The sequence below is a fragment of the Dendrobates tinctorius genome, unplaced genomic scaffold (assembly GCF_039654945.1).
Source record: "Dendrobates tinctorius isolate UK_male_01 unplaced genomic scaffold, ASM3965494v1 ptg000079l, whole genome shotgun sequence".
Lineage (NCBI taxonomy): Eukaryota > Metazoa > Chordata > Amphibia > Anura > Dendrobatidae > Dendrobates > Dendrobates tinctorius.
In genome coordinates, this window is record NW_027361747.1 from 3,451,749 (window position 1) to 3,595,927 (window position 144,179).

Below are 144,179 nucleotides of genomic sequence, written 5' to 3' on the forward strand. Positions count from 1 at the left end.
GATATGACGCGGTCAGGATCCTGCTGGTGCATCGCTAAGTGGTCGCTAGTGAGCTGCCGCACAGGCAGATCTCACCAGCGACTTCGCAGAGGACGGGGGTCGCTACTTACCTGTCAGACGAGGCGATCCTGACGTCCTCCCGCCCGCGTCCATGCTCGTCTCTCCACAGGAAGCTGACGATGAGAAACGGTCCAGGACGTTCTCGCGCGATCAGTGATAAACAGCGGGGGAGCAGTCGGAGGTAAGTATCAGACATAGCGATATCGCTAGCAATATCGCTATAACGTCACAAAAACCTGTGACGTTATAGCGATATTTCTAGCGATATCGCTTAGTGTGACAGGCCCTTTTGATTATACTCACCCGGGGATCCGGTCCAGTCCGATGGGTGTCGTGGTCCGATTCCTCCCATCTTCTAGCGATGACGTCCTCCTCCTTACTTCTGCCGTGGCTCCTGCGCAGGCGTACTATATCTACCCTGTTGAGGGCAGAGTAAAGTACTGCAGTGCGCAAGACCTCTCTGACTTTTCCCGGTGCCTGCGCACTGCAGTACTTTACTCTGCCCTCAACAGGGCAGAGAAGGTATGCCTGCGCGGGAGCTGCAGCAGATGTAAGGAGGAGGACGATGTCATCTCTAGAAGATGGGAGGCGCCGGACCGCGACACCCACCGCACCGGACCCTGCCCCCGGTGAGTATAATCTAACTCGTTTTTCTTCTCTTTCAGGTTACATCGGGGACTTATCTACAGCATTAGATAATGCTGTAGATAAGTCCCTGATGGCGGGGGCCGCAGCTTATAGGTCGAAAATGGGATGACAGATTCCCTTTTAATCTGTATTTTCAGTTAATGATATGCTCGTGTTCTGGGGTGGCCTGTGGGGGTCTTCATGTGGTGCTCTGCTTACATATTCATCTGTATGGCTTCTGACAGGTCACTGATCATTCACTGATCTGCCCCCTAGTTTACATACTGAATATAATATGGTTTGAAGAAACAAAAACTGTAACATGATGCGTTGGATAATATGCACATTCAATTTATTTTGACATAGTTTTGTTTGGAAAAAAAAAATCTTAATCAAAATGGTTCCGGCTGCTGCTATCATCTATCACCTTCTGATTTTGGCAGAGGGAAAAAAAAAATTAGGCTTCATCAACATGGCGCCGGCAGCACCTGCACAGTTGCATTGTTCCAATAGATGCTACAGAGTAGGTGCCGCTGGCGCCATCTTGATGAAGCCTTTTTTTTTTTTTTTTTTTTTTTTTCTCTAGCGAAATGGAGGCAGCGACTGTGCAGTAGTATCTATCAGAATGCGATAGATGCTACTGTTCAGAATGTGGCCGCTAGTGCCATTTTTAATTTTTTTTTTTTTTTCCAAACAAAATTATATGTCTAAATAAAATAAAAGTATGCATATTATCCACTACATCATGTTACAGCGCAGGCGACCCTGCCTGATGAATGTGAATTTTTTTCAAACTACCGTATTATACTTGAGCATAAGCTGAGTTTTTCAGCACTTCTTTTTTTGTTGAGAGACCTGAGTTTACACATAAGTGACAGTCTTTTTCCTTAGGGTTCATGCAGATGTTCATTGATCTGAGGCTGATCATGGATTGCAATGAATGGTCTGGCTGTGGGTCTCCTGACCCAAGGTGAAATGCCCCAGTCGGGAGACCTGCAGCCAGACCGTGCATTGTGATCCAGTGTGTGTGTGTGTGTGTGTGTGTGTGTGTGTGTGTATAAGTGGTGGACACATCACCAATTTTCCTTTTTAAGAAAATATATTTCTAAAGGTGCTGTCGACATAAAATTCTCACCAAATCTCGGTAACAACCCATCCAATCTACACAGGCAATGAAATCAAACCACAGATGTCCATAACTTGTGTAATAATGAAAAATGACACAGGGAAAAAGTATTGAACACGCTTACTGAAATGTACTTAATACTTTGTACAAAAGCCGATTATGACAGCTTCAAAATGCCTACTATATGGAGAAACTATTCGCAGGCATTGCTTAGGTGTGATTTTGGTTCATTCTTTCACATACTGTTCAAGTCCTGAAGGTTCTGTGGGCTCCTTCTATGACCTCTGAGCTTTAGTTCCTGCCATAAATTTGCTATTGGCTTCAGGTTAGCTGATTGGCTCCGCCATTCTAGCAACTTTTTCAACTTTTCTCTGAAACCAACCGAGCGATTCCTTGGGTATGTGTTTAGGATCGTCTCCCTGAAATGTCCACTCTTGTTTTATCTTCAGGATCCTGGTAGATGGCAGCAGATTTTTATCAAGGATGTCTCCATACATTTGTCCATTCATCCTTCCTTTAGTTTTATGACCGTTTGCCAGTGCAGTATGCTGAAAAACGGCTCCACACCATGATGTTCCCACCTCCAGACTTCACTGTTGGTATGGTGTTTGTAGGATGAGCTGCAGTGCCTCCCTTCAAGCACGCATGGAGCATGCAGCTACGATGGCATCTGTGTCCTGGCTGAGGTTTTCACTTGCCAGCATTGTTGCATTGGTGAATTTGATCCACAGTTCGCATCAAAAACCCACATGTCTCCGTAATTTTATTTTTTTTTTTGTTTGCCACTAGATTAGTAAACAGCCCTACAAACTATAATGGATGAGAAAAAAACACCGATACAACTTGTACATGAAAAACAGATATTAGAATCGGGCCTAATGCTAACATCATGAAAAATAAATTGGAAGCTTTGTCCAATAAATTGCAGCCATGAAATGTTTGACAGCCGTGTCAGACAGGTAGATAGGAAGGACATCCTTATAGATCTGTTAAGATGTGTACAGCATCTGTGTAGAATTACACGTAAGCAGCACCTCAAATCTAGTATTAGGCTACGTTCACACTGGGCGGTTTTGCTGCGTTTTTTATGCTAATTTTCAGCTCTGTTTTACAGTACCAGCTATGTCAGACTTCAGAAATCTCATGCGCTCACACTGGTATTTTTTGTCATTAGTATTTTATGATTTACATTTTTTGGGGACATTCAGCATTTCTCCTTGAATGAATGGAAAAAACGTAGCAAAACCTGCATCATTGTCCCAGCTTCTTTCCTGCTAAGCAAAAACCCCCAGTGTGAATTTAGCCTTACAGTTCATCTTCTTAATCTGAATACGTGTCACTATTTGGGTGTGTGGGGGGAGAGTCTATATTCACTAATCCGGGACAATCCTTTTAATATGTATTCTATTCCCCTGCCAGGTGCTGATCCTCATTACCGGGGCCCATAAAGCTTTTGCTTTATATAAAGCGATCGAGGAAGGCGTCAATCACATGTGGACCGTGTCGGCTTTCCAGCAGCATCCTCGTACTATATTTGTCTGCGATGAAGACGCTACATTAGAGCTTCGAGTCAAAACTGTGAAATACTTTAAAGGTGAGGAGAGGAAATGAATTTTGAAAGATTTTGATCCTGCAACCTGCTTGGCCAGTTCCATGTGTCTGGTTCTTGAACTGGGCTGAAACTTGGGGCGGCGATGGGTGTCTCAACGGTTAAAGACGCAAACCTTCTTTCATAGACTACGGTTGCTGTATCTTAGCAAATGGTCATTTATAGACTAAAGGTCCAATTCGTCAGTGTGTTATACCAGAGCACTGGCACAAATCACTGACTGGTTACAACATTTTTGCACAAAGCAGAATTGCTTAAAAATGTAGCGATCATTTGCGTTTTCATGCCAGTTTCAATCAGCTCAGTCAGTCGGGCAGGGCTGCGGAGGAGCCAGGTCGGCAGGTAGCGACACCTACCCATCACATTCAAGGAAACAAATGGCATTTTTTTATGCCAGAAATATTAGTCCAGTGCCTGACTGGAGTAACCTTCCTTGGAAGGCGCCTGTACCTTGTATTCCTGTGCGATTCTTTAAGTCTGGTTTACAAAATGCCAGTCATAATGAATTGTGATCTTAGTCCTTTATTATTATTATTTATTATAGCGCCATCTATTCCATGGTGCTTTGCAGGCTGAACAGAGAGATAAGAGAAACACAACAATTCCAGCAGATTTGTCTCTTATGGGTTAAGCCATGCTCGTTCGTGCAGAAAGGATGTGCGTGACAAGCCTTGTTAACAGAACTATTTTTTTTTTTTGTTTCATTCCTAGGCTTAATGCATGTACATAATAAACTGGTGGAGCCACTGCACAGCATGAAGAAGAACTGACGTGGAGTGACAGTGGCAGATGACTTGGTGGCTATGCAATATTCCTGGTGTGTTCATCTGCACAAGTACTGTAATGTCATGGGCCAATCGCCGCTTCAGCCAACATTCCATACGACATAGATTCAGTTCTGTAGCCCCCGATGTGCGAGGGTTGGAAATGTTTGCCTTCTTATATGACGCAAAATATATTGCTGCTTACATATGTGCTAATTTGCAGTTGCTGCTGGAGATCTTCTTTCTGAACATGGAAATGTTTGAGCACTTTAGTGTCAGTGAAGAAGGCGGCTCGCTGCCTGTGCCCTTACATTTCCAACTCCTGCTGCTATTATAAGGCTTCTTTTACACTTAGAGAAAACAAAAAGCAAAAAAACACAAAAAGTAAAAAAATAAATTACACTTAGGCTACTTTCAGACTAGCCTTCTGAGGCACAGGGCCGCCGCTAAGCTCCGCCCCTGGCAGTGCCTCCGGTCAGCTCCTCCTATGATCGCATGACGCTACATGCGATCAGCGTACCCTATATTTAGCGTTGGGTACGCTGGCCATGCGCTGGTATGATTTTGCTGGCGCTTGCGCCGAGCATACAAAAACGCACCATGTTGCTCGACGCAGCACCAAAAGGGCGCAAGCGCCGGCAAAATCATACCAGCACACGGCCAGCGAACCCAGCACTAAATATAGGGTACGCTGATCGCATGCAGCGACTTGCGATCATAGGAGGAGCTGACTGGAGGATGTGCGGCCGGGGACGGAGCTTAGCGGCGGCCAAGCACTGCGCCTCAGAACGCTAGTCTGAAAGTAGCTTTACCGGGGTTTTTGGGTCCCGTTATTGCGGGCCTTTTTTGTGGGCCGTATCACCGCAATTTTCACGGTCTGCCGCAATAACGTTTTTTGCGGATCACCATTTTTCGGGTTTCCAATACTATGGAAAAAGTATTGGAAAAAAAATACGGCGTGCCGCAAAACCGGAAGTCACTGTGCACAACAAAAACAAACTTCCGTTGTTTTTGCGGCACCATTGATTTTCAATGGGGGCCGTGTCCGTAAGCCGTGAAAAAGATCGAGCAGGCTCAATCTTTTTCCATGGCCGTAAATACGGCCATACAGCATTCCGTGGAATTATTGTGACCCCCATAGAAATCTATTGGGGCCTCAAAAACACGGTAAGTATAAAAGAATCCTAAACTTGCTGGTTTTATTTTTTTTTTTTACTTTGTTTTAAAAATCCTTCGCTTGCATACACCATGCAGATTTCTAACATTGTCGGTTAGTCTTACTCCACAATAAACCTTTCTATTGTTTACAAAAAAATGAGTTACTGTAGTTTTCTTTTTTTGGGGTAGCTGCTTAACCCTGCGTCAGGCGCAATAAGCCTGACAGACACAGCTCACACATTTGCTTCCCCCTCCTATCCAATGCAGCATGGGATCCTGCCCCTTCCAGTACTTTCCTGTGTTTACCCGCCCCCACACTCAGTTTTAACGCCATTCATGCGGAGAGCAGGTGTGACCGCCGTAGCTTCTCTGGCTCATTGCGCCTGAAGGTTCTTATTTTTGAAGGGTCGTACTTTCTGGTGTTTTTTCATCACAATTTGTTTTTTTGCTCATTTTATGAATGAATAATGCAAAGTTTGTGGATGTTTTGTAGAAATAAATAGGGTTTTCTTAGAAATTGCCTCTCTAACACATTGTATCCGAACACGTGATAATCTGATATCATCTGCCAACCTTGATTTCCTCTCTGCCAGTGTTTCTTCTGCTAAACTTTTAACTTCTGAATCTGAGTGACTATGACTCCAGTAGCATAAAAGTGCCTTACAATTAAGTTTTCTTTCCTAATTTTAATGTTTAGTAATAGTTGTCCTTTAACCCCTGAACGGCTGCCGATACGCCTTTTAACGGTGGCAGTTAAAGGTACTTATGCCACAGTGCCACTTTTTAATGGCGCTGAGGAATAAGGGTAGCGTGCCCCCAAGAGTTGGAATTTATCCAGGGTCTCAGCTGCCAGGGGTAGCTGAGGCCCCAGAGAGCATGATTTGGGTTGGCTTTTACCAACCCCGGAGTTGTGATTGCCATTAGCGGTAAAACTGTGACTGCAAAAAAAAAGTCTGATTTTCCATTTAATTTCTCTCTTCTGATATGATGGTTTCCCCCCGGTGTTCCTCGGCCCTCCTGCTTCCCCCCGATGGGCGCCGCCATCTTCTTCCGGGAAGAAAATGGTGGGCGCATGCGCAGTGCGCCCGTCGAGATTGGCCGACACCCGGCAACAATAGGAAGATTTTTCCTATTGGTTAATTTTGATCACTGTCATAGGGTCTATCACAGTGATCAAAATAAAAAAAAAAAGGGGGTTTGAGTTACTTTTTTTTTTTTTTATCACCCCCCTTAATTAGGTAAAAATAAATAATAAAATAAATACATTTTTTTTATTTCCATTTTCTCGTTAGGGTTGGGGCTAAAGTTAAGGTTACGGGTGTGTTGGAGTTAGAATTGGGGGGGTTTCTACTCTTTAGGTACATCAGGGGTTTTCCAAACCCAACATGGCGCCACCATTGATTCCAGCCAATTTTGCGTTCAAAAAGTCAAACCGTGCTCCCTCCCTTCTGAGCCCTGCCATGCACCCAAATAGTGGCTTTTCCCCACATATGGGGTATCGTTGTACTCAGGAGAAATTGCACAAATTTTGTGGTCCGTTTTCGCCTGAAACCCTTGTGAAAATAAAAAAAAATTGGTTCCAAAATTTTTTTTGAAAAAGGTAAAATGTTCATTTTTTTCCTTCCACATTGCTGTAGTTCTCGTGAAGCACCTGAACGTGCTAACAAAAAAATTGGTTCCAAAATTGTGCTGATGTAAAGCAGACATGTGGGAAATGTTTTGACTATTTTGTGTGACACCACTCTCTGATTTAAAGGTACAAAAATTAAAAGTTTGAAAATTGCCAAATTTTCAAAATTTTTGCCAAGTTTTCATGTTTTTTTTTTTTTCCAAAAACAAACAAGTTATGTCGAAGAAATTTTACCACTAACATGAAGTACAATGTCACAAGAAAACACTCAGAATCAGTGGGATACGTTGAAGTTAGAGTTGAGCGAAACGGGTCGAAAAAATTCAAAAGTCGCCGACTTTTGGCAAAGTCGGGTTTCATGAAACGAAACCCGACCCTAGGATGAGGTCGGCCACGAGGTCGGCGACTTACGCGCCAAAGTCGCGTTTCAAAAGTTTGTTTTGCGCTCTTTTTCAGCCAATCAGGATCCACGGACACTGTGGGCAACGTGATGACATAGGCACAGGTCACCACCATCTTTCAGAAGGGCATGCAAGTGATTGGCTTGCTTTGGTGGGCGTCACAGGGGGTATAAAAGGGCGTGCACGCCGACCGCCATCTTACTTCTGCCGATCTTAGTATAGGGAGAGGTTGCTGCTGATTCTGTAGGGAGAGCGTTAGGCAGGGAAGAAGACAAAAAAAATGCTTCTGCTGCTAGCGATTTGGCCTGCACAACACACAAGTCACTGTGTGTGCAGTGCAAGGGGAGGCTATATTGTGGTGTATCAGTGGTGTTGGTTGTTGGGCTGCCTTTTAAGGCTTCCTGACACGCTGGCATTGCTGTTTACCCACTGCTCCGCAAACTGCTTTTTTAAAAGCAATCCAATCTCCCTTATCCTCTCGTCACTTTGGTCACACTTTGGCAGCTGTGCCATCGAGCGTGTCACATAGCGCTCAGATATCAGTGGGCCGCACACAATCCACAAGTGTCCACTGTCCACAAGTGTACGCAGAGATTCAAAATCTCCATTATCCTCTCGTCACTTTGGTCACAGGCAGCTGTGCCATCGAGCGTGTCACATAGCGCTCAGATATCAGTGGGCCGCACACAATCCACAAGTGTCCAGTGTCCAAAAGTGTACGCAGAGATTCAAAATCTCCATTATCCTCTCGTCACTTTGGTCACAGGCAGCTGTGCCATCGAGCGTGTCACATAGTGCTCAGATATCAGTGGGCCGCACACAATCCACAAGTGTCCACTGTCCACAAGTGTACGCAGAGATTCAAAATCTCCATTATCCTCTCGTCACTTTGGTCACAGGCAGCTGTGCCATCGAGCGTGTCACATAGCGCTCAGATATCAGTGGGCCGCACACAATCCACAAGTGTCCACTGTCCACAAGTGTACGCAGAGATTCAAAATCTCCATTATCCTCTCGTCACTTTGGTCACAGGCAGCTGTGCCATCGAGCGTGTCACATAGCGCTCAGATATCAGTGGGCCGCACACAATCCACAAGTGTCCACTGTCCACAAGTGTACGCAGAGATTCAAAATCTCCATTATCCTCTCGTCACTTTGGTCACAGGCAGCTGTGCCATCGAGCGTGTCACATAGCGCTCAGATATCAGTGGGCCGCACACAATCCACAAGTGTCCAGTGTCCAAAAGTGTACGCAGAGATTCAAAATCTCCATTATCCTCTCGTCACTTTGGTCACAGGCAGCTGTGCCATCGAGCGTGTCACATAGCGCTCAGATATCAGAGGGCCGCACACAATCCACAAGTGTCCACTGTCCACAAGTGTACGCAGAGATTCAAAATCTCCATTATCCTCTCGTCACTTTGGTCACAGGCAGCTGTGCCATCGAGCGTGTCACATAGCGCTCAGATATCAGTGGGCCGCACACAATCCACAAGTGTCCAGTGTCCAAAAGTGTACGCAGAGATTCAAAATCTCCATTATCCTCTCGTCACTTTGGTCACAGGCAGCTGTGCCATCGAGCGTGTCACATAGCGCTCAGATATCAGTGGGCCGCACACAATCCACAAGTGTCCACTGTCCACAAGTGTACGCAGAGATTCAAAATCTCCATTATCCTCTCGTCACTTTGGTCACAGGCAGCTGTGCCATCGAGCGTGTCACATAGCGCTCAGATATCAGTGGGCCGCACACAATCCACAAGTGTCCACTGTCCACAAGTGTGTGCAGAAATTCTAAAACTCCCCTGTCCTATAGACACCTTGTACCTTGTTTTAAATTACTATATAGTTTGTTGGATTTTGTCTACATTTCTACCAAAAATGAGGAAGGCTGGTGGAAGAGGCCGTGGAATTGGGCGGGGGTTGGCAGCTGGTAATGATGGTGTTGGTGGTGGATCGGATGGTAGTGGCAAGAGCAAAATAGGACCGAATGCAGGAGGTGCTGACCCTGCGTCATCGTCTGGCTACATAAGGACTCGAACGCTTAGTTTTCTAGGAGTTGGCAAACCGCTTTTAAAGGCAGAGCATCAGGAAAAAGTTTTGTCTTACATTGCTGACTCAGCCTCCAGCTCTATCGCCTCCTCTTCTTCAGTTGTAAAAAGTAAAAGCACTGAGTCGTCATTGGAGGCTCATGTTCATGAACCACACCTTTCCTTGTGTCCTTCACCCCAACCAAGATTGAAGGATGACGCAGGCCATACTACTGATTACTCCATGGAGCTGTTTTCACATACCATGCCTGGATTATCAAGTCAAATGGTGAATTACCCAGGCCAAGATGAATCTGACATGGAGTGCACTAATGCACAGCCGATGATGGATGATTCTGCTGGTACATTCACTCAGAGCACTACATTGTCCTCGCAGTGTACAGAGCCAGATTTTGACCCTGATGAGACTCAGGTGCCCCTTCCCGCACACTATACCACCATACACGGTGACACAGAGAAAGGTGCACATGACATAGAAGAGGAGGTGATGGATGACCCAGTTGTTGACCCAGATTGGCATCCATTGGGGGAAGAGGGTGGTGCTTCCAATAGCTCAGATGAGGAGCATCCACAGCAGACATCGACATCGCAACAGCTGTTATCTGGCAGGCCCGGAGCACTCCAAAGACAGGTTCCAAACATCAAAAGAGTTGCTGGACAGCTTGTCCAGAGGGTCAAAAGATCACAGCGTGCTAGGCCGCAAAATGTCTGCCAAAGTAGGAAGAGTGCAGTGTGGCACTTTTTTGAACAAAATCCTCATGATCAGGCCAAGGTTATCTGTAAGAAGTGCGCAAAGACCTTTAGCCGAGGGAAAAATCTGAAAAATTTGAATACCAGTTGCATGCTTAGACATTTAACCAGCATGCACTTGCAAGCGTGGACACAACACCAAACCTCAAGTGCCACATGTGCAACTGATCACAACGAAGGTAGTCAGCAACGCTACATTGTTTCCCCCACTGTAAGCCCACCGGTTAGCACAGCAGCAAATGTTGAGGTGTCGTTGCAAGGCCACAGCAGTCAGGGAATCCCACTGTTATATCAACGAAAGACTGATTCTAGGCCATCAGAAAGAACACCAACTCCATCACCATCATCAACCCTCTCTCAGTCCGCCCTGTCCACCGCTACTTCCACCATATGCAGCTCTCAAGTCCAGCTCACCCTCCCAGACACTATGAGTAGGTCAAGAAAGTACTCAGTCTCTCATCCGCGTACACTGGGTTTGAACACCCACATTGCCAAACTAATCTCGTTTGAGATGATGCCCTTTCGGTTGGTGGAAAGCACAGCTTTCCGCGAACTCATGGCCTATGCAGTACCACGCTATGACCTACCCAGTCGCCACTTCTTCTCTCGCAAAGCCATCCCAGCCCTCCACCATCATGTGAAAGACCGCATTGTCCATGCACTCAAGCAGTCAGTGAGGGGAAAGGTGCACCTCACAACTGATGCATGGTCCAGTCGGCATGGCCAGGGCCGTTACGTGTCCATCACTGCGCACTGGGTTAATGTGGTGGATGCAGGGTCCACAGGGGACAGCGGTGGTGGGACAGTGCTGCCTAGCCCATGGTATAGGAAACAGTTGGCTGTAGGCGTTCCACCCTCCTCCTCCTCCTCCTCCAGAAGCGACAGCTCGTCCACAGAGCGCAGTCGTACGAGCACTCCATCTGCAGCTGCCACTGTTGCACACGATGTGTCCCCCTATCGAGCAGCTAGTGGAAAGCGTCAGCAGGCTGTGTTGCAGATGATGTGTTTGGGCGACAGACACACCGCCGAGGTGCTGGCCGAGTACTTGAAGCGACAAACTGAGTCATGGCTGGGCAGTGTACATCTTGAGGCAGGCAAGGTAGTTAGTGATAACGGCCGTAATTTTGTGGCAGCCATAGCCCTTTCAAAACTCAGCCACATACCTTGCTTGGCTCACACCTTGAACCTGGTGGTGCAGTGCTTCCTCAAAAATTATCCGGAGTTAACAGCCCTGCTCCAGAAGGTGCGAAGACTGTGCGCGCACATCCGCCGGTCGCCTGTACACTCCGTTCGTATGCAGAAGCTGCAGCGATTGCTCCACCTTCCCAACCACCGCCTCATTATCGACATTGCAACAAGGTGGAACTCCACCCTGCACATGGTGGAGCGGCTGTGCGAGCAGAGGCAGGCCATAATGCATTTGTGGGAGGATACACGGCCAGGCACTTTGAGAGCAGACATGGAGTTGACAGGCGTGCAGTGGTCGAAGCTGAAAGACCTTTGTAAAGTCCTTCAGTGTTTTGAGGAATGCACACGGCTGGTAAGCGCAGACGACGCCATCCTAAGCATGAGCATCCCACTTATGCGTCTGCTCATGCAAACTTTGACGCACCTTAAGGAGCAGGCGTCTGCAGCCAATGTTGATGAGGAGGAAGAGGAGGAGGGAATCCTTGATGACATTCAGCCATTGTCTGCTCAGGGACCTCTCCTGGACGAGGTGGAGGAAGAAGAGGAGGAGGAGGAGGAGGATGATGGGGATGATTACTTAGGGGAGGAGGATGCATCTCGTGGGGCAAGTGAAAATGTTGGCGTGGCAAGGTCTGGTACAGGGTTTGTGCGTGACTGGAGGGATGTGGATTTGCCAGAAAGTGCTCCTCCACCCAGCACTCGCAGTGCATCATTGACACCGGGAACATTGGCCCACATGTCAGATTATGCCTTGCGGATCCTAAAAAGGGACCCCCGCATTGCCAAAATGATGAACGATGACGACTACTGGTTGGCCAGCATCCTGGATCCACGCTATAAAGGCAAATTACAAAACATCATGCCACAGGAGAACCTTGACCTAATATTGGCTAATAAACAAGCAACTCTGGTAAATCGGTTGCTTGAGGCATTCCCAGCACACAGCAGCGGTGATGGTTCTCACACGAGCCGTACGGGCCAGGGGCAGCTTGGCAGAGGTGTTCGTGGTGCACACAGCAGAAGTGGCGTTGGAGACAGGGGTTTCATGACAATGTTGTGGACTGATTTTTCAAATACCGCTCACACAACTGGTAATACTGCATCGATGGAAAGTGACAGGAGACAGCAGTTGTCAACTATGGTTACAAACTACTTTTCCTCCCATATCGATGTTCTCCCACACAGGTCATTCCCCTTTGACTATTGGGCCGCTAAACTGGACACCTGGCCTGAATTGGCCCAATATGCCTTACAGGAGCTCGCTTGCCCAGCTGCAAGTGTGCTATCGGAAAGAGTCTTCAGTGCAGCTGGATCAATCCTGACAGAAAAAAGGACCCGTCTGTCAACCCAAAATGTGGATGATCTAACCTTCATTAAAATGAACCACGCATGGGTTTCCAAGGATTTTGTCCCACCTTCCCCTGATGACACATAGGGTGACAGAAAAATGGCTTGCTTTGGTCCACCTCTTCCTGGTACTTCACCTATTTCGCCTTTTGCAGCAGTTGAATGTCCAACATCAACATATGCCACTTTCTAAAACTCCCTAACTGTGCTGCCTCCCCCCCCATGGCCGGGGTCACCACCTAGCGCACGACACCGTGCGAGTGCCGTTGCCCTGGACAGGTGGGTAGGCCGACTCTTGGGCGCGGGCACTGGCACAGGGTCCCTCATAGTGCAATCAAGTGTCTCTGACGGTGGTGGTGCACACCCGCCGTCAGACACACCGCTGTACTATGAGGGGCCCAGTGCCAGTACTGACGCCCACGAGTGGGCCCCCCTTGCTTGGCCAGGGCCCCAGCATTTGCAATCTTTACCTCTCCCTGCTCCTCCGCTGTGTAATCTGGGCCGTCAAATCCATACTGTGCCTGACACCGTCTGAGCCTGCCTCCAGAGACATATATTTTGAATGTGTACGCTATCCATACATGTTATCCGGGGATACGGTACCCTTTCTAACCTTTGTGCAATGACGTGCAATCCATACTGGGCCTAACACCGTCTGAGCCTGCCTCATGCTGTATAGACATATATTTTGAATGTGTACGCTATCCATACATGTTATCCGGGGATACGGTACCCCTTCTAACCTTTGTGCAATGACGTGCAATCCATACTGGGCCTAACACCGTCTGAGCCTGCCTCATGCTGTACAGACATATATTTTGAATGTGTACGCTATCCATACATGTTATCCGGGGATACGGTACCCCTTCTAACCTTTGTGCAATGATGTGCAATCCATACTGGGCCTAACACCGTCTGAGCCTGCCTCATGCTGTAAAGACATATATTTTGAATGTGTACGCTATCCATACATGTTTTCCGGGGATACGGTACCCCTTCTAACCTTTGTGCAATGACGTGCAATCCATACTGGGCCTAACACCGTCTGAGCCTGCCTCATGCTGTATAGACATATATTTTGAATGTGTACGCTATCCATACATGTTATCCGGGGATACGGTACCCCTTCTAACCTTTGTGCAATGACGTGCAATCCATACTGGGCCTAACACCGTCTGAGCCTGCCTCATGCTGTATAGACATATATTTTGAATGTGTACGCTATCCATACATGTTATCCGGGGATACGGTACCCCTTCTAACCTTTGTGCAATGACGTGCAATCCATACTGGGCCTAACACCGTCTGAGCCTGCCTCATGCTGTATAGACATATATTTTGAATGTGTACGCTATCCATACATGTTATCCAGGGATACGGTACCCTTTCTAACCTTTGTGCAATCACGTGCAATCCATACTGGGCGTGAGAACGGCTGGCGAGCTGTTAAGCAAGCTACAGCACCTGTCCAGACAAGTACAGGGATTCCCTAGCAAGGAGACTTATTTGATTGTTTTCTATGTTGGGACAGCAATTTTTGGGGAGCACTATACTCTGGAGAATGATAGATGGGGCCCACCATACACTGGAACATTCCAAAGGTGGACATCAGACACTGGAGCAGCATTTACAGGGCCTATTATACACTAGAGCAGTAGAAATGGGGCCCATTATGTTTGGAGCATTATTTGGGCCCATAAGACAGTGGAGCTTCATCCATAGGGACCAACATACACTGTAGCATTATGTGGAGCTCATCATATACTGTTTCAAACATTATATGGGACCAATGATTCTGTATGGAGAAATAGATGGGCCTCGTCATGAGATGTAAAAAGTGAGGTATTTTTCATTGTACTATACCGCTATTTCTCTGCCGTATCGGAGCATGATGAGTTGTGGTATGTGTTAAAGGGGCGCTCTTTCGCCCAGGGCACATGAAAACCTGCAGCCAGCCCTCCCCCCCCCACAAATTTAGCCAAATAACCCCCATTTTTCAGTGCGTAACTTGTATTATGAAGTTAATTAAGGTTGACAAGCTTAAGTAAGAAGAATTGATGCTTTTGGCATTCAAATGGGCACTGTAGGTGTGTTTCCTGTCCTCCTCTCACTGCCGACTTTTATTCCCCATTGACTTACATTGGGTTTCGTGTTTCGGGACGACCCCGACTTTTCCCTATAATCGGACGATCTTGCTCGACCCGACTTTTGGAAAAGTCGGGTTTCACGAAACGAAACGTGACCCTAAAAAAGCAAAAGTCGCTCAACTCTAGTTGAAGTGATCCAGAGCTATAACCTCATAAAGTGACAATGGTCAGAATTGTAAAAATTGGCCCTGTCACCCCCTCCAGGCTTTAACTAAAAGAGCCACCTTGTGCAGCACTAATGCTGCATTCTGTCAAGGTGGCTCTTTTATTTGGCATCCCTTCCACCGCAGAAAGAAGCATTTTAAAATGTCACTCATACCTGAAGTTTGTACGGGGGGCATGTCTTTCCCACCGGACACAGACGCCTCACATCCATCAGTCATTTCCTCTTGGCGCCGCCCCCCGCAGCGTTCATTTATTTTCCTGGCGCCTGCGCTTATTTTTTTTCTTGGGCATGCGCAGTTAGCGCTGCCTGTCCACTGACATCACATGATGTCTTCCTTATCGCGCCTGCGTGGACGCGCGGCCCGAGATCCCGCCCCGCAGTCTCTTCTGATTTATTCACACTGCGGGGCGGGATCATCTTTAAGTATCAAATTGACTCTCACTAAGAGGTTAAAACTGGAGGCCATTTGGCGGTAGTTGTGAAATTTGGGTACTTCTTGTTTTATTACGTTTATGGTTATTAAATGTCTTTTGCATCTGATTGTGTACTCTTAATGGAAGGTCACTGATTACTTTTAGAGCCAAGAAACTGAGATTATAGGTGGTTTCCCAACCTGTGCCTGACCCAGGGTTAAATATATTACACAGTACTGGAAAAAGTTAAGACACACGTTCATGCAACATTTTTCTTTCTTCTAATTAGAATGTGCACATTGCAGCAAAACACCAACCGAACAAACCAGAATTTGTAAAGTTTTCTTAATGAACTCCACTTTTACCCTGACAGATTTACGCACCCTTGCCATTCTCGCCGTTGATCTCGCTCCTCTGGATGGCGTTCCCCATCCACTACTGAGTGGTCCACGCATCGCAGAATCCCGATAGGCAGACTCGGGCACACAACAGACGCCAGTGGTCACGTGCTCTATCAGGGGCAGTCAGGCGGGGAGACCCATCCACATCTCCCAGGGCCTCCAGCCAAGTCAACCACCAGGCCATCGCCCAAGAGGGAGCCGGAGTAACGCCATCACTTGGTTTCACTCAGGCTCGAGCGCACGGCCTTTGCCAGCAGTCATGCGCTCCAACTTTGGCTACCAGCCGGGGAGATGCTTTTCAATCTCCCTGGCCCTCCGGCTAATGCAATAACCAGTCCATTGCCCTAGCGGGAGCCGTAGTGCCTCCATCCTCGGATGTCACTCCTCCTGCGTCAGCTGGAGTTCCTCCATTATTGGATGTCACTCCTCCTGCGTCACATAGCGGGGAGTGTTGCAAAACCAATAATGAATCACTGCAGAACTGAGTGCTTAAAGGGAATCTATCACCAATTTTTTTTGCCTATAAGCTGCCGGCACTGCCATCAGGGGCTTATCTACAGTATAACAGAATGCTGTAGATAAGCCCCCAATGTACCCTGAAAGAGAAGAAAAAGGAGTTATATTATACTCACCCAGGGGCGCTTCGGTTCAGGTCCGGAGGGAGTCGCGGTCCGGTCAGGCGCCTCCTATCTTGTAGCGATGACGTCCTCTTCTTTCCTCCCGTTGAGGGCAGAGCAGAGTACTGCAGTGCGCAGGCGCTGGACCTCTTCGAGCAGAGCAGGGGCCGCGATGGGCAGGAAAGAAGAGGACGTCATCGCTACAAGATGGGAGGCGCCGGAGCGGACCGCGACTCCCTCCAAAACCGAACCGCCCCTGGGTGAGTATAATATAACTCCTTTTTCAGGGTACATCGGGGGCTTATCTACAGCATTTTGTAATGCTGTAGATAAGCCCCTGATGGCAGTGCCGGCAGCTTATAGCAGGGCTGTGGAGTCGGTAAGCCAAACCTGCGACTCCGACTCCGACTCCTCAATTTCCCTTACACCGACTCCGACTCCGACTCCCACACATATTGCTTATATTTAAGTGAAAAATTTATTGTAGTACAATGTGAACCTCAGACATTTAATCATTTTTATGATCCAATAATCAAGATATTTAGATAGAACAGAATATATATTGGTGTACTACCCGGTTTTCATTCTTTTTGGTACAGATACGATATGGATAGACAGATATGGATAAATGGATAGATAGAGCAGATTTCTAATCTGCTTTTGCTATTGAAAACATTATCTATGAGCTCAAAAACCTTTCAGGTGATGCAGTTTACTCTGTCGCCTAATTGGGGGACACAGAACCTTGGTGTTATGCTGCTGTCCACTAGGAGGCGACACTATGCATAATCTAAAAAAGATTAACTTTGGCTCCTCCTCTGCAGTATACACCCCTGGACGGCATCAGCCTTTTCCAGTTTTTGCTTAGTGTCGCAAGGAGGCACACCTTTTTTCTTCCGTTTTTTTCCTTTTTTTCACGGAAATACAGATGAAGAAAAGTGGGTCTCCAGCGAGACTCCCGGCATGGCTCCCTCCTCGGTCCCCTATTAGGGGTACCCGGTCGAGGTGTTTTTTTCCCCATGTCGCTCCCTCCCCAGTCCCTCGGGTCCTGGTTCGAGGTCGAGACCCCCCTCCTTCCCCAACCCCTTTAAGGGGTCTGGGTTGAGGTTGAGGCGAGGATGAAGACCCCCTGACGGTGACAGACGCACCCTCCCTAATCCCCCGCAGGGGGTATTAGGTTGAGACGCCTCAGGTAGGGTCGGAGATCAGGCAGCATTTCGCAGCTTCCAGGGACCCCAGGCTGGCTGAGGGATCCTGTTGGGGCCGGGGGAGGGTGCGGACTGGATGGCACAGCAGAGACAGGGTTTTTTCTGCGTCCCTGTCTCTGCAACAGCAGCGGCTCCATAGCGCTTCAGGGGCACCCCATACAAAAACCGCTACCCCTGCTACCCCCACCGCTATCCAGTCGACCATTCTGGGGGGGTCTGGTACAAATCCGCCCCCCCCCCCCGGACTACCGCGCCGCTCTGGAGCCCTCCTGGGCATCAGGCTTCTAATTTAGGCCGCGGCTTCGGCCTAGCTGAAGCTGCCTTTTCCCCGCCCCCCGGCCCGCCCCCCGGATGACCAAAATGACACGCTGGAGTGTCATAGAAGGGGCGGATTGAGGCAGAAAGGGCGCGTTTTTACACAGCCCAGCGCGCCCTTTTCAGCTCTCCGCCCCCTCCTCCCTCTCCTCAGAGCCCCGGTGGCCATTTTTTCTGGATGAGATCCAGGAGAGGAGCATCACAGCGGTCTCCGGGGGGCACAGAACTTGGATCTGTCGGCGCTGGACCTAGGGGCACACCGGTGGGGTAAGCTCACAGCTGGGTTCTCATTACTCAGCTGTGAATCTATACTTCCTATAAGGCTCTCGATGGGTTCCCTCTGCGTAGCCACCCCTGTACGATCCCTTATAGCCAGCCTTTGTGCACTATGCCGGGCTCAAGGAAGAGAACCAGGCAGGAATGTTTCTATGCATTCTGCACAGCCTGCAAAGCCACGCTCCCTAGTGGCAGCACGTATCCGCACTGCCGGGACTGCATCCAGAACTCTGGGTCAGAACCCCAGGGAGTCCCTACTGACGCTTCAGTGTCACAGGCCACGCCGGAATGGGCAACTCAGATGTCTCAGTCTATGTCACAGTCCATAGACAACCTAACTGCTACATTACTGCAAGCTCTGCAGAGTCGGGCCCCGGCTATGGACGGTACACAGCAAACGGACAGCTTGTCTCAGGAACATGCTGCTTCCGACTCTCACAGACGTAAGCGGACCCACAGGTCTCGATCACCTAAGTCGCACTATAGCACAAGGTCGTCCCCCTCTAGGGAGAGACAGCGTCATTCCAGGTCTCCTGGGCAGTCCCCTGCCACAGACAGACAGTGCAATTTACCACAGGGATTCCCCACCACAGAAGACCCCCGCCCCAGGTCGCCCTCCAGGGATCACCTTAGCGAGGCACAGGATTCGGAGGGCATCTGTGACTCCGACTCAGATAATGAAACGGTCAGGTCCGTGGTACCTTCTCCCCCTAGCAATACAGCACTAGTTGAGGACATAATTTCTGCCATTCATCGGGTGCTAAAAATTCCAGAGTCGCCCCCGGAAGTCCCAGAACATAGGATTTGCTTCGAAAGTGTTCAAAAACCACCTAAGGTCTTCCCTAATCACGATGAGTTTGAGAAAATACTTACCAAACAGTTTGCGCAGCCTGACAAAAAATTCGCTAATCGCAAATATTTGGAAGCGAAGTACCCCTTCCCACAGAAAGACACCAAACAATGGACAGATCCACCTGAAGTGGACCCTCCGGTTTCTAGGCTAGCAGCGCAGACTTTACTCTCTCTGCCGGATAGCTCAACCCTCAGGGACGCAGCAGACCGGCAAGTAGAACGCATGGCTCGTTCTATTTTCGAAGCGGCAGGCGCCTCTCTGGGCCCTGCATTTGCTTCAGTTTGGGCATCCAAGGCCATCCTGGCTTGGGCCAAAAAACTACAGGAGGGTCTTCAGGCTTCAAATCCTGAACTCTCGGACCAAGCGGTCCAGATGGCAGTGGTAGCAGACTACATGATTCATGCAGCCCTGGATTCCGCCAGAGGTGTAGCGGGAATAGCATCAAACGCCATCACGATCCGACGCATCCTCTGGCTGTGAGAATGGAAAGCGGATGCGGCCTCAAAGAAGTCCCTCACGCGACTTCCGTATTTTACTGGAAGACTTTTCGGTGAAAAGTTGGACACCATGATAGCCAATGCCACGGGGGGTAAGAGTACCTCTCTCCCTCAACTAAAACCGAAACGCACGTTTAAATGAAGAAACCAGACGCGATTCCGATCCTTTCGGAATTCCTCAGGCTGGTCCGTTTCGCGCCCAGTGCAAAACCGCAACCGTTCTCCACGCAGAGACAACCCACGGACTCAGCAGCGACCGGACAGGGCTTGGCAGTCGAAAGCAGGCCAAGCGAAACCCAAGGGAGGAAAACCTCAGAACTTCACTTCATCATGACTCGAGACCTCCGGAAGACACCCCACCAGTAGGCGGCCGACTTTTACTCTTTCAGCAAGTCTGGCTGCCTATTACAGAAGACAGGTGGGTCAGGGAAATAGTGTCTTCCGGATACAAGATAGAGTTCACTTCCGTTCCACCGAACCGGTTCTTCCTTTTCTGTTCCTCCAACACCACCAGAAAAGGCTCGTGTTTTCCACCAAGCGGTTTCCTCTCTCCTTCAATCAGGAGTTGTGGTGCCGGTTCCCGCGAACGAGAGATTCCGAGAATTCCACTCAAATTTGTTCGTAGTCCCCAAGAAAGGAGGCGGCGTCCGACACATACTGGACCTAAAACAGCTCAACAATTACGTACGGGTCCGTCATTTCCGCATGGAGTCCCTCCGGTCCATCATTGCATCCATGGAGCAGGGAGAGTACCTCGCCTCCATAGACATACAGGATGCGTATCTCCACATACCAATTGCTACAGCCCACCAAAGGTTTCTCAGGTTCGCGGTCAACCAAAACCACTACCAGTTTGTCGCCCTTCCGTTCGGACTCGCCACGGCTCCAAGAACGTTCACCAAAGTCATGGCAGCCACCATGGACGTCCTGCACTCAAGAGGCATCCTAGTCGTCCCGTACCTGGACGACCTCCTCGTCAAGTCTCCCACTTTCAAAGACTGCGAGGTCAGTGTCTCAATCACTCTAGACACTCTGAGTCGCCTGGGATGGCTAGTCAACCTACAGAAATCGTCGACCATCCCAACTCGGACTCTAACATTCCTGGGAATGGTATTCGACACCGCCAGGGGCCTGGTGCTCCTTCCCAAGGACAAGACACTGGCCATCCGTCTGGGAGTTCGCACACTCCTTCGCAGTCCTCCTCGATCTCTCCGTTTTGCCATGAGAGTCCTCGGCCGGATGGCAGCAGCAATAGAGGCAGTGCCATTTGCCCAGTTTCACCTCAGGGTCCTTCAACTAGCCATGCTCAGATCTTGGGACAGGAACCCCTACTCCCTCGACAGGGAGTTCAGGTTGACGTCATCAACCAGGAGGTCCCTGCATTGGTGGCTCAAACCAACCTCGCTTACACGAGGGAAACCATTCCTCTCAGGACAATGGAAGATCCTGACTACCGATGCAAGCCTGACAGGCTGGGGGGCGGTGCACCTACATCACAGGGCAAGTGGTCACCGAGGGAAGTGACATTGCCCATCAATGTTCTGGAAATCAGGGCCATTCTCTTGGCACTGAGAGCCTTTCATCACTTGCTTGCAGCCTCGCACATACGGATACAGTCGGACAATGCCATGGCTGTGGCATACGTGAACCACCAAGGCGGGACCCGCAGCGCCCAGGCGATGAGAGAAGTGGCTCATATCCTCCGCTGGGCGGAAGACACAAGGTCGGTACTTTCTGCGGTACACATTCCGGGTGTAGAAAACTGGGAAGCAGACTTCCTCAGCAGGCAAGGAATGGACTCGGGGGAGTGGTCTCTCCATCCCGAGATTTTTTACCAGATCTGTCAACGCTGGGGAACCCCGGATGTGGACCTAATGGCATCCCATCTCAATACCAAGGTTCCCAATTTCATGGCCAGGACACACGACCCGCGGTCGCTCGGAGCGGATGCCCTGGTCCAGGACTGGTCCCAGTTCCGACTCCTGTACATATTTCCACCCCTCCCCCTAATCGCCAGGGTCGTGAGGAAGATCAAGCAAGAGGGAGTTCCGACCATCCTCATCGCGCCAGACTGGCCCAGACGTACTTGGTACGCCGACATCGTCCAACTTACGGCAGACGCCCCCTGGCGTCTACCCGACCGTCACGACCTTCTGTCTCAAGGTCCGTTCTTCCACCAGAATTCAGGGGCTTTCAATTTGACGGCATGGCCCTTGAAACCTGGATTCTAACCCAGGCAGGTTTTTCACCGGCAGTCATTACAACTATGATCAGGGCAAGGAAGCCTGCCTCCGCCAAGCTCTATTATCGTACCTGGAGAGCTTTCTTTTCTTGGTGCGAATCTCATGGACAAGTCCCACTCCCTTATTCCCTCCCGAAGGTACTAGGTTTTCTTCAATCGGGCCTAGATGCCAAGCTATCCTTAAGTTCGCTTAAGAGTCAGGTGTCGGCGCTTTCAGTCCTTTTTCAAAAGCGCATTGCTATTAAACCGCAAGTAAGGACTTTCATCCAGGGAGTTTCCCGATTGGTTCCTCCCTACAAACGTCCGCTGGATACGTGGGACCTCAATCTGGTCCTGACAGCATTGCAAGCTCCACCCTTCGAACCTCTTAGAGGAGTTCCACTCTCCATTCTGTCTCAGAAAGTGGTTTTTCTAGTGGCGATCACCTCGTTACGCAGAGTGTCGGAATTGTCAGCACTTTCCTGCAGACGGCCTTTCCTAGCCTTTCACCAGGACAAGGTGGTTCTCCGCACGGTACCATCCTTCCTTCCGAAGGTTGTGTCCAACTTTCACCTTAATGAAGAGATTTCACTGCCTTCCCTTTGCCCGGTTCCGGTTCATAGAGTGGAGAAGGCTCTGCATACGCTTGACCTAGTCAGAGCATTGCGAATTTACGTGTCCAGGACTGCACCTTTCCGGAAATCTGATTCCCTCTTCATTCTTCCGGAAGGTAGTCTCAAGGGGTTGCCGGCTTCCAAGGCTACCCTTGCCAGGTGGATCAGGTCCACCATACATGAGGCCTACCGACTTAACAGTTCCCCTCTTCCGGCCGGTATCACGGCACACTCTACACGGGCCGTAGGGGCCTCCTGGGCCATTCGGCATCAGGCTTCGGCACAACAAGTGTGCAAGGCGGCCACTTGGACTAGCCTACACACGTTTACGAAACACTACAGTGTTCATACCCAGTCCTCAGCGGATGCGAGCCTGGGTAGACTGGTTCTGCAGGCGGCAGTACCCCAAGTCTAGGGGACTGTCAGCACAATATTCGTCCACTGCTTCCCACCCAGGGACTGCTTTGGGACGTCCCAAGGTTCTGTGTCCCCCAATTAGGCGACAGAGTAAAGGAGATTTTTGTGTACTCACCGTAAAATCTCTTTCTCTTAGCCTTTAATTGGGGGACACAGCTCCCACCCTGTTGCCCTTACGGGCTGTTGTTTCCTGTTGAGTTCTCATATTGTTCTTTGAGCTCGTACATAGTAGCCTTCCTACAGGCATGGTTATGTTATTTGGTTACGTTCCTCCTTATGCTTTGGCACAAAACTGGAAAAGGCTGACGCCGTCCAGGGGTGTATACTGCAGAGGAGGAGCCAAAGTTAATCTTTTTCAGATTATGCATAGTGTCGCCTCCTAGTGGACAGCAGCATAACACCAAGGTTCTGTGTCCCCCAATTAAAGGCTAAGAGAAAGAGATTTTACGGTGAGTACACAAAAATCTCCTTTTTTAAAAAGATGATCAACTTTTGCAGCTGAAAAACGTATCCTCAAAAAACACAGGAAAAACGCTGTGTGTGAATGTAGCCTTAGATCAGGAATAGAACAGCCATTTATAGGACATTTCATAACTTTCCCAAACTCCTATGAAAAAATATTCAGCACATCCTGCATTGAATTACTGTACCCAATTTATTATATATTTTAGGAGTCGGAGTCGGTCCATTTTATACCGACTCCAACTCCGACTCCACCAAAATGAGCACCGACTCCGACTCCACGACTCCGACTCCACAGCCCTGGCTTATAGGCAAAAAAATTGGTGACGGATTACCTTTAACACAAGGGAGAATGAGCTACCCTCCGCCATTAAGGAGCTAGTTCAACACTTAACGCAACCAAGCAGTACAATCAAGAGCATAGACAAAAAATACGGAATAACAATTATGTTGACATATAACACCAGTGGACAGAGAAATGTTGGTCCCTGAGGTGGACTCGGTGAACAGTGGGATATGAGTCCCTGAGGTGGTCTCAGCGGATGGTGGAATTTGGGTCCCTGAGGAAGAGCTCAGAGTACAAGAAAATGAGATTATTAATGGGCTTGACATATTTCTATCCAGAATATAGCAATAAAAGCAACACGTGGGGTTACAATACAACTGATGCTATCTGTGCAAGGATAACATAAATCCTTAAAGCATTACATATCATGGAACAGCTGCAGGTCAACACTCAGTCGTCGCACGAAAACCCAGGGCCTGCTGGCAGTTTACTGAGGGAGACCGCCGGTTTTACGCGTGCAGGAATTCCCCGTTTGTTAGACAATCACTGCATGTGTTGCGACAGTCAAGTCAAACAGCTACAAGACATGCAGCCGCGGGGACTCGGACATATTTTTCGAGCACGCTGAAGTCACTTGGTTAGCACTAGAGCATGCCTGAGTATTGCCTTATCCCAGCATGTATGTTCATCACTACTTTTTACTCAAAACCACCTAAGAGCAGGCAGTACAGTTGGAGAAACATACAAAAAAAACCCGCAAAACTCATATAAAATACAACTATACTATTGTCAGGGTGAGGTTGCATTTGAACTTTGGCTGTAACACAGATTGGCAGACAATCATTGCTGCTGCTACATGATTGTGTGGTGTAAACGAGGCCGTACTGTGACACCCAAGGTGCTACAACCCATTCACTATAAAAGTAATTCACTGAAAAGGATATCAAATCCACAGAACATCACAGAAAAAAGCAGCCATACTTACCAATACCTGGCCACTACACTAATGTACTGCAGGTGGCCCTTTACAGGGAATTGCTTTTAATTTTAGTGTAGAAATTTGCAAGAAAACGAGGACCATTGATGTGTGTTGCGAACTTGCAGAATTTGGCTCAAATTATCAACCAATACCTCCATGTAATTTTTTTCATCTTTACAAATTGGAACCAGGAGCTGTAGTTTTGGTGGAGTAATTAAGGTTTCTGTGGGGTGCTCTTTTATATAGTGCTGGGTAGCCCAACTGATCTAATAGTATAGGTGTCACCACTAGACACCAAGCCGGTCACTGTGAGCTACCCATGCGTGTGACTGGCACCTTGGCTGTAAGCCGGACACTGTGCGCTACCCGTATACGTGTGACTGGCACCTTGGCTGTAAGCCGGACACTGTGCGCTACCCGTATACGTGTGACTGGCACCTTGGCTGTAAGCCGGACACTGTGCGCTACCCGTATACGTGTGACTGGCACCTTGGCTGTAAGCCGGACACTGTGCGCTACCCGTATACGTGTGACTGGCACCCTGGCTGTACGCCGGACACTGTGCGCTACCCGTATACGTGTGACTGGCACCCTGGCTGTACGCCGGACACTGTGCGCTACCCATATACGTGTGACTGGCACCTTGGCTGTAAGCCGGACACTGTGCGCTACCTGTATACGTGTGACTGGCACCCTGGCTGTACGCCGGACACTGTGCGTTACCCGGCACCTTGGCTGTACGCCGGACACGGTGCGCTACCCGTATACGTGTGACTGGTACCTTGGCTGTACGCCGGACACTGTGCACTACCCGTATAAGTGTCACTGGCAACTTGGCTGTACGCCGGTCACTGTGCACTACCCGTAGGTGTGTGACTGGCACCTTGGCTGTACGCCGGACACTGCACTACCTGTATGTGTGTGACTGGCACCTACTGTGAATAAAACCAAAGGGATGATGGCTGTTACAAAGGGAAAAAAAAAAAAGTTAATTTATTACAATAACAGTGGTGAGAGCACAGCATACTTGAACCCAGCTAAAAAGCCAACTGTCCTCCTCCTAAGGGGCATCATAAAGAATGTCCATGAGGTCATCAGATAAAGACCATTCTCATCCTTCAGCCTGGCTCAGTTCTTCTTTACCAAATGTTCATACAAAAGTCATAAAAGCATTTTTCTACTAAGCAGATATTCAATTTCTGCTCTATACCAAGCGGATATTAAAATTAAGGACAGGCAATAGTTACTACTTCCACACACCTTATAAAAGTCTTATCCCATGGATGGCCGGCGTGAGTGACCTCAGTATTTTGCACCTGCACTGCCTCTTACCATGGATTATGCTTCATACTGTAATACATTAGTACTATGACCAGTGATTGGTAGGCATGGCTCGTTGTTTCTCCCTTCAGGCACTTGTATGGTTAAACTGCAGCGATTGGAAAAAGCAGGGGTTGCTGCCGTTATCGGCTACTGTATGTAACACCACTTTCCATCTGCCGCATACAAAGCAGGCTCAGCTCCTGCGCCAGTGTCATACTTTACTTAGTGAGATATGACAACTGTACGGCTCAGGTCATCAAGCAATTAATTCATAGGAAATAGTAAGGGTGTACTTAATTTTTCAAGGTCTGCTTTTGCCTTTTATCCTAGTTTGTGCTAAATATGAGACAGTGTAAGTTGTGTGGTGCATCTGAGGTTGTTTTTACTGAATTTAAGATTATCTAAAAGGACTGAAGAAGAATAGAATGCACAGCGGTGTACTTAAATTCTCATGACTGTATACAGTTGGGCTTTTATTTTGTATGAAAAATGTATATTTTAATAGCTTTGTGCAATCATTACCCAACCACCACACATTCCAAAAAAGTTACACTTTTCAATAACCTATAAAAAAAAAAAAAAATACTGATTATAAAAAAAAAAGCAGTGTGAATAAAGTTAAACACAGTCATCTTGCATCAAACAGCATCATTTCATTACATATATTACACGACGGAAGACGAAGGCACAAATCCTCCCGCCACAAATAAGGCTCAGGTTACATGTCCGCTTATCGGTTTTCTATACTTGGTATTCATTCTGCTTTGCAACATTCCCAAAACCCCTTAACGATCCGGGTTTTATTAGGTTTCCTAAGCTGAGGTATTGCAGCACGTTGGGAAATCTTTGCTCCAACCAGACTTGCATTTCTGGCTCCATAGAACCCGTGGAGGAGGTAGCGTTAGTTCTCCGGTGTCACTTGTCCAACCGTCTTTTTAGAACACTAATAAATGCATCTTTGGGCACATCTACATTGCCGATTTTCCTCATTTTTTTCTTGCCTTCAGCCTGTCTTTTCAGCAGCTTCATCTTCCTTGTGATATCACCACCATACTGCCAAAATACGAGCAATACAAATATCAATGTAGTAAAGGCACAGTCCATGAGAGTGGAAATAAAAGACTAAATAATACTGTTAAGCCTCATTCAGATGTCCATGTGGCATGTACCCAATATATCCTATACATATGGCGTCTGTGTGATATCCTTATATAACACTAGCTGAAGAGCCCGGCGTTGCCTGGGCATAGTAACTAACTGTGGTTAGTTGTGAGCCCCTGTCCCCTTGCAGTGTACTGCAGCAGCACCTCACTTCTCCGATTTCCCCATCACGCCTCTCATTTTCCCCTCGCCTTATACACAGCCTCCACCTGCAGCACCTCAGTCTTGTCTATACACAGCCTCATACTGCAGCAGCACCTCATTTCTCGCATTTTCCCATCATGCCTGTAGGTGAAGACCATTAAAGTGTTGTCACAGTTTGTGAAGATATAATCAGCTGTACTTGGAAATAAGGATGTGGTTACACAAATAGTCCACTTGATGTCAGCAGAGAACTAAAGATGGCTCCATACACACTCAGTATATATATATATATATATATATATATATATATATATATATATATATATATATTAGCTGAAGAACCCGGCGTTGCCTGGGCATAGTAACTAACTACAGTTAATTATAACAAATAATGATTATATATATATATATATATATATATATATATATATATATATATATATATATATATAAAATCATTATTTGCACCTGTTAATAAATCCTGCTCTTGTGTGAAGTTTGAAGGCTCTAACTTATTTGCATCTTATCAAACCTGCTAAATCTGCAGGGGGTTGAATACTACTTGTAGGCACTGTATATATACACTCACTGGCCACTTTATTAGGTACACCATGCTAGTAAGGGGTTGGACCCCCTTTTGCCTTCAGAACTGCCTCAATTCTTCGTGGCAGAGATTCAACAAGGTGCTGGAAGCATTCCTCAGAGATTTTGGACCATATTGACATGATGGCATCACACAGTTGGCGCAGATTTGTCGGCTGCACATCCCTGATGCGAATCTCCCGTTCCACCACATCCCAAAGATGCTCTATTGGATTGAGATCTGGTGACTGAGGAGGCCATTTGAGTACAGTAAACTCATTGTCATGTTCAAGAAACCAATCTGAGATGATTCGAGCTTTATGACATGGCGCATTATCCTGCTGAAAGTAGCCATCAGATGTTGGGTACATTGTGGTCATAAAGGGATGGACATGGTCAGCAACAATACTCAGGTAGGCTGTGGCGTTGCAACGATGCTCAATTGGTACCAAGGGGCCCAAAGAGTGCCCAGAAAAAATTCCCCACACCATGACACCACCACCACCACCACCAGCCTGAACCGTTGATACAAGGCAGGATGGATCCATGCTTTCATGTTGTTTACGCCAAATTCTGACCCTACCATCCGAATGTCGCAGCAGAAATCGAGACTCATCAGACCAGGCAACGTTTTTCCAATCTTCTACTGTCCAATTTCGATGAGCTTGTGCAAATTGTAGCCTCAGTTTCCTGTTCTTAGCTGAGAGGAGTGGTACCCAGTGTGGTCTTCTGCTGCTGTAGCCCATCTGCCTCAAAGTTCGACGCACTGTGCGTTCAGAGATGCTCTTCTGCCTTCCTTGGTTGTAACGGGTGGCAATTTGAGTCACTGTTGCCTTTCTATCAGCTCGAACCAGTCTGCCCATTCTCCTCTGACCTCTGGCATCAACATGGCATTTCCGGCCACAGAACTGCCGCTCACTGGATTTTTTTTCTTTTTCGGACCATTCTCTGTAAACCCTAGAGATGGTTGTGCGTGAAAATCCCAGTAGATCAGCAGTTTCTGAAATTCTCAGACCAGCCCTTCTGGCACCAACAATCATGCCACGTTCAAAGGCACTCAAATCACCTTTCTTCCCCATACTGATGCTCGGTTTGAACTGCAGGAGATTGTCTTGACCATGTCTACATGCCTAAATGCACTGAGTTGCCGCCATGTGATTGGCTGATTAGAAATTAAGTCTTAACACACAGTTGGACAGGTGTACCTAATAAAGTGGCCAGTGAGTGTATATATATATATATATATATATATATATATATATATATATATATATATATATATATATATATATATAGTGTAAAGCCCCGCCCACTCCACATAGCCACATTCACTATAATATCCCACATCATCCTGTCAGCCAGAGCCACCGAACAATTACCACTAATATCCCACATCATCCTGTCACAGCTTCCGGACTACTACCCCTAATATCCCGCATCATCCCGTCAGCCAGATCCACCGAACAACTGCCACTAATATCCCACTTCATCCTGTCAGTCTGGGGTCAGAACCAGAGCGCTGAGTGGAACGGTCCTAACTTCCATACCAGGGATCCTTTAACAGAGGCCTGGCGTCAGAACCAGAGCGCTGAGTGGATTTGCTCCAACTTCCATACCGGGGATCCCTTTAAGAGAGCCTGAGATCAGAAGCAGAGTGCTGAGTGGATTTGCCCTGACTTGCATACCAATGATCCCTTTAATAGAACTCTGGGGTCAGAAACAGAGCGGTGAGGGATTTGCCCTATCTTCCATACAGGAGTTCCCTTTTAGAAAGCCTGGGGTCAGTACCAGAGCATTTGAAGGCAATTGCCCTGACTTCCATAACAGGTATCTCTTTAAGAGCCTTGCGGTCAGTACCAAAGCGCAGAGTGGATTCGCCCTAACTTCCATACCAATGATCCCTTTAAGAGGCCCTGGGGTCTCTCTCTCCCCTTTTCCAGAGTTCTGTTCCTTTAAATTTCATACACTGGCTGCTGCAACAGATCAGTCCAAAAACTTGATCCGGTGTATCAGTTTTTTGCAAATCTGCAACTGATCCGTTTTTTCACACTTTGACGGTTTGGTATGGAGCATGTGTGATGGGTATATTGGCACGGGAGGGGGGATTCATTTCTATCATGTGCTCTGTGCTCCTTTCTGGGGGGCAGACAATGGCTGGGAGCTTATGTTCCCAGGGATGCTAGATTTCTCCCACCATGTCAGTTTCTACTGAGGTGTTGTCAAGTGGGAAAACTTGCTCATAGCAACCAATCACAGCTCAGCGTCTTTTAACCAGCTCTGGTGAAATGAGAGATGCTTCATGATTGGTTGCAAGGAAAACTGTTGCTCATAGCAACCAATCAAAGCTCAGCTTCTTTTAACCAGCTCTAGTGAAATGAGAGATGCTTCATGATTGGTTGGTGATATACATACATTCAATTTTATATATATAGATTGCAATGTATTCATCCGTGAAAATTACGGATGGTAAAAATGGACACATGGCTAACACACTGATCCAATACACTGATGACACCAGTACATTTCTTTCACATACGTGTTTGGACATGTGGTGAGGCCTAAAGGGAACCGGGCCACAAGTATCAGGCGCCGACTATAAATTTAGCCATAAAATTTTGACTTGCAAAAGCTGTGGCATTTTAGAAAACAACAATTGGGAAGCTTCTCCCTGCAATCATGTATAGAGAGACCCATGCGTCACTAGTATCAGGCGGGACCAGCCTTTTTGACTAGTCTCCAGCGCAGCTCGGTCCCCTGCGGCTTTTAACGTATGTTTTTCTCTGAATCACTGCAGCATTTCATAGTCAAACATACCTGGCTGAGATTATACAGCCAGCACCTGATACCAGCGGTCTACAGTCAGGTTCCCTTTAATGCACCAGCTATAGAATTTAATTATAAAACAGATTTTTTTGTCTTTACAAAATTATGGCGATAACCATCTTGCCTGAACTTTGCCAACAGCAGCAACGTAAAGAATTACTAAAGCATTCACTAAAATCCTGAAATCTTTATCTTGCTGCCTTTGTGAGAATCACAAATAACCTATAATTAGGGTACCGTTACACTTAGCTATGCACCAGCAATCCCGACTAGCGATATGACGCAGTCAGGATCGCTGGTGAATCGCTAGGTGGTCGCTAGTGAGCTGCCACACAGGCAGATGTCACCAGCGACATCGGAGGGGACGGGCATCGCTACTTACCTGTCAGACGAGGCGATCCACACGTCCTCCCGCCCGGCTCCGCTCGTCGACACCAGCAGGAAGCGCCGCAGGAAGTGACCGACGAGGAATGGTCCAGCAGCTTCTCGCGCGATCAGCGATAACCAGCGGGGGAGCCGGCTGGAGGTAAGTATCACATGCAGCGATATCGCTAGCAATATCGCTGCAACGTCACAAAATCGGTGACTTTGCAGCGATATTGCTAGCGATATCGCAGTGTGTAACGGGGGCTTTAGTCACTACAACGTACACTTAATATTACCTATGTCCCTTCTTGAAATTGCTTTTAAGTGAAAAGCTGAAAAGGAGCGGGGGGCATTGTCGGGGACTAACATATCTCTAACTGGTCTGTGGTAATTCATCCATACGTGATTGGCGGGGGTTCACACCTCGGAGTACATGATAACCTGCTCTGGCAAGGAATGTATCCCCGCAATGTATGGAGTGGAACGACACAGGGTTGTACATGGGTTATTGGCCATTTCTTAAATAAAAGCGGACCTGCTACACAATATACATAGCATGCTGTTTTGCTTGGGACATTGCGCAGATTCGGCAGCAGCTGGAGCGAATATCAGCGGATTCATAGGGCGCTCCTGATTTCACACTGATGACCTAGAGACAGGTCATCAATGTGTTACTCACGGATGAAAATACAGGTGCTTCTCACAAAATTAAAATATCATCAAAAAGTTAATTTATTCACATTCTTGAATACAAAAAGTGAAACGCATTTATTATATAGAGTCATTACAAACAGAGTGATCTATTTCAAGTGTTTATTTCTGTTAATGTTGATGATTATGGCTTACAGCCAATGAAAACCCAAAAGTCATTTCAGTAAATTAGAATAATTAAAAACACCTGCAAAGGCTTCCTAAGAGTTAAAAAGGTCCCTTAGTCTGTTTCCGTAAGCTCCACAATCATGGGGAAGACTGCTGACCTGACATATGTCCAGAAGGCAGTCATTGACACACTCCACAAGGAGGGTAAGCCACAAAAGGTCATTGCTAAAGAAGCTGGCTGTTCACAGAGTGCTGTATCCAAGGATATTAATGGAAAGTTGAGGGGAAGGGAAAAAGTGTGGTAGAAAAAGGTGCACAAGCAACCGGGATAACCACAGCCTTGAAAGGATTGTTAAGAAAAGGCCATTCAAAAATTTGGGTGCTGGAGTCATTGCTTCAAGAGTCACCACACACAGATGTATACAGGACATGGGCTACAAGTGTCACATTCCTTGTGTCAAGCCACTCAGGACCAATAGGCAACGCCAGAAGTGTCTTACCTGGACCAAGGAGAAAAAGAACTGGACTGTGACTCCGTGGTCCAATGCGTTGTTTACAGATGAAAGTAAATTTTGCATGTCATTTGGAAATCAAGGTTCCAGAGTCTGGAGGAAGAGTGGAGAGGCCACAATCCAAGCTGCCCGAGGTCTAGAGTGAAGTTTCCACAATCAATGATGGTTTGGGGAGCCATGTCATCTGCTGGTGTAGGTCCACTGTGTTTTATCAAGACCAAAGTCAGCGCAGCTGTCTACCAGGAAATTTTAGAGCACTTCATGCTTCTGTCTGCGAACAAGCTTTTTGGAGATGGAAATTTCATTCTCCAGCAGGACTTGGCTCCTGTCCACACTGCCAAAAGTACCAATACCTGGTTTAAAAACAGTATCACTGTGCTTAATTGGCCAGCAAACTCACCTGACCTTAACCCCATAGAGAATCTGTGGGGTATTGTCAAGAGGAAGATGAGACACCAGATCCAACAAGCAACCTGGGCTTCCATAACACCTCAGCAGTGCCACAGGCTGATCGCCTCCATGCCACGCCGCACTGATGCAGTAATTGATGCAAAAGGAGCCCCGACCAAGTATTGAGTGCATTTGTCGCACCGCCTTGTGGGATGCAGGGCCTAGTACCTTGGAGGGTGGTTCAGTCACAGTGACTCCGATGGCTCTAACAATCCCTAGGTTAGGTGGCAATTAATAAAGGGGGAAGGTGACTGATATATGAGTCTGAGAGTTATGTTGATGCCGGCAAGGTAAAGGCCGCGGACGAAAGAAGCATACACCAGGGGTCCCTTGCAAACTTGAAAGATGAACTTTACTGAATACTTGTAACAATTCTTATGTTTTTCAATATAACAGTCTTGGATAGCAGATACAATTTTCCTTAACCTTTTCTTGGTCCCGGCCTTGGGAGGATGGCAGTAACTTTTCATTTGACTAACTGTATTGCGTGAAGGGGGAGGATTAGCTGACCTTTATTGGATCGGAGTATCCGGAAAAATCTGCTGCGCAGTTGTGCAGCTCCTTCTCTTGTCCCAGCACTCTGTTGCTGTAAGTGTGGGGCACCCCGAAAAGGGTGCTATTTGTACTACCCGCTTGTCCTAGACGAGGAGCCTCAATTTCCTACCTCCTCTCACTACCAAAACCGCACGTCACATGACCTTTTCAGTCTCCCTCACACCTCCAACTGCCACTTATTTTCAAATCAGATAAACAAGTTGCAATACCAAACTAAGGCAGAAGAGGGCAGCATAGTACTACAAGTTGTAATACCAAAACAAGGCAGGAGAGGGCACCATAATAAATAATTTACCTCCTCCCAAGGCAAGACGGAAAACCGGTGTTACAAATGCAATTATGTAAAGGATAGAGAACACACTTACCATATGACAATTAATATACGAGTAGTAATGGTTTTTCTGGTCACTACACATTTACTGAACATACATTTCAGCAGGCCAACATTTCAGACTTTAGAATCATTTTTTTACGCTGGCATTATAAAGTATTCTAATTTCCTGAGATAATGACTTTTGGGTTTTCATTGGCTGTAAGTCAATCATCAACATTAACAGAAATAAACACGTGAAATACATACTCTGTGTGTAATTACTCTATATAATATGCGAGTTTCACTTTTTGTATCGAAGAACTGAAACAAATTAACTTTTGGATGATATTCTAATTTTGGGAGAAGCACCTGTATTAATCGGACATTAATTCCGCCAACTTTCTAATTAGCAGTTTTCTTAGGCCATTTTTATTTTTTATTTAAACTTGGCGATGGAATTTACAATCTATAAATCGAAGAGACCTCGAGGAGAGCAACACAGAAAGGCGCCATCCATGAAGAAACTAGGAACGATGGCCGATTCAGGTAATATAAGGTCAAATAGACAGAGCCAGCATTACATTTATATTGGTCTGGCACCCCATCACTGGTGCGGTATCCGTGTGCTGCCTTTTCTAAAGTAGCCAATTAGCACATGCCAGAAAAAAAATAGCTAATTTCAGAGTTTTCCTTTCGATCCATTCAAAAATGTAAAGATGGATTTATAAACAATACATGCGCTTTACTTTTTATTTCTATTGACTAATACTTAACAAGAACAAAAAAGGTGTGAAAATTGTAGTTACTTACCGATAACGGTATTTCTCCGATCCCATGACGGCACCACGGAGAGAGGGGGATCTGCCCCACGGCCACGGGGACAGGAAACCTACCGATAAAAAGGCGGTACCTCTCTCCCGCATCAGTTGTTTTACAGAGCATTAATGGAACTTCAGCCTAATACTAACACAACACTTTAAAAAAAAAAAAGGAATTTCTATAATTATTAAACTGCGTAGAGGAGACACCATGTGACTTTTTGACTAGACTGTATTTACAATAAGTGCGCACCCCACGAGTGTAGGGAGGGAATATACGGGTGCCATCATGGGATCGGAGAAATACCATTATCGGTAAGTAACTACGATTTTCTCCTTCCCTCATGACGGCACCACAGAGAGAATTGCAGAGACTATCTATCATGGGGGGGACCACTGCCTCCAGCACCCTTCTACCAACGGTTAGATCTGAGGAGGTGGCTAAGTCCAGCCGATAGTGGTTAAAGAAATTTGAAGGAGAGGACCAAGTAGCAGCTCTACATATCTGCTCAATGGAGACACCCGCTCTCTCTGCCCAGGAAGTTGACACCGCTCTTGTGGAATGGGCCGTTATTCTGCCTGGGATGTCCGCGCCTTCTGACGAGTACGACAACGTGATGGCGTCCCTTATCCACCTCGCCAGCGTGCTCTTTGATGCCTTTCTCCCTTTCTTTGGCCCCTGGAAGCAGACAAAAAGAGCCCTATCCTTCCTACACTCCCTAGTTGCCACTAAGTATTCCACTAGGCATCTCCTGACATCTAATGTGTGCAAGGTCTCTTCTCCCTTGTTTTTGGGATTGGGGCAAAAGGAGGGAATGGAGATTTCCTGAGTTAGGTGGAATCGGGATGCTACCTTCGGCAGATAGGCTGGGTCTGTTCTTATTAAAACACAAAGTTCCCAATGCATAATTTGGACAGCTAGATCTCATCACAAGTCCAAAAAAGAAAGAAAAGCACCAGCTCAAAAGCAATCAATACCAAAGGAGAAAGAAAGAGCCAATGGTGTCTTGAAAAATAAAAGTCAATATTTTTAAATAGTTACTAATAACATATATCTGAATATCAATGCACAAGTACCAGTGAAAATGCAGAGAAGGAGACTATCCCTGAGTGCCCAGTTGCCTCCTGAACAAATTAGAGACATGTCATATAGTTATCTAAATCAAAGTTAGCCAGAACAATAGATGTTAAGTCAGAAGAAATAGCAGCAAAAGTAACGCTGACCACACAGAGCTTAAGTATTACCAAGTGAATAAAGAGCTCAGTATGGAATAAAAAACGATTGTCTGGCTTACCAGGAAGAGGCGACGGGCACCAGGTGGAGGTTGTGAAGCTCCCCGACGCGCGTTTCGCGGCCACAAAGAGCCGCTTTCTCAAGGGGAAGACTATTAGGGCGTCCTGTTCTCTCAAATGTGCCATAAACTCCGATATGATTTTCGTGAATACTCTTGGGGTGATGGCCAGCTCGAATGGGAGGGCTTTGAATTGGTAATGTTTTATTTCTCCCCCTATTGTGACTGCTATTCTGAGAAGCCGGCGGTAGTCCGTGCGTATGGGGACGTGATAGTACGCGTCTTTTAAGTCGAGCACTGCCATGTAACAAGCTGGAAACAATATCTTTACCGCGGATTTTATTGTCTCCATCTTGAATGGAGGAATCACTAGGCATTTGTTTAACCTTTTTAGGTTTACTATCGTCCTGAACATCCCATCTGGTTTCTTCCGCAAGAAGATAGGGGATTAGAAGCCTTCTCCTTTTTCTTGGTGGGGAACTTCCTGTAACACCGCTTTCTCCACCAGGGTCTGAATCTCCTGTTGTACTGCAACTTGCTCTTCTATCGACTGCGTCTGTGGGGTCACTACGAAAGAGGTGTGGAATTTTAATTTGAGACCTGTTTCTACGATGCTTAGGATCCAGGAACTGTCTGATATTTCCCAGGCCGGGAAGAAGAGGCTCAATCTTCCCCCTACCTGGGAGACACCTTCATTGGGGTTGCTTCTTTTCTGCCGGTTTCCCGAACATGAACCCCTTCCCTTTGCCTCTTCTATCTTCCCAATTGTCCTGGTAGTTTTTAGGCGGCTTCCTCTGGATAAATTTCCTGCTCCGAAAGCGTTTGAAGGGGAAATTGGATGGGTTAGGGAAAGACTTCTTTTTATCCCCCGCTTTCTCGAGTATATCGTCCAGTGTAGGCCCGAAAAGGAATTCCCTTTCACAGGGGATACAGCAAAACTTTGTTTTTGTTTGCAGATCTCCAGTCCAGCACTTGAGCCATAGAGCCCTTCGTGCTGCGTTCGAGAATGAGGCTGCTCTGGCTGTCAACCTGATTGAATCCACGGATGCGTCCGCTAGAAATGCCGCTGCTCCTCTCATTAACGGGACAGAGTCCAGGATTGCTCCTCTTGGCGTTCTGTTCCTTAGTTGGTCATCCAGCTAGTCCAGCTACACCATCAGGGCTCTGGCTGTGCAAGTAGCAGCTATTGTGGGTTTTAGCCCACCTCCAGCTGCCTCCAAGGCTCCTTTTAGGAATGTATCCGCTTTCTTATCCATAGGGACTTTCAGCGTCCCCATGTCCTCGAACGGCAGAGAGAATTTTTTCGAGGCCTTCGCTATGGCTACGTCCACTTTCGGTGCCTTGTCCCAAAACGAGCAGTTTGGCTCCTCAAAGGGGTATTTCCTTTTCGGCGCTAGGAGGCCCTTCTTCTCTGGCGTTTTCCATTCCCTCTGTATGAGCACCTGGATTTTTATGGCTGCTGCTGGTGTCCTGTGTCTGAGGACACTTCCAGCAGCTGCTGCTCTTCTGGCTCGGTGCTCATGGCTCCAGGCGACAAGCCACGCGCCCCCGGCCAGCAGTCTCCGCCCCGCGCATGCGCACCACCGACGCTCCCCATGGTGCTTTGCGCGGGCGGCAGCATCTCTTCCTGCCCTCCGGCGTGTCGCCGCTCCATCCCGCGCGTGCGCACCACCGCCGGCTCCCAGTGGTGCATTACACAGGCGGCGGCATCTCTCCCGGCCTCTGTGTGACGACGTCGCCGCTCCCCCCGCGCGTACGCACCACCTCCGGCTCCCAGTGGTGCACTGCGCGGGCTGCAGCGTCTCCCCCGGCTGCCGGCGCGCGAGGGATACCTGTGCCCGCTGGCGCTCTCCCACCCCGGTAACTGCTCCGGCCCAGGGCCACTTCCAGCCGCCATGGAGGACGCCTTTTCATCCTGAGGGAGGGCGGATCTTCCTGCTGCCGCCTCTCCCCCCCGCACACCCTGGAGGCCCGCTGACCCCAGCGGTGGCGCCTCGGGTAACTGCCCCAGCTGGGGCAGGGGGCTCCCGCTGCCATTCTCCAGACTGGTCGGCCCCAGCATCCGATAAGTCTGTAGGTTCCCTTGTGGGGGACAGGAAACCAACTGATGCGGGAGAGAGGTACAGCCTTTTTATCGGTAGGTTTCCTGTCCCCGTGGGGCAGATCCCCTCTCTCCGTGGTGCCGTCATGGGGGAAGGAGAAATCTAAAAGTTTATTTAAATAGAGAAGTGTTTGAAAAGTTAATGTATTCTATGACACTGCCACACAAGGCTTTAATATTTCATAACCTTAGAGACATTACTTGTTCTTCCGACCAAGCTGTACATTGCTAATCTCCAAATGGGTGTTAAAAGAATAAATAAATAAAATATGTATCAAAGCAGTAATGTCACTGTATACATAATAGGAGTAATATGCGATACATACACATTTTGCCAGGACATTCTTTCTGTAGGCTTTAATTCTGAAAAAGAGGAGGCATAATATAATGGCACGCACAGATGGAAAGCACGCTGGTGCAGAGTAACTCAATGAATTGGGTTATGACCTGGAAAATATAAGCCCCCAAGTTGCCGTCTAGTGTAAAGACTTAATATTGTATTCTTTACTGAATGATCTTACAGGTGATAAACACAGAAAGCACAGTCACTCGCTCCAGCGCCTTTTAATGCTCTCACTACTGTCACACTACAATATGTTTACATGTGGCAGGTTTATTGAGGATTCACTGTCAAATTCTGCAATAAAGTTCAGTATGGAATTTGGGTTTATAAATCCTCATGCAAACTGAGGAAAAAAAAAACAATCTGCAAATTTGAGAATTTTTTTTAATGCACTGATGCTCTTAAACTAAAATATAGAAAGGAGGCATGGTCGCCTAATCAGCAGTCCCATAGAGATCAAGCGCAGGTTACGCCGAGGTCTGTGCCGCTGTGGAAGTGATGGTTGCTCCGTTCAGAAGTCCCAGGATTGCTAAAGCCTGTGATTAGCTGCAGCGGTCAGGTGACTAGAATCAAATGTTCATTTATTGTCCCCGTCACAGCGTCCGTGCAGGAGATTCTGGGAAGCGAGAAAAGTCCTACATTGAAATTATGACAGGGACATTGAAGAAGATATCAATGACATGGAGTGAGTGGGATTATAGCACCTGAGGCCGGACTAGTCCTGGTGAACAGATGCCCCTCCGGGCTAGTCCTGGCTAATCTGCATATTATTAGCAGCGATGTAAAAATGTTTTACTGCACATAACAATTGAGTTTTGGAACAGCCGAGACTTCATGACGATGCAGACACTGGGCTAATAGAATATTCTTCTGAGTCCTAAGTCACATTAGTGCATCACAACCGATGCGATATGCTAATTACACTCGGTCAGTGCACTAGGCTCCAAGCCTCCCGCATCAGAGAATCGGAACACAGGTGCGGAGGAGACGGATAAATTAATTTCTCCATCTCCTCTGCTGCTTGTAGTCGGCTGGAATCGCACTGCACTCGGGCGATATCCAAGTGCAGTGCAATGTTTCACACGCACCCAGACTTATATTCACCCACAGCATGCTGCAATTGCTTTCGCCTGCCGCCTCGGCATGAGAAAATAATCGCAGATGTGAGCTCCACAATAAAGTAACAGTGGGCTGAGTGCTATCTGATTATTTTATCGGATTGCACTCGTCCGATTACATCGCAAGATGAGTGAGCCCTTATATCTACTATTATACTAGTAGGCGCTCGGGGGCCTAGGAGGACATGACCAGTTTAATATCCTTTAATATTGATTTCTCATAAGAAGTCTCATTCATGACTATCTATAGACTACATCTTATTGGGATCCCCTTTTCACTTACCAGTAGAATAGGATTTTATACAATTAGTGAAAAAAGAATGCCATGCATTTCTACTTCATTTTTATTTTTGTGGAAGGAGACAAACATCCAGGTTTCCTGGCTTAGAGCCTCTTTTATTCACTACATTGGACACACCAGACGCAGTAATTAATACTTACGTTTCTCGAGCAATTATCTTGCTACCGATGGCCGCCTGAACTGCTATCTCGAACAGCTGTCTTGGTATGGCGTCACGTAGCCGTTCGCATATTGCTTTACCCACTTCATACGCCTTTTCCCTGCATTAAAGCGTGAGCTCATTTATCACATGTAACACAATTTCTTATTAATTGGGGCTTATTCACCTTTGTATAAAGACCATCACTAATGAAGAGCAAATCCCCCACAATCACCAGGATAAAGAAGCTCCTAAGGCCTCCTATACCAAGTACCAAGAATTTCTATAGAGCGGCTACCTATCGATGTAGACTTCTAGCAACCTGCCATAGATTCCCTCAAACATTCACATTCAGGACAGAAGAAAGTGGCATGTCCCCCAATGTGTTATCATAGATCCGCCCTCCAGATCAACGGAGAACCTATCTAAGGATCCCAATCTGTCACCCCCTCCCTTTAATTCCTCCTTTAGAGGCTACAGACAATTACTATTACATATGTAACTTTCCCCTTAGAATAATACGCTACTCACCACGTTTCATGACCACAACACTTACCTATGTGCAATAGTCACTAGTTCTTCCACCGGACGACCATTCAATAAAATATCCATTTTCACCAGATCAGCAGGCAGGTATCCCGCGTCTTCATAGTCAAAGCTATATCACAACAACATTTGGATTCATCCATTAGAAACTAATCAAAAAGTTACAGAAAGAAGTTCTAATAAATCAATTAAAAAAAATAATACCGGAAGTCCACACAAAGTAGGTAGACCCAAAGAGATATATTAATTTAGAAATGGAGATTTAAAAAGGGTCAGTGCTGCCATTACATATTACACTCACTGTGCAGATCATGGAAATTAAAGAATTGCCGTTTGCATATGGTTAGAAAAACAAACTTAACTTCACTAGATTTTTTTTCTTCTACTTTAATTGTACTTTCAAGTGACGTTTCTGAATAACCTATCATGTGGGTGTGCATAAGAATCACACTCTCTGGCCAATATATGAGTGGTTTCCTGCACTGGAGGACATTATTATTTTATTACTTTTTTAAAGCATCAATAATTCCAGGGTGCTGTACATGTGAACAGGGTTGTATACATACAACATATGGGAAACATATAGAAAATAAACAAACTTATAGACTGGTATGGTGGAGAAGAGGACTCTGCCTCAAGGGCTTATAGTCGACTCTACAGGGTAATGGGGAAGTAGACAGATGGCTCAGTGATTGTACTCTAAAGGCCCCTTTACATTTAGCGATGCACCAGCGATCCCGACAACGATACGACCCGGTCAGGATCGCTGGTGCATCGCTAAATGGTCGCTAGTGAGCTGCCACACAGGCAGATCTCACAGCAATGTAGCGACGCAGCAGCGGTCGTTACCTTTCAGACGCGGCGATCCTGACGTCCTCCCGCCTACGTCCACGCGTCGCTCGTCGGCGCCAGCAGGAAGCGCCCGACGAGAAATGGAGCTGCGCGATCACCGATAACCAGTGGGGGAGCCGGTCGGAGGTAAGTATCACACATAGCGATATCGCTGCTGCGTCACAAAATCGGTGACGCTTTAGCGATATCGCTATGTGTAAAGGCCCCTTAAGAGTGGTGATAAATGACTGCACATACAACTGGAAGAGTGTTTCAAGAAGAAAAGGATTCAGAAGGATCTAGATAAACTTGAACAACGGGCAGTGACTAATGATGAGTGAGGGTGCTCGGATAAGGCACTTTCCGAGTAGGCTCTTATTCTAATCGAGTATTTTCGGCATGCTCGAAAAAGTGCTTGAGTCACCGCGGATGCATGTCTCGCAGCTGTTCGACAGGAGCAACACATGTGGGGAATCCATCCACCAACGTCACGTTGCACCACAGACAATCCAGGAGTTGGCGGATGCTTTAGTTCAGGTCTGGGAGGAGATCCTTCAGGAGAACATCCGCCGCCTCATCAGGAGCATGCCCAGGCGTTGTAGGGAGGTCATACAGACATGTGGAGGCCACACAATACTGAGCATCATTTCCTTGTCTTGAGGTATTTCCACTGAAGTTGGATCAGTCTGTAATTTGATTTTTTTCCACTTTGATTTTGAGTATCATTCCAAATTGATATCCCCATGGGATATTAAGTTTGATTTACAATGATCATTTTTATGTTTTATTGTTCTCAACACATCCCATTATGTAATGAATAAAGATTTGCAACTGGAATATTTCATTTTGTAATATCTAGGATGCAGTAGTTTAGTGTTCCCTCTATTTTTGTGAGCAGTGTATATGCTCTGTTCTTGCTGCTGGATCAGGTAAATCTCATAAGCACACCATTCAACGAAAAGTCTGAGACCCCTAGCGATGGCCCTATGAGATTCCCTTAGGGAAGGGGTCCCCAACCACCGGTCCGCGGCCCAGGACCGGGCCGCTGCAGTGCTCTTGCCGGTCCGTGGAGCTGGAGACAAGGGGAGCAGGCGGCTGTAGCACTGTAGTGACAGCTGCAACTGCTGGCTTCCAGAACACATGGATACTCACTCGCAGTTCCTGCTTCCCTGTCGGCGCCGCGGCTTCATCCAGCGCCGAGTGGTCACGTGGTACCGCTCATTTAAGGTCATGAATATGGACGCCACTCCTGTCCCATAGGCGTGGCATCTATATTCATGACCTTAAATGAGCGGTACCACGTGACCGCTCCGCACAGGAAAAAGCTGATGCGCCAGGATAGAAATGCAGGGAAGTTCAGCAGCTACGGTGTGAGGGTAAGTATGATGGGGGAGAGGATGGGGGAGCCCAGCCATGCATACAAGAATGGGAGTGGAGCCATATATACAAGGGAGAGAGGGTGGGAGCGGAGCCATGTATACAGGATGGGAGAGTGGGAGCGGAGCCATGTATACAGGATGGGAGGGTGGGAGCAGAGCCATGTATACAGGGTGGGAGCAGAGCCACGTATACAGGATGAGAGCAGAGCCATGTATACAGGATGGGAGCAGAGCCATGTATACAGGATGGGAGCAGAGCCATGTATACAGGATGGGAGAGTGTGATCAGAGCCATGTATACAGGATGGGAGCAGAGCCATGTATACAGGATGGGAGCAGAGCCATGTATACAGGATGGGAGCAGAGCCATGTATACAGGATGGGAGAGTGTGATCAGAGCCATGTACACAGGATTGGAGGGTGGGAGCAGAGCCATGTACACAGGATGGGAGCAGAGCCATGTATACAAGGATGGGAGGGTGGGAGCAGAGCCATGTATACAAGGATGGGAGGGTGGGAGCAGAGCCATGTATACAAGGATGGGAGGGTGGGAGCGGAGCCATGTATACAGGATGGGAGCAGAGCCATGTATACAAGATGGGAGGGTGGGAGCAGAGCCATGTATACAAGGATTGGAGGGTGGGAGCAGAGCCATGTATACAAGGATTGGAGGGTGGGAGCAGAGCCATGTATACAAGGATTGGAGGGTGGGAGCAGAGCCATATATACAAGGATTGGAGGGTGGGAGCCGAGCCATGTATACAAGGATGGGAGGGTCGGAGAGGAGCGATGTATACAAGGATGGGAGGGTGGAAGCAGAGCCATGTATACAGGATGGGAGCAGAGCCATGTATACAAGATGGGAGGGTGGGAGCAGAGCCATGTATACAAGGATTGGAGGGTGGGAGCAGAGCCATGTATACAAGGATTGGAGGGTGGGAGCAGAGCCATGTATACAAGGATTGGAGGGTGGGAGCAGAGCCATATATACAAGGATTGGAGGGTGGGAGCCGAGCCATGTATACAAGGATGGGAGGGTCGGAGAGGAGCCATGTATACAAGGATGGGAGGGTGGGAGCAGAGCCATGTATACAGGATGGGAGCAGAACCATGTATACAAGAAGGGAGGGTGGGAGCAGAGCCATGTATACAAGGATGGGAGGGTGGGAGCAGAGCCATGTATACAAGGATGGGAGGGTCGGAGAGGAGCCATGTATACAAGGATGGGAGGGTGGGAGCAGAGCCATGTATACAGGATGGGAGCAGAGCCATGTATACAAGGTTGGGAGGGTGGGAGCAGAGCCATGTATACAAGATGGGAGGGTGGGAGCAGAGCCATGTATACAAGGATGGGAGGGTGGGAGCAGAGCCATGTATACAGGATGGGAGCAGAACCATGTATACAAGAAGGGAGGGTGGGAGCAGAGCCATGTATACATGGATGGGAGGGTGGGAGCAGAGCCATGTATACATGGATGGGAGGGTGGGAGCAGAGCCATGTATACAAGGATGGGAGGGTGGGAGCAGAGCCATGTATACAAGGATGGGAGGGTGGGAGCAGAGCCATGTATACAGGATGGGAGCAGAACCATGTATACAAGAAGGGAGGGTGGGAGCAGAACCATGTATACAAGGATGGGAGCAGAGCCATGTATACAGGATGGGAGCAGAACCATGTATACAAGAAGGGAGGGTGGGAGCAGAGCCATGTATACAAGGATTGGAGGGTGGGAGCAGAGCCATGTATACAAGGATTGGAGGGTGGGAGCAGAGCCATGTATACAAGGATTGGAGGGTGGGAGCATAGAATCATAGAATCATAGAATCGTAGAGTTGGAAGGGACCTCCTGGGCCATCTGGTCCAACCCCCTGCTCAAAGCAGGATTCGCTAAATCATCCCAGTCAGATGTCTGTCCAGCCTCTGTTTGAAGACTTCCATTGAAGGAGAACTCACCACTTCTCGTGGCAGCCTGTTCCACTCATTGATCGCTCTAACTGTCAAAAAGTTTTTTCTAATATCTAATCTGTGTCTCTTCCCATTCAGTTTCATCCCATTGCTTCTAGTCTTTCCTTGTGCAAATGAGAATAAAGTTGATCCTTCTACAATGTGACAGCCCTTTAGATATTTGTAGACAGCTATTAAGTCTCCTCTCAGTCTTCTCTTTTGCAAACTAAACATTCCCAAATCCTGCAACCTTTCCTCATAAGACAGGGTTTGCAGACCGGTCACCATTCTGGTCGCTCTTTTCTGAACTTGCTCCAGTTTGTTGATGTCTTTTTTAAAATGTGGTGCCCAAAACTGGACACAATATTCCAGATGAGGTCTGACCAAAGAGGAGTAGAGGGAAATAATGACTTCACGTGATCTAGACTGTATGCTTCTGTTAATACATCCTAGAATTGCATTTGCCTTTTTTGCTGCTGCATCACACTGTTGACTCATATTCAGTCTGTGATCTATTAGTATACCCAAGTCTTTTTCACATGTGCTGTCACTTAGCCCTATTCCTCCCATTCTATATATGCTTTTTTCATTTTTATTGCCCAGATGTAGTACTTTGCATTTCTCCCTGTTAAAAACCATTCTGTTAGTTGCTGCCCACTTCTCCAGTTTATTTAAATCTTTTTGAATCCTCTCTCTCTCTTCTCTAGTATTAGCTATCCCTCCTAGCTTTGTGTCATCAGCAAATTTAATCAGTTTACCCTCAATTCCTTCATCTAAATCGTTGATAAAGATGTTGAACAATACAGGGCCCAGGACAGAGCCCTGTGGTACCCCACTTGAGACATTCTTCCAACTGGATGTGCAGCCATTTACGACCACTCTTTGGGTCCGATCACTAAGCCAGTTATGAATCCACCTAACAGTTGCCTTGTCCATTCCATACTTAGTCATTTTTTCAATAAGGATTGTATGAGAGACTTTGTCAAATGCTTTGCTGAAGTCAAGATATACTATATCTACAGCATTTCCTTGATCCACCCAATCAGTGATACCGTCATAGAAGGAAATTAAGTTAGTCTGACATGACTTATTAGTTACAAACCCATGCTGACTCTGTTTAATCACTTCATTCTTATCCAGGTATTGACATACATGTTGTTTAATAATTTGTTCAAAGATCTTTCCTGGTATAGAAGTCAGACTCACCGGCCTATAGTTGCCTGGGTCCACCTTCTTCCCCTTTTTGAAGATAGGAACAACATTTGCTCTTCTCCAGTCTTCTGGCACTTCTCCTGTTCTCCAAGAATTTTCAAAGATTATGGAGAGGGGTTCAAAAATTTCTTCTGCTATCTCCTTCAGTACTCTGGGGTGTAATTCATCTGGACCTGGAGACTTGAATTCATTTAGGTTAGCTAAGTGTTTCCTCACTATCTTTCTGTTTATAGATATCCTGGATTCTTCTATTCCCTTAATAGGACAGTGAATAACAGTTGATGTTGCATTTCCTTTCTGAGAGAAAACAGATGCAAAATAGGAATTTAAAAGTTCAGCCTTCTCAACATCCTGTCTTACCATTTCATCATTTTCATCCTGTAAAAATCCTATAGCATCTTTGACTTTTCTTTTACTTTTGACATATCCCCAAAATCCTTTATTATTGCTTTTGACATCTCTTGCAAGCCTCAGTTCATTTTCAGCTTTAGCTAATCTGATTTGTGCCCTGCAGGTTCTGCAGACAGCATTATATTCTTCTTTAGATATGCCTCCCTCTTTCCATTTTATAAACATTTTTTTCTTCCTTTTTAGCATGTGCTTAAGTTCTGTGTTCATCCATCCTGGTTTCCTTAAATGCTTCCTATTCTTCCCTCTTTTCGGAATTGTTAACAACTGTGCTTTGAGAATTTCATTTTTCAAGATTTCCCATCCTTCCTGGACATTTTTGTCTTTAAGGATATCCAGCCATTGGATCCCTCCAATTCTCTTTCTGAATCCCTTAAAATCTGCCTTTCTGAAATCTAACCTTGACGTCTGAGTCTTCACAGGTCTTCCACCTCTAGTAATCCAAAATTCTAAAATAGCATGGTCGCTACCTCCTAGGGTCCCAGCCACTTTTACCTCCTCAACCATTTCCTCCCTGTTTATAAGGATTAGATCCAAGGTAGCAGTTCCCCTTGTTTTCTCCCTTACCTTTTGGAAGATAAAGTTGTCAGCAAGAGAGGATAAGAATTTCCTTGACCTGTTAGTTTTGCCTGAGAGAGATTCCCAACAAATGTCTGGATAGTTGAAATCTCCCATGACAACTATATCATATTTTTTGGAGAACTTGGCCATCTGATGCATGAAGAGTTCATCTATATCTTCGGCTTGCACAGGCGGCCTGTAGTAAATGCCTACAATGGTGTCCTTTCCATTGTTCTGTCCTTGTATTCTTACCCAAACAGTTTCCACAGAACTCCCAGTCTCTGAAGCTTCAATCTCTGTGCAGATATACGCGTTTCGAACATACAATGCGACACCCCCTCCTCGTTTATCAAGTCTGTTTCTTGCAAATAAGTTGTATCCTTCTAGTCTTGTATTCCAATCATGTGTATTGTCCCACCAAGTTTCAGTGATTCCAATTACATCATATTTCTGTTCCTGTGTTAGTAGTTCCAATTCTCCTTGTTTGTTGCCCATGCTTTGTGCATTAGTATAGAAACATTTTAGTTTGTGATTGGTTTCTCTTTCTCCAATATTTTTATTAATTAGATTCTTTCGTCTTTGTTCTTCCTTTCCACTTCTAATAGCAGAGTTCTCAATAGCATTTGTCAGGTGTATGGCTTTTTCTGGTCTTTTGCTTCCCTTCCCTTCCATACAGAGCCATGTATACAAGGATTGGAGGGTGGGAGCAGAGCCATGTATACAAGGATTGGAGGGTGGGAGCAGAGCCATGTATACAAGGATTGGAGGGTGGGAGCAGAGCCATGTATACAAGGATTGGAGGGTGGGAGCAGAGCCATGTATACAAGGATTGGAGGGTGGGAGCAGAGCCATGTATACAAGGATTGGAGGGTGGGAGCAGAGCCATGTATACAAGGATTGGAGGGTGGGAGCAGAGCCATGTATACAAGGATTGGAGGGCAGGAGCAGAGCCATGTATACAAGATGGGAGGGCGGGAGCAGAGCCATGTATACAAGGATTGGAGGGTGGGAGCAGAGCCATGTCTACAAGGATTGGAGGGTGGGAGCAGAGCCATGTATACAAGGATTGGAGGGTGGGAGCAGAGCCATGTATACAAGGATTGGAGGGTGGGAGCAGAGCCATGTATACAAGGATTGGAGGGTGGGAGCAGAGCCATGTATACAAGGATTGGAGGGTGGGAGCAAAGCCATGTATACAAGGATTGGAGGGTGGGAGCAGAGCCATGTATACAAGGATTGGAGGGTGGGAGCAGAGCCATGTATACAAGGATTGGAGGGTGGGAGCAGAGCCATGTATACAAGGATTGGAGGGTGGGAGCAGAGCCATGTATATAGGATGGGAGGGTGGGAGCAGAGTCATGTATACAGGGTGGGAGCAGAGCCACGTATACAGGATGGGAGAGTGGGAGCAGAGCCATGTATACAGGATGGGAGCAGAGCCATGTATACAGGATTGGAGAGTGGGAGCAGAGCCATGTATACAGGATGGGAGCAGAGCCATGTATACAAGATGGGAGGGTGGGAGCAGAGCCATGTATACAGGATGGGAGCGGAGCCATGTATACAGGATGGGAGGGTGTGAGCAGAGCCATGTATACAAGGATGGGAGGGTGGGAGAGGAGCCATGTATACAGGATGGGAGCAGAGCCATGTATACAGGATGGGAGCAGAGCCATGTATACAGGATGGGATGGTGGGAGCAGAGCCATGTATACAGGATGGGAGCAGAGCCATGTATACAAGATGGGAGGGTGGGAGCAGAGCCATGTATACAGGATGGGAGCGGAGCCATGTATACAGGATGGGAGGGTGGAAGCAGAGCCATGTATACAAGAAGGGAGGGTGGGAGCAGAGCCATGTATACAAGGATGGGAGGGTGGGAGCAGAGCCATGTATACAAGGATGGGAGGGTGGGAGCAGAGCCATGTATACAAGGATGGGAGGGTGGGAGAGGAGCCATGTATACAAGGATGGGAGCAGAGCCATGTATACAAGGATGGGAGGGTGGGAGCAGAGCCATGTATACAAGGATGGGAGCAGAGCCATGTATACAAAGATGGGAGGGTGGGAGAGGAGCCATGTATACAGGATGGGAAGGTGGGAGCAGAGCCAAGTATACAAGTATGGGAGGGTGGGAGCAGAGCCAAGTATACAAGTATGGGAGGGTAGGAGCAGAGCCATGTATACAAGATGAGAGGGTTGGAGCAGAGCCATGTATACAAGGATGGGAGGGTGGGAGCAGAGCCATGTATACAAGGATGGGAGGGTGGGAGCAGAGCCATGTATACAGGATATGAGCAGAGCCATGTATACAAGGATGGGAGGGTGGGAGAGGAGCCATGTATGCAAGGATGGGAGGGTGGGAGCAGAGCCATGTATACAGGATGGGAGCAGAACCATGTATACAAGAAGGGAGGGTGGGAGCAGAGCCATGTATACAAGGATGGGAGGGTGGGAGCAGAGCCATGTATACAAGGATGGGAGGGTGGGAGCAGAGCCATGTATACAGGATGGGAGGGTGGGAGCAGAGCCATGTATACAAGGATTGGAGGTTGGGAGCAGAGCCATGTATACAAGGATTGGAGGGTGGGAGCAGAGCCATGTATATAAGGATTGGAGGGTGGGAGCAGAGCCATGTATAAGGATGGGAGGGTGGGAGCAGAGCCATGTATACAAGGATGGGAGCAGAGCCATGTATACAGGATGGGAGCGGAGCCATGTATACAGGATGGGAGCGGAGCCATGTATACAGGATGGGAGCGGAGCCATGTATACAGGATGGGAGGGTGGGAGCAGAGCCATGTATACAAGGATGGGAGGGTGGGAGAGGAGCCATGTATACAAGGAAGGGAGGGTGGGAGCAGAGCCATGTATACAGGATGGGAGCAGAGCCATGTATACAAGGATGAGAGCAGAGCCATGTATACAAGATGGGAGGGTGGGAGCAGAGTCATGTATACAAGGATGGGAGGGTGGGAGCAGAGCCATGTATACAAGGATGGGAGCAGAGCCATGTATACAGGATGGGAGCGGAGCCATGTATACAGGATGGGAGGGTGGGAGCAGAGCCATGTATACAGGATGGGAGCAGAGCCATGTATACAAGGATGGGAGCAGAGCCATGTATACAAGGATGGGAGCAGAGCCATGTATACAAGGATGGGAGCAGAGCCATGTATACAAGGATGGGAGCAGAGCCATGTATACAAGGATGGGAGGGTGGGAGAGGAGCCATGTATACAGGATGGGAGGGTGGGAGCAGAGCCAAGTATAGAAGTATGGGAGGGTGGGAGCAGAGCCATGTATACAAGATGGGAGGGTGGGAGCAGAGCCATTATACAAGGATGGGAGGGTGGGAGCAGAGCCATGTATACAAGATGAGAGGGTGGGAGGAGAGCCATGTATACAAGGATGGGAGGGTGGGAGAGGAGCCATGTATACAGGATGGGAGCAGAGCCATGTATACAAGGATGGGAGGGTGGGAGCATAGCCATGTATACAAGGATGGGAGCAGAGCCATGTATACAAGATGGAAGGGTGGGAGCAGAGCCATGTATACAAGGATGGGAGGGTGGAAGCGGAGCCATGTATACAGGATGGGAGGGTGGGAGCAGAGCCATGTATACAAGGATGGGAGGGTGGGGAGAGGAGCCATGTATATGAGGATGGGAGGGTGGGAGCAGAGCCATGTATACAGGATGGGAGCAGAGCCATGTATACAAGATGGGAGTGTGGGAGTGGAGCCATGTATACAGTATGGGAGGGTGGGAGCAGAGCCATGTATACAAGGATGGGAGGGTGGGAGCGGAGCCATGTATACAGTATGGGAGGGTGGGAGCAGAGCCATGTATACAAGAATGGGACGCGGGAGCCATGCATACAACAGGGGGAGCCACACAGACCAGGACAGGACGGGGGGAACCACGCATACCGGGATAGGAATGAGGGGATGATGCATACCTGGCTTATACTAGAGTCAATAAGCTTACCCAGTTTTCTGTGGCAAAATTAGGTGCCTTGGCTTATACTCGGGTCGGCTTATACTCGAGTATATACAGCGTATGTATATATCAATCAGTACTTTGTGGGGCCATCATACTATACATGGGAGTATTATATGTTTGGGACCATCTTTCTTTACATGGGGGATTATATGTGTGGTACACCTTTTGAATATTTGTCAAATTTTCTTACACCATGATTAGAAAATAATCAGCATGTACAGTACTCCAGTACAATTTTTCTTAAGTGCTCAATGCTCCATTTCCTTGTAGGTTCCAATCATCATTAGCAGTGATGGTCATCAGTAGAAGTAGCCCAGTGCTCCCACTGAAACAGAGAAACAAGCCAGGTGCTTCCACTCATTCAAAACCTATGGTGAGTTGAGTCACATTATAAATGTTATAATTAAATGATACGTATGCACTGCTAAACGACAACCGCGTCCATAGCCCCGCCACCTTATGAACAAAGCCCCGCCCCTGTCACACCTCCATCCCCGCCCTGCCGGGCCATGGAAGAATGGTCTTGCTTGAAGCCGGTCCCTGGTGCAAAAAAGGTTGGGGACCACTGCCTTAGTGGATATTCTGATTTATTTGTGATAATGTGCCTCAGATTGGCCTAAATAATATGTTCTATTATGTTCTGTAATATTTTCTTCTTACCAGACTTCAAGAGACTGGCAATCGTACCATCTTTCTACCACCCAGACACATTTGATTTGAGAAGAGCAAGGGCCGGGCAGAGGCCGTGAGGGTGTTGTAAGGTTTTGTGGGTCTCACCTTGCATATCCTGAAGATAAGGATTTTAAATTGTCGTAAAAATCAACCACAATTTCATTCAATGGGAACAAATATTTCATCATTATCCGGTGTTCATCTATGTAAAGAAAGCTCTTCTGCTCTGCTCGTCGGGTCTGCGGAAACAAGCAATATGCTTTATTAGACTGTAGAACACACTCGCATCACGGCTGCCATTCCTCATGGAGCCATTTCTACATAGATTACCACTACATTAAAAGGAGGTGGAAACCAAATTGGTTGCTACGTGCCTCTGCTCCACTTGGCTCCCACATTAGTTTTGCTACATCTGCCCCAAAGTAGCGCAGCATTTCCTATAATCTGACGTCCTTTAATATACGGAGTTATCTAGGACTTTGATAGGTCATCAATGTTAGATCAGGGGGTTTCTTACACTCAGTCCCCCACTGATACACCGTTTGCAGCTCACATGGCACCTGGCAGTGAACAGTGTATGGAGTCAGGACACCACAACTCGGTACACCATATAGTGGCCCTTCTTGGGTACTACAGATCAGCTTCCATTGACGTAAATAAGAGATGAGCTGCAGTACCTGGTAATGGTCTCTACACGTTGTACAGGGCTCAGGTGTTCCACTTCTGTATACTGTGTACACACAGCTGCAGGGGGAGGTCCTGCAGACCTCCACGTATTTAAAGGATAAGTCATCAATATCCAAGTCCTGGAAAACCCCTTTAATATAGATGGAGAGTACAAGATAACACAATGTGTTTCCAAATTTACTGTTTATGATGTAATTTCCCAATAATATCAACTTAAATCTTTGTGATCCAATGGTCACTGACCTGACACAGCGACATGATCTTGCCAAGATAGTCATCTGGCGAAATAATTGTGCCCAAAATCATAGGTTCAAGATATTCCTTTACTACAGTCTTGTCAGGAAATTCAGATGGATTTACAATGGTGATCTCCGATTCTCCATATTCCTATAGAAATAATAGCGAAAATTAAATGGGATCTTGAAATTGGAGCCGATTTGCAGAACCTGGCAGTGACCAGTGTGCTGGAGCTGTGTGGATCCGCTCCCCAATGATTACATCTGGCCACCGCTACAAACAGCAGAACGTTGGTGATGCCAGCGTCTGGGACTTCAACCGATACGATATTGATGACCAATCCTGGGATTAGGCCATTAATGTCAAAGTGGTGGAAACCCCCTTTAACTGCAAATAACCATGTATGAAGCATTACCGCATGATGGAAGGAAAACCGTAGTCAGAAAGTACCTTAATCAGCTTTGGAGATGACAGCACAGCCTTGTATGGGACTGTAGGAGACGTCATTATGACGGATGCATTGTATTCCTGCTCCAGTCTCTGGTTAAACACCTCCATGTGTAAAAGCCCCAGGAATCCCAACCTGTGCAGGACTTTAAATGTTAGAATTTATATAGAACTGAAAATATGCAGAAAAACATGGAAGGGTTAATAAAATGGGCAACTACTTAGTGCTCGATAGGTATCCACCTCTCTAATAGAAAACGGTCTGGAAAATACATGTGACACGGTGAAACACCACTAAGTCCACGCTATTTGTACTGTCCACTATCCAGAGGGCAGGGCGTAGACTGAACTACAAACTACATCAGGACCAGACCATTCCCTTCCAACCCCTAACATCATCACCAGGCAATTTTTTTTTCGTATATGCAGTTTTAAGAGATCGCGAAAAAAAAAATTCTGGTTCAGTCATCCAGACAAATTTTGACTCTATTTTGTGATATGTTCTATTACACAGGTCAACGAAAAAAAATTTTTTTTCTGGTGTCCAAAATATTTTAATGAATTTGGGGTATTTTTGGGGTGCTGATTCTGAATATGTCATCAGTTTTGCCAGATTGGCTCAAGTTTTTGAGATTTTTGGTATCTTATTTATAGCACTTGTTGGTAAATGCGACGCATCATCTCATTAATTTCTTTGGATTAGTACTTGAACTGAGCAGTTCTCAATATAGTTTTGTGTTAATTAGTGTTCTAAAAGTTTGTTCATAGCTTGATTTTTGCACTAACTTTATGTTGTTGTCTGTTTTCCAGTGAAAAGCATGAACTCATCATGAAGAAGTTGTCTTAACGATCCAGACTCATTCTGTTACATTTGTGGTGAATATACACTGCCAAAACATAGAAGAAACATAACAGACTTCGTAAAAAAAGTGTATTTTGCCTATTTTGGGGTTATGCTTGGGGACCAAGACAAGTTTTGGGCACCACACATAGTGTGCAAAGCATGTATCGAATTATTACGAAAATGGAGCAAAGGACAAAGAAAAAGCTTCAAATTTGGTGTTCCAATGGTGTGGAGAGAGCCAAAAAATCATCATGATGACTGTTATTTCTGTGCAGTGCAAGTGCAAGGATTCAATAAGCATAAGAAACGAAAATGGGAGTAACATGGAATCTGCAAGAAGGCCTGTCCCTCATTGTGAAGATGTGCCTGTACCTGTGTTTACCATAAATAACAGTCATCATGATGATTTTTTGGCTCTCTCCACACCATTGGAACACCAAATTTGAAGCTTTTTCTTTGTCCTTTGCTCCATTTTCGTAATAATTCGATACATGCTTTGCACACTATGTGTGGTGCCCAAAACTTGTCTTGGTCCCCAAGCATAACCCCAAAATAGGCAAAATACACTTTTTTTACGAAGTCTGTTATGTTTCTTCTATGTTTTGGCAGTGTGTATTCACCACAAATGTAACAGAATGAGTCTGGATCGTTAAGACAACTTCTTCTTGATGAGTTCATGCTTTTCACTGGAAAACAGACAACAACATAAAGTTAGTGCAAAAATCAAGCTATGAACAAACTTTTAGAACACTAATTAACACAAAACTATATTGAGAACTGCTCAGTTCAAGTACTAATCCAAAGAAATTAATGAGATGATGCGTCGCATTTACCAACAAGTGCTATAAATAAGATACCAAAAATCTCAAAAACTTGAGCCAATCTGGCAAAACTGATGACATATTCAGAATCAGCACCCCAAAAATACCCTAAATTCGATGAAATATCTTTGGCACCAAAAATGCTGTTGACCAGTGTTATTACTGCATTCCCCAGTAACTGGGCCTGGCATAGAAGCCCCAGTTACAGGGCAAATTCAGCCTCCTTCAGACTGCTGAGTCGATCTTGTACGAACCTAGAAGCGTATGCTGCCAGCAACCCGTAATGACATGATCATTGTCATTGATTCCTAAACTGTACGCACAGCACTCGTTTAGGAAACAATCAGGAAGGAAGAGATGGTAATAAACCATTTCTGACTTCTCCATGGGGAGTCCAGCATGTTCAGGTATACATGTACGTGTATGTGTTGATGAGAATACAAACATTCAGCTCTACACAATACTGGTTCTGTGACAATCGGGGATACGGAATTACAGGATTGTATTATGTTACAAACATATCTAGATAAGCTGGAGGTTTGGGCAGAAACCGGAGAAATGCGATTTAACACTGAAAAATGCATTATCCCTAGTCAGAGGGCATTGGGAACATGGTGCACAGATTTGGCCACCGGTGCGCAAGAAAGACAACATCTAGCAGGTTCAAGGTGGGAAATCAAAGTAAAAGCTGGAATAGGTGGACTACAATACAAGGAAAGAGTAATAAAACTGTTAGTTCAAAAAGAAATGTTAATGAGTGACCTACTGTAATATATTCAGTACCTTATCTCTTACAAAAGGGACCAAGAGCGGCATTCTTTACTGTAAGAGCAGTGAGACTATGCAGCTCTCAGCCTGATGCTATGCTACATTCACTAGAGGACTCGATGCCATTAATGAGTGTCATATACAAGTGGTTAATATATTAGGGAGGTGAGTTGTTGAGCCAGTGGTTTGTTCTGCCAAAGAAATTTGCCTCTACCTTGTAATGTTATATATTTTTACATAGGTTGAAAAAAGACCAAGGTCTTCCGTTCTCCACCAATTAGAAGTTCTTGGTCACTAAATTATCTATTTTTTTTGCTTTCCTCAAGATCAATGTTACAGTAACCCTCAGCTGTCAGCTTCAGCAAGGCTGGTTATCAATAATAGAAGGGTCCCACACTGTCTTTTTTTTTTTAGTTATTTAAATACATAATAAAAAAATGGCGTAGAATCATCCTCATTTTTCACAACCAGCCTTGCTAAAGCTGACAGCTGGGGGCTGGTATATTCATGAAATATCAGGACGTGTGAAACCGGCTTTAGACACTACATCACACACAAATTACCTCTTTTCAGAAATTAAAGCTATTGAAATGTCTATCTTACACTCAAGTAATGGTCCTGTAGGTGATAATTTAGGCACAACTGCAGTGCTCGTGTGATCATTGAATGACACCGTGCATGGACACACGTATGCTTGCACTGTACATGTTCATAATAAGAATAGGAAATGGCTGAAATAAAAAATACCGGTATACTAAAGATTTAAATAATTCAGATAATGGCGGCAGCAGACACACCTCCAGCCAGCACCCAGGGCTGCGCTGCTGTCCCGACTAACAGACACACTTGAATCATTCAAGGTCAGCTTTTCCAGCGCACTCTTCAAATTGCTGTATTCTGATTGGTCAACTGGAAACATTCCTGGAACAAAAAGTTAATGAAACTATTAGGGTTTGGTCACGTGATTTTCTGCAGTGGATTTTGTAGTGGAAACCACATTTAGGGTATGAGGGCACTGAGTTTTTTTTTACCGCTTCAGAAAAGCTAAGGGGCCGATTCATCATCAAGCAGTTGATGTCAGTTTTCTGGTGTAAAACTGTTTAAATTGTTATAGAATTTGGCGTTTTTGTTTCCCCTATTGGGGCAAGCTTTGCCAACTTTTTCAAAAACGAGCACAACTTGGGTCAGGAGTGGGAATGGGCAAGTGCGCCCAACAAATTCATCATAATTCAGAAATTACAACAAGTATGACAGGCTCTGACTGCAGTATATTTCTTGCGGTGGCACACGGAAGCTAAAATATTCACTAAATTCACTCTAGCGAGCACTTCATAAGAACAGAGTACAAAATACCAGTCCTGATGAATAGGCCCCTAAGGTTTTTGCCACAGTTTGTGCACAGGAGGCATTTTCAAGCAGAATTGCTTCAAGAATTACCAAGCTGCTTCCATTTCCATGTGGGAAAAACAGAACCATGTACACAATACACAAAAAAAAAAAACTTTTGTGAATATACCCTAATAGGCTCTGCAATTACTCTTGGAAAGGCTTCCTACTGATTCTAATGGGAAAACACATCTACAGTGCTCTTTTTTTTTTCTCACACAGAAATTAACCACTAAAAGGTAAGCAGCAGAAAGAGCAGTTAAAATCCATGCCGAAAACAGTAATTAGACCTACCGGTAATTGTGTTTCCAGGAATCCATCCTGACAGCACACTGGAGGACGTCCTTCTCATCCGCAGTGGGACAGGAGGCCACGAGAGTTTAAAAGGATCCTCCCCCTACCACCCCTCAGTGATTTCACAAAGTAACACCTCTGGAAGGATTCAAACAAAAAAATTTTATGTAAACCAACATTTTTCATACACATTACATCACAGATGTTTGGACGCATTTGTCGGGAGGGAACTAATAGTGCTGTCAGGATAGATTCCTGGAAACACAATTACCGGTAGGTCTAATTACCGTTTTCCAGGTCACCACCTGACAGCACACTGGAGTAGTACCAAAGAATATTGGTCCTGGGTGGGTCTACCACGTGGAGTACCTTTCTCCCAAATGCCAACTGTGCGGAGGCCACGTCTAATTTATAGTGTTTAGAGAACGTACTGAGACTGGCCCAAGATGCTGCTCTGCAGATCTGTTCTGCCGAGGCTCCCCCCCTCTTTGCCCATGATGTGGCCATGGCCCTAGTTGAGTGGGCTCTAAGGCTCCCCGGGGGGGCTCTGACCCTGTGCTCTATACGTTGTGCTAATAATGGATTTAATCCACCTTGCAATTGTGGATTTTGACGCCTTATTCCCCTTATTAGGGCCTCTGAACTGGACAAAGAGATTATTATCCTGCCTCCAAGACCTGGTTGCGTCCAGGTACCTGAGCACTGTTTCCCCGACATCCAGATTATGGTAAACTTTCTCCTTGCTATTTTTAGGATACTGACAAAATGAGGGGAGCACTACCTCCTGATTCATGTTCGAGTCTGAGATAACCTTGGGGAGAAAAGCCGGGTTGTGTTTCAGGACTAACCGGTCGTCAAATATTTGTAAGTAGGGATCTTGAACCGATAGGGCTTGAAGTTCCCCTAATCTTTTGGCTGACGTAACTGCCACTAGGAACGCCGTCTTCAGAGAGAGGTTACCGATAGTTATTTCTACCCCTAGCTGGTACGGCTGTCTACATAGCGCATTAAGGACTAGGTTAAGGTCCCAAGGAGGGACGGTCTTTCTTATCAGGGGTTTAAGCCTCTGCACAGCCCTTGAGAACCAGGCTATCCAAGGGTGAGATGATAGGGTTGTGTCGTAGAACACGCTTAAGGCCGCAATCTGCACTCTCAGAGTGCGGGGTCTAAGACCCTTTTTGAACCCTGCCTGTAAGAAGTCAAGGATCTTCGGGATGTGGGGTTGGTCAGTCTCGACTGTCGCCTCTCCACAAAAGCTGCAAAATTTTTTCCAGATTTTGTTATATATTGCTGCTGTCACGGGCTTCCTACTTGCTTGTAGAGTGGATATGACTTCATCCGATAGACCCCTTGCTCTTAGGACCTGCCGCTCAGGATCCAGGCTGATAGCTTGAGGGCTTCTGGCCTTTTGTGGAAGACTGGACCCTGGTGAAGAAGGTGTTCTCTTTTTGGCAGAAGAATTGGATCTTCCCGTGATATTTTCCTGAGTAGAAGAAACCAACTTCTCCTTGGCCAATAGGGGACCACCAATATGACCCTGGCTCTGTCCTCGTAGACCTTCCTGAGAACCCTTGGGATGAGAGCTAGAGGTTGGAAGGCGTACAATAGGCCCCTGTTCCAGGACTGCGATAGAGCATCTATCCCTGTCGGCTTTCCTGCAGGGTTCAGGGAGTAGAAGGCTTTGACCTTTGTGTTCCCCCTGTTCGCAAACAGGTCTATTTCCGGTTATCCCCAGCGGTCGCACAGACTGCTGAACACCTCTTTGTTGAGTTCCCAGTCTGTTGCGGTTATTCTTCTTCTGCTGAGGAAGTCCGCAACTTGGTTCCTGGTGCCCTCCATATGTACTGCTGAGACTGAGAGGACCTCTCTTTCCGCCCATCTGAAGATCTGTTCGGCTAAGCCCTGTAGTAGTCTTGGTCCGCCCTGGTGGTGGAGAAAGGCTACTGTCGTGGTATTGTCCGACAATATTTTGACGTGCTTGTTTTTCACCCGAGACCAGGTGACGAGTAGTACCTTCCAGACCGCATGTAGCTCTCTGAAGTTGGAGGACCTGTTGCTGTCCTCCTGACTCCATCGCCCCTGGTAGTATTCTCCTCCGACGTGTCCACCCCAGCCGTACAGACTTGCGTCCGTGGTTACTACGATCTCTGGGGACTGAATCCATGAGACACCGGTTTTTAGGTTTCTCGGGACGGTCCACCACAGCAGCGACCTTCTGACCTGGGGAACTAACTGTATTTTCTTGTCCAGTGAGCCCTGCCTTCTGTCCCAGGACGCTAGGACTGCCCGTTGTAGTTTGCGGGAGTGGAATTGACGCCATCTGACACAGGAAATGCACAAAGTCATCAGCCCCAGAATCCTCATTGCGTCTCTGATCAACACCCGGTTCTTTGAGAACTGACAAATCTTCCTTGGCATGCTGGTCTGCTTTTCCTCTGGAAGATAGGACATTCTTCTTTCTGAATCCAGCATGACCCCCAAAAATTTTATTCTGGGCTTGGGTGTAAGATCTGATTTTAACCAATTTATGATCCAACACAACCTCTGCAGCGTGGAGATCGAGGACTGACAGTCGACTCTGCGCTGGGCTGCTGAATCTGCTACAATTAAGAAGTCATCTAAGTAGGGAACCACCGCGATGTTTTGGGCTCTTAGGTAGGCCACTACCTCTACCATTACTTTCGTGAAAACTCTTGGGGCTGATGCTAGGCCGAAGGGGAGGCAGCGGAACTGGTAGTGGTGAATCCTGCCCTCCTTTTCGACCGCAAACCTAAGATATTTTTGGTGGTCTGGGTGGATGGGGACGTGGTAATACGCGCTTTTTAGATCGAGCGTGCACATTACCACCGCTTCTCCCAGCAACGGAATCGTGGATCTTACTGATTCCATCTTGAAGCGTTTGTATGCTACCCACTTGTTTAGGGGCTTGAGCTTTATTATGGTCCTGGTCTCCCCCGATGTTTTTTTTATTGCGAAGAGGATCGAGTAGTGTCCCCTCCCTTCTTCTTGCACGGGAACTGGCATGATTGCCTCCATTTCTAGGAGGTCCTGGATATCTAACCACATGGGGGAGGTTGGACAGAGTCGTGAGCTGGTCACTAAGAACCTGTTCGGGGGTAGGGAGTTGAACTCTATCTTGTACCCCTGAGAAATAACCTGTAGTACCCAGGGGCTGGTGGTAATCTCCCGCCATCCTCCCCTGAACTTGAGCAGTCACCCCCCTACACTGGTGGCGTCATTTTTTCCGGGAGCTAGACCCTGGGCCGGAGAAGATGGTATCTTTGATCGTATTTCTACCCTCGCCCCCATCCATCCATCGGCCTGACTTCCCCTTTCCTCTGTAGTCCGTTCTCTGGTTGTAACGGGATCTACGAAAGGGCTGATACTTTCTACGTTTCTCCTCAGGGAACCCCTTTTTTTCATCTGACGCCTTCTCTAAGATATCATCAAGCACAGATCCGAAGACTCTACCCCCCCCGAGAAGGGAATTGAGCAAAGTTTATTCTTTGACTGCATGTCACCTGACCAACTTTTAAGCCAGATAGCTCTTCTGGCTGTGTTGGACAACGATTGGCTTCTGGCCGTGAATCTAACGGACTCCGCTGAGGCGTCAGCCAAAAACCCCGTAGCTAATTTTAGCAAGGGAATGGAATTTAAAATAGTTTCCCTCGGAGTTCTATCTGACAAGTGCTCCTCCAAATCATCTATCCATAGATGCATGGAGCGTGCTACTGATGTCGCGGATATATTTGTTTTTATGACCGCCGCTGAACTTTCCCAGGCCCTCTTTAAGAGCCCGTCTGCCTTCCGATCTAGGGGCTCCTTTAAACTTGAGGAGTCTTCGAACGGAATGGCTGTCTTTTTTTGATACTCTCGCCACTGGGATATCGATCTTAGGGACCTCCTCCCAGACCTTGACCTCCTCTGGGTCAAACGGCAGGCGAAGCCTGAAGTCTCGGGGAATAGTTAATCTTTTCTCTGCTTCCTCCCATTCGTCTAATATCATAGCACGTATATGGGTATTTACTGGGAAGACCATCGAAGTCTGGGAGCGCAACCCCCCGAACATCTCATCCTGTATTGAGAGGATAGTCGGGGGTTCCACAATCTGCATAGTCTGCCGAACTGCCCCCAACAGCTCATCCATATCGCCGAATGCAAAGAGATACTTTCTTCCCCTTTCCGGGTGCTCTCTGATCTCCTCCTCCTCTGCGTCTGATTCGGACAGGATGTCCTCGGAAGACGTGCCCGACTCCCTCTGCCTCTTTCTGGATGCCTAAGGGTTCACCTGCGGAGCTTGGGGCATGGTTAGGCCGGACACCGAAGCCTGTACTTCCTCTCTAATTATTGCTCTCATGTTAGACATGAGCGTAGCCTGTTCTTCCCCCATTATGCGCTTTGTACATGCATCGCAGAGGGTCTTTTGCCATGTGTCCTTTAGCTTTTAAGAGCAAACTGGACACTTCTTATCCTTCTTCCTGGGTTCTTTCCTTTCTGAGGTGGAGGTTCCCTCCTAGAACACATAAAGTACCTGTTCTGTGGGGTCTGTCTTACTGGGGCCCTGCCATGACCTCATTTGAGGCTACTCACGTGACCCTGGCTCTCCGTTCCTGTCTCCGTCTGGTCCTCCATCCTGGATAGAGAAGGTTCCATGCGCCTGCCTGCCTGTGGAGACACCGGAACGTGTAAGTGGCCGGGGGGGGGGGGGGTGCCGTCCGGCTCTTACATCCACAGGGCCCTGCATACCGCTGCTGTCTTCCTGCTGCATCGCCGATCCGCTCCACCGCCCAGAGTCTGCCCCCTTTCACAGATGGTGCCAGCACTCCTGAACACCGGGCGGTCGCATTTAGTGACGTGACCGGAAGTCCCGCCCGCTTGGATGACGTTGCGCGCCCAGGCCTGGATGGTGTGGGCGGAAGTAGCGCGCTCTGGTCCTGGGCATGGCGCGCTGGCCTGCAGCATCACGCAGCGGGGGGAGAGGTGCAGCGATTCTCTGTCGGGGTCCGCTTGCGGGGCCAGTGGACTCCATAGAGGCGGCCCCGGTACCTGAATATCGGTGGTGGCTGTGGCGTCCGGGGTTGAGAGCCCCCTTTGGGAGGAAGCGACCCCGTCTCCAGGAGCAGCGCTACACCGGAGGGGCTGAGGGACCCTGTGCCGGGTATCAGGTGCAGAATTTCTCAGGTAGGAAGGGAAAGGCTGGGCCCTCCGATCCTGACCATCTGCGCGGAACGGACTGGATCTTCCTCTCCTCGTTCCTATCCGCAGTGGGACAGGAAAAACACTGAGGGGTGGTAGGGGGAGGATCCTTTTAAACTCTCGTGGCTTCCTGTCCCACTGCGGATGAGAAGGACGTCCTCCAGAGTGCTGTCAGGTGGTGACCTGGAAAAACTATTCTTTTAATTTAACCTGAAAAATCCACATCAAAATACTGCATGTGAACTTACCCTGCAGGTATGTGCACATTGTGTCTTTTCCAGGCGGATTCTGCCTGGAATCCACCTGAAGAAGCAGAACAAAAGCGGCCCATAAAATGAGTATAATTCACAGCAATGTCAAAACGACACTGCCGTGAGTGGGTCATGTCTTGTCACTTCTAACAACCTCAGAAACCACAAAGTGGTTAAAAGAAGGAAAAGGTTCATTCTTCGAGTGGCTTCCTAGAAGAAGTAGCCCGCTCGCTATACTTAACAGTATAGGTCGAAAGCTGCCACAAACACAACGACAATGTCACTGGCGATACCACCTCATGAAAATGACCAGTTTCCTGATTCGGCTTTGCAGGGGAAACCAGAGTGGCTGTTCCGGCGTCTGAAAGTCTCTGTGTGCACATAGCCTTAAAGTGGTTTTCCAAAAACTCATGAAACAGCAGGGAATGTGTTCAATGCACAATCCCCTGTTCTCACCTCTTTGTTCCCCCACTGCCTCATCATCATTGCTCCGGTAGTCCACAACGGTCTCGGCTTACTTCCTGCAGACTTTACGTACATCATTCATGTGACTAAGGCATGGGCCTCAGCAGTGAAGCCGACATCTCCAGCACGTGGCTTCCAAGGCCACCGATTAGCTGGAATGTCCACATGAATGATGTACTGGATGTGGTCACTGCAGGAAATTAGCACAGACCATGGGTGCCGCGATACTCTTAGGGCAGAGAGTGAGAAGGTACTTTTTATATTTCAGATGTAATCATGCCTAGGTTCCCATCTCTCTGCTATATTTTTTACATATCACAGAAAACCCATCTGATGTTAATTGTTTGGGCTTGTCTCATGTGCTGAGCATCACTCACGAGGAAAACAAACTTCAAAGCGCAAATGAGACGAGACAGTCCATGCATTATGTATGGTGGTGCCGTGTCATTACCAATCCCCCTTGCTGCAGCACTCCCTAAATTCCTGACAACATGGCAAAAACGTTGTCAACGTGTCACGGCGGAGCTGACAAGTCCTGGTCTATAGTGAGGTTCCTTCCTTACATCTCTCCTAAATGATCTGTGCTCCTGGAAAATAGGCCTTGTCTATGAGACGATGAATGTGGCTGGCATTTATCTACTCTGTGATCATCGTTCCTGATCCAATCGTGGAGGCGTCCCAAGATATCAGCCGGATGAGAGAAGGGTGATACATGAGGATACGGTGGCTGTGCCTCTCATGGAGTCTCAATAGAGAGGTGGCTGCGAAAGGTCGCTCTCCACTGAAATGAATGGGAGGTGCATATACTTCATACAACAAAGCACTTGCACCGTCAATTTATTTTATAGCTGTAGCTTTTGTGCACCATGTTAGCTTTTAGTCTTAAAGGAATTGATACAGTATTAAGCCTGGTGCCTGAGGGGGCACTGTTTGGTATACTGTGTCCCCTTGAAGAAGCTAGACATGTGAAACGCGCGTTGAGGGCAGGGACCTCAACTGTATATTTGACAACAGCTTTCTCCCATTTTTGAGAATTAGAAGTAGTGGAGTTGGTAAAGCTTCATATGGCATTTTTATTAGCCTGGGGGGTGATAGGTGGGATTGGGCTTAGATTTTGTTTTTGAGTATCATACTAAGGTAGCTATAACACATATCCGTGTCATGCAATCATATAGAAAAAGAATGTACACAGAATCACAGAATATACAAATATATTTTGTAAAATGTAACACAGAGCCTATAAAGACCATCAAGGCATGCTGAGTGAATAGAAAGTGGGGTATTAGTGGAAACTAGGAGAGATACATGAGGCCAGACAGGCTAGATGCCCAAGACTTCGTAATCGCAGAGAAAAGCCCTGTGAGGTGTCAAAGAATCATAATAATATTACAAAAGAAGGGAAATTCCTATAAAGGTTCCAGAGAAAACCCTTCAAAAACAAATTCTACTCAGCAAAACCTAAAGATAAGATGTAACTAAGGCAATACCTGAGGTCAGGGACGTGGCACACACCAAAAAGACCAGACACAAGTTTCGGCAGTTCGCCTTCTTCTGGGGTCATGTATAGTCCAAAATTTGGTATGACACAGTTTTAATTTAAAAATGGATTGTATGTAATATAGCATGTCCAGGAACAGTCCCTAGTCACATGTTCTGCAACGTGCCATCCACTCTTTTCAGATGGTAGATTCTTCATTATCAGCATTCTGTCAGCACTATAGGTCCTAGGACATCCTCATTGCTCAGCTTGCATTGCTTAATGAGAGGTTTGCAACTAAATGAAAGGTTGCATCTCTGTCTCTGTTAAGCCTGAACATAGGTTGACAGGCAGGATTAGAGAGACAAATATTGGGCCCTACTTCCGGTAATCCAACTTGCTGCTAACAAGGGCGAATTACACTTACGACAGGAGGGAGACGCTAGCGGGCCAATACTTTTGGAGTGACTTTTCAGGGGTGAGACAACATAACTTTATTAATTAAACTGTATAAAATGAATATTTGCACACTATCTATCGAATGAGATCAAGTACAGGGACCATTTAACTACGGTATATGTATTAGGACTCAACTCACCAGCAAACACCATGGGTTTCGCAGGTTTAAAGCCAGGCAGAGGCTCCACTGGATGCTTCAGCAGGTGCAGAGTGTCTCCTATCTGTGCTTCCTGTACGTCTTTCATCCCAGCGATTAGGTAACCGACTTGCCCAGCATATCTTGGAACCGAGTGTAATCAGAATATGTTATCACTATTGGTGCAGATTCAAATTGTACACTAAATATCAGGGTCACATGCACCATAAAAGCAGGTAACGCGAAGGCTCAGAGAGCCAGCACTGCACCAGATCACCACAGCTACAGTTGTATGAAGAAGTGTTTGCCCCCTGCCTGCTTCTCTGTAGGTTTGGGATTTCTTGTTAATATAGACCTTCTTTAAAAGCTGCCTTTTGTGATTACTTGTGTTATCTTTGTCTAATATTTAAATTTGTTTGGTGATCTTAAATATTATAAACATGTAAAAGAATAAGAAATCAGGAAAGGGGCAAACACTTGTTTACACAGCTGTGTATACACTAGAGGGCACTCTCTGATGTCAGTGCTGCTGCGGTTAGGTGCAATACTAGCTGTAAATAATTGGATGACTCCACAGCTCCACCTAGTGGTGGCTGCATGCAGCAAAAATAGTATTTCATCTAGTTACATTCGTCAGAAAGAAAACAAAAATCACAAATACTGCGACATTAGTCGGTACTGAATTTTGGATTTAAAACTGGACATGAATAAATGCTGATAACTTCCCATAGGATAAATACCTGTCCTGCTGATGTGATAGTCGCACAGATCAGAGCGCTCTGCTAACCGTGCTTTAACATGCCGTGCACCATCACACGGCCACAACAGATTTGGATTGAATGCCATTAAAAATACTAAATTGTCTAGAAATTTACAGAACTTTTCAGTACATAATTCATTTACTTTAAAACAGAATTCCCCTTTAGTTCTGTTGCTAGGGCTGTGGCAGGAGTGCTGGGCACCACACATGCACGCACTGTCCCACAGAAGAAATTCAGGGAAAGCAGCACCTAAAGAAGCCGCATTGCTGGACGTAGGACGAGTGCGCCATCTGGTGGCATTAATGGAATATGCGAAAATGCCGATATACTACAGCATATCCTGCACAGGGCCGCACACAACATGAAATGCAATCGATATCGGGCAAATACACTTTAAAAAGGGTTTTTACGTCTTGATTATTTTTTTAAGGCTCAAAATGCCAAAAAAAAAAACAAAACAAAAGAAGTTATGCTTGCCTCCTGGACCATCTTCAGTTTAAACACTCCTGGGTCCATGTGGGTCAATCTTCGCTTATTTTTTTTTTATCTTTGCCTTCTAAAATGCATAACTTTTTTTTTGTATTCTTCAGTCGATAGAGTTGCATCTGGGCCTGGTTTTAGAGCTGCATTTTCTATCATTAGTATTTTCTGATGTCTTTTTGTTAAAATTTTTTTGGAGAGGCAAAGTGTTAAAAAAACCAAACGGATACTGCCGATTTAATTTTTTTCTTCTTTTCATTTCGGCATTCACTATATGGGACATATATTAAGATATTAACACAATAGGACAAGCAGAATGTATTTCCAAATAAAAATCACAAATTTATTGAAAAGATTTCTTAAAATCAGTGTAAATACAGAGACCACTTAGCACAACAAGTGGAGCACACTATTGATAATATTACATAGCAGACCAAAATAAAGGGCCAAAATTATCCAAAATTTAAGTCACAAGTAATATAGCCTAACTTATATTATATGACAAATTCAATGTAGATAGTGGCCAGTCAAACAGTGACAGGTAAACAATACAAAAAACGGCATTACACTGGTCCAAAGCCCATAAGTGCTCATTTATAATAGCAAAAATTGCATAAAATAAAGAGCATATTACTTATAAAATTGAAAAGTCAATTAGCGTGCTCCACCTCGCCCCACCGCACGTTTTGTTTAGTACTTCGTCAGTGAGGCTGCGCGAAGTCTCTGGATGACCTGAAGTGAACTCGATAGCGTGGGAAAGTTTCTGAACTTTTCCCCACGCTGTCAGATCACCTACGGTCAGACGGGGACTCCATGCAGCCTCAGTGACGTCAGCGGTAGTCGTTGAGGCTACGCGGAGTTCCCGGCTGACCTGAGGTGAACTGACAGCATGGGAAAAAGATCAGAAACTTTCCCATGCTAATCAGTTCATCTCCGTGAGCCGGGGCGCCTGTGCAGACATGATGTAATTCATTCTGCAGTGGTTTACAGAGGGGCCGGTAGAATTAGCACCGGTCCCCTTTGTAAAGTAGCTAACCCCTTGTGATGGATTCCAGCGGGGGACCTGACAGAATGGCGGAGAGGTATGTATAGTTGTTTTTTTATTTTATTTTTTACAGAACAATGTTTTTTTTTAATTAGCCGAATAATAAATTTGGTCATAAACTTTGTGTATTTATTTCATTAAAATAATTTTTAATTAATGTGTATTTTTTTAATACTATAGGATTAATAGAGAGGTGTCTTATTGACACCTCTCCATTATCAACCCGGCTTAATGTCACCTTTCAACAGCAAGGCGACATTAACCCATTATTATTAACCCATGAGCCACTGCTAAAGGCCATGGGAAGAGAGAGGCTAAGTGACAGAAAAGGTGCCTTTTTTGGGGTGGCTGGGGGCAGATTTTTTTTTTTTTTTTAGCCGGGGGGCCCAAAAACAATGGTCCCTCTCCAGGCTTAATATCTGCCCTCACTCACTGGCTTTCCCTCTCTGGCGGAGAAAATTGCGCGGGAGCCCACGCAATTTTTTTTCCGCGATTATAGCCTTAAAAATGTAACCCCTAGAGTTCCAAATTTTTCCTAACACAAACTACTAAATTGATTAAACTCTGACATATATAGAAATCGCTTTGATATGACATGGTTTACTATATGTAAACCATGTGTCATATGTCGGGTTCGGGAATGATTTTACTGAAAAGCCGGCAGTTGATCTAGCGGCTATTATGCTATGTAGAACCCTATTATATATATATATATATATAGATATATATTACACACATACATACTGTATACACACATACATTATATAATTCTGTCTGTAATGGAAATCCCGCATTGCTGATTGGTCAAGCCCGGCCAGGCGCGACCAATCAGCGACAGGCGCAGTCCGGCCGCAAATTGGCACGGAATTTGAATGACGCACGCCATCGCTACCGTCGAGAGATCTGCTGATCTCCCAACGATTGCCACAGGTCATCTCCTGCTGCACGGAGGTCAGCAGCGACGCAGCCGGGAGATGACTGGCACAGCGCTCAATGTGCGGATGGTATCCAGGGTCTGGAGACTCTCCTCCAGGCCCTGGGTACCATAAACCTGTAACAATAGAATTAAAATAAAAAATATTGATATACTCACCTTCCGACGGCCCCCGGACTCTTTCCCTCCTCTCACCACTCTCCCGGCATCTTCCAGTCCCAGTAATGCTTTGCGCGAAAGACCGCTGATGACGTCGCTCTGTCGCGAGAGTGACATCTCCGGTCCTTTGCGCTAGGCATTACTGGGACCGGAAGAGGCCGGGAGCGTGGAGAGGAGATCGGGGGCTGTCAGAAGGTGAGAATAACCTTTTCTTAAAGTTTTTTTTATTCCAGAATACCTGATGCGTTAGAATCGGGCCACCATCTAGTGTGTGTGTGTGTGTGTGTGTGTGTGTGTGTGTGTGTGTGTGTATGTATATATATATATATATATATATATATATATATATATATATATATATATATATATATATATATATATATATATATATATATATATGTATATATATATATATATATATATATATATACACACATATACACACACACACATTCATTCTATGTGTATATATCTATTGTTTCGATTCATGTCAGTGTGATTTTACTGTACAGCCCACTGAATTGCCGGCTTTTAAAAAGCGGCAGTCGGATCCGGCAAAAAAATGGATCCGTCTCATCAGTTTTTCACAATCTGCGACGGATAGTCGGACTGTATCTGACGCCAAAAAACTGATATGTGAAAGGGGTCTTAAGGGGGTTTTACACATAGCGATATCGCTAGCAATATCGCTAAACCGTCACTGGTTTTGTGACGTTATAGCGATATCGCTAGCGATATCGCCATGTGTGATACTTACCTCCGACCGGCTCCCCCGCTGTCCATCGCTGATCGCGCGAGATTGGGCGGCTCCATTTCTCATCGTCAGCTTCCTGCTGTGACGACGAGCGACGCGTGGAGGCGGGCGGGAGGACGCCAGGATCGCTGTGTGTGAAAGGCGAGTATCGTGCGCTGCGCCGCTGCTGTATCGCTGTGAGGTCTGCCTGTGTGACAGCTCACTAGCGATCATTTAGCGATCCTGACCGGGTCAGATCGCTGGTGTATTGCTAAATGTAAAAGGGCCTTTAGACTCGGGTGCCAGCTGTTTATAACACAGCCAGCACCTGAGTGATATGGACAGGGATCATCTCGAGGTTGACTTTTAGGCTGGAGTCACACTGTCGTATTTCTCGTGCGATAATTGCATCGCATCGCAAGGAATGGCCGGCACCTCTCCTGACCTGAGCATGACAGCGTGATGGATTACTATGCAGCTGTCAAGCTCAGGTCAGGAGAGTCGACAGCCAGTGTGAGTTTTATGATGCGATTCTTGCATTACGTCTCTGCCCTTACACAAAGTGCTGCAATTTGAAACCTGGCCACAGTAGGCGCTGGAGTATGCCCAAGTATGCCAGGTGCTTTCTTCAATTATCCCTCGCCGCTCCAGTTCCGTCGCTTCCAATGTCCCCCAAGAAGTCTCTACTTCCCGACTCCCACAACACACACATACAATGCTGAGAGAAGTACATTCTCTTGTGAAGTGATGGCAAAGTGATCACTTTGTAATGATATAACATGGCTTTATAACTGATGGGGAGTCGTACCCCTTTAACCCACATTGATCTGAGGGGGATGGGGTCTTTCCCTGCACAGCAGCTGTACAAGGAGTTGACGCTATGCTGCATTTACCCAGTACAGTGACTGGCAGGATCCCCCCAAAATTTCTTATACAATGACAAAGATCGCTTAAAAGGTCCTCCTGAGCATAAACGGGTCATAGACAGCAGATGCATTGGGCTCTGCAGAGCAATACTGCTTCAGAACGATGGACGACCTCTTACGGTATGTGCACGCGATCTGGAAGTGACGGCACTATGAACGCAGCACATGTCCGCTGCATCCAAAGTGCTACCAGGTATTGAACGCACGTGAATCCTCATGTCATCTCTAAAACGTGCATCCAATACATTGTACAGGTGAAATTTATCTTGCAGAGGCTCGCGTCTCCACAAGATAGACATGCTGCGGTCTGGAGAGACACGCCGCATGTCCGTCTCTGCTGCGGGCATCTCTGGATGCATAGAGATGGGATTTCTTGAAGTCCATCGACTACGCTGTAACATCTGGACGCTGCACAAGTACACAGCGTCCAATCCGCAGCGTTTACTGATAGTGTGCACATACCCTTAGGACTTTGAGGATGGGGCAGCTTTTGTCTTCTCAGTGATACAATCAGGAAGGAGATGTGGCGTGAGGCAATCCCAGTCTATATCTGATCTAAACTTCAGTACCGAGGGCTGATTGGCCAAGACAGAGGAAAAGGCTAAGAAAATTATTAAAACTTACAGTTTTTCGGCTGGCACTTCCTCTGGGGTCAGTATGCCAACCTCATTGACTTCATAGCACTTGCCGGAGTGGGCAGACACGATTTTATTGCCCTTACACACGTCCCCTCCACACAGGGCAATGCTGGCCACGACGCCTCTGTAGTGATCAAACGTGGAGTCAAACAGCAGGGCTTTAAGTGGGCTGCCCTTTTCAATCTTGGGACTAAAACACAAAAAAAAGGCATCCTGTTAGAAGGGGTGAGGAGCCAGAGTCCTCTAAACTCCCTCTAAACGGTCCGAAAACAGAAACTGTGGGAACAATAAAATCCACTTTGCGTTCAGTAAACTTACAGTCAAGGGTTTGACGAAATTATCTATACTCTTGTGTCTCCAGAAAGCATAGCGTATGAGAAGAGGTCAGCAGTTTGTGACTCTCCTGCTGTAGTGAACCTAGAGGTCCCAGCAGGCCGACAGTCTCTCGGCAAATCATGGTGGAAGCCACAATTTCACAAAAATAACACTAGAGGATACATGTCAGAGATATGAGGCTGCCACTTGGATTTCTACCACTAATATGCAATCTGACATGGAGCGGATCTGCACGTGGATGAGCCCTATTCTCTGGGTGCAGATTCGCCATCTTTTCAAAAGCAATCTGTGAATGTCCTACTCTTTCATTCAGATTCTATGTGGCTCTGCAGCGCATCTGTGTAGAACAAGTGGTCAATCAAAATACCAGGGCGTGCTTAGAGCTGTCCCGTCGCTCTCGATATAGTGAGCGGTGCTGTGATCTATGACTGTAGTCGCTCCATGCACCATGATGACAGATGGCCGGCGGCTGCAGGGAGGAAAGAAGTTGATTTTCTCCCGGTTACCTGCACTATCAATAAGGCGGTCAAGTAGCACTGTAAAGCTATTTACCTGCAGATTAACCCTATTTCTGCATTTTCCAAGGTCACCGGCTCCCTTTAATTAAGAGAAGATCTGAGAAAGCTGAATTAGTCTGTACTCACGGTGGAAGCCTCCTGACAACTTCTTGAAGAACTGTTTCCACATTTGTTCCAAGCTTCGCCGAGATCTAATAGAAACAGAGAAATGCATTTCTTAATACAGTTTAAAACTCGGCTCTAACAAATCAGAAGAAATTAAACCCGTTTGAAGCTGACAAGCAACAAAGCCCCTCCGTAAGCCACGCAGAACACGGTTAATTATGTTGTCTGACGGTGATTAAAGGAACCCGTCATGTTGAAAATGGTTAGAGGAGAGGAGCTGATCAGACTGACAGATCTATAAAATTTGCAATTTATTCAGTGAAAGTCCTGCTGTTGGTAAAAATAAGTCCAGTGGGTGGTCCTACTCCGTGACTGACAGTTCCCTGTGTGACTGTGCATGCAGAGATAGCTGTCACTCACTAGTAGGACCGCCCACTGGACTCGTATATACAAACAGCAGGATTTCAATGACTAAATTACAAGCTATCACTGCATCTTTTCACACAAACCTATATATCGTTCTGCTCGGCTTCTCCTTCCCTATAGCATGCTGCCCACAGATGAGACTGCAGGTACAATGTGACAAGAATCTTTTCCATTTCTCTGAGCCCACCAGAGTTTTCTTATTTCAGGCGCACATTACCATACATTCAGGGTAGCGCCAGCATGAAAACTTCACAAGCACAAGGAGAATATATAAAGTCCAATTAATCTCGACGTCACTGTGCTTGAAGATTTGCACAAGATTAGAAAAAAACCTTGGTGCCTTCTTCCAAAAACTGCACCCACCTAGGCTGCAATACCACAAACCACCTCTGATCAAGTCTGACAGTGTTCTTGGTGAAGAGTCAAATAGTCAAGAGCAAACGGCATATGCTCATGTGCTAAGCGAGGGTCTTCAGCGTGCTCAAAAATATGTTAAAATCCCCGCGGCTGCTGTTCGATAGCCACAAAACATGCAGGGATTGCCTGTTTGTTAGGCAATCCCTGCTGCCGAACAGCCGCAAGACATGCAGGGGCGCGGACACGAACATATTTGGAGCACGCTGAAGACACTCAGAACACAAGCATGGTCAGATAACACCTTATCCAAGCACGTTTGATCATCACCACTATAAAATTCTTTAAAAAAAAAAAAAGTATCATAAGGAGAATTTCTCAGGTCAGTTTTGCTTGTGTTACCATTATTTGTGTCAAATGTACGACGTTTGATAAATGTCTATGTAGCAGTTCTAGCTTTACCCACTTTTTACGCCATCGTCGTTCTTAGACCTATTTGTGTAGCTTACTAAGCCCACTTTTTAAAAGATGCAAGAGTGGTGTAAAATAAGAAGTTGTCCTTTTTTGTGCAAGAGTGATGTGTGACAAAATAAATGGCTTTTTTTAAACACCAAATACTGGTGTAAATGCCTCGATACTTTGCCCCCTTTGTCCCTTTTCCAGCCCGAATATGTAGAAGGCGATAAATCAGACAAGGCACTGAGAGCGGAGTTGAATTGGTCTACGGGAACGATTTCGATCTGGAGCACATCGTACCCGGATACAGTCACTGGCCGGGATGTCAAACATCTTCTCGATTTGTTTCTCCACTCTCTCCGGATCTGCGTTCTTCAAGTCTATCTAAAAAGCAAAAAAAAGTAGAGTTACGAATGATTTATCAAAGCTGGGCAACATCTAAAAACTAGATCATAAAACTGGCATAAAATATAGTGCTGAGCAAGAGTTCAGGAAGCGATGTACAACGGACGTCGGCCTCTAAAAGGGGTTTTCTAATCGTACAAATAAAACAACTCGTAATTTAATTCTTCTTACAAATCTTATTCTTTCTCGAGCATGGAGGAATTTTAGTTTTGTCATTTACTGCTCATGACTTCATCTGCCGGCCACCTCAGAGGCGGAGCGCGCGCTTGCAAACTGTTGGAGGCTGCTGTAATCACAGGACACAAGCACGCAGCATGGCATTTCCTATTGGGAGAAGACTATGAGCAGGGAGGAATTAAAGGGCGACAGTAATGAAAGTCTCCTCCTACTCCGCTCCACATTGAAATGAATAGTGTGCATCCCGCCAGTGAGAGAAGCCAACGCGCTGCACACAGCGGACAATTGATCGTCCATACGTAGGTTTTGGGTTGTTACACTAAGTTATTACCAGAACTGGGGAAAAAAAAAAGTTTGGGGTGAATCCCCCTTCATTACTGCACAACTGGCTCAGAGTGATCGGTACTAGGATCAGCAGGAGTGCCGGCGTCGTTCACAGCGTCACCTGCTGCGGGACTGAAGGAGTTTGATCGCGTTCGACTCTGGAAGCTTTTTACCTTGTTTATGACGGGAATAATTGAAAGCTGCGCTTCAAAGGCGAGGAAGAAGTTTGCCACCGTCTGTGCTTGAATACCCTTAAGGAGGGAAAAAAATTATAAATACTGAAACATCTAAATGCATTAGAACATCAAACCTGGTGAAACGGTAAATGACTTGTCCTCCAGGGACACAGGCTACTGACATTCAGTAATCATCTAATAGGAACTTTACATTTTATGTGATCACCACGTTAGAATGTAAATGAAGAAAAACACAACACAACTCTTTGCCGACATTTCATGTTTTATAGAACAGGATTTCAGTAGAATTACACGACTGATTTACTATATATGCACCACAGCCTTCATTTTCTGCTACATAGCACCAACATCTTCTGTATCTCTGCAATCCCCAATATCATGACCTCAATGGGGGTCACTATCAAATTCTCCCATACCATTAGTACCAGGGCCAGTTTCAGAAGAGGACTGGTCGGGTCTCTTTTAATATCTAGACAAAACCTTTTATAGAAACAAAATGTACACATACCCTGCTGTAAGACATAGTGCAACACATATATAGTGCATGTTCACGAGTCCCCTCCCTTTCTTTGGGCTGGGCATTACATTCACTGTGGCTTGCAAATGTATTCACCCCCTTGGCATTTTATCCATTTTGTTACATTACACCTCTGTTCAAATAACTTGCAGAGAAATAGGCTTGTAAAGTTTAAGTTATAATATATTTTACAGTTTCACTGGATGTTACCAGAGATTTGTCCCTGGGGGTGTGCACTTATCCTCCATGTGATTGACCAATAATAGACAGGAGGCATCATGCAAGGGAGAAAAGAACACGCCCTCCTCCCTCACTGATCTCTACGGCTACTTTGTATAGATTCAGCAGAGCTGAGTTATGTATTATTACAAACACTTCCAGATCTCACCTCACAGTGCTGAAAACTCTCACAACGACCGCCATGACAGGAGATCTGGAAGCTTTTTGGTCAACCTCATGCAGGGAAAGATGTATAAATCCCCAAAGATGAATTTTTGGTGGCACGCTGTTGAACTATTACATAAATTATAATCTAAAACTTTAAGAGCCAACGTCTCCGCAACAAAGAAGACAAAGATAAAAAAAAAAAAAAAAAAATCTACATTTCACTCAGCTCTGCAGCCACTATTTCATGATGTGGCCAATTTAATATTTTCAAACTGCTGAAGGATCCTCTTTAACCCCTTTACCCCCAAGGGTGGTTTGCATATTAATGACCGGGCCAATTTTTACAATTCTGACCACTGTCCCTTTATGGAGGTAATAACTCTGGAACGCTTCCATGGATCCCGGTGATTCTGACATTGTTTTTCTCGTGACATATTGTACTTCATGATAGTGGTGAAATTTATTTGGTATGACTTGTGTTTGTGAAAAAAATGGAAATTTGGTGAAAATTTCACAATTTTACAATATTAAATTTTCATGCCCTTAAATCACAGAGATATGTCACACAGGATACTTAATAAGTAACATTTCCCACGTTTACTTTACATCAGCACAATTCTGGAACCAAATTTTTTTTTTGTTAGGAAGTTATAAGGGTTAAAAGTTGACCAGCAATTTCTCATTTTTAAAGGGAACCCCCTGTGCTGCCGTCTGTGCCCCGCCTCCCATAGCCATCCATCATGCCCCTGCTCTGCCGTCTTTGCCCCGCCTCCCATAGCCGTCCATCATGCCCCTGCTCTGCCGTCTGTGCCCCGCCACCCATAACCGTCCATCATGCCCCTGCTCTGCCGTCTGTGCCCCGCCTCCCATAGCCGTCCATCATGCCCCTGTGCTGCCGTCTGTGCCCCGCCTCCCATAGCCATCCATCATGCTCCTGCTCTGCCATCTGTGCCCCGCCTCCCATAACCGTCCATCATGCCCCTGCCCCGCCTCCCATAGCCATCCATCATGCTCTTGCTCTGCTTCTGTTCCCCGCCTCCTGCTCTGTGAAAACAGTTCTCGAACGGACATCAGGCGATCACGCCTGCGTGTTGTGGAGGCCCCAGATCCTGCCCCGAAGTATGAATACATCATAACACACACACTGCGGGGCAGTATCTGGGGCCTCCACAACACGCAGGCGTGATCGCCTGATGTCCGTTCACGGGCAGCGTGCACTGCGCATGCCCGAGAACTGTTTTCACAGAGCAGGCGCTGGCACAGGAGACAGAAGGAGGCAGTTTACAGACTATTTTACATCATTATTCTTGCATCGCTTTATTCTGAGAGCTATAACTTTTTTATTTTTTCGCTGATGGCACTGTATGGCAGCTTGTTTTTTGTGGGACAAGATGACGTTTTCAGCGGTACCATGTTTATTTATATTAGTCTTTTTGATTGCATGTTATTCCATCTTTTGTTCGGCGGTATGATGATAAAGCATTGTTTGCTTGTTTTTTATAATGGGGTTAACTAGTGGGACAGTTTTATAGGTCGGGTTGTTACGGTCGCGGCAATACTAAATATGTGTTCTTTTATTGTTTTGATTTTTTTTACCAAAATATTTATTTATTGATGGAATAAATATTGATTTTTTATTATTATTTTTTAAAAATATTTTTTACAATTATTTCTTTTTTTTATTTCATTCTTACTTTTTCACTTTGTCCCACTATGGGACACTCATTTTGTGGTTTGTGACACTCAGAGCTGCATGTCATCGCTGCACTTTCTGCACACTGACCTGAGAAATTTCCTGACATGCACTGCGCATGACAGGAAGTCTCTCAGCTCTGGTAACCCGGATGTCGTCCAAAGGGGACAAATACGCGGATTCCAGTGATTTGTGACTTACTGGGCTGCTTTATGCAGTGTTGATAAAATCCCTGTTTTATCAGCTGCAGATGTACCAGATCTCTGAATGCCAAGCGCTATATAACCCCGTCCACAGCAGGGATTGACAGCTTTCTGCCTATGTACAGGGTACACAGAAAGCTACCAATCAATGGTGGAGGCAGAGTTATACAGAACTCATGAATGTGGAGGACTACATGGCAGTGGGTTTACTAGTCCTCCTGCTGATAAAACTACAAGAAGCCCAGTAAGGGACGCATGGCTGGAATCAGAGTCTCAGTCTCTATGATCAGAGCCTAATAAGAGTATAGATGCAAGTATATAATATATCTGGAAGAATAAGGAAGTAATCAGTATATCAAATTATATCTACATTATAGGTAGCCTACGCATTAGAATTACATTCAGCGGTCACTAAGAAAAAATAAATAAGTACCTCATTTGCGTCGACTACCAATAATACACCTTGGCAAGCAGAAAGGGACCTTGAAACTTCGTAGCTAAAATCGACATGACCCTTCAAAAGCACAAAAATGTACAAAAATGTTAAGAGGGAAAACATGGATTGATGGATACAAGGTGCATTCTTAAATAAGTTGCGATCTTGGCACAGCCTATAGGCTATTCTGTGGGGGTCTGACAACCGGGACCTCCAATGATCAGAAGAATATGTGTCTTGCGTCCCCTATTTGAATGGAGTGGTGGTGGTACCATTGCCTACGGGACTGATGGAGATAGCTGAGCACTGGATTTGAAAGGAGCAGCAGTGCACATGCTCCTCCGCGTAATGACTTGTGTAACCGATTTCCTGTGATTGGGAGTCCCAGAGATGGGTCCCCCTGTAGTGTCGGTGGTGGGGTGCCGAGCTGGGGGGGGGGTGGTCCTACTTTTGTACCGCGCAGAGATGATGACAGAGACACGATGAGGCAGATTCTGGGTGCAACAGGTCCAAGTTTATTTCATTACTTGCCGTCCGCCTGACGGCCTCCGTAGCACACCGCACGTTTCTTCACTTATCGGCCCTCCGTTTCCAGAGCCGTTTACACACCGTACTTTTACAATAAGGACGTACATATGCGCACTGTCCCTCCTTCACTTGTTCGACGCTCCTGCCAGGTCCGCCACTGTGGCCGCCCTAGGCCCAATAACCAACAGCGCTTTCACTGGTCAGTCGTCGTGTCAAATACGGTATATGGCACTCACTGCCTCGTCCCTTCTGCGGTATCTTTCTGTCAGGACCACCCCCTGACGTTTCCCTCTCCTCAGTCCCCTTGGTCGGATTCTCCTCAGGACACACAGACTGGCGAAGTCCTCCTGTCACCTGGGCTCCCCCTGGGGACTGGAATCTTCTGGAACCCTCCCTCAGAATTTATAACTTCCCCGGTTCCTTGAAACTGTCACTAACTGTCACCACGCCCCCCATGACCAACGGTTTCTAAAGCCCTAAGCTGCTGTAAAGTCCTTTACTCACACTCCACCCTGCCATCTAATGGTCATCCCAAGGTACTGCACATCCACTACACTTTCCTAGTTGTTTCCCCACTGTAATCACTGACTCCTACCTACACTGTGCAAACCTATCTTTCTTCACTCTGACTAGTCCGTCCGTCCGTCAGGTCACCTTCCCTACACTCCCCCTTCCTTTGTCCATTGTCGTCCTCGACAATCGTCATCCCTGCCTTCGTCGTTCTGAATCTACACCTACATTCTGTTGTCGGACCAGAAGTTGAGCCAAACCCACTATCTGCGGGGGCCGAACCACACTGGGAGCACTAAGCTCTGAGCAGCCTACTGCTACTCACCAGCGCGCACGCCACATGACAACGTCTTTCAAATTGGGCAAGGTACACCCGTATTCTCTCTACGGCGTGTATCTTTCCCCTACTCTCCCCTACTGTTACCTTTCACTATCCGGTACGCCATGATCGAGGCCACTCACCTACCAGATCATTGCCGGCGCCCGCCTTTCCTTCTTCAGGGGTGTCCGTGGCGTCGGGGACCTGACCTAGGACGGCTGTCTTTCTCACATCTTCCCATTCATTTTCCTTCTTTCAATTACATGTCATGGTCGGCATCCCGGTCTCCCAGACCTCAACTCTTAGATCCCTACCGGATCTCACACTTTCCTTTGGTCCCGCAGACCTTCCCTTACCCGGACCTGTTGCATTTTACCTTGGCATATTATACATCAAACAACTTTATAATAGCACAAGTACCCATTTTTTTTATAATTTTTTTTTTTCCATTTTCTCTTACTTTTAAAACCAAAATATAACATAACATTGCATTTCCTCTTTCTTCCTCCCCCCCTTCCTTGGACCTGGACACTCCTCCACTTTTCCGTATCCCCGTTCTGTCAGGTAAACATATTTTCGTATATAAAGAACATAGAAAGAAGAAAGAAAGAGAGAGAAAATAGTTGCATCAGTTAAACAACAACAAAACTTTTTCTAAATGCAACTGTCCTTATAATCTGCACAACGGTGCATCGAACTCCTGACAGTCTATACCACTCTCAATGGACAGAGGTGAGGGCTCCACGGGGATACTGAGGGTGTCCATTCAAGTCCTCTTCTTTTCCATGACGGCCTCTCCTTGAGTGTGGAGCAGGTTCCACACTTCCTGCTCCCGGGCCATTTTCTTCCTGATCACCTCCGCTTCCCACACGGAGGGAACAGCACGGGCCCTGGAGTCCGGTGGGCGGGACTCCGCTGAAAAAGACCGCAAGACAGAAACGGCCGAAGATTTCTGCGGCCCAGCAGCCGCTGGGGTCAGGTGGCAAATGGGGAGAACCGGGTCCTCGGGGGCTGGAATCACAGGGCCCGCTAAATCGGTCGCAGCCGACTCCAGCAGCGGCATAACCGCGGCCTCAGGACAGGCCGCATCCACTACTTCCAACGGAGTCGGAATAACGGCCGATTTCAACAATGCAGCTGCTATTAGCAGGGAAAGCGCAGCAGCATCTTCTTTGGGTGAGCTCTGCACTGGTGACTCCGGGCGGGGTAGTTCGGGGACATGAGCGGGGACCTCGCTCAGCTCTGCATACACCACGGGGCCCGTGGTAACTAGGCCTTCCGGTGCGCAGGGGGCCGCGTGCTGCAGCAGAATGGTGGGGGCCGCTTGTGGAGGCACTGGTAGGGCCGGGGGTACTCTCACCTTCCCTGGCGCTGCGGCCTCCGTTCCATCATCACGCAGTTTCCCCCGCAGCCTCCGTTCCTTGCTCCACTGTCCTGCGGGCCTTCCCTCCGGACTCGGGGGCTCCGCTGAGAAGTCCTCTGCTGGTATTGGTGGCAGCCGTTCTCGCTGACTCCCCTCAGGCTCCGCTCCCCGGCTCAGCATCCCGCTGCCTGCCCGTAAATCTGAAGATGACTTCTGGTGCAGCTCCATCTCCTGCCGCCACTGCCACTCTAGGCGGGCAATGCCCCGACACCTGCAGAGTCTCATACCGTCCGTTGGGCAGCACTCGAATGGCATCAGACAGCCGCAGCCAAGTTTTTCTTCTGTGCCACTCCCTCTGTGAGGTGAGGTGTCGGCAGGCCTCTCCACCATCCTGTCAGGGTCCAATATATGGAAGCGTCGATTTCCAGGCACATACTGCTTCCTTTTGGGGTACGTTGGAGGGGGTCCCAGTCCATTCAACACGACTGCAAACACCCGGACCTCTCCTCTGCGCTGAAGCAACACCGCCATACTGCACAGTACCTGGTACCGCCCCGGATCCTCCGCTGGCCACACAGATCCGACACAGCGTCCCAATTTGTAATCCACAGGTCAGTAATTGGTAGTCCACAGGTGTTTATAATCCGAAATAGAGCAGTCCAAGTTTTCCTCAGTACTTCAGTTGCAGGCCTGCCGCAGAAGATAGCGTATTAGCGGCGGCGATCCTGCCGACTACGCCAAATGTAGTGTCGGTGGTGGGGTGCCGAGCTGGGGGGGGGTGGTCCTACTTTTGTACCGCGCAGAGATGATGACAGAGACACGATGAGGCAGATTCTGGGTGCAACAGGTCCAAGTTTATTTCATTACTTGCCGTCCGCCTGACGGCCTCCGTAGCACACCGCACGTTTCTTCACTTATCGGCCCTCCGTTTCCAGAGCCGTTTACACACCGTACTTTTACAATAAGGACGTACATATGCGTACTGTCCCTCCTTCACTTGTTCGACGCTCCTGCCAGGTCCGCCACTGTGGCCGCCCTAGGCCCAATAACCAACAGCGCTTTCACTGGTCAGTCGTCGTGTCAAATACGGTATATGGCACTCACTGCCTCGTCTCTTCTGCGGTATCTTTCTGTCAGGACCACCCCCTGACGTTTCCCTCTCCTCAGTCCCCTTGGTCGGATTCTCCTCAGGACACACAGACTGGCGAAGTCCTCCTGTCACCTGGGCTCCCCCTGGGGACTGGAATCTTCTGGAACCCTCCCTCAGAATTTATAACTTCCCCGGTTCCTTGAAACTGTCACTAACTGTCACCACGCCCCCCCTGACCAACGGTTTCTAAAGCCCTAAGCTGCTGTAAAGTCCTTTACTCACACTCCACCCTGCCATCTAATGGTCATCCCAAGGTACTGCACGTCCACTACACTTTCCTAGTTGTTTCCCCACTGTAATCACTGACTCCTACCTACACTGTGCAAACCTATCTTTCTTCACTCTGACTAGTCCGTCCGTCCGTCAGGTCACCTTCCCTACACCCCAGCAATTAGCAAGCCATCTATTCTGTGAAGAAGGGAAAATTTGTAATCTGGAAGCAATCCCTTTAACTTCTAAATAATGAAGACCTCTTATTGGGGTCTATAGAAAAACGGTGTTGTATCTCTAATATTACTACACAACTCATTCTGCATCCGCGCATCCAAAGCATGACAACAGAGAAACGACGCAAAAGGAAATGTCACCGTAACTCACCGGAGTGTCGATCAGGTTCAGGAGATACTTCTTCGCCTCGTAAGTGTAAAACAGAGACGCAGTCTGGGCCTTCACCGTAATCCCGCGCTCTCTCTCCACCTGCAGCTTGTCGAGAACTTGCTTATTGGAGGCAGCTTTTGGAATGCACCCTGTGGGAAGGAGTGAGATAATCCACACCGTAAGGCCGTGACGGCAGGGTAGTCTGCCCCTCCATACCCCTAATGTTAGCTTGGTGGCTGTGTTTTATGCATGTATTTTATGTGGAAACCCTCTTCATGTGTACAGCAGCCAGGAACGAATGGTGCTTAAGAGATGATAGTAGAGTAAGGCCTCATTCAGACCTCAGTGATTTCTCCTGCAGGTAAAAAAATTTTACCGATTTTCAACAGCTTTGGTTATTGTGTCAATTTTTCTTAAGTTTCATCAGCTTTATTTTGAATACAAGAAGTTTTGAACCCGGATTTGGATCAAAATCTGGCAAGTGTCCACGTTTTGGTGAAAAATACTATGTCTGCCGAAATACGCGAGCAACCCTAGACTATAATAGATCCGAGCTCTACCTGTGACAACAAGGACAAAGCGCATACAAGTTCCAACATTTCATTCTATAAGTCTACATCAATAGTTAGGTAATATGCCAAATTGTTGCTTTTTTTGTTCAGGTTTTGCTTGTATGGAGGAAAAGCCATCAGTGCTACTATGTCTATGGTGCGCCATTAGGCTAGGGCTACCTTGTGACAAAGTGTGGTGCTACTGATTGAGCAAAGGCTCCAGTCCAAAGCAATACACTGATTTTAAAAGGAAATCTGTTAGATCAACCCTCTCAAACCTCTGATGTGGGCATGCAGGCCTTTCAAATGTAAGCCAATCAACACCTTTATATCTTATATCTGTTGCTGCATTCCTAAATGATTAGTATTTTAGTTCACATGTAAACAAGGAGTGAAGTCTCTTTCTCCTGAGGTGGTCTCCCCCCTTCAAGCACCAATCTCTTTAGACTACGTTCCCAGGATGAGCTTATGCTTAATTTTTGATGTTGCAGAATTTCTGCACCTATTAGGTAAAATAGGTTACTTGCATTTTTTTTCCCAAAACTTCTCCAACATCAGAAACTCACGGTGGGAATGTAATCTTAGTGTCACTGATAGCTCACACTGTGTGACGTCAGGAGCCAAGCTAAGAAAATTAGACAGTGAGCTATCAATCAAGCTAAAGAGGCTAGTGCTGGGCGGGCGAATAGCTTCAACAGGCGGAGGCTTGGGAAGTGCTCTGTTATGCCCAGAGCACTCGGGAACGCAGCAGGAGACAAAAGATATAGAGATATTGCTGGATCTACTTTTTAAAACCTGCATGATCATGAATGGGAATTGGGGGGGAGGGGTATATCTGATGGATTCCCTTAAATTATTAAATGTCCGTTGCAGTTAACATAGTTGCATACTATTTAATCATTAGCACGACAAAAGGTCGCACATCAAGCCCTAGTAAAATAGAAGCCAAAAAAAAGTTTCCTTAGAGGAGTTATAAAGGCGTCTTGTCATTATAGATTAGTATACCAAAAAATAGGGATTTTTGTGTACTCACCGTAAAATCCTTTTCTCTGAGCCAATCATTGGGGGACACAGACAGTGGGTGTTATGCTGCTTGCCACTAGGCGGACACTAAGTAACACAGAAAAAAGTTAACTCCTCCCCTGCAGTATACACCCTCTCGCTGGCTAGGAATTCACCAGTTCGGTGAAAAAGCAGTAGGAGCATTAAACAAATCAAAACCTAAGAATGCTACAGTGAGCCAATAGGCTAAACAGGGTGGGTGCTGTGTCCCCCAATGATTGGCTCGGAGAAAAGGATTTTACGGTGAGTACACAAAAAACCCTATTTCTCCTACGCCTCATTGGGGGACACAGACAGTGGGACGTCCTAAAGCAGTCCCTGGGTGGGGAGCATACAACTGCTAATACCCCATGTACCAGTGAGTCAACTCTGCGGTACTGCCGATTGCAGGATGCGTCTGCCAAGAGCTGCGTCCGCAGAGGCCTGAGAATGAATTTGGTAATGTTTTGTAAAGGTATGCAGGCTGGACCAAGTCGCAGCTTTGCCGACCTGTTTTGCCGACGAATAGTGCCAAATGGCCCAAGAGGCGCCCACTGAGCGGGAAGAATGTTCCTTAATCCCTGCTGGGACAGGTGTGTACTAGACACGGTAGGATTCCTGAATAGTGAAGCGAATCCACCTGGATAGCGTGGCTTTTGAAGTGTCTAGACCATTCCTATGCCCCTGTGGAAGTATGATCAGGGCATCTGACTTGTGGAAGGGGGCCGTCCGCGAGATGTACAGTCTCAGAGCCTTAACCACATCCATGGTGTGGAGAACCCTCTCAATGCAATGGACTGGTGCCGGACAGAAGGAAGGCAAAACAATTTCCTCATTGAAATGAAAAGAAGACACGACTTTGGGCAGGAAAGACGGGGACGTCCTGAAAACTGCAGGACAGGGCCGCCAATCCCGAACCTCGTCTGATTGACGTAATTGCCACTAGAAGACTATCTTCCAAGAGAGAATAGCTAGTGGTACATCCTGCAGTGGTTCGAAAAGAGCCTCCTGTAAGGCTCCAAGAACCAAGATAAGGTTCTATGATTCCAATGGCCCTTTATATAGGGAGGCGCCACATGGGAAACTCCCAGGATGAACGGCTACACTTGTAGGTTGGTGGCAATTTGCGTTGGAATAGAATCGACAAGGCTGAAAGCTGTCCTTTGAGTGAGCTAAGCGCGAGGCCTGACTTAAAAACGGATTGCAGGAATTCCAGTATGGAAGGAATGGAAAAACACCAGAGGGGATCAACCATAGTCCTTGCACCACGAGAAAAAGGTTTTCCAGGTGCGGTGATAAATGCGTATGGACACAGGCTTCCTAGCACTAATCACAGTGGAGATCCCGTCGTGAGAAAAAAAAAACTAGCCTGTGCTAAGAACCACGATTAGGCCGCCACGCCGTCAAAGACAGGGCCCCGAAGTTCTGGTGGTAAATTGGGCCCTGTGAGAGTAGATCCATGCGATCTGGAAGTCGCCAGAGAACGTTGGCGACTAGTTGTACTAGTTCTGCTTACCATGCCCGGTGAATCTGGCACGACTAGGATCACCGGTACTCCCTCTGTTCTGATCTTCTTGATGACCCTCGGGAGCAAGGGAAGAGGGGGAAAAATGCACGTGAGCCGGAACCGGTGCCACGGCAGAACTAGGGCGTCCGCTTCGATGGTGCATGGATCGCGAGATGGGGCAATGAATCGAGGAACCAAGTTGTTTAGTCTTTAGGTCGTAAGACCCACATCTGGAGTCTTCCGGCGATGGCAAATCTGCTGAAAAAAACTTCCGGATGAAGAGACCACTCTCCTGAGGCAAGGCCTTGGCCACTGAGAAAAAAAAATCCACCGCCAAATTGTCCACACCCGAGGTGTCAATTGCTGAGATGAGCGAATGGTTGGTCTTGGCCCAATGGAGGGAGGATGTGACTCACTTCGTGCATGGCCATCCTGCTCTGAGTACCCCCCTGACGGTTGACATACACCACAGCCATGGCGTTGTCAGATTGGATCCTGATGAGGTGACCTGCGAGGAGATGGTGGAAACTCAGTAGGGCTAATCTGATCTCTCGAATGTCCAAGATGTTAATGGGGAGATGTGACCCTCGAATTAACTAACGACTGTGCCATGTGGTGACGAAAAAAACGCACACCAGCCCAGAAGACTGGCGTCGGTGGGCACCACCGACCATCGTACTGGGAGAAAGGGCTTCCCTTGATTCAGGGAGGATTTCAGTGTCCACCGCTTGGGGCTTGTCTGACCCGCAGGGACAGAAGGAACCGACGTTCCAGGGAGAACAGGTTCTTCTGCCAAGTTAACAGCAACGCATGTTGTAAAAGGCGGAAAGGACCGCATCGTTCCTTCCTTCTTTGGAACCACAAAAAGGTTTGAATAAAAAAACGCTGAACCATTCGTCTTGAGGGACCGGAAGGATGACTCCATCCCTTTGCGGCGCATGAATGGGCAGAAGGAAGGCTGTGACTGAATGGCAGCAGACGGCCGCCTACTTTGTCGGTGTCTGCTGGATACCACAACAATTCATTGAGTATAGGACCGGCTCCCCTAGATCCAGATGCTCTTGGCCTGGGTTTCCAAGAGTGTTTAGGTCTGTAAGAGACCTGGGAACCTCTGTCTCCACGCGGGGACTGACCTGATCCGGAAGAGAAGGTTGTGGAGGACCAGCTGGATCTGTTGCGAAAAGGTTGAAAAACGAGTTGGCTGTTGATTCCAAAAACGGCCGGACAGCCCTTTGTTGGGGAAGAAACTTACTGTTCCCCCCGGAGGTGTCAGAAATGAGCTCGTCTAGTTTTTCTCCAAATAGGCGACCGGTTTGATAGGGCAGAGGAGTCATTGATCTCTTGGAGGTGGAGTCTGCCCGCCAGTCGCGTAGCCATAGGGCTCTTCTAATGGAGGCTGCATTAGCGGCTGCCTGAGCAGCGCAATTAGCGGCATCTAAAGAGGCGTGTGACTAGGGGACGTGTCATGGGTCCGCCTTCTAGAGACATGAGGATCCTTTGAACAATCACGGCCCCTGCTGGAGGATGGTTCCCGGCCGTCGCCAAATCCCTCCTCGGGCGATAAAGACGGCGCGTTCTGACTTAAGGAATCCTGGAGGAAGTCTCTATAGCCTTGGTAAGTGGCTCCACAGACCGTGACAAGAACGCAGCCCACTCAGAGGGACTAAATGCAGGGAGCACCTTGCAGCGGCGGCGGATGGCGTTTTAGCACAAGCCGGGTCGAAATCCGTGCATAGCGGATTAGTCTGGGCACTGGACAAGGCAGTCTTGCAAGTGGTACCAGCGGTGAAGAACGCAGTGTGCTTCTTAGTAGCCCCCATTTTGCCTCTTTAGATTGAGACAGTGCCCCTGAAAGGGTTACAAGCAGAGCCTGGGCTGAAGCTGAAGGGAATGTGCAGAGAAGGGGTTAAGCTTTTGTCTGAGGGCAGATGCAGCTTACCCGCGGTCCTAATGCTGTGTCCCTGGGAGGAATATCGGTGGCCCTGTAGCGTCACCAGGTGTTGTCCATCCGTGCGCGCACCCCCCGCAGCCATCCCAGAGCCCGAGGGGCAGAGAAGGGGTTAAGGACATGGCCCCCGAGGCTAGCAGGGCGCCTCTCGTACAGAGCATGAGACGCCAAAGACATGGGAGGCGGCGCTAACAGTGGGTGGCGCTATGTAAACTGCGGCCTAGTAGGCCGAAAAAGCCGGGGACTAAATTTTTTGGGCCTACCCGCGATGAGCGCCGGGTGAAGGGGGGAGCCACGACAGGGCACCGGTATACCGCCGCTGAGACTCGGTCAGCGCTTCTCCCAGGGACCCGACCCCATACCTCCAATCTTGTGCTCGAGCCGGCTGCGCTGTCCAGGAGCCTGCAGATTTCATCCCATCACGGATCCTGAGGTAAAAGAGCTCGCGGGCGATGTAGCAGAGCCGGAGGAGTTGTTAAAGGGGTACACCTCAATCGCTCCACCCTATGGGCAGGGGGATGGAGAGGCAATGGGGTTGATTCAGGGCATCCAAAGTGCTCCACAAGTTCTTCTCCATGCACTCCGTGTGCTTCGCGCTTGCCCTCGTATCAAGAAGACACAGTGCCCCAGTCGTCGCAGGAAAGTGTACGGGGAGGTATACTCCGCGTGCTTGCCTGTTGTTGGTTCGGGGGAGAGCGGGCCGTAGAAAGAAACCGTCGCCCCCTTCAGTCCGTTAATTAAAAAATAAAAATTTACAGAAAATTCAAAAATGAAAATAAAAATGGTGGGACCCAAGTGCCTCCTACAGACACCAAGCAAGAACTGGAGAATTCCTAGCCAGCGAGAGGGTGTATACTGCAGGGGAGGAGTTAACTTTTTTTTCTGTGTTACTTAGTGTCCTCCTAGTGGGAAGCAGCATAACACCCACGGTCTCTGTGTCCCCCAGTGAGGCGTAGGAGAAAACAACATATCAACATAGTAAATGATGGACGCTATTCAATACAGCAAGGTCCAGAAAAAAAAATTCCAAAGCCCAACAGACGCACATGGGATCGGTCAGTCGCCATCTCACACTGTGTAGTTTGTATCAATGACCAACACATAATCATACCTGTGATTTCCAGAAGTCGGTCTGCCAGCGTACTTTTCCCATGGTCCACATGTGCAATTATACTAAAATTTCTAATATATTCAACATCGTACTCAGACATGTCAATTCTTTCCTGAAACAAAGGCAGAAGTCATTTCTATTAATACATAAAATGCTACAACAGATCCATCTCGCCAACCTCCTTTGCCCTAATGTACCCATGTCTGAAACCCTGCCATGTACAGCACAGACGATCAGATGAAAGCAGCTTCAATCAAGTCTCTTGGGGGGAGGGGGCAATTAAATAAAGCAAAAAAAATAAAAAAAATCCCACAAAAGTTCAAAATCATCCCACTTTTTACCCAATTGAAAATAAAATAAAAAAGCAAATAAACATTTCGCATCGCTGCGTTCAGAATCGTCTGATCTATCAAAATATAAAATAAATTAAACCAATCGGTAAACGGGGGAAAGAGAAAAAAAACAAAAAAACAACAGAATTACTGTTTTTTTTGGTCGCCGCAACATTGAAATAAAATGCAATACCATGCGATCAAAACATCGAATCTACCCCAAAATGATATCAATTAAAACGTCAGTTCAGCGTGCAAAAGATAAGCCCTCACCCAGCCCCAGATCCCGAAAAATGGAGACGTTATGGGTCTCAGAAAATGACGACAAGAGCAAAAACATTTTTTCTCACAAATATCTGAATTTTTTTTCACCACTTAAATAAAAACTATCCATGTTTGGTATCTGCGTACTCGTAATGACCCGGAGAATCATATTGCCAGGTCAGTTTTACCATACAATGAACATGGTAAATGAAAAACTATTGTGGAGTTTCACTTTTTTTTTTTTTTGCAGTTCACAGCACCTGGAATTTACACTATATGGCAAAATCAATGGTGAAATTCAAAAGAACAACTTGTCCTGTAAAAAATAAGCCATCATATGACTATATTGATGTAAAAATAAAAAAACGTTATAGCCCTTGGAAAAAGGGGACGAAGAACGAGAACACAGAAAATGGCTCGGGGTGAAGGGGTTAAGAGAAGAGTCAAGACGGCTGTATACCTAGAATGAGGATCACAACGCCATGCTCTCCTGGCCCGAGCGTCAAAGCATGGATTTCTATGAAGCTGTCCCGCTCAGGTCACGAGAGCCGCTGGCCAGTCCGAGCATTGTGATCCGATCCTTGTCCTACACCAGGGACTCCAAAAAATGCGCAAAAAGGTGGACTAAAAATAAAAAAATAAAGCACCTCTGTCCTTGCACGAAATGCTGTTTTTTTTTTTTTTTTAGGAATTTGGGGCAAGAAATTGGAACAAATACCTCAACACAAAAAAAAGAAAAAAAAAGCGTATGATAAATTGGCCCCATAAGGTATGCGCACACGGCATCTCATATATCCTGGTGTAACAGCTGAGTTTTTGTTAGGCGTATTCTCTCTCGTGTTCTTTTTTTAAGGCGGATTTTTTTTTTGCAGTTAACTATAAGTAATGAGTGACTTACAAAAGGAAGCAGCCAGAGGAATGGACCTGTCACTTCTTTTAGTCGCTTCATGGCTTTCCATACTGTGGTTCTCCTGATTAAGAAGCCGGTTCAACTTCCAAATGCGTGAAGAATAAATGGCATGTTCTAATCACCCATGTTCTCCGGATTTCCTGTAACTAGCACAGCTGCACAAACAACTACTCCTATTCTCCTACTTGTACCTGACCCAAGGACACTGCATCAGCTGTCCCACCTCGATTCCTCAGTTGTGGGTTAAACAACCTCAAAAGGTGAGCATTTCCCGCATCTCTCACCTAGACCTACTTCTCCCCCGGATAAGACCCTATTTTGCTTTGTTTTCCTCCCCCCTTTCCCTAATAAAGACCGGTGTCTTTTGACAAATCGGGGTCTTCTTTTTGAAAGCCTGAAATGTTGAAAAGATGCATGAACATATGAACAACAAGTCAACCTGACATAAAAATTAATGGGAAGATTCTTTAGAGCGCGTTTTTCTGGCGCTTCTTAGGTCGGATTAATTAAAAAAAAAAAAAAAAGTGTGAACATACCCTCATACCCTTAGGTTAATTCTTCTGCCAAATCCACATTAAAGCCTGCTTCAAATCTATTTCAATGGGAAAAACCATATTGTTGTTCATAGTTAGATTCATTTCTGGAGAGGACTAGAAAACCACGCAGCTCCATAGTAGAAGGAAGAATTTCGGAATGAACTAGAATTCGGACTTCACCTTTTTTGTACTGTACGGTGCCACCGGACATAGGTTTGTAGGATGAAATGTTTGCAATACGTGGTCACCTCCCCAGACGGTCACAGGCTGCCCCCACAGGTGTCTGCGCAGGGCACAAACGTGATGTTTCCACTTCCAGAGATGCAGACACCTTGCGGTGTGATGAGAATTTACTGCAAACATATCTCCTCGATCAGCCCGACGGCTCTTCCAGCAGCTTCAGAGTAAGTCGTCATAGGTGCAGTGCGACCCGATATACGACCCTTTTATTACACGAGATCTCCATACTTCTTACACAGGCCAGACTGGAAGAACAAGAAAAATATGTAAGGGTTAAAAAAAAAAAAAAAAAAAACCCTCAGGGACGGCAGATAAAAGGAAATGGGGCAAATCCATCAGGCTTAGACTACAGAGGCCAAATATCGTTGCTGTGTGTTGTGCCTTCATGCAGGGGAATTGGGTCAAGTTGCAACCAGCAGAGGAACACAACAAGCAAGCTGCAAAAATTTAAAACCAGTTGGATTCTGTCACGACTCAGCTGTCGGGTGACCCGGGACCAGAGGCTCCTTGCCTGTCTCTAACACTAGGGGGCACCCTAGCTCGCCTTATTCCCCTGGATACTTATGAAGGTGAAGATGCCAGGGCCGCCACCCTTGCCTTATCTCCCGAGTTAGCCCTCCGTCTTTTCTCTTCCCCCACCCAGGGAAGAGGGGCGCTACTGTGCAGCGCAGTACACCAACCCGACAAACAAAGCTACACAAAGAAGGGTAAACGGAAAACACCAGGCATACAAATATTCACTCACATATACAGTTGTGGCCAAAAGTATTGACACCCCTGCAATTTTGTCAGATAATACTCAGTTTCTTCCTGAAAATGATTGCGCAAATTCTTTGGTATTATTATCTTCATATAATTTGTCTTAAATGAAAAAACACAAAAGACAATGAAGCAAAAAGCAAAACATTGATCATTTCACACAAAACTCCAAAAATGGGCCAGACAAAAGTATTGGCACCCTCAGCCTAATACTTGGTTGCACAACCTTTAGCCAAAATAACTGAGACCAACCGCTTCCGGTAACCATCAATGAGTTTCTTACAATGCTCTGCTGGAATTTTAGACCATTCTTCTTTGGCAAACTGCTCCAGGTCCCTGATATTTGAAGGGTGCCTTCTCCAAACTGCCATTTTTAGATCTCTCCAGAGGTGTTCTATGGGATTCAGGTCTGGACTCATTGCTGGTCACCTTAGAAGTCTCCAGTGCTTTCTCTCAAACCATTTTCTAGTGCTTTTTGAAGCGTTTTTTTGGGTCATTGTCCTGCTGGAAGACCCATGACCTCTGAGGGAGACCCAGCTTTCTCACACTGGGCCCTACATTATGCTGCAAAATTTGTTGGTAGTCTTCAGACTTCATAATGCCATGCACACGGTCAAGCAGTCCAGTGCCAGAGGCAGCAAAGCAACCCCAAAACATCGGGGAACCTCCGCCATGTTTGACTGTAGGGACCGTGTTTTTTTCTTTGAATGCCTCTTTTTTTCTCCTGTAAACTCTATGTTGATGCCTTTGCCCAAAAAGCTCTACTTTTGTCTCATCTGACCAGAGAACATTCTTCCAAAACGTTTTAGGCTTTTTCAGGTAAGTTTTGGCAAACTCCAGCCTGGCTTTTTTATGTCTCGGGGTAAGAAGTGGGGTCTTCCTGGGTCTCCTACCATACAGTCCCTTTTCATTCAGACGCCGACGGATAGTACGGGTTGACACTGTTGTACCCTCGGACTCCAGGGCAGCTTGAACTTGTTTGGATGTTAGTCGAGGTTCTTTATCCAACATCCGCACAATCTTGCGTTGAAATCTCTTGTCAATTTTTCTTTTCCGTCCACATCTAGAGAGGTTAGCCACAGTGCCATGGACACAGGAACATTCAGGTCTTTGGAGATGGACTTGTAGCCTTGAGATTGCTCATGCTTCCTCACAATTTGGTTTCTCAAGTCCTCAGACAGTTCTTTGGTCTTCTTTCTTTTCTCCATGCTCAATGTGGTACACACAAAGACACAGGACAGAGGTTGAGTCAACTTTAATCTATGTCAACTGGCTGCAAGTGTGATTTAGTTATTGCCAACACCTGTTAGGTGACACAGGTAAGTTACAGGTGCTGTTAATTACACAAATTAGAGAAGCAGGACATGATTTTTTCAAACAGTGCCAATACTTTTGTCCACCCTCTTTTTTATGTTTGGTGTGGAATTATATCCAATTTGGCTTTAGCACAATTCTTTTTGTGTTTTTTTCATTTCAGACAAATTAAATGAAGATAATAATACCAAAGAATTTGTGTTTGCAATCATTTTCAGGAAGAAACTGAGTATTACCTGACAAAATTGCAGGGGTGTCAATACTTTTGGCCATAACTGTAAACAGAGGAATGCACCAGGGAGTGGAGGTAGGAGCAAAAAACAAAGAGGGAAGGGAATTACCACACTTCCAATCCATGCAACAGTCACAGATAATTCCTTCAAAATTCCTTCTCATATGAACACCTCCCCTCCTAAGCCATGCAGCAAATGCTAGCTCTGACATGGGTTTGAATCAGGACCCAGATTATAAAGGAGATGGGAGTGGCTAAACAAGCTCAGCTGAGACCTCATACTCCCAGAGTTTCCAACATGCCTGATTAACCCGTTCTGCCAAAAGAAATAAACAACATTAAAACGAAGAAGAAGTGCTTCTTCTCAGCCCAGGAGTAGGAGCAATCAGACGATGCAGTCTTCTAGCTCCTCTCTGTTGGAGTAACCCCATTACAGATTCTTTTTCAACTACCTTGTTGCAGCCAAAGTACCATGGTGGTCACTATGAGACCCCCTTTCACCTGCATTATGCCGTGATGCAGCGGTCTGAAATTAAGGAAAGAAAGCGCACATAGGGTGATAAAAGTGATTTTTTGGGTGACAATACACGGTTAGTGCACTCACCTTTGCTGGTTGTCAACAGCCACAACCCCTTGCAGAATGTGAAAGGAACCAGTGGTCGCTGCAGACTCCCGTAGATACCAATGTCACAAAGGAGGAAGAAAAAGACCGGGTTTTTGAATGTATCCGCGCTGACCAAACAAGGACAGAAATATTCTTCATAGCTTTATTGTGCCGACGCGTTTCGTGGAGATCTGCCACTTCCTCAGGGCCAAAGGAAGTGGGAGATCTGCCACGAAACGCGTCGGCACAATAAAGCTATGAAGAATATTTCTGTCCTTGTGTGGTCAGCACGGATACATTGAAAAACCCGGTCTTTTTCTTCCTCCATTGTGACAGTGGTGCAGCAGTGGCATACAGTGATCTGTATTGAGGCCAAAGGTGCCATACTGTACAGTGCACCAACCTATATGCCTCGTTAGAGTACATGGACATCACAGAGGTGGGAATCCTTGCTTGTGTCCCCACTCTATGGTTAGTCTAAACGTGGAACGTTCTGGGGGTCTCCACCACTCCTAGTACAACAAGGGAAACCACCATATAATACAATTCCCTTGCAGAAATCAGTTGGTCAAGGCTCGCTGGAGACAAATTAGCTGATCACCACAGACCGTCTTTGAGGAGGCTACCCCTTTGACCCATTCGTGATGTAGGATGCACATACAACCCCTGGCAAAAATTATGGAATCACCGGCCTTGGAGGATGTTCATTCAGTTGTTTAATTTTGTAAAAACAAAAGCAGATCACAGACATGGCCCAAAACTAAAGTAATTTCAAATGGCAACTTTCTGGCTTTAAGAAACACTAAGGGTCTGTGCACACGGTGCGGTTTCTACTGCGGATCCGCAGCGGATCTGCAGCAGAACTGCAGGTGATGTACAGTACCATTATAGCCTATGTAAAAAAAAAACAAAAAACCGCTGTGCACATGCTGCGGATTTTTCGTGCGGAAAAAAAAAAGCAGCATGTCACTTCTTTTGTGTGGTTTTGCTGCAGTTTTCCACCTGCTCCATTCTACAAATCCGTAGGTAGAAAACCGCACAAAAACGGCAGTAAAACTGAAAAAAAAGAAAAAAAAGGAAGAAATCCGCAAGAAAAATGCAGGTCATTTGACCTGCGGATTTAGTAAAATCCGCGTGGAAAAATCCGGGGGAGGATCCGCACCGTGTGTACATCGCCTAAAAGAAATCAAGAACAAAAAATGTGGTAGTCAGTAATGGTTACTTTTTTAAACCAAGCATAGGAAAAAAATTATGGAATTATGAAAAACAAACCAAAAAAAAAAAAAACACTCCAACACATCACTAGTATTTTTTTGCACCACCTCTGGCTTTTATAACAGCTTGCAGTCTCTGAGGCATGGACTTAGAATCATAGAATCGCAGAGTTGGAAGGGACCTCCTGGGCCATCTGGTCCAACCCCCTGCTCAAAGCAGGATTCGCTAAATCATCCCAGTCAGATGTCTGTCCAGCCTCTGTTTGAAGACTTCTATTGAAGGAGAACTCACCACTTCTCGTGGCAGCTTGTTCCACTCATTGATCACTCTGTCAAAAAGTTTTTTCTAATATCTAATCTGTGTCTCCTCCCATTCAGTTTCATCCCATTGCTTCTAGTCTTTCCTTGTGCAAATGAGAATAAAGTTGATCCTTCTACAATGTGACAGCCCTAGATATTTGTAGACAGCTATTAAGTCTCCTCTCAGTCTTCTCTTTTGCAAACTAAACATTCCTAAATCCTGCAACCTTTCCTCATAAGACAGGGTTTGCAGACCGGCCACCATTCTGGTCGCTCTTTTCTGAACTTGCTCCAGTTTGTTGATGTCTTTTTTAAAATGTGGTGCCCAAAACTGGACACAATATTCCAGATGAGGTCTGACCAAAGAGGAGTAGAGGGAAATAATGACTTCACGTGATCTAGACTGTATGCTTCTGTTAATACATCCTAGAATTGCATTTGCCTTTTTTGCTGCTGCATCACACTGTTGACTCATATTCAGTCTGAGATCTATTAGTATACCCAAGTCTTTTTTTACAAGATGTTGAAGAATACAGGGCCCAGGACAGAGCCCTGTGGTACCCCACTTGAGACATTCTTCCAACTGGATGTGCAGCCATTTACGACCACTCTTTGGGTCCGATCACTAAGCCAGTTATGAATCCACCTAACAGTTGCCTTGTCCATTCCATACGTAGTCATTTTTTTCAATAAGGATTGTATGAGATACTTTGTCAAATGCTTTGCTGAAGTCAAGATATACTATATCTACAGCATTTCCTTGATCCACCCAATCAGTGATTCCGTCATAGAAGGAAATTAAGTTAGTCTGACATGACTTATTAGTTACAAACCAATGCTGACTGTTTAATCACTTCATTCTTATCCAGGTACTGACATACATGTTGTTTAATAATTTGCTCAAAGATCTTTCCTGGTATAGAAGTCAGACTCACCGGCCTATAGTTGCCTGGGTCCACCTTCTTCCCCTTTTTGAAGATAGGAACAACATTTGCTCTTCTCCAGTCTTCTGGGACTTCTCCTGTTCTCCAAGAATTTTCAAAGATTATGGAGAGGGGTTCAAAAATTTCTTCTGCTATCTCCTTCAGTACTCTGGGGTGTAATTCATCTGGACCTGGAGACTTGAATTCATTTAGGTTAGCTAAGTGCTTCCTCACTATATTTCTGTTTATAGATATCCTGGATTCTTCTATTCCCTTAATAGGACAGTGAAGAACAGTTGATGTTACATTTCCTTAATGAGTGTCATACAGTACTCTTCATCAATCTGGCTCCAACTTTCTCTGATTGCTGTTGCCAGATCAGCTCTGCAGGTTGGAGCCTTGTCAAGGACCATTTTCTTCAACTTCCACCAAAGATTTTCCATTGGATTGAAATTCGGACTATTTGCAGGCCATAACATTGACCTTATGTGTCTTTTTTTCAAGGAATGTTTTCACAGTTTTTGCTCTATGGCAGGATGCATTATCATCTCGAAAAATTATTTCATCATCCCCAAACATCCTTTCAATTGTTGGGATAAGAAAAATGTCCAAAATATCAACATAAACTTGTGCATTTATTGAAGATGTAATGACAGCCATCTCCCCAGTGCCTTTACCTGACATGCAGCCCCATATCATCAATGACTGTGGAAATTTGCATGTTCTCTTCAGGCAGTCATCTTTATAAATTTCATTGGAATGACACCAAACAAAAGTTCCAGCATCATCACCTTGCCCAATGCAGATTCACGATTCATCACTGAATATGACTTTCATCCAGTCATCCACAGTCCACGATTGCTTTTCCTTAGCCCATTGTAACCTTGTTTTTTTCTGTTTAGGTGTTAATGATGGCTTTCGTTTCGCTTTTCTTTATGTAAATCCCATTTGCTTTAGGCGGTTTCTTACAGTTCGGTCACAGACATTGACTCCAGTATCCTCCCATTCGTTCCTCATTTGTTTTGTTGTGCATTTCCTGTTTTGGAGACATACTGCTTTACGTTTCCGGTCTTGACGCTTTGATGTCTTCCTCGGTCTATCAGTATGTTTATCTTTAACAACCTTCCCATGTTGGTTGTATTTGGTCTACATTTTAGACACCGCTGACTGTGAACAACCAACATCTTTTGCAACACTGCGTGATGATTTACCCTCTTTTAAGGCTAATGTGCCCATGTAGCGATTCTCATGCAGAATAAACCTGAGCAGAATCGCACACCCTGCTCCCGGGAAAACGCATGCATTTTTTGACGCGCTTTTGTAAGCGTTTGTCAAGCGTTTATGCATGTGTTTTCCTAAGTGTTTTTGCCCATATAATTGATGGTATGCGGAATCGCGTGCGATTCCGCAAAATTAATCAACATGCTGCATGTTTAAACGCTAAGCGTTTCCGCAGCGGTTAAAAACGCACCATTAGCACAACATGTGCGTTTTTCATTGCAAATCCATTGGATGCTTTTCTTAAGCGTTTCTGCAACAGAATCGCATGTCTAAAAGCGCTGCAGAAACGCTTAAAAAACGCTACGTGGGCACACAGCCTAAGAGTTTGATATTCCTCTCCTTTGCTTCAATTGACATCTCTCGTGTTGGAGCCATGATTCATGTCAGTCCACTTGGTGCAACAGCTCTCCAAGGTGTGCTCACTCCTTTTTAGATGCAGACTAACAAGCAGATCTAATTTGATGCAGGTGTTAGTTTTGGGAAGGAAAATTTACAGGGTGATTCCATAATTTTTTCGCTCAGAATTGAGTGATTCCATAATTTTTCCCCTATGATTGGTTTAAAAAAGTATCGTATATACTCATGTATAAGCCGAGATTTTCAGCCCATTTTTTTGGGCTGAAAGTCCTCCTCTCGGCTTATACGCGAGTCATACACGGGGGTCGGCGGAGGAGGGGGAGTGGGGGGTGTCAGAGACCATACTCCCCCCTCCTAGCATGGTCTCTGCATCCCCCCTGCTTCCCCCATGATCTGTGTCCCAGGCTGTTCCTGCATTCAGCGGTCATGTGGTACCGTTCATTAAACTCATGAATATGCGCATATTCAATGAGCGGCTGCGGTACCACGTGACTGTTGAATGCAGGAACAGCCTGGGACGCCGACATCATGCTGGAACCAGGGGCTGAAGAGACTGGGTGCCAGGAGGGGGGTGGTGAATATGACGGGGGAGCAGATCAATACTTACCGCTTCCCGTTCCATCGCTGTCTCCGGGTCCTCTGGCTGTGACATTTAGCGGAGGGGGCGATGACGTAGTCAGTGCGCGCCCTCTGCTAACGTCACTGCACAGGACCTGGGAAACAGCGATGGAACCTTGAACGGTAAATATAGCCAGTGCGGGGGCCTGAGCCAGTGGCTACATCGGCACCTGGCCCCCAGCGACGGAGAGGTGAGTATGTCTTTTTTTTTTTTTTTTTTTTATAGCAGCAGCATATGGGGGGGTATTTTTGTATTGAGCATCTACTTGGGCCACCAATAACCCTTGTACGGCATTTTATGAGGGGTATTTACCCTTGGAGCATCTTGATGGGCCACCATTAACCCTTTTGCAGCATTTTTTGGGGGTATTTATCTATGGAGCATCTTTTTGGACCACCATTAACCCTTGTACAGCACCACCCTCAGCTTATACATGAGTCAATAAGTTTTCCCAGTTTTTTGTGGCAAAATTAGGAGGGTCGGCTTATACACGAGTATACAGTCATGGCCAAAAGTTTTGAGAATGACACAAATACTAATTTTTACAAAGTCTACTGCTTCATTTTTTCTAATGGCAATTTGCATATACTCCAGAATGTTATAAAGAGTGATCAGCTTAACAGCAATTACTTGCAAAGTCAATATTTGCCTAGAAAATGAACTTTATCCCCCAAAACACATTTCAACATCATTGCAGCCCTGCCTTAAAAGGACCAGCTAACATCGTTTCAGTGATTGCTCCATTAACACAGGTGTGGGTGTTGATGAGGACAGGGCTGAGATCAATCTGTCATGATTAAGTAAGAATGACACCACTGGACACTTTAAAAGGAGGCTAGTGCTTGGCATCATTGTTTCTCTTCTGTTAACCATGGTTATCTCTAAAGAAACACGTGCAGTCATCATTGCACTGCACAAAAATGGCCTAACAGGGAAGAGTATTGCAGCTAGAAAGATTGCACCTCAGTCAACAATCTATCGCATCATCAAGAACTTCAAGGAGAGAGGTTCCCTTGTTGCCAAAAAGGCTCCAGGGTGCCGAAGAAAGACCAGCAAGCACCAGGACAGTCTCTTAAAAGTGTTTCAGATGCGGGATCAGGCTACCAGCAGTGCAGAGCTTGCTCAGGAATGGCAGCAGGCAGGTGTGAGTGCATCTGCACGCACTGTTTGGCGGAGACTCTTGGAGCAAGGCCTGGTCTCAAGGAGGGCAGCAAAGAGGCCACTTCTCTCCAGGAAAAACATCATGGACAGACTGATATTCTGCAAGAGGTACAGGGAGTGGACTGCTGAGGACTGCGGTAAAGTAATTTTCTTTGATGAATCCCCTTTTCGATTGTTTGGGACATCTGGAAAACGGCTTATTCGGAGAAGACCAGGTGAGCGCTACCACCAGTCTTGTCTCATGCCAACTGTCAAGCATCCTGAAACTATTCATGTGTGGGGTTGCTTCTCAGCCAAGGGAATGGGCTCTCTCTCAGTCTTGCCTAAAAACACAGCCATGAATAAAGAATGGTACCAGAATGTCCTCCAAGAGCAACTTCTCCCAACCGTCCAAGAGCAGTTTGGCGATCAACAATGCCTTTTTCAATATGATGGAGCACCTTGTCATAAAGCAAAGGTGATAACTAAATGGCTCAGGGAACAAAACATAGAGATTTTGGGACCATGGCCTGGAAACTCCCCAGATCTTAATCCCATTGAGAACTTGTGGTCAATCATCAAGAGACGGGTGGACAAACAAAAACCTTCAAATTCAGACAAAATAAAAGCATTGATTTTGCAAGAATGGACTGCTATCAGTCAGGATTTGATCCAAAAGTTGATTGAGAGCATGCCAGGGAGAATTGCTGAGGTCCTGAAGAAGAAGGGTCAACACTGAAAATATTGACTTGCTGCATTAACTCATTCTAACTGTCAATATAACCTTTTGCTACTCATAATATGATTGCAATTATATTTTTGTATGTGATAAAAACATCTGACAAACACACATAAAAACCAGAGGCCAGCAGATCATGTGAAAATATAATATTTGAGTCATTCTCAAAACTTTTGGCCATGACTGTATACGGTAACCATTACTGACTGACACATTTTTTTGTTCTTGATTTCTTTGAGGCTATGTGCACACGCTGCGGATTCACAAGCGGATTGACCTGCGGTTTTACCTGCAAATTGGCCAGCGGTTTTCCCCTGCGGTTTGACACCTGGACAATGGAATAGGTGGCAAACTGCAGCGGAATCCACAGAAAGAATTGACATGTCAATTCTTTCTGCGGATTTAAAACCGCAGCTTTTCCGCAGTGAAAAAAACGCAGCATATGCATTGCGGATTGTAAATCCCATAGACTTATATGGTACTGTACACTGTCTGCGGAACTACTGCAGATCCACAGAGGCCAAATCCGCTGCGAAGCCGCAGCAGAATGCGCAGTGTGTGCACATACCCTTAGTGTTTCTAAGGCTGTGTTCACACATTCAGGTGTTTTCGCAGCGGTTTTAACCAAGCGATGTTGCCGCGAAAACGCAAAAAAACAGCATCCCATGCAATCCTATGGGATTCCGCAATGCTGTGCTAATGCTGCGGATTTTCCCGCGGTGGAATCGCATCGCGGAAAAATCCGCAGCATGCTCATTAATTTGCAAAATCGCGGCGATTCCGCCCACATTGGAATGCATTGTTCTGCTTACTTTACGCATGTGGCCGTGCCCACCATGCAAAAAGTAAGCAGAACATTTGCGGATGGTACCTACGGTCCAGAGGAGAGGAGACTGTCCTCCGGGCTCTGGGTACCATATCCCTGTAACAAATAGAATTAAAATTAAAAAAAATAAATAATCGGGTTGTATTCACCTTCCGACGTCCCGCGCAGCGTCCCCAGGCTTCAGCGATACACGTGGCAGCTCCTGTTCCCAGTAATGCATTGCAATGACCTTTGCTAAAGCCACGTCTCGCGATGCTGTAGCGACAGCAATGGTCATTGCCGCAATGCATCACTGGGAACGGGACATGCCGGAGCATCGCGGAGGCCTGGTGACGCTGTGCGGGATGTTGGAAGGTGAATTTTTTACATTAGATCTTTTTACTACTGATGCCGCATAGGCAGCCTCAATAAAAAGTTGGTCACACTAGTCAAACACTATGTTTGACGAGTGTGACCAACCTGTCAATCAGTTCTCCAAGTGATGCTACAGATCGCTTGGAAAACGCTAGCATTCTGCAAGCTAATAACGCTTGCAAAAGGCTAGTTTTTCCGTGGGAAAATCGCGGGAATTTAAAATGTGATTTTCCCGCGGAATGGAATTCCAGAATTCTCGCGGTAAATTCCACGGAAATTCCGCTACGTGTGAACCTAGTCTTAAAGCCAGAAAGTTTCCATTTGAATTGACTTTAGTTTTGTACCATGTCTGTGATCTGCTTTTTTTCTACAAAATTAAACAATTGAATGAACATCCTCCAAAGCCGGTGATTCCATAATTTTTGCCAGGGGTTGTATATATGGCTACCGGCAGCGGTACAAGGCCTTCACATGTCAGTGTTTCCAGTACATGTGATGACTTTTCAAAAGTGCTAGAGACACTTACACACACCCATTATAATCTATGGGGCTGCGCACATGTCAGTGTATTCACACGTGGACATATAAGTCCCACACACATGCAAACAGATGACAAAGTGTGACATTCTTGGGCGGTCCATGTGACACGAACCGAAATAGAGTGCAGAATAGAAATGAAAGTGATTTAGGTGTTAGATGTGGAAAGATATAGGTAGCTATGGGGTAGAGAGATATCTGTGAAATATATAATCAGCACTTTGTGCGAGTCGGTTACTGTACTTGTATTAAGCTAATAAATAAATTAAAAAAACAATGTGGGGTCCCCTCTATTTTATGAAACCAGCCAAGGTAAAACACACAGCTGTGAGCTGATATTAACAGACTGGGAAGGTCCCGACTCTTCCCAATTGCCCTGGTGCTAAGGTAATCGGGGTAGTGGTATTGGGGTTCATGTCAGCTGTGATTTGGCAAAAATACAGGGATTTTTATGATAAACTCACCGTAAAATCCTTTTCTCCGCAACGCTCATTGGGGGACACAGATACTGTCGTGTATGCTACTGCCATTTAGAGGCTGACACTAAGTGAAAAAAAGAGGTTAGCTCCTCCTCCGCCGTATACACTCTCGCCCCTATGGTGCGGGGAAATCAGTTTGGTGCCAAAGGCGTAGGAGGACAACAAAATCAGCCTTAATACAAGTACAACATGTCCAGAAAAAAGACCACTCTTATATCACATAAATAAATGCGTATAAATTAAACAAAATAGAAGCCAACTTGGCTAATAGGGTGGGTGCTGTGTCCCCCAAAGAGCGTCTCGGAGAAAAGGATTTTACGGTGAGTTTATCACAAAAATCCGTTTCTCCTTCGCCTCATTGGGGGACACAGATACTGTGGGACGTCTTAAAGCAGTCCCTGGGTGGGAGATTGACTCACCGATCCAAGCTACATGCACCTCTTGTTTAAAGGTGCGCCACCGCTGCTTGGAGAATCCTTCTACCCAGGCTCGCATCCGCCGAGGCCTGAGTATGGATATTATAATGTTTGGCAAATGTGTGCAGGCTGGACCAGGTTGCTGCCTTACAAACCTGTTCCGTCGAAGCCTGGTGCCGAAGCGTCCAAGAGGCGCCCACTGTCCGAGTAGAGTGCGCTCTGATCCCTGCTGGAATTGGCGTGCCTCTAATGCGGTAGGACTCCTGAATAGTCAAACGAATCCATCTGGCTATGGTCGATTTCGAGGCAGCGAGTCCCTTCCTGCGCCCTTCGGGGAGCACGAACAGCGTGTCCGTCTGACGAAAGGGTGCCGTCCTCGACACGTACTTCCGGAGGGCTCTTTCCAGGTCTAACGTGTGAACAGCCTTTTCCACACGGTGCACCGCTGCTGGACAAAATGAAGGCAAGACAACATCCTCATTAATGTGAAATGAGGACACAACTTTCGGCAGAAAAGGAGGGGCTGGTCTGAGCACCACCTTATCCTTATGGAAAGTGAGGAACGGAGCTCGGCAGGACAGGGCCGCCAGCTCTGAAACCCGCCTGATAGAAGTGATGGCCACTAGGAACACCACTTTCCAGGAAAGGTACCTCAAAGAGGCATCCTGAAGTGGTTCAAATGGAGCTTCCTGCAGAACACTTAGGACCAGGTTAAGGTCCCAGGCGTCCATAGGCACCTTATAGGGAGGTACCAAGTGGGAGACTCCCTGGATGAAAGTCTTAACCTGCAAATTGGTAGCAATTCTGCGCTGGAACAGGACGGATAAGGCCGATATTTGTCTCCTGAGGGAACTTGGGGCCAAGCCCGAGTCTAGGCCTGACTGGAGAAAGGCCAAGTTGTTGGGAATCGAGAATCTCAGTGGAGAAACACTCCGGCCTCGACACCAAGCAAAGAACACCTTCCAGGTGTGGTGGTAAATTTGAGCTGAAGCAGGCTTCCGGGAGCTAAGCATTGTAGCGACCACCTTGCTCCCAAAGCCTGCCTGTGTTAGAATCCAAGATTCAACGGCCATGCCGTCAAACACGGGGCCCGAGTTCGGGTGGAAAATCGGCCCTTGAGAAAGTAGATCTGGGCGCTCCGGCAGTCGCCAAGGAACGTCAGCGAGCAGCTGCATTAGATCTGGGTATCACGCTCGACGGATCCAGTCCGGGGCCAGCAGAATCGCCGGAACCCCTTCCGTCTTGATCTTTTTGATGACTCTCGGGAGTAGTGGCAGTGGGGGAAATAGATATGGTTCCATGGCAGAACCAACGCATCCACAGCTATTGCTTGCGGGTCCCTGGCCCGAGCGACATATGTGGGCACCTTGGAGTTCACTCTGGACGCCATCAGGTCCACATCCAGAGTTCCCCACAGTTGACAAAACTGCTGGAAGACGTCGGGATGTAGTGACCACTCTCCAGACACAAGATCCTGCCGGCTGAGAAAGTCTGCCGCCCAGTTTTCCACGCTCGGAATGTGGACTGCCGAAATCACCGAGTGGTTTGCTTCGGCCCACTGAAGAACGTGCCCCACCTCGCGCATGGTTGCTCTGCTGCGGGTGCCCCCTTGGTGATTTATGTAAGCCACCGCCGTGGCGTTGTCCGATTGGATCCGGACGGAGCGGTCTGCTAAGAAGTGATGAAACTGCTGCAGAACCAGCCAAATTGCTCGTATTTCCAATAAGTTGATCGGGAGGCGTGCCTCCTGTGGCGACCACCGTCCCTGGGTCGTGTGGTGGTGAAACACCGCTCCCCAGCCGAGGAGACTGGGGGGAAGGGTTTCCCCTGGGTCAGAGAGGAACTGGTTATTCACCATCTGAGCGACTGCCTGACTCGAGGGGACAGACGGCACCGCCGATCGAGCGTGAAAGGATTCTTGTCCCAGGCTGACAAGAGAGCGTGCTGCAGGGGGCGAAAATGGAACTGGGCGAACGGTATTGCTTTCATTGCTGCCACCATTCGTCCTAGAATCCTCATCCCGAAACGAATGGTATGAGGGACTGGTTGGCGAAGAGTCCGAACTCCCTGCCGGAGAGTTAGGGCTTTTTCCCGAGGGAGAATCACCGACCCTCGGCAAGCGTCGAAGACCATTCCTAAGAAGGAAATCCTCTGAGCTGGCACAAGGGATGACTTCTTCACATTGACCAACCACGCTAAGCGGGCAAGAGTATCTAGCGTGATGTTGACATTTCCCTCGCATGCCCGTCTTGAAGGGCCCTTGACCAATAGGTCGTCCAAGTAAGGCAAGACGACTATGCCTCGAGAATGCAATATGGCCATGACAACTGCCATAACCTTTGTGAATTCTCTGGGAGCCGTGGCTAACCCGAAAGGTAGCGCCACAAACTGAAAATGTCGACCGTTGATGGCAAAACGAAGGAACCTTTGATGAGGAGGAAAGATGAGAATATGCAGATATGCGTCCTGGATGTCGACCGAGGCCAAGTATTCTCCCTGCTCCGTGGCCGGACGGAGAGACTCCATCCAGAAATGTCTGACCATGATGAATTTGTTAAGAAGTTTGAGGTCCAAAACAGGTCTGACAGGAACGGCAAACAGGTTGGAAAAGAAGCCCTAAGCCCTATCGTGCTCTGGCACGGGAACAATGACCCCGTTGCGCTGGAGCGATTCGATGGCTCCCAACAGAGCTCTTGCCTGGGTATCCACCCTGGGAAGACGAGAAAGAAAAAAACGTTGTGGAGGGTTTCTGACAAACTCTCTTTTGTAACCCGAGGCCACCAACTCCTTTACCCATGCGTCGTCAGCGACACTGAACCAGACGTGGCGAAACCAGAGTAGTCGGCCGCCCATCTTGCTGGTGGCGTCTGGTAAATGCTTCGAGTCATTTGGCTGATGATGTTTGGGATCTGGATCCCCTCAATCTGGGCTGTTGAGTACGCATTCTCCCCAATGGGTTGGTTCTATATGAGACCTGCCGCTCCCTATCCTTGTTGGGGCGGCCTGAAGCGGTTGAATTGGCCGCTGTGGTCCACCCCAGGGTTGCGAAAGGCCTGAAAATGTGCCTGAAAAGGGTGGCGAAAAGGTGGTTTGACCTTTTGCTGAGGGAGAAAACCGCTCTTTCCTCCTGTGGAGTCGGAGATAAGTTGATCTAACTTCTCCCCAAATAGACGGCCGCACTGATAGGGCAGGAAGTCAAGGACTTCTTGGAAGTAGAATCGGCCTGCCATGTCCTTAACCATAGAGCTCTTCTGACAGAAATTGCGTTAGCGGCAGCAAGTGCCAAGCAATTAGCTGCATCCAAAGATGCATTGATTACGTAGTCTCCGGCCATCGCGATCTGACTCGATCTCCGATATCTCTGCAGGTAGTTCTTGCTCCTGCGCGACCTTGTTTAATGATTCTGACCATGAGATCATGGCCTTGGCTACCCAAGTTGCTGCGAACGAGGGAGAGAGCGCTGATCCTGATGCCTCATATACTGAGCGAGCTAAGCTCTCTATGGCTACTTTCACACATCAGTTTTTTGCCGTCAGGCAGGATCCGGCTTTTTTTAGAAAAAACGGATCCGGCATAAATTTTGGAGAACTGTAGAAACGGATCCGTTTTTTTGCTGGATCAGTCTCTGTTCCTGGAGGCTGGCCAATTGGATCTGAGCATGCGCAGACTTAAAAAAACCGGATCCGGTGGCTGGATCTGTCTTTTTCTGGATCCGGCGCATTCCGGCGCCCATAGACTTTCATTGTAGCAAAAAGCTGGAAGCGCCGGATCCGGCGCTTCCGGCTCCGGATCCGGTTTTACAAAAAAAAGCCGGATCGCGCCTGAAGGCAAAAAACTGATGTGTGAAAGAGGCCTATGAGGCGATCCGTGGGATCCTTAATAGAGGAACCACTACAGTAGGTACGGATAACAGAGTTTTAGTGGCTAGGCGTGACATCGGTGGATCCACCATCGGAGATTCCGTCCATTTTTTACGGAGGTCCGGGGCAAATGGATACCTTGCTTCGAGTGCCTTTTGACCAGAGAAACGCCTGTCTGGTCGTTCCCTGTGTCGCTGCACTATGTCCCCAAACTCAGGGTGAGAGAATAAAATTCTGTGCGGCCGCTTCACTCGCTTAAACGCCACGTTATGCCCTGTAGCCGCTGCGGGATCATCCTCAATCCCCAAGGTCTGATTGACGGCTTCTATGAGGCTGTCCACTGTCTCACGTGACCCTGGAGCATCCAGGTCAAGGGGCTCATCTGAGTCAAAATCTGAGGTCTGCTCGCTATCAACCACTGGCGACAGAGAGCGAGAAACAGAACTTCCGGATGCCAAAGCACCGGATGGACTGGGCGACACCGCGTGGATTCTCTTCCCCCGGGTCTGCATGGAATGAGAGCGGCCCCTGCAGGCCGAAGGCTCTAGTGAGGTGGAGGTTCCCTCTAAGGCCGGCGAGCCACTGTCCCTGCCCCTATCTGGGGACTCGATTGCCCTCGTAAGCGACGCCATGGACTGTGACAGTGATAGGGCCCACTCCGGGGGGTTCGGGACCTCGGTGGCAGACACAAGGGAGGGCTTCTGGGCACGTTCGGACTCGCAGGCTTCGCATAATCGCTTGCTCTGTGCCCGCCGAAACGCAGCCCGACAAGAGATGCATGCAGCGTAAAAAAACATGTGCGTCTTTTGCTTTTTCAGACATGCTGTATCTGTTCGCTGCTGGGGAGGAGGGAAGGAGGTAGCACCTCGTTTTCCCTGTAGCGTGGCCTCCCGGGCAGCACTTACCCCACGTTCCTGGACGCCTCCACACCAAAATCGCGCGCCACCAGCTGTGGGGTGGGCCGCCAGCATATAAACTGCTCCAGGGGCGGTACTTCCGGCTCTGCGGCTTAGCCGCGCTCCGAAGCCGGGGACTAAATTTATCCACCGCCGCCCAGGCCTGGGGGGCGGGCCGCCGGAAGTGACGCACGGCCCGGAGGCGGAACTTCCGGCGGCGACCTAGCTCCGGCTAAAGCCGCAGCCTCAATTTATCCCCTGCCTGCGACGGGGGGCACGCACGGACATTCCATGGCGCCACAAAAACTGGCGCTACTTACTGGCACAGGCTGCTCCGCACCGCGCTCTCCATCTGCAGCCACGCTCAGTCAAGAATGGCTGGTGGCATCTGCCGGCTAAGGGCTCCAGCCCCGGATCTTCGCCGCAAGAGCCCTCCCAGGCCCTCTCCTCACTGACGATCCTCTTCGGCTTCCCAGCTCAGGTATGTGAGGGGGCCTTGAAAAATAGGACGGTGCAGGCACCCTAGCTCCATCTAACCTCTTCAGGGGGGTGAGGAGAGGGACTGTCCGCCGCCTTGCAGCACCGCAGTCTAAGCATTGGTGGAGCAGTGGGGGCCGCACGAACTAGTCTTGTGCCTCTGTACAGCCCATGGTTTCAATACCTAGGGGTGGTCAGGGCTAAGTCCGGCATCGTGTCCCAAGTCGCGGTAGAGGATACGTGGAGGGACACTCGCACGTGCTCGCCCGTTGTTGGTTTGAGGAAATCGGACCCTTTCAATAGGATCCGTTGCCCCTGTCTAATCTTCATGGAAAAAGTCTGGAGCAAAATAAAAAAACGACGTGTGCCTCCATGGACACTAAGCAAAAAACTGATTTCCGCCCGCAATAGGGGCGGGGGTGTATACGGTGTCAGCCTCCTAGCGGCAGAAGCATACACCACAGTATCTGAGTCCCCCAATGAGGCGAAGAAGAAAACAGCTGGTATCAAGCCCTGATGTTAAAGGGAACCTGTCATCCCCCCCCCCCCCGGGGCGTTTTTATGTAAAAGAGCCACCTTCAGCAGCACTAAGGCCTAGTAACGCTGAAATACTGACTTTTATAAATTGCTCCTCATGCCTGTATTGAGTCCCATAGGTATGGTGTGTTCCCCTGTATCAGCCGCCTCCCAGCCGTCCATCATCATCCTCTTGCGTCTGTGCGCCGCCTCCTCCTGTGTTGCTGTTACATACCGGCGCCTGCGCTGTGCCAACAGTTCTCGGGCATGCGTAGTGCGCGCTGCCCGGGAACTGACATCAGGCTATCGCGCCTGCGTGTTGTGAAGGCCCCAGATCCCGCTCCGCAGTGTGTTATGATGTATTGACACTGCAGGGCTGGAATACATCATAACACACTGCGGGGCGGGATCTGGGGCCTCCGCAACACGCAGGCGCGATAGCCTGACGACAGTTCCCGGGCAGCGCTCACTGCGCATGCCTGAGAACTGTTGGCACAGCGCTGGCTCCGGCATGTGACAGCAACACAGGAGGAGACGATGCACAGACGCAGGAGAAGGATGATGGTCGGCTGGGAGGCAGCTGATACAGGGGGACACACCATACCTATGGACTCAATACAGGTATGGGGAGCAAGTTATAAAAGTCAGTATTTCGGCGTTACTAGGGATCAGAAACAGAAGAGCCACCTTCACAGAATGCAGCCTTAGTGCTGCTGAATGTGGCTCTTTTACTTAAAAACGCCTGGGGGGGGGTGACAGGTTCCCTTTAATAATGGACAGGAGTCTATCAGAGACCCCCATTACTAACACTGTAAGAAAAAATAAAAGCACACACACATAAGCACTTTAAAAAAAAAAGTTCTCCGACACCATCACAGGGTGACCAATGTGTTTGGTTAATACTACATGTACCTGAACTGACACATGGAAGACACATTCTCCCTCATGGATATCGATCTCATCTAACACGCAAACACCTGTCAGTACGTACAGTACGTGTACCATGGACGGCACACCGATGACACGGGTACTGGAAATGCCCGGGCGTGTGGAGGCGGCCTTATACCGTCAGCACCTGCTTCTAACAACAGCAACCAGAGCTAGCGCTGCTTTTTAACCATTTGGATGCCGCTGTCTATCATGGATAGTGGTGTTTAAATGGTCGCAACTAAAAAATAAGTGACACCATAGCTCCCAAGTGTCCCGGATTTGGCAGGACAGTCCCGTTTTTGATTGCATGTCCCGCTGTCCCGGGCGGTAGCTTATTTTTCCCGCATTTCACTGAGCCGCCACGCCCCCCCAGACAGACCCACCGGCCACCGCAGCCCCACAGTGATGAATCCCAGCGCCGATCGTGTACGAGGTGTACGGAGCGGAGCCGCACGTGCACGAGGTGTACGGAGCGGAGCCGCACGTGCACGAGGTGTACGGAGCGGAGCCGCACGTGCACGAGGTGTACGGAGCGGAGCCGCACGTGCACGACGTGTACGGAGCGGAGCCGCACGTGCACGACGTGTACGGAGCGGAGCCGCACGTGCACGAGGTGTACGGAGCGGAGCCGCACGTGCACGAGGTGTACGGAGCGGAGCCGCACGTGCACGAGGTGTACGGAGGGGAGCCGCACGTGCACGAGGTGTACGGAGGGGAGCCGCACGTGCACGAGGTGTACGGAGGGGAGCCGCACGTGCACGAGGTGTACGGAGGGGAGCCGCACGTGCACGAGGTGTACGGAGCGGAGCCGCACGTGCACGAGGTGTACGGAGCGGAGCCGCACGTGCACGAGGTGTACGGAGCGGAGCCGCACGTGCACGAGGTGTACGGAGCGGAGCCGCACGTGCACGAGGTGTACGGAGCGGAGCCGCACGTGCACGAGGTGTACGGAGCGGAGCCGCACGTGCACGAGGTGTACGGAGCGGAGCCGCACGTGCACGAGGTGTACGGAGCGGAGCCGCACGTGCACGAGGTGTACGGAGCGGAGCCGCACGTGCACGAGGTGTACGGAGCGGAGCCGCACGTGCACGAGGTGTACGGAGCGGAGCCGCACGTGCACGAGGTGTACGGAGCAGAGCCGCACGTGCACGAGGTGTACGGAGCAGAGCCGCACGTGCACGAGGTGTACGGAGCAGAGCCGCACGTGCACGAGGTGTACGGAGCAGAGCCGCACGTGCACGAGGTGTACGGAGCAGAGCCGCACGTGCACGAGGTGTACGGAGCAGAGCCGCACGTGCACGAGGTGTACGGAGCAGAGCCGCACGTGCACGAGGTGTACGGAGCAGAGCCGCACGTGCACGAGGTGTACGGAGCAGAGCCGCACGTGCACGAGGTGTACGGAGCAGAGCCGCACGTGCACGAGGTGTACGGAGCAGAGCCGCACGTGCACGAGGTGTACGGAGCAGAGCCGCACGTGCACGAGGTGTACGGAGCAGAGTCGCACGTGCACGAGGTGTACGGAGCAGAGTCGCACGTGCACGAGGTGTACGGAGCAGAGTCGCACGTGCACGAGGTGTACGGAGCAGAGTCGCACGTGCACGAGGTGTACGGAGCAGAGTCGCACGTGCACGAGGTGTACGGAGCAGAGTCGCACGTGCACGAGGTGTACGGAGCAGAGTCGCACGTGCACGAGGTGTACGGAGCAGAGTCGCACGTGCACGAGGTGTACGGAGCAGAGTCGCACGTGCACGAGGTGTACGGAGCAGAGTCGCACGTGCACGAGGTGTACGGAGCAGAGTCGCACGTGCACGAGGTGTACGGAGCAGAGTCGCACGTGCACGAGGTGTACGGAGCAGAGTCGCACGTGCACGAGGTGTACGGAGCAGAGTCGCACGTGCACGAGGTGTACGGAGCAGAGTCGCACGTGCACGAGGTGTACGGAGCAGAGTCGCACGTGCACGAGGTGTACGGAGCAGAGTCGCACGTGCACGAGGTGTACGGAGCAGAGTCGCACGTGCACGAGGTGTACGGAGCAGAGTCGCACGTGCACGAGGTGTACGGAGCAGAGTCGCACGTGCACGAGGTGTACGGAGCAGAGTCGCACGTGCACGAGGTGTACGGAGCAGAGTCGCACGTGCACGAGGTGTACGGAGCAGAGTCGCACGTGCACGAGGTGTACGGAGCAGAGTCGCACGTGCACGAGGTGTACGGAGCAGAGTCGCACGTGCACGAGGTGTACGGAGCAGAGTCGCACGTGCACGAGGTGTACGGAGCAGAGTCGCACGTGCACGAGGTGTACGGAGCAGAGTCGCACGTGCACGAGGTGTACGGAGCAGAGTCGCACGTGCACGAGGTGTACGGAGCAGAGTCGCACGTGCACGAGGTGTACGGAGCAGAGTCGCACGTGCACGAGGTGTACGGAGCAGAGTCGCACGTGCACGAGGTGTACGGAGCAGAGTCGCACGTGCACGAGGTGTACGGAGCAGAGTCGCACGTGCACGAGGTGTACGGAGCAGAGTCGCACGTGTACGAGGTGTACGGAGCAGAGTCGCCTGTGTACGAGGTGTACGGAGCAGAGTCGCACGTGTACGAGGTGTACGGAGCAAAGTCGCACGTGTACGAGGTGTATGGAGCAGAGTTGCACGTGTACAAGGTGTACAGAACGGAGCTGTGTGGACGGAGCAGAGCCACATGTGTACAATGTGTACGGAGCGGAGCCGCACGTGTATGATATAGAAGGTTTGCACATGTACGAGGTGTACGGGGCAGAGCCGCACGTATACGAGGTGTACGGAGCAGAGTCGCACCAGTACGAGGTGTACGGAGCAGAGTCGCACCAGTACGAGGTGTACGGAGCAGAGTCGCACGAGGTGTACGGAGCAGAGCCACGTCTGTACAAGGTGTACGGAACAGAGCCGCGTGTGTACGAAGTGTACGGAGCAGAGTCGCATATGTACGAGGAGTACGGAGCGGAGCCATGTGTGTACGAAGTGTACGGAGCAGAGCCGCATGTGTACGATGTGTACGGAGCAGAGCCGCACATGTACGAGGTGTGCGGAATGGAGCCATATGTGCAAGGAGTGGAGCCGCGTGTATTCGAGGTGTACGGAGGGGAGCCACGTGTGTAGGAGGTGTATGGAGCGGAGCCGTGTTTGTACGAGGTGTACGGAACGGAGCCCTGTGTGTACAAAGTGTACAGAGCTGAGCCGTGTGTTTATGGAGCAGAGCCACGTGTGTACGAGGTGTATGGAGCAGAACCGCGTTTGTACAAAGTGTATGGAGCAAAGCCGCATGTGTACAAGGTTTACGGAGTGAAGCCATATGTGTACAAGGTTTAACATACAGAGTGTGGCAACAAGTGTACAAGGTGTATGGAGCAGAGCCGCATGTGTACGAGGTTTACCGAGTGGAGCCGTGTGTGTGCGAGGTGTGTGCAGCGGAACCGTGTGTGTACGAGGCATACAAAGCGGAACTGTGTGTGTATGAGGTGTCCCGGATCCAGCGGGACAGTCCTGATTTTGATAGTCTGCCCCGGCTGGGAGCTTACTTTTCCCGCGGACACAGGAGTACCCGGCGGAGCCCTAAAGAGAACTTTAAAATTCACACGTGACATTCCACCGGAAGCGACGTGCTAGAAGCTGACCGGAAATGAGGTAATTTCGGGATGAGATTGTGACGGAACCATGGAAGCACTTCAGGGAATGCTTCAGATCCATCACCATGTCCTCCTCCATAGCGTGGACAGCAGGATCACCTTGGAATCGGGGATGCCGGCCATGTGAGTGGATCATGATATGTCCTGCATCGGGAGGCATTACAATGGGAGCCGGACTGCTATAGTATCTTTATAGAATGTTTCTTTTTCACTGTTTGTTTCTTTATAACCTTTCTTTCATCTGTATCTTTCTTTCTCTCTCTGCTCGCTCTCTCATTCCCCTCTTTCTTTCTCTCTCTGCTCGCTCTCTCATTCCCCTCTTTCTTTCTCTCTCTGCTCGGTCTCTCATTCCCCTCTCTGCTCGCTCTCTCATTCCCCTCTTTCTTTCTCTCTGCTCGCTCTCTCATTCCCCTTTCTTTCTCTCTCTGCTCGCTCTCTCATTCCCCTCTTTCTTTCTCTCTCTGCTCGCTCTCTCATTCCCCTCTTTCTTTCTCTCTCTGCTCGCTCTCTCATTCCCCTCTTTCTTTCTCTCTCTGCTCGCTCTCTCATTCCCCTCTTTCTTTCTCTCTCTGCTCGCTCTCTCATTCCCCTCTGTCTTTCGCTCTCTGCTCGCTCTCTCATTCCCCTTTCTCTCTGCTCGCTCTCTCATTCCCCTCTTTCTTTCTCTCTCTGCTCGCTCTCTCATTCCCCTCTTTCTTTCTCTCTCTGCTCGCTCTCTCATTCCCCTCTTTCTTTCTCTCTGCTCGCTCTCTCATTCCCCTCTTTCTTTCTCTCTCTGCTGGCTCTCTCATTCCCCTTTCTTTCTCTCTCTGCTCGCTCTCTCATTCCCCTCTTTCTTTCTCTCTCTGCTCGCTCTCTCATTCCCCTCTTTCTTTCTCTCTCTGCTCGCTCTCTCATTCCCCTCTTTCTTTCTCTCTCTGCTCGCTCTCTCATTCCCCTCTTTCTTTCTCTCTCTGCTCGCTCTCTCATTCCTCTTTCTCTCTCTCTGCTCGCTCTCTCATTCCCCTTTCTTTCTCTCTCTACTCGCTCTCTCATTCCCCTCTTTCTTTCTCTCTGCTCGCTCTCTCATTCCCCTCTTTCTTTCTCTCTCTGCTCGCTCTCTCATTCCCCTTTCTTTCTCTCTCTGCTCGCTCTCTCATTCCCCTCTTTCTTTCTCTCTGCTCGCTCTCTCATTCCCCTCTTTCTTTCTCTCTGCTCGCTCTCTCATTCCCCTTTCTTTCTCTCTCTGCTCGCTCTCTCATTCCCCTTTCTTTCTCTCTCTGCTCGCTCTCTCATTCCCCTCTTTCTTTCTCTCTCTGCTCGCTCTCTCATTCCCCTCTTTCTTTCTCTCTCTGCTCGCACTCTCATTCCCCTCTTTCTTTCTCTCTCTGCTCGCTCTCTCATTCCCCTCTTTCTTTCTCTCTCTGTTCTCTCTCTCATTCCCCTCTTTCTTTCTCTCTCTGTTCTTTCTCTCTCTGTTTTCTTTCATTCCCCTCTGTCTTTCTCTCTGCTCGCTCTTTCATTCCCCTCTTTCTCTCTGCTCGCTCTTTCATTCCCCTCTTTCTTTCTCTCTGCTCGCTCTCTCATTCCGCTCTTTCTTTCTCTCTGCTCGCTCTCTCATTCCCCTCTTTCTTTCTCTCTGCTCGCTCTCTCATTCCCCTCTTTCTTTCTCTCTGCTCGCTCTCTCATTCCCCTCTTTCTTTCTCTCTGCTCGCTCTCTCATTCCCCTCTTTCTTTCTCTCTGCTCGCTCTCTCATTCCCTTCTTTCTCTCTCTGCTCGCTCTCTCATTCCCCTTTCTCTCTCTCTGCTCGCTCTCTCATTCCCCTCTTTCTTTCTCTCTCTGCTCGCTCTCTCATTCCCCTCTTTCTCTCTCTCTGCTCGCTCTCTCATTCCCCTCTTTTTCTCTCTCTGCTCGCTCTCTCATTCCCCTTTCTTTCTCTCTCTGCTCGCTCTCTCATTCCCCTCTTTCTCTCTCTCTGCTCGCTCTCTCATTCCCCTTTCTTTCTCTCTCTGCTCGCTCTCTCATTCCCCTCTCTGCTCGCTCTCTCATTCCCCTTTCTTTCTCTCTCTGCTCGCTCGCTCATTCCCCTTTCTTTCTCTCTCTGCTCGCTCTCTCATTCCCCTCTTTCTTTCTCTCTGCTCGCTCTCTCATTCCCCTCTTTATTTCTCTCTCTGCTCGCTCTCTCATTCCCCTCTTTCTTTCTCTCTCTGCTCGCTCTCTCATTCCCCTCTTTCTTTCTCTCTCTGCTCGCTCTCTCATTCCCCTCTTTCTTTCTCTCTCTGCTCGCTCTCTCATTCCCCTCTTTCTTTCTCTCTGTTCTCTCTCTCATTCCCCTCTTTCTTTCTCTCTGTTCTCTCTCTCATTCCCCTTTCTTTCTCTCTCTGTTCTTTCTCTCTGTTTTCTTTCATTCCCCTCTTTCTTTCTCTCTGTTCTTTCTTTCATTCCCCTCTTTCTCTCTGCTCGCTCTTTCATTCCCCTCTTTCTTTCTTTCTCTCTGCTCGCTCTCTCATTCCCCTCTTTCTTTCTCTGCTCGCTCTCTCATTCCCCTTTCTTTCTCTCTCTGCTCGCTCTCTCATTCCCCTCTTTCTTTCTCTCTGTTCTCTCTCTCATTCCCCTTTCTTTCTCTCTCTGTTCTTTCTCTCTCTGATTTCTTTCATTCCCCTCTTTCTTTCTCTCTGTTCTTTCTTTCATTCCCCTCTTTCTCTCTGCTCGCTCTTTCATTCCCCTCTTTCTTTCTCTCTGCTCGCTCTCTCATTCCCCTTTCTTTCTCTCTCTGCTCGCTCTCTCATTCCCCTCTTTCTCTCTCTCTGCTCGCTCTCTCATTGCCCTTTCTTTCTCTCTGCTCGCTCTCTCATTCCCCTTTCTTTCTCTCTCTGCTCGCTCTCTCATTCCCCTTTCTTTCTCTCTCTGCTCGCTCTCTCATTCCCCTCTTTCTTTCTCTCTCTGCTCGCTCTCTCATTCCCCTTTCTTTCTCTCTCTGCTCGCTCTCTCATTCCCCTTTCTTTCTCTCTCTGCTCGCTCTCTCATTCCCCTTTCTTTCTCTCTGCTCGCTCTCTCATTCCCCTCTTTCTTTCTCTCTGCTCGCTCATTCCCCTCTTTCTTTCTCTCTCTGCTCGCTCTCTCATTCCCCTCTTTCTTTCTCTCTGCTCGCTCTCTCATTCCCCTTTCTCTCTCTCTGCTCGCTCTCTCATTCCCCTCTTTCTTTCTCTCTCTGCTCGCTCTCTCATTCCCCTTTCTTTCTCTCTGCTCGCTCTCTCATTCCCCTTTCTTTCTCTCTCTGCTCGCTCTCTCATTCCCCTTTCTTTCTCTCTCTGTTCTTTCTCTCTCTCTCTCTGTTTTCTTTCATTCCCCTCTTTCTTTCTCTGTTCTTTCTTTCATTCCCCTCTTTCTTTCTCTCTGCTCGCTCTTTCACTCCCCTTTCTTTCTCTCTGCTTGCTCTCTCATTCCGCTCTTTCTTTCTCTCTGCTCGCTCTCTCATTCCGCTCTTTCTTTCTCTCTGCTCGCTCTTTCATTCCGCTCTCTCATTCCGCTCTCTCTGTTCGCTCTTTCATTCCCCTGTCTTTCTCTCTGTTCTTTCTTTCATTCCCCTCTCCGTTTTCTTTTTTCTCTCTCTGTTCTTTCTTTTCCTCAGTACCAGTCAGTGTGATCAGCAGTGCTAAAAGGGTGTTTTTTGGGCATGGACATGGGTGTGGCTAGTTGTGAAATGGGTGTGGCCTAAAATTTGCTACGGCGCGCTCAGCAGCCTTTGTCCCTCTTTCCCTTCTTAAAAAGTTGGAAGGTATGGTGAAACAATTTATATAAAAAAAAAAAGTCTCAAAACTATGTACAGTAATGCATACCCATTTTTCCATATATAATCCAAAAATCAGAGGCAGCACACCATTCCTAGTGAGAGTAGATATTTTATCTACCCAGTCAGGAAGGGGTTAAGCTGCCTGAAGCTCTGCTGTGCAGTCCTCTGCCCTCAGTGGTGAGACGCCGGGGCTCGGAGGAGACCGCTATGGTGGGTGCAGTGTAAATGCCATGCACAGGGCTCCCTCTAGTGGCAGAACTCTGAGGTTTCCTCCTGATTGGGGGGGTCTGCTCTCCAAGAAAGAAGGGGAGATTGCTACAAGTTTGTATGGGGAGAAAAGGGGTCAGGGTCACTGAAACGCTACAGATGAGCCTGCGCCATTCTAGAGACGACAGCAGATGTGCGACATTATTCATATAAGCCGCAAAGTGTGTGCGAAGTGTTCCCGTGACACTGAGAAGGCTTGTACAGCGCCCCCTGCGTGCTGGGCGGGGCACCGGGAGTCACTGGCGGCCATGTGTCACCGGCAGCTGCACTCACCTGGCTGTCTTCCTCCAGTCCCGGGCTCCATGTGACAGCCTCCCGGCATGCACCGCGTCTCTGCTGCTCTTAAAGCGGCAATGCCACCAGGAGGTTTAGGGTTTTCTCGTTTCGTTTATGGAAGCACTGTGCACTCTCACATTTTTGCATCAGTTTTTTTTTTGTTTTTTTTTTTAACGAATCCAGTCCAAAATCCTTTTCAAAAAGCAGTTCAACAGCATCTAGAAAACCATTACCATTTATTATTATTATTATTATAAATTTATATAGCGCCATTTATTCCATGGCGCTTTACATGTGAAAAGGGGAAATATAGACAAGTATAGTAAACATGTGTAAGACAAGGGACACACAAGTACATAAGGAGAGGGGACCCTGCCTGCGAGGGCTCACAGTCTACAGGGATGGGTGAGGATACAGTAGGAGAGGGTAGAGCAGGTTGTGCGGTGGTTCAGTAGAACCGAGGATCATTGCAGGCTGTAGGCTTGTCGGAACAGGTGGGTCTTCAGGTTCTTCTTGAAGGTTTCCGTTGATGGTGAGAGTCTGATGTGTTGCGGAAGGGAGTTCCAGAGTATGGGGGAAGCACGGGAGAAGTCTTGTATGCGGTTGTGGGAAGAAGAGATAAGGGGGGAGTAGAGAAGGAGATCTTGAGATGATCGAAGGTTGCGTGCGGGTAGGTACCTAGAGACCATGTCACAGATGTATGGAGGAGACAGGTTATGGATGGCTTTGTATGTCATGGTTAGGGTTTTGAACTGGAGTCTCTGGGCAATAGGAAGCCAGTGAAGGGCCTGGCATAGGGGTAGGCTGGGGAATAGCGGGGAGACAGGTGGATTAGTAGGGCAGCAGAGTGTAGGATGGACTGGAGTGGTGCCAGAGTGCTAGAGGGAAGGCCAGAGAGTAGGAGGTTGCAGTAGTCGAGGCGGGAGATGATAAGGGCGTGCACTAGTGCTTTTGTGGTTTAATGGTTGAGGAATGAGTGGATCCGGGAAATATTTTTGAGTTTGAGAGGAAGCAAGGGCTTGGATATGTGGTTTGAAAGAGAGGGCAGAGTCGAGGATCACTCCAAGGCACCGAGCGGGACTGGGGAAAGAGAGCAGCCATTGACATTGATGGATTTGTCTGGTGGAGGGGTAGAGTGAGATGGGGGAAAGATGATGAATTCTGTTTTGTCCATGTTCAGTTTGAGAAAGTGAGCAGACAAGAAGGCTGAGATAGCAGACAGACATTGTGGGATTTCAGTCAGTAAGGAGGCGAGGTCAGGTCCAGATAGGTAGATCTGCGTGTCATCAGCGTAGAGGTGATACTGCAAACCGTAGGATTCTATGAGCTGTCCCAGGCCGAAGGTGTAGATGGAGAAGAGTAGGGGTCCGAGGACTGAGCCTTGAGGAACACCGACAGACGGGGCGAGATGAGGAGGTGGTGTGTGAGAGAGAAACACCATTTATTTCTATTTCTACATTTTTTTCTGGAGTTGTCCTGGAAAAACGCATAAGGGTTTTGTTCACACCATGTTTTTTTTCAAGTTGATATCGTGAAGGGCCACCTTTAAAAAGACCCCACAAAACACTCTAAAGACTGAAATGAACATTGCTTTGTAAAAGTGACCCGCTGCTCACATATTTGAGAGACTCCTAATCACTTCAGGTTTCCAAAGACGCCAAGTGGTTAAAAGAAGTGACCGGACCGTTCTTCAGGAAGACGCTCAAGACTTGTGGGATGAGTCAGTGGGAAGTCGCCCAGAAAACGCACAAAAATCGCCAAGAGATTGCCCAGAAGACACCCAGAAAATGCCCAGAAGTCACCAAGAAGATGCCCAGAAGTCACCAAGAAGACACCCAGAAAATGCACAGAAGCCGCCCAGAAAATTCCCAGAAGACGTCCAGACGACGCCAAGAAGACCCTCAGAAGATGTCCAGGAGTCACCCAGAAGGCGTTGGAGTCACATGTCACAACACCGCACCAGCGCACGAGAGCCTTGGGGTGAACGAATGCCAAAATGGCAAGAACAGCACCAGTACAAAAGGTGACAACCCCTTTACCACCCAAGCCTGATTTCATCTTCATGACCGGACCAATTATTACAATTCTGACCACTGTCCCTTTATGAGGTAATAACTCTGGAACGCTTCCATGGATCCCTGTGATTCTGACTTTGTTTTCTCGTGACATATTGTACTTCATGATAGCGGTAAAATTTCTTCCATATGACTTGCTTTTATTTGTGGAAAAAAAAAAAGGAAATTTGGCAAAAATGAATTTTTTTTTGCAATTTTCAAACGTTTAAATTTTATGCCCTTAAATCACAGAGATATGTGACACAAAATAGTTAATAGATAACATTTCCCACATGTCTACTTTACATCAGCACAATTTTTGAAACAACATTTTTTTGTCAGGAAGTTAGAAGGGTTAAAAGTTGACCAGCGATTTCCCATTTTTACAAAATTTACAAAACCATTTTTTAGGTACCAAATCATATTTGAGGTGACTTTAAAGGGTCTATGTGACAAAGAATACCCAAAGTGAAATCTTTCTCAAAACTGCACCCCTGAAGGTGCTCAAAACCATTTTCAAGAAGTTGATTAACCCTTCAGGTGCTTCACAGGAATTTTTTGAATGTGGAAACAAAAATGAACATTTACGGTAAATATTTTTCACAAAAATATTTCACTTTAGACCTGATTTTTTTTCTATTTTCACAAAGGTAACAGGAAAAAATGGAGCATACAATTTGTTGTGCAATTTCTCCTGTGGTTGAAAATTACTTTTAAGGCACAGGGAAAAGCTCAGAAGGGAAGAGGCGCCATATTGGAGCTCGGATTTTGCTGGAATGGTTTGAGGGTGCCATGTTACATTGACAGAGCCCCTGAGGTACCAGAACAACTAAAACCCCCCATATGTGAACTCATTTTACAAACTACACCCCCCCAATGAATTAATCTAGGGGTGTAGTGATCATAGTGACACTACATGTGCCTCACAGATTTTAAAACTATTGGATGGTGAAGAAAGAATAATTACATATTTGCCACTAAAATGTTATTCTTAGCTCCATATTTTTAGTTTAAGTTTAGTCTAAGAGCTAATAGGAAAAATGTAACCTTAGCTTGTTGTAAAAATTGAATGCGCCAATACCCTATATGTAAACAGGAAATACTTTTCAGGCAGAGTGCAAAGCTTCGAAGTGAAGGAGCGCCATATTATAGTGCAGAATTTACTGTTAGGCCGGAGTCACGCTAGAGAGAAATACGGACGAGTGCTGTGCGAGACAAAAATCGCATAGCACCCAGATCAATGTTAATCTATGGGGCGGCTCCCATCATCCATTCTTTTCTCGCCCGTATTATATGCGCGGGTGAAATCGCAGCATGTGACATCAGCGGTAGTCACTTAAGTTGCGCTGACTCCCCGCCTGACCCGCGGTGAACTGACAGCGTGGGAAAATGTTCAGAAACTTTCCCACGCTAATGAGTTCATGTTCGGTCAGGTGGGGAGGCTGCGCAGGCAGCTTTTCCTTCATTCCTCCATGGTTTACAGCCGGGCCGGTCGCATTAGCACCGCTCCTGGTTGTAAACTATTTAACCCCTTGAGATAGATTGGGGTGTGGGACATGACTGTATGGCGGATAAGTATGGGATATTGTTGCTTTTTTATTTTGGATTTTTTACAGGAGAACGATGGCTTTGAATGGATTGGGAGTTTACTAAAGGTGGCAAAAATTTGTGTTTATTTCATTAAAAGTATTTATTCTTAATGTGTGTTTTTTAACCCTTTCAGACTAGTGGATTAATAATGGATAGGTGTCTTATTGACATCTCTCCATTATTAACCAGGCTTAATGTCACCTTACAATAGCAGGGTGACATTAACCCCTTATTACCCCATATGTCACCCACTATAGGGCAATGGGAAGAGAGCGGGTAAGTACCGGAATAGGCGGATCTTACAGATGAACCTTTTCTGGGGTGGATGGTGGCAGATGTTTTTAGTCAAGGGGGGGAAATAACCATGGTCCCTCTCTAGGCTATTAATATCTGCCCTCAGGCACTGGCTTTCCCTTTCTGGCGGAGAAAATTGCGTGGGAGCTCACGTCAGTTTTTTCCATGAATTAATCCTTTAATTTAACACCTACAGCTCCAAAATTTGACACACACACACACACACACACACACACTAATATTGCATGCCCCACTTTTCAGTTTTTGTATTTCCACAAAAATATAAAATAGCCAATACATTTCGTTAAACTTCACAATTGTGTCCCACTTGTTGTTGATTCTTCACCAAAAATTTACATTTGGTATCTTTATGTTTGAAGCATAATATGTGGGAAAAGGTTGAAAAGTTCCAGGGAGCCGAATACTGGCACTGTATATATCTGTCTCACTGACATATATACATGTATATAGACTGCATATATGTCTTCACGAATATTTGAGGCCATGGATCCATTATATGTCCATTTTTCAAATCTCGCCGTACTGGTGCCATACAGATGTCACACGGATGCTTAGATGCGAAGAAATCGCATCCTCGCATTGCAGACAGATGACATACGGATCACTGTTCAGGGAACATTTCTGTGATTCTTGTCCATGTAAAACGGACCGTATTTTTATACGTTGTGTGTGACTCCATCCTTATGGTTTTCAGGTGCCAAGACCCATTGGGAGAGGCCCTGAGGTGTCAGAACAGCAGAACTCCTCATAGGTGAACTCATTTTAAAAAATACACCTCTTTATGAAATAATCTAGGGGTGCAGTGATCATATTGATACCACAGGTGTGTAACAGAATTTTATACCATTTGGAGGAGAAGATAAAATAATTACATTCTTATGACCAAAAATTTGTTTTAGCCCCAGATTTCACATTTTCACATGGAAAAAAATCGGTATAAATGGCACCCAAATTTGTCCCACAGATTCTGATTGAATGCTGAAATACCCCTTATGTGACTTTACAGTACTGCTTAGCCAAATGACAAGACTCGGGAATGACGGAGCACTATTTAATTCCTGGAGCGCATATTTTCCTAGAATAGTTTGCGGACTCCGTATACAGAGCAGAATCCACCCTCAAGTGACCATAGTTTGGAAATTATACTCCTTTGGGAATTTATATACGAGTGTAATGATGATGTCATGAATGGGTCACATCCTCCTGGGAGATCTGGGGCTAGAAAATCACGTTTTGTGAATCACATATCTTCCATTTAGCTGATGTGTTTGTGTTTAGTTTCTTTTGGTGCTGAAGAGGTTAACAACCCTTTCTATGCTCATTAGAAACTTGCAGCTCTATCTCACACCTGTTCTTGTCCTGATCATTTCCTCTCCCTATAAAATTTGGTCAGATCTTTTTTTTGCCAGTCAATCTTTTCTTCCTAGCTCCTTGGAGACGCTGTGCTGAATTGGAGATCGTTGTTGCTACTGGAGATTGTTCCATACTGGTTTGGGGTGTATGCTTTCTTCATTGTCTTATTCCATTTAGTTTTCACATTCCTATCACTCCCTATATACCTTCTTACCTTTTGTGAGTATTTTGTATGTTTGTTGCTTTCTGTTATCCCTGTCTGTCTTATGTGTTGATACACTAGAATTTCTCTCCCAAGCCTCATGGGGAAGGGGGAGAAGACAGCTTAGGAAACACCAGGAGAACAGTAAGGCTGGTGGCCCAAATCTCCTCACCTTTAGAGGTACAGTACCTTTGGGCGCGGGGATAGTTAGATCCCAGTCCTACAGGTGGTTTAGGGCTCCTTTCTGTCTGACAGAGAATTTTGACTCCATGGGTGATTGTTACTGAGCAAATTGCAAACTGCTGTTGTAGTAACCAGTGCGTTGTAGCGTCCAACTCATGCCTCTGGAGACACCCACTGTAAAAATAGGAAGGAAGTCAACATTACAGAAATGCAAAGCATGTTTACTATAAGTGTGGTTTAGGCACACTGGGGCTCAGAAGGGAGAAGGGCATTTGGATTTGGGAGCACAGAATTTGCTGGATTCTTTTTGAGGAGGGGGGGCAAGGAGCCATAGCGCTTTTCCAGACCCTTTGTGCTACTAGTAATGTGTGGAAGCCCCATATATTTCCACTGACAGGTGATGGACCTGCATGGGGACACTATTTTTGTAGTGAGTAAGGCTACTTTCACACATCAGGTTTTCGGCGTCAGGCGCGATCCGGCGTCGTGCCGGAACGCCGGATCCGGCAAATGTTTAGTAAAACCGGATGTGACGGATCCGGTTTTCTGCCGGATCCGTCTTTTTCTTGACAGACAAAACCGGATCCGTCTCATCCGGTTCATCCGTTTTTCTATCCGTTTTTCGACGGATTACGCCGGATCTGGTTTTTAAAATTGACCCTTGTGGCCTTCCGAACGGGATTGGCTACTGGAAAACTATATATAGCATGTTCCTACAGCCCTTCTTTGACAGGTTGTAGAGGAGAAAGTGCAGGTTGGAGAGAAGAGCAAGTTACTGGCGAAGATGGATGTTGTCATTGGAAATATTTTGAAGAATTTGGCGGATTTTATAGCGGAGGCGAATCGTTTGAGGGTGATTGTTCTGGAGAAGGAGAGAGCGAGACAGCAGCGCGTCAGGCATCGTAGACGACGTTTGTGGATCCACCCCATCACAGCCAAGAGAATGACGCGTGGGGTCTATTCTACACTCTGCATGGACCTTCGACGAAACCCGGATACATTTTTTGGATATGTTAGGATGAAAATGGAGAATTTTGATTACTTGGTGGAGCGCATTGCACAACTCATAAGAAAAGCGGACACCTATTGCCGCTTCTCTGTTTCACCCGCAGAGTGTCTGATGGTGACTTTAAGGTAAGCCACATTTATTGGATGTGATCGCATCAGAGCACACTTTCACTGCAATCTTGTTGGTGGTAGTTTGTATCTCCAAGTGTTATAGCTCAGTTTTGGTATGTAATGCTGTGATTTAAAACTAATTTATTGTTTTTTAATTCCCCACAGATTTCTTGCAACTGGAGAATCCCTTTCGTCACTGCATTTCCAGTACAGACTCGGGATTTCCACCATATCTGGAATTGTGAAGTACACATGCCGTGCACTGTGGGACTCCTTAGCTGAAGAATTTTTACCAGAGCCCACAACAGAGAGGTGGATTGAAATTGCTGACAAGTTTCAACAGATATGTCAGTTTCCCAACTGCAAGGGGGCTGTGGACGGGAAACATATCCGCATTGCAAAGCCAGCTGGATCGGGATCGGAATATTTCAATTACAAGAAATATTTTTCAATTGTCCTCATGGCCATCGCTGACGCGGAATACAAATTTATTGCGGTTGATATTGGGGCCTATGGCCGCTCCAATGACTCTCAAGTTTTCAAACTGTCTGCCATGGGGCGTAAACTGTATGGAAACACCTTCCAGTTCCCACCACCTAGACCGCTGCCGCAAACATCTGGTCCACCTATGCCATTTGTCTGTGTAGGGGATGAAGCCTTCCAGCTTTCAGAACACCTTTTGAAACCGTACTCTAGCAGAGGATTGACAAGACCGCCTCACAAGAGCAAGAAGAATGGTTGAATGTACCTTTGGTATTCTGACAGCCAAACGGCGGGTCCTATTGACTGCGATCAACCTCAAGACAGAAACTGTGGATGAGGTGATCAAAGCTTGCGTGGTACTCCACAATTTTGTTATCTGCAAGGAACCCATTTCCATTGAGGACACCTCTGAAGAAACCACCTTGCAAGATTACATAGAAGCATACAGTCTAGATCACGTGAAGTCATTATTTCCCTCTACTCCTCTTTGGTCAGACCTCATCTGGAATATTGTGTCCAGTTTTGGGCACCACATTTTAAAAAAGACATCAACAAACTGGAGCAAGTTCAGAAAAGAGCGACCAGAATGGTGACCGGTCTGCAAACCCTGTCTTATGAGGAAAGGTTGCAGGATTTGGGAATGTTTAGTTTGCAAAAGAGAAGACTGAGAGGAGACTTAATAGCTGTCTACAAATATCTAAAGGGCTGTCACATTGTAGAAGGATCAACTTTATTCTCATTTGCACAAGGAAAGACTAGAAGCAATGGGATGAAACTGAATGGGAAGAGACACAGATTAGATATTAGAAAAAACTTTTTGACAGTTAGAGTGATCAATGAGTGGAACAGGCTGCCACGAGAAGTGAGTTCTCCTTCAATGGAAGTCTTCAAACAGAGGCTGGACAGACATCTGACTGGGATGATTTAGCGAATCCTGCTTTGAGCAGGGGGTTGGACCAGATGGCCCAGGAGGTCCCTTCCAACTCTACGATTCTATGATTCTATGATTACCATGACATTACCACTAGAAGTTCTGTGACGGTTTCAGTAATGAGGGACAATTTTGCACTATACTTTATGTCACCTCAAGGCAGAGTACACTGGCAGGATGACAGAGTGTGAAAGATTTGTGCCCTAACCAAACTTGTGTACCTTCTGTACCAACAGTATATACCTTTGCCAACCAAAGTTGGCTATCTTGTCATGGTCTCTATTTTTAGCTTTAGGCCACAGGTGTGTACCTGGTTGTGTTTTATGCAAAGTATTTCACCTTTTAACAAAAGTTGTGTACATTGTTAGGAAATCACCAACAATAAACACAACTTTTTAGGTGAAATACTTTGCTTCAAACACAACCAGGAACACAACTGTGGCAAAAAGCTAAAATTTACCCACAGTTATATACCTGGTTTTGAATACCTTTTTACCTTTTAAATACCCTGTATTTAACCTTTTTTTTAAACATATTTCGCCGCAGAAAGAAATGACAGACGACCAGTGTAAACAATAATTTAACTTTTATTTAAAATATTTTTTTTTTGTAAACTGTTTTTTAAAGTTAAAAAACCTTTTTTAATAAAGGTTTGAAACCAACTGGGCATTTTTATTACAAAACACATCATAAATCTGTGTAGTGTGGGGTGGAAATACTGCTGGAGGGGCTGCGGGACACTTCGACAATGGGAGTGTGGAGAGAGGACTGGGATCGTGGTGGGGAAGGAACAGTTAGAGGTGATGGTGTGGAAAAAGCTACAGAATGGGTGGACATGTGGGAGGCAGAAGAGGTGGTGGGCGGTGGAGTGGAGGGTTGGGCAGGGACTGTAGGAGCAGATGATGTTGATGGAAAGTTGTATGGGGAAGGAGTTTGGTACGGGGAAGGAGTTTGGTACGGGGAAGGAGTTTGATACGGGGCAGGTTGCTGGAAGTGGGGAGATGTCTGGTACTGGGGAGGTTGCTGGTACTGGGGAGGTTGCTGGTACTGGGGAGGTTGCTGGTATGTAATAGGAGGGGGAGGATGGAAAGTGGCTGGAGGGGGTGCAGATGTAATAGGAGGGGGAGGATGGAAAGTGGCTGGAGGGGGTGCAGATGTAATAGGAGGGGGAGGATGGAAAGTGGCTGGAGGGGGTGCAGGTGGAGGAACTACAGTGGTGGGAGGTGGAGGTTGGGAGGTAACCTGCTGTAGAGCACCGTGGCACGAATGCATTACATGCATCTGCTGGGTAGGAGATAGGGTTGCCATGCGCTCCACAACAGACCTGAAAAAGGTGTGGTTTGGCGAAGATCTTGCTTCTGAATGCATGGTTTGCAGAAGTGTCTTCACCTCCAGAATGCTGGAGTTGATCTGCTGAAAGCCTGCGGAGATTTGCTCTGACAAGACTTTTAGACAGTTCTGGAAAGATGCATTCAGATGCAAGAACTCTGGCGCATAACTCTTTTCCTGACCCCTCTGCCGCTGCCGCCCAGTACCCGCAGGTGTACTAGAGGTGGCAGTGGCAGAAGGGTGGGGTAAAGGGAAAGCGATCTCCTCACCAGCAGCTTCATGTAATGTAGGCGGCCACGATGCTCCTGTGCTGGTGGATGGGACAGATGGGTCGAATGTGTGGGAAGGCTGGGAAGGTGCAGATGTACCGGGGCGGTCGAAGTGTCCCTCGGTGCCGGTCTCCTCAGGGATCGCCTCAGAAGGGTCCAATCGTGCAGGCTCCCGAGTGCTGCTCACCGTGCTCTGGAATAAAGAGAAAAAAAAACAATTAAAATAGTGACATGGTATGGCCCTGGCTGAAGAAAAAAAGTTACATCTAAACATTTTTTTGTCACATGTGGTGTGTAATATTTACCTTCTGGTGAGCATTGTCTCCCGGAGGAACGACAGGGCTCGTGCGTACTTGTACTTGCTCCTGCGTCCTCCAGATCCACTCGGGGCCCGCATCTCTTTATTGAACTCCTTCTTGAAACGATCCCTCACAGACCGCCACCGCTTCACAATTCTCTCCCCTGAAACGAGAAAGGACAAAGTGGTTAGTATACAACATCAGTGTTTCCCAAACTCCAGTCCTCATGGTCCCCAGGGGTCATGTTTTCAGGATTTCCAAAGTAAATAGAAATCCTGAACACATGATCTGTGGGGACCACGAGGACTGGAGTTCGGGAAACACTGGTTTAAATCAAGCAACCGGTACTGTATATACTTACGCTCTTTAATCTGGGCCCGAGCTTCGAGGTCCTCCCAGCGGTCCACAAGGAGCGAACAGATTTCCTCCCAGAGTCGTCGGGTAACGATCAGGTCAGCGTGGCGGCGGTCAGCCATATTCCAGAGCGGCTCCCTTTCTCTGACGAGATCGATGAGGCGGTCCACATCAATCCCTCCATCCTCACCGTCAGAGTCGGGAGCACGCTGTGAAGGCTGTTAAAGAAAAAGACAAAAATAACTTAATTAGCCTCCACAAAAGAAATTAAATAAAAAGTGCAAAAAAAACAAAGCAAAAATATTTATACTTACACGCTGGTGACCGCCGCGTTGCTGTCGCCGACGACCCTGGGAGGCACTGCGAGGACCTCTTGGCCGAGCACCAGATTGGGAAGACTAGAGAAGAAAACAAAAAATGTTATGTCTTTGGATGTAGGCATTTGTTTGCTGTGTGTGGTCTGCAGAACATTGTTTTCTATGTGTTGTGTGTAGTGTGATGTTGTGTTTCTGTGTTTGATGCAAAAAACTTACCAATTGTGAGCCCACTCCAAGTGTCTGTCCACCCCTTCCTTCTTCTTCTGGGAGCTCCTCTTCATCTTGTGATTCCTGTTTTGAAATAAAAGGCAATGAATACACATATATTACAGAGATGATGGATTTTGGAAATAAAAACTTACCGTCAAACGCTGACGATGCGAGGGAGGGCTCCCAGAAGATGTGCTGTCTTCCTCATGGCCAGACTCCATGGCTGTGGGTGGTGTTTCTGCTGCTGCCATTGCTGCTGCTGCTGCTGCATCTATTGGGCGGCTGTTGAATAAAGAGAAACAAAGGGCCAATGAATATCTTGATATTCCATAGCCCTAGTTTGGAGGAATGGGGGATTTGATAATTACCGTCTCTCATCTGCTGCTGGACTCCCCTCCCGTTGTTCAGCATGCTGCTCCATTTGGGGTGGTGCTGATGGTGCTGCTGCTGCAGATGTCTGCTGCCTTCTCCTGCTCCTGGTTCTTGGCTTGGGTGGCATGTTGGGTGTGGCTGAGGGTCCCACTGTCTTGCTTTTATATATGTCCTGTGGGCAGAGCTACTGAGCATGCTCAGACCAAAGAAACCGGATCCGGCCGCCGGATCCGGCTGTCGCCGGATCCGGCGCATTGCGGCGCTCATAGGCTTTCATTGTATGAAAAAGCCGGACACGCCGGATCCGGCGTGTCCGGCTTTTTCGCCGGAGACAAAAGACGTTACAATAGCCGTTTTTTCCAGACGCCGGATCGCGTCACATTGCCGGATCCGGCGAAAATCGGATGAAACGCATGGCCATCCGGCTCGATCCGGCTCTAATGCAAGTCAATGGGGGGGAAACCGGATCCGGCATTGCATTTCGCTGGATCCGGTTTTAGTCAAAAGCGCCGGATCGCGCCTGACGCCGAAAACCTGATGTGTGAAAGAGGCCTAAGTGCTTGCTTTTTTTGTGGATTAAGTTGAAGCTTTTATTGGAAACATTTTACATAACATTTGGGATCACATTTATCCAGCGCTTTTTGCTGAGCACTTACTTTGTGGTTTCCATCTAACTCTTCGAGTGCCATGATTCACGCGAAAACCTTCAGGGATCCACTTTCTATAATGAGACAGCAGAGTTACTCTGGACTCTGTCTTGCCTCTGTTCAGCATTTTTCTTTTCAGAGGTGCACAAAACTGTGAACAATGACACTTTTATGCACTACTAAAAAATGGACACCGCGGGATCACAGGCCAGACAGTGTCCACAGTCACTTCATCTGTCTCATTATTGGAAATCATCGGCCGGGTGTTCTGTCTGAATTACATATTTCAAAGATTTACATGGAAACCCCTGTGTAAGAGCTCAATGTACAGCGCAGGATAAATGTGCGCCAAGACTTACTGCAAAAATATCTACAGCAGCTGAAGAATTGGTTTTATTTAATTTTTATGCTGTTCCTCGTGCGGTATAAGTGATTAGGTGACTTTATTCTATGGGTAGGCGCGATTACAATTTCAAAAATAAAAATAGATACTAATAAAAGTAAAATTAATTGAGACATCAGTAGGTTAAATGTTTTTGAATATCCATATTGAATCAGGAGACCCATATAATGCTCCATACAGTTCATAAGATGCTCCATACAAAAATATGCCCCATATAATACTGCACAAAGGTTAATAATGGCCCCATAAGATGATGCTCCATATTAAAATATGCCCCATATAATGCTGCAGAAAGGTTAATGATGGCTCAATAAGATGCTCCATATTAAAATAAGCCCCATATAATGCTGCAAAAAAGGTTAATGATGGCACCATAAGATGCTCAATATTAAAATATGCCCCATATAATGCTTCACAAAGGTTGATGATGGCCTGATAAGGTGCTCCATATTAAAATATACCCCATATAATGCTACACAAAGGTGCCAATGCCAATATCTTTATGTCGTATTTTGAGGAATCCTTCGTATACGGTGATCCTCTATTTATATCTTATGCTTCGTATTGGAAACGTTATATAGATGACGTTTTTATGATTTGGACGGGGGGTGAGGATACTCTTTTGGAGTTTTCTAATAAACTTAATGCATATATTATGGGTCTCACTTTTTCTCTTCACTATGACTATCATTCGATCAATTTCCTTGATACTCTTGTATTCATCAATTCTGATGGCTCAATCGGAACAGATTTGTATATAAAACCCACAGATAAAAATAGTTTACTTCATTTCGATAGTAGCCATCTACGACATGTGAAGCGTGCGTTACCAAAATCACAACACGTAAGAATAGATAGGATCGTCTTTGATCCATCCACTAGAAAATTGAGACATCAAGAAATGGAGACACGTTTTCGTAAAAGGGGTTATTCAGTTCGGATTCTAGAACAATCTAGGTTTCCCTCCCCTCATAGAGATAAGACCAATAAGTTAGCATTTGTTAGCACTTTTCATCCTTACAGTACTCTTATTAGAGGTTGCATATTACGACATTGGGATGTATTGAAAAATTCATATCCCAACATCCCTGAGTTTATGTCTAGACCCCTTATGTGTTATAAAAGATCTCCCCGTACAGGACGACATTTCTCTATTAATGGATACTTCACATGTGATTCTTTTGTCGTATATTTGATCAAATGCCCATGCGGTCTCGGATATGTTGGGGAGACTACTCAGCATATCCGAGACCGCATTTCTCAACACAAATCCACTATTAGATGTGGAAAAACTTTGTTACCGATTCCGGCCCACTTTATATCATGTGGGCATTCTGTGGCACAATTAAGGTACCAAGTCATTGACTGGGTGCCAATGACTAGAAGAGGGGGAGATAGGATTAAAAGATTGAAGGAGCGTGAATACTTCTGGATTCATACTTTGCAGACCCTAACACCGTTGGGGTTAAACAGAGAATATGAAATCGGGTGTTAGTCTGGTTATATTAAATTTGGGTCATATCATTTGACTGTCCATGACCGGTTTACTCTGTCGATTAGACATTTTTTTCTCTTTTCTTTATTATATATTTATTTTACATTGTAAGGATTTCTGAAACTTGTGGTTCTTCTCTAGTGGGTGCAATGTAGGCTATATTTTGTTTCTTATTTTTTAGTATTCAAATGTTGGTGGAAATAATTATCATGGTTTTTTCATATATATGTGTATGCCTCTTATTTATCTCTTCTTGTTTTTTCTTGTCTTTTCTTGTCTTTTTTAGTTTGATAATGCACGTGGGAAATGATCCTTATCCAGATATGTCGGATGGTGGTGGCGGCTTTAAACTCTCCTTCTTTCTAATGTCAGTTTCCCGTCTGAGTTCGGTATTCCCCTGTAAGCCTGCTTACGTCATCTCACAACCATTCGGCTTTTCACTTCGGCTTTTTCCGGTATATGCCGACGACGCATGCGCAGTTCTATCTCTGGGACGCTGACTCTTACCCCGGAAGTTCTCAGCTTCTCCGATATAAGAGAGCCGTGTCCTATCATGGCGGAGACGGGCCACACCGCACGGGTTACCAGGGTGCACTTGCACGCAATCCACAGACTTTCAACTAGGTATGCTTGGACCGAGTTATATCTGGATAAGGGACGTTTATAGAGCGCACATTGGATTTGGATTAGGATCTTTTTTGCAATTCTCTGCAATTAATCATGTGGAGCATATTACTTTCATATATTACATTGCATATTTATAGAGCGCACAATGTATTCTGACTAGGATCCTTGTCTGCAATTTTCTGCAATCATTTATATGGAGTATATTACTTTCATATATTGCATCGCAAATTTTGAATTGGTATGATCTGGTAAATTTTCCCTGGTGGCGCACTATGTTTTTGTATTAAATTTTTCAATATGATTTTTTTTTTTTCTTTTTTCTTTTTCATGAGGCATTCCACACCTATGTGACATGTATGATGAATTTGACTCTGATGTCCATGGATTATTATTTCCACAGGTATTACTCTGGGTCTATATAAACTATTTAAGTGTATATGATACTCAATGTATTGAGTCTTTATTTTATGTGGATTATGATTTATTATTTTGTATATTTCCTGTACAATAAGTGCATATATCGTTTGTTTATTCTGCAGATAAGTTCTTGAAAAAGGCGCTATAGCCGAAACGTTGAATTTTTTTCTGTGGAATATTGGTCTTTATGATACTTTGGAGTTAATAAACTTTGATCTTTACTCATTTGAGTTTCATTTGAATCTTGTGTGCCGAGGTTTTTGTATTACATTCAGTGTTGGATTTTACCTCTGAGCACCTAATACAACAGTGAGCACCCCGTTTATCTTTCTATTTTATTCTATGGGTAGGCGCGATTACAATTTCAAAAATAAAAATAGATACTAATAAAAGTAAAATTAATTGAGACATCAGTAGGTTAAATGTTTTAGAATATCCATATTGAATCAGGAGACCCATATAATGCTCCATACAGTTCATAAGATGCTCCATACAAAAATATGCCCCATATAATACTGCTCAAAGGTTAATAATGGCCCCATAAGATGATGCTCCATATTAAAATATGCCCCATATAATGCTGCAGAAAGGTTAATGATGGCTCAATAAGATCCTCCATATTAAAATATGCCCTATATAATGCTGCACAAACGTTAATGATTGCCCCATAAGATGCTCCATATTAAAATAAGCCCCATATAATGCTGCAAAAAAGGTTAATGATGGCACTATAAGATGCTCAATATTAAAATATGCCCCATATAATGCTTCACAAAGGTTGATGATTGCCTGATAAGATGCTCCATATTAAAATATACCCCATATAATGCTACACAAAGGTTAATAATGGCCCCATAAGATGTTCCATATTGAAATATGCCCCATATAATGTTGCATAAAAAGTTAATGATGGCCCCATAAGATGCTCCATAGAATAATATGCCCCATATGCTGCTCCATAAAGGTTGATGACCGCATAAGATGCTCCATAGAATAATATGCCCCATATAATGCTCCATAAAGGTTGATGGCCCCATAAGATGCTCCATACATATACTGTATATGCCCCATATGCTGCTGCTGCTGCTGTGATAAAAAAAAATGACATACTCACCTCTCGTCACTGGGGGCCAGGTGCCAGTGTCCTGAGCAGGTGGGGACACCCGCGCGCTATGCGGGCCAGGTGCCAGTGTCGCCACTGGCTCAGCCCCCCGACACTTGCGATATTCACCTGTCCCCGTTCCACCGCCACTCGCCGCTGTGTCTTCCAGGTCCTCTCGCTGTGACTGTTCAGGCAAAGGACGCTCACTAACCATGTCATCGCTCCCTCTGACCTGAACGTCAAAGCCAGAGGACGCGGAAGACACAGCCGGGTTATAGAACGGTGAATATTGCATGGCTCACCCTCCCCCGTCATACTCACCCTCCTGGCAGGGTCTCTGCACTTCCCTCCTTCTCCGTTGTTCCGGGCCTGGCAGCTCCTGCCAGTGCTGAGTGGTCACATGGTACCGCTCATTAAAGTAATGCATATGCACTCCATGCAGGGCCGGACTGGCCATCTGGCAATTCTGGCAAATGCCAGAAGGGCCTGTCTGGTCATGGGCCACCTTGTATGCTGCGTTGTTAACAGAATCGGTGTACTGAAGACACCCATACTGTTAAGAGTTGTGATAAAGCGCAAAGTCGCTGACTCCGTCACTTACCCCATCAGGCCATAAGAATCATTAGAAATATTGGTCTTGTAGTAAGTCTTGCTTTCCTCCATCCAGGTTAATACTAGTAATGTATCCCATCTTGTGCTTGGGAACGGGGACAACATGGGCCGGTGTGATTTCTAATGCCAGTGCTGAACGTCAGCCCCAGTCCGTACTTGACTCCATGCCTATGGGAGTGGAGTTGCGTGCATATTCTTTACTTTAATGAGTGGTCCCATGTGACCACTCAACATAGGAAGAAGCTTCAGGCCCCGTGACGGAGATATAGGGATGGAGACCAGCAATGGTGCGGAAGAGGGTGCGTATGATCTCTTCGGAAGCTGCAGCTGCTCCCCCGCTCCCCACCCCCCCTCACTGGCTTACTGGCGCATGCCTTGTGTATAAGTAGAGGGGGTCGTTTTCAGCACAAAAAAAGTGCTGAAAATATCGGCTTGTATATGAGTATATACAGTATTATATATATATACTAGCTATTGAACTCGTTCTACGCCCAGGTGGTGAGCATTTTTATTGGTATATGGTCTCCCATCCTGGTATGTGCTGCCCCTCTCCTATCCTGGTATGCAGGGCACTCCTCATCCCTATCCTGGTATGCATGGTACCCTCACTCCCCCAATCCTGGTATGCATGGCACCCTATTCCTCATTCTGGTATGCATGGTCCCCTCACCCCCAATCCTGGTATGCATGGTACCCCCTCATCCCTATCCTGGTATGCATGGTACCCCCTTATCCCTATCCTGGTATGTATGGTCCCTTCACCCCCCTATCCTGGTATGCATGGTACCCCTTATCCCCCAATCCTGGTATGCATGGCCCCCTCACCCCCCAATCCTGGTATGCATGGTCCTCTCACCCCCCAATCCTGGTATGCATGGTCCTCTCACCCCCCCAATCCTGGTATGCATGGTCCTCTCACCGCCCAGTCCTGATATGCATGGTCTTCTCACCCTCCAATCCTGGTATACAAGGTCCCCTCACACCCCAATCCTGGTATGCATGCTCCCCCTCACACCCCCCAATCCTGGTATGCATGGTCCCCTCAACCCCCAATCCTGGTATGCATGCTACACCTCACTCCCCAATCCTGGTATACATGGTTCCTGTCACGCCCCCAATCCTGGTTTGCATGGTCCCCTCACCCCCCTATCCTGGTATGCATTTTGCTCTCACCCCCCTATCCTGGTATACATGCTACCCCTGACCCCCCAATCCTGGTATACATGGTCCCCCTCACCCCCCAATCCTGGTATGCATGGTCCCCTCACCCCCCTTTCCTGGTTTCATGGTCCCCTCACCCCCCTATCCTGGTATGCATTTTGCTCTCACCCTGCTATCCTGGTATACATTCTACCCCTGACCCCCCAATCCTGTATACATGGTCCCCCTCACCCCCTGGTATGCATGGTCCCCTCACACCCCTTTCCTGGAATGCATGGTCCCCTCACCCCCCAATCCTGGTATGCATGGACCCCTCACCCCCCATTCATGGTATGCATGGTCCCCTCACCCCCCTTTCGTGGTATACATGGTCCCCTCACCCCCCTTTCGTGGTATACATGGTCCCCTCACCCCCCTTTCATGGTATGCATGGTCCCCTCACTCCTCTTTCATGGTATGCATGGTCCCCTCACCCCCCTTTCATGGTATGCATGGAATGGACAAGGCAACTGTTAGGTGGATTCATAACTGGCTTAGTGATCGGACCCAAAGAGTGGTCGTAAATGGCTACACATCCAGTTGGAAGAATGTCTCAAGTGGGGTATCACAGGGCTCTGTCCTGGGCCCTGTATTGTTCAACATCTTTATCAACGATTTAGATGAAGGAACTGAGGGTAAACTGATTAAATTTGCTGATGACACAAAGCTAGGAGGGATAGCTAATACTAGAGAAGAGAGAGAGAGGATTCAAAAAGATTTAAATAAACTGGAGAAGTGGGCAGCAACTAACAGAATGGTTTTTAACAGGGAGAAATGCAAAGTACTACATCTGGGCAATAAAAATGAAAAAAGCTTATATAGAATGGGAGGAATAGGGCTAAGTGACAGCACATGTGAAAAAGACTTGGGTATACTAATAGATCACAGACTGAATATGAGTCAACAGTGTGATGCAGCAGCAGAAAAGGCAAATGCAATTCTAGGATGTATTAACAGAAGCATACAGTCTAGATCACGTGAAGTCATTATTTCCCTCTACTCCTCTTTGGTCAGACCTCATCTGGAATATTGTGTCCAGTTTTGGGCACCACATTTTAAAAAAGACATCAACAAACTGGAGCAAGTTCAGAAAAGAGCGACCAGAATGGTGACCGGTCTGCAAACCCTGTCTTATGAGGAAAGGTTGCAGGATTTGGGAATGTTTAGTTTGCAAAAGAGAAGGCTGAGAGGAGACTTAATAGCTGTCTACAAATATCTAAAGGGCTGTCACATTGTAGAAGGATCAACTTTATTCTCATTTGCACAAGGAAAGACTAGAAGCAATGGGATGAAACTGAATGGGAGGAGACACAGATTAGATATTAGAAAAAACTTTTTGACAGTTAGAGTGATCAATGAGTGGAACAGGCTGCCACGAGAAGTGGTGAGTTCTCCTTCAATGGAAGTCTCCAAACAGAGGCTGGACAGACATCTGACTGGGATGATTTAGCGAATCCTGCTTTGAGCAGGGGGTTGGACCAGATGGCCCAGGAGGTCCCTTCCAACTCTACGATTCTATGATTCTATGATTCTATGGTCCTCTCACCCCCCTTTCGTAGTATGCATGGACCCCTCACTCCCCATTCCTGGTATGCATGGTCCCCTCACCCCCCTTTCGTGGTATACATGGTCCCCTCACCCCCCTTTCGTGGTATACATGGTCCCCTCACCCCCCTTTTGTGGTATGCATGGGCCCCTCACCCGCCTTTCGTGGTATGCATGGTCCCCTCACTCCCCTTTCGTGGTATGCATGGTCCCCTCACTCCCCTTTCGTGGTATGCATGGTCCCCTCACTCTTTCGTGGTATGCATGGTCCCCTCACCCCCCTTTCGTGGTATGCATGGTCCTCTCACACACCTATCCTGGTATGGCATTGTCCCCTCACCCCTCAATCCTGGTATGCATGGTCCTCTCACCCCCCAATCCTGGTATGCATGGTCCTCTCACCTCCCAATCCTGGTATGCATGGTCTTCTCACCTGCTGAGTGTAGATTTGTTGCCGCAGACATTGGCTCATTTGGACGAGGAAATGACTCGCAGACGTTCAAAAACTATGACATGGGCCAACGTCTGTATGGGAATGATTTTAAATTTCCGCCGCCACAACCTCTTCCCAACACTGATGGACCACCAATGCCTTTTGTGGTTGTTGGGGATGAGGCGTTCCAAATGTGTGCCAACCTCATTAAACCATACTCAAGTCGGAACTTAAATCACACAATTCAACTACAGACTGACAAGGGCACAAGGAACCGTGAGGTGTGCATTTAGATTGCTGGTATCGAAATTGCACATTTTGCGCACATCCACTAATCTAAAAATTTACACTATTGATGAGGTTGTGAAAGCATTTGTTGTTCTGCACAACTACATCCTAGTAAAAGAGCGACCAAGCTTACAACTTGAGTAACCTGTTACATTGCATGACTACCAATTTCACCCTCTGAGAACCACAGTGGAAGTTACGCAGATGAGGGATAATTTTGCCGCTTACTTTGCTTCAGATAATGGACGTGTGGCATGGCAAGACGAAATGATTTAAGCCGCTAAGTAAAATGTACCTGTTATGTTTAAATATACCTGTAATGTCAAATATTACATTCCTGTTATGTTTAAATGTACCTGTGATGTTAAAATGTACATGTAATGTAAAAATTTACCCCTAATGTTTGCTGAGTTAAGTAATAAACTACCTTCCTTCAAAAATAAAGCGTGTTTGTGTCGGTGGCGGTACATAAAGATACAAATAACACAAGATATAGTGCTAACAAAATACAACTTTCATTTTCAATCCTTTAACAAAAAAGAAGGGTTAAGGTTGGGGTGATTGGTTTTTGCGTCGGGATTTACGTGAGGGTGAGATGGGGTGGACCTTGTGGGTGTGGAGCTGTGAGGATTGGGTGGTAGTTGATGAGGAACTGGTTACAGGGGAAGGGGCAACAAATTGAAGGATTGGATGAGGGATGGTAGTGGAGACTTTGGGGATAGATGACAAAGTAGAATCATAGGAATCGATAGACAAACTGGAAGGAACAGGCAGAGATACAAGCGAAGGTATTGACAAATTGGTTGGTGAAGGTGGAGGTGGTGGGTTCAATGTGGGAATAGTTTTTTGGCTCCTGGTTTTTGCCCTGGTGGCAATATTTTTTTTGGACCTCGCTTTTCTTGTCCGAGTGGGAGTGGTGGTCTCTGTAGCAGTCATTTGGCATGGTGCTGGACTGGGCCGCATTGTGGATACTGCTGGCTGCAGGGGTCCTGTAGTGGGCAGGAGTGCTGTAGTGGGCAGGGGTGGTGGATTGGGCAGGGGTGGTGGAATGGGCAGCATCGTTGATACTGCTGGCTGCATGGGTGCTAGACTCTGGAGCATGGTGGATGCTGCAGGCTGCAGGGTTGATGAACTTGGCATCATGACCGCTCTGTGAACTGGAGGCGGTGGTGGTGGCGGATAGTTGGGTGTTGTGGGAGCTGTAAAGTAGATTGTCTGCTGGTAATATCCTCCGGCCTGTTGATTGTAGGTTTGTGACTTCTGCTGGGACTGATGCTGCTGCAATGCGTGGCTGTAAGCAATTTGGCAGGCCTGCATGATGTTCAACTGGAGTTGAGGCGTATGGTTTTCCGACACGCTCCTCTTAATTGCAGAAAAAAAAATGTTGCACCGGTCTCTCAAGGTCGGCTTCCAGGCGATCAAGGCGGTTGTTGACTTCCTTGAACCCACTCTTCACTCTGTCAGCAATCAAGCTAATCCCATCCTGGAAGACCGAGCTTAATTGCATAAACTTGGGTAGGCCTGACCTCTCCCAGGCCCTCTGCCGCTGACGAGAAGACCCAGGAAAAGCAGCGGCTGGGAGAGGGGAAAACCTGATGGACCGGCTGCCTCTTCCCCAGCCTATGAAGCCGGCAAGGTTGCTCCATCGCTGGTGTATGAGTGGGACTGCGTCTGTTCAGTGGCTGGTAGATGAGGGGCCACTTCAACAGAGGATGATCCGGGTTGTGTTGTGCTGCACCAGGTTCTGTATGGAAAAGAGAAAAACATTAGTGAAAAAATCCAGTTTGTGTTGTGCTGCTCCAGGTTCTGTGTGGGGAAAAAATTAAAACATTAAAATGAAAAAAAAAATAGGCCTCAGTAAGGCAAGGTCCCGGTGGTACTTGTATTTCTGGAACCTTGTGTAGGGTTCGAGCAGGCTCACAGGATGCAGTGACGAGACACGAGACTGAATGTGGGGTGAAATAAACTTTTATAAGTTTTAAAGCCGCAAGGGCTAAAACTGCTTAAATCAGACAAAACGGGAAACACTTATTTGTCCTCGCAGGGACTCGTAAAACAACATAAAAAAAACAAAAAGGGTCCTTATTTTCCCTATAATACACTTAGCCTTCCGGGCGTCGCTCGAGTTCACGACCACTCAGGGGTTGCAGATGTGGCTGCCTTGTAATCCACGACTTCCCGGAAGGACTTGTGCTTGTCCAGCCCCGAAGAGACCAGAACGATGGGGCGCAGCAGGCCCTTAAGAAACTGGACGGTGGGGCGCAACGGGCCCTGTAGTAACCGGAACGATGGGGCACAACAGGCCCTGAAGAAACCGGAACGATGGGGCACAACAGGCCCTGAAGAAACTGGGCGGTGGGGCGCAACGGGCCCTGAAGAAATGGGGTCGGTGGGGCACAACGGGCCCTGAAGAAGCTGGCACGGTGGGGCACAACAGGCCCTGAAGAAATGGGGTCGGTGGGGCACAACGGGCCCTGAAGAAGCTGGCACGGTGGGGCACAACGGGCCCTGAAGAAGTGGGGTCGGTGGGGGCACAACAGGCCCTGAAGAAACTGTTCAGGGGGTCAATCTCCCAGGCGTCCGTTTAGAGGCGCTCGTTCCCCAGCCAGGTCATGACGCAGTTTCAAAAAAAGACATAAACGTTAACAAATTCTGCTCAGTGTCCCCTCAGTAACCGGGACGGGCTCTGCGGCCGCCTATAGCGAGGTGACGTCCCCTGAGGTCGGTGATGACGGGGCCGCAGCTGTGGGAGAAGACAGGGGGGCAGTGTCCTGGCCACTGTACCGGATTGCTGTGTCGTCGCAGCGGTCGCCTGAGATCCCGGTCCTGTCACACCACGGAGGGAATCAGCGGCCGTCACTTTATCTGAATCTTTGCGGGGGGAAACTCCCGGGGAGAGTCTCTTACGCGTCAACCTTCGGTCAGTCTCAAATTTCCCTTTTTCAGACTCCTGCCTGTCTCTCTTTTCCACACCGTCAGTTGCCACAGTCCTCTCTCTGCTGCACGGCTTCCTCTCTCCTGTCAGGCTCTCTGCCAACTGCCACCTCAGCGCGTCCCCTGCTCCTTTTACCCTCGCCCCGCCCCCTGTTGTCCTGACAACTTCAGTCGCATGTCTCCCTTTGTAATCCCCCTGATGTGGTTTCTTCAACAACCCTGATGGCGGTCCCCCTGGTTCCAGCCCAATCACTGTATGGGGGTCCTCCTCCCCACATTCCCCCACCCTGTAAGCTCGCCAGTCCTCGGGTGAGGGTGTTAGTCTATTGAGATTGGTCTGTAAAGGTGTCAATATTTGTTGCCATACGAACTGGTCTTGTTCATACCGTTCGGGGGGTTTGCCGGCTGTTGACCGCTCGGAGCGTCTAAGTTCGACTGGGGTGGAATCTTCTGGGGTGGTGGACGTCGGTGAGCTGCAAGATGCCGGTGGGTTAATTGTGTCAACTGGCTCATTATTGGGTGGAGGGCCCTTGGGAACTGGAGGGAAATCCTCGTCGTCTGAGTCCCAGCATATGGACTCCGGTTCGGATGTCTTCGGGACGGGTTCCAGTTGCTTCGGGTCGGAAGAAATACACAGGCGTAACATATTACGATGCACAATGCGAGTAGGCAGTGTTTCATCCTGCTCGGGCTGTATTTCGTACACAGGTCCTTCTGAATGGATACGGCGTAGTACCCGATAAGGACTCTCTTCCCAACGTGACTCCAGTTTATTCTGGGGGCGTTGATCTAGTACAAGCACACGGTCCCCGCTTTGGAGATGGGGAGGGGAGGTTGTATTCTTCCCGGGGTGTTCCCAGTCTTGAAGTTTGGTATGTACAATTCGGTGAAGAGTTTGCAACCTGTGGCGATGATTTCGGACCCAAGACGACACTCCGGTCCAGGGCCGAGGCTCTTCGGGGTCCAACTCTACCTCCGTGATCCCTTTACCCTCTCGTCCGAACAGCAGGAAATAAGGAGTATAGCCCGTTACTCGATGTACCCGATTATTATAAACCCACACTAATTCAGAAACATATTCAGGCCAACGAGCTTTCTTGTCACTCTCCAGAGTGCGTAGCATTTGAATCAATGTCCGATTAAATCGCTCACAAGGCCCATTCCCTTGCGGGTGATATGGTGTGGTCCGGGATTTATCAATCCCATAAAGATGATGTAGTTCCTCCATAACTTTCCCCAAAAAACATGCTCCCTGGTCGGAATGTATGCGTTGAGGACAGCCGTACACTTGTATAAAATTTCTGCAAATTGCGGAGGCGGCTGACTCCGCGGTCTGGTCTCGAGTAGGGGTGACCACAGCGAATTTAGTGAAATGATCCACCATGACGAGGCAGTGTTCGTATCCCTGGAATGCGGGACCAATGTGCAGATAATCCACCGTCAAGAGCTCCAAGGGTTCTGAAGTCACAATCGTCTGTGTTGCGGCCCTCTGAGCAGGCGGTTTGGCCAATTCACATAAGCGGCAAGTACGACAAACTTCGTCCACAACAGCCGACAAGCGTGGGTGATAAACTTTCTGTTGTAACCATTGCAAAGTCTTTTTGACTCCAAAGTGGGCCCCTTTTTCGTGAGCCTCTCGAGCCAGTTCGTGTAGTTGAGCTCCGGGCGTAACCACCTGCCAAACAGTCGTTGAGGTTGTTTGCGAAGTGATCTTACGGTACAGTAATCCCCTTCGGATAATCAGTCTCTCCCATTGTCGCAGCATCAGCGACAGGTCTTGGGTCAAAGCTTGTCGTTGAGTATCAGTGGGTAATTGACCAGCTGCGACCCATGTCCGGAGAAGTCCAACTTCTTCATCTTCTTGTTGCTGTTGTATCCACTTATTACGAGATTGTTCCAGGATGCCCCTGTGGGCCTCTGGGGAAGATACTTTTGCATCAACATTGGTGAGCACGGCAGCGGTAAGAGCGAACGGTATTTCCTCTCCTTCTAATTCTTCGTCTCGATTCTGTCCAGGAGTTGTATGTCGAATCCTAGAGAGAGCATCTGCATGAACATTCTCGGCCCCTCTTTTGTAAATAATCTTGTAATTGTACTTCGCCATTCGGGCCACCCATCGCTGCTCCAAAGCCCCCAACTTGGCGTTTTCCAAATGAGCCAGTGGGTTATTGTCAGTTCGCACTACCACCTCGGAGCCCGCTAGGTACTCTGCGAATCTCTCCGTCATAGCCCACACCACTGCGAGGAGCTCGAGCTTAAAAGAGCTGTAATTGTCAGGGTTACGCTCGGAGTCATGGAGTGAACGGCTTCCATATGCGATCACCCTTTCCCGGCCATCCTGAACTTGTGACAACACAGCTCCTAGCCCGTGAAGACTCCCGTCAGTGTGCAGGATGAACGGCTGAGAAAAATCCGCATAAGCCAACACTGGGGCATCCGAGAGTGCAGCCTTGAGATCTCGGAAGGCCTCTTCCTGAGGGTGTTGCCACTGGATTTTTCGCCCATTGGCCCCAGCGGGAGCCCCCTTCAGCAGGTCATGTAGGGCTCGAGCTCGACATGCAAAATTCTTTACGAAACGACGGTAATATCCAGCTAACCCCAGAAAAGCCCGCACGTCTTTCACCGTCTCGGGGGTAGGCCATTCCTGGATAGCAGCAATCTTCTCCCGGGATGGCCTCACACCTTCTGCCGAAACGACATGACCCAGATACTCAATCTGAGAGCGAAATAGGTGACATTTCTGAGGCTTCACCTTCAACCCGTACTTTTGCAGCCGGCTGAGTACCTGTCCCAACCGCTTCAGGTGGTCCTCGAAGGAGGCGGCACAGACGATGATGTCGTCCAGGTAGATCAACGTGGCCTCAAAATTGAGATCCCCTAGACATCGCTCCATCAATCGCTGAAATGTCCCGGGGGCGTTGGCCAGCCCGAATGGCATTCGATTAAACTCAAACAGTCCCATGGGCACTATGAACGCCGTCTTAGCTCTGTCCTCTTCTGACATAGGCACCTGCCAGTACCCACTGGCCAAGTCCAGGGTCGAAAAATATGTTGCTTTACCCAATGCAGACAGAGATTCTTCTATGCGGGGCAGTGGGTATGAGTCTTTAATAGTGCAAGCATTCAATTTACGATAATCAACACAGAATCGTAGTGTACCATCTTTCTTCCGGACCAACATGATGGGGGCCGCCCAAGGGCTTTGACTTTCCCGTATCACCCCTTTTTGTAGCATCTGAGCCAGCAAAGTTTTCACCTCCTGATAGAGTTGTGGCGGGATCTGTCGATATCGTTCTCGGATAGGGGCCGCTCCTGCTGTGGGGATCTCATGAGTGATGGCGGTGGTACACCCAAAGTCGTCCTCATGACTAGCAAATACTTCATGGTACTGTCCCAGCAATGCTTTTACTTGTGAAAGTTGGGCCGCAGTTAGTCCAGAAAGCTCGGCCCGCATCTGCTTCAAAATATTTCGGCCCTTCTCTTGTGTCGAGACTTCGTGGGCCTGTAGGGTTCGTATTGTTACCTCCCCAGGATCCTCGGGGTGTACTCGTAATTGAACCGCAGCAGCGGGCAGCACTTCTTCTAGAGGCTTTACTAGTTTGGCCAGTACAGTCCGTGCTTTCAGAATGATATCTCGGTCTTCAAGGTTAACGCAGCGGACCAGGGCGGTTCCTTTTCGCACCGTAGCGAGGGAACGGGCCACCAGTATGCCAGGAGGTAAGTGCTCTGAGTGACACGGCTCCACCTGCACCTCTACGCCTTCCAAAGGTATCGGGGCCCGAATTGGCAGGGCCACCACTGTCTGTCCAGGAGGCAGCACAAGCAGGGGTGCCGCTGTCGCGATGACCTTGCCCAGAGCCTCACCCTCCTGGCAGTCCCGATGCACCCGCGCACCTCGCACCAGCTGCTGGAATACCTGTCCCTGAGCTGTGCGAGAACCCCACTGCTTCAGTGTCCTTTGTGTGGGATCATTAAGCAACAGGTTACCAAACTCTTTTAAAATATTCATGCCTAGGGTGACGGGGTGTCGTTGATCAGCTTCTCCTTGAGTCAGCACCATCCCTCTGCGGCCGAGGGGTTTACCGCACAACGTCACCTGCACCCACACTACCCCGGCAACCGGAACCGGCAGTTGGTTGGCGGCTACTAGTCTAATCATGGGCCCCCACTGAGGCCTTGCTGCCTCCGGAAAGTTTTGTTGAAAGTACGCTGCGGGCATAGTGGTTACTTGTGACCCAGTGTCCACCAGACACCGGACGGCCCGGCCCTCTACTTCTGCCCAAACTTCAGGACACTTTGCTACCAAATCTTCGGGACTTCCACCACCCCTAGTTGTGGTTTTCGGCTCCGAGCGGCGTCCCCCCAGCCCGGAGCCCTTTAGTTTAATGGCCGCCGGGGTGGGTATCTCCCACGCCGCGGACACTCTCGGGCGAAGTGGCCTGGTTCTCCACACTCATAACACCGGG

The 144,179-nt window shown here is 47.3% G+C and overlaps 2 protein-coding genes across 8 annotated transcripts in view; one reads left to right on the forward strand and one right to left on the reverse strand.

Moving 5' to 3' along the window:
• The window catches only part of GNPDA2 (glucosamine-6-phosphate deaminase 2), a 12,604-nt gene extending 8,021 nt beyond the window's left edge, over positions 1 to 4,583 (forward strand). For all 3 annotated transcript variants that reach the window (XM_073583442.1, XM_073583443.1, XM_073583444.1), the window contains exons 6-7: positions 3,233 to 3,407; positions 4,134 to 4,583. In XM_073583442.1, the coding sequence (XP_073439543.1) occupies positions 3,233 to 3,407; positions 4,134 to 4,192 (234 nt within the window). In that variant the 3' untranslated portion in view covers positions 4,193 to 4,583. The remainder of the gene's footprint in view (positions 1 to 3,232; positions 3,408 to 4,133) is intronic.
• Positions 4,584 to 26,346: 21,763 nt separating this feature from the next.
• Positions 26,347 to 116,739, reverse strand: GUF1 (GTP binding elongation factor GUF1). 5 transcript variants are annotated; one of them, XM_073583445.1, is made up of 18 exons: positions 116,628 to 116,739; positions 89,826 to 90,130; positions 87,604 to 87,715; positions 81,446 to 81,594; positions 76,976 to 77,056; positions 73,719 to 73,796; positions 72,940 to 73,023; positions 71,425 to 71,489; positions 70,431 to 70,634; positions 64,772 to 64,911; positions 55,902 to 56,025; positions 52,675 to 52,807; positions 52,231 to 52,374; positions 51,406 to 51,539; positions 40,299 to 40,400; positions 39,744 to 39,863; positions 38,168 to 38,204; positions 26,347 to 26,958 (listed from the first exon to the last, which is right to left on the reverse strand). In XM_073583445.1, exons 2-18 carry the CDS (start codon positions 90,006 to 90,008, stop codon positions 26,821 to 26,823), a joined length of 2,028 nt encoding a protein of 675 aa, XP_073439546.1. In that variant the 5' UTR covers positions 90,009 to 90,130; positions 116,628 to 116,739; the 3' UTR covers positions 26,347 to 26,820. The 5 variants fall into 5 exon arrangements, with proteins under 5 accessions (XP_073439546.1, XP_073439547.1, XP_073439549.1 ...); XM_073583446.1 differs by lacking the exon at positions 76,976 to 77,056; XM_073583448.1 differs by lacking the exon at positions 38,168 to 38,204.
• Between the last annotated feature and the right edge of the window lie 27,440 nt (positions 116,740 to 144,179).

Excerpts from the sequence above, each read along its gene's own strand:
- GUF1 (XM_073583445.1), bottom strand. The coding sequence starts at position 90,008 with ATGTTTGCAGTAAATTCTCATCACACCGCAAGGTGTCTGCATCTCTGG. Across the intron at positions 81,595-87,603 it reads CCGACTTCTGGAAATCACAG|GGTGCATTCCAAAAGCTGCC; the intron begins GTATGATTATGT and ends TCCTTCCCACAG. Across the intron at positions 39,864-40,298 it reads CTAGTGACTATTGCACATAG|GGAAAAGGCGTATGAAGTGG; the intron begins GTAAGTGTTGTG and ends GCTTTAATGCAG.